Genomic DNA, 116,846 nt, shown 5'->3' with positions numbered 1-116,846 from the left:
GCTGAAACACCAGAATCTCTGCTTTACTCTGGCACCTCCTTCCTGATGACATCACCCAGGTTGTAAAATACAGTGACCTCCAATTGGTTGACAACCAACGTGTATATTTGAATGTTGAAATTTAATGTGCATCAGTTTCTTAAAAGTAACTGAATACCCTGGAAACGCCTTACATCGTTCAGATATTTGAACTGTTGTTTGTGAAAACTTGTATTATATAAAATATAAGTAGTTACATTTCTACTTTTATATTGATTTATTGATTTGATGATGGGGTTTTATTTTTCTGCTTCACTTTTAGTAAATAAATCTAAATTATGGTGAGAAGCATGGCAGCCAAACTTGTGCTCTGACATGTTGACCAAGTTCAAATTCACCAATGACTCCGCTGAACCGACTAGGCTTCAGGTTGTTAACAGTGATGTTCATTGATGTTCACTGAGCAGAGGAAAGTTTATTGTCTTCTGGCTTAGTTAAAAAACAGAATGAATTCTTGTAAAGTAATTTGAGAGATCTGGGAGTTACAAGGATGCCAATATTTTGGCTGGTAAATCAAATGAAAATGACTCCATGAACCAACAAACCCGCAGGGAGGAGATGGTCCTGCTTCCACAATGTGAGGCGAGTGCACAAGTGTGAACGTGGGCCTGATATTAGCACCATGCTCTTCTCACACTGATTGTTATAACTCAAAAGTGTTATTGGAAGTGGCTGAGGATGCATCATTTTAACCACTTCTTAATAAATATCGACTGCTGTAGGAGGTCTGCCCAATCTTGAAAAGGTATTACTAGGTCATCCATCTTCCATCCGTCTTCTGTGGTACGTGCCTCAGCTCTCTCAAACTAAAAGTTATCCTTTTTTTCTTCAAAGGACAGTTTTATTCGCCTACAAACTTTTGATCTCATTGAACTAAAGTTATGAAAATGGCTTCTTTAGTTCTGATGCAGTCATTAGATCAGACAATAAAGACCAGCCGTAGTTTCCCACATTCAGTACAGGGACGCTCATATCGGTGTTAGTGGACCGGACTCAGATAACACTGACATTATTGACCAGAAAAAGAGAGCAGATTTCTCCTATATTGGCTTCCCTTCATTGGCTCCCTGTTAAATCGAGAAATCTCTAATTTTAAGATTAGGCTTCAAACTTTCCATTTTTCTAAAGCATATAGTTAGGACTGGATCAGATGACCCTGAATCCTCCCTTAGTTATGCTGCAATAGGTCTAGGCTGCTGGGGGATTCCCATGATGCAGTGGGTGTTTCTTCTTCACTCATTGTGTCTTAATAGACCTCTCTGCATTGAATCATACTTGTTATTAATCTCTGGCTCTCTTCCACAGCATGTCTTTATCCTGTCTTCCTCCCCTCAATCAGTTGGTTTCTTCTTACTGTTAAAAGGAAGTTTTTCTTTCCCACTCTCACCAAAGTGCTTGTTCATAGGGGGTCATTTGATTGTTGGGTTTTCTCTGTATTATTGTAGGGTCTTTAATTTACAATATAAAGCACCTTTAGGTGACTGTTGTTGTGATTTGGTGCTGTATAAATAAAACTGAATTGCACAGAGGCCCAAGAGAACTTTGATCCTGCTTTAGGCCCTAAGGTGGAAATGGAGTGTTGGTTACTTTTTCTCTTGTTGTTGTAATCTGTCTCCAGTTTAAAAGTCCTGTGAGAACAACAGAGTCACTGTAGAGGAGTCTGTAACCGACGCTGAAGCTCAACCACATGTAACTGAGACTGTGTGTAATGTTTTTTAAGTGTCAGGTAATTTGAAATGCAGCGTTTCTATCAGCTCACCAAACATCAGCAAACACACAAACTGTGTGCAGTTTGTCTCACAGTGTGTTGCAGCTGCTGTATTTCACAGGGAGAGAAAAGCAAGATATGGGCAGAACTTTGTGCCATCAGAAACTGAATTTGAATAAGTTAAATTTGAATTTGAATTGCTCAGATTGAATCTGAATTGTAACTTGAATAAATGCTTTTTTAAAACTGAATTTGAATTAGCTTAATTGGAAATTCAGTGTATTGGTTTGAAAATGATCGTCACTAAATTGAAATTGAATTTTATATTTTGAAAATGAATTCATTTGCTTTGAAACTATTTTATCATTTAAAAATGTAGCTCCCGAATAATTTCACTTTCACTTCTCAGCATTCAGTTTCAGTTCTACAATTCAATTTCAGTTTCAGAATTCATTTTTTGGGGACTTACATCCCATATTAGATATTGTTGACCTCCAACTGCACAGAGAATTTAGAAATGTAATTATTGACAAGAGTGAACGAGCACTGATAGTGTAATCTACAGCTGTGGCCAAACGTTTAGAGAATGAGAAGTGTTGTTGTTGGTTTTTTGTTTAGTTTAGTTTATTTTTTTTACAAAGTTTGCTGTTTCAGTCATAGTTATATATCATATTATATCACTTCAAACAGAGGTGATCCAGTAATGCTGCACTAAAGAATTTGACCAACTATTCACTGTAGCTAAAGTTATTGAGTTAGCTAAAGAGTTTGGATGCAGTGTAACACATATATAAACCTAAAATACAATGGTTGGACATTCTTTTGTACATTTCCCTACTGTAGGAGTCTCTGCAAGCCTACAGGGCTCTGAGAGGGTACAAGATGACAACTTTGGAATTCAACTGGAAACAGTCGATCACGCTAAATTAGCGTTTTTAGCTAACAGCTACAATAAGCATAAAAGTTACTGTACGGCTATCATTTGTTAACATGACGCTTGTTCTTTTAAATGTAATACATTTATTACCAACCTGAGAATTTATCCGGTAGTCATTTGACATGATGAACATTTTAATTTTAAATTTTTCAAATTTCAAAACATTTTAATTTTAGTTTTGAAAAGCATTTATTCAAGTTACAATTCAGATTCAATCTGAGTAGGGGAGACCGGGGATAGTTGTAACATTTTTGACATTTCTGTCTGTAAATTGAAGCTCTTTTAAGGTAGTGGATTCAAAATGTAATGCAAAGTATTTACATGTCTCTGCTATTAAATAATGCAGCTATTTTCTCTGCAGCACAATTACCCATTGCATGGTATGGTCTCAAACACAAAGAGTGAAATGTTACAATTAACCCCATAGTCTGGGTTAGTTGTAACACATCCTGGGGTAAAATGTAACACAATGAAATAAGGGTACTAACAAAACATTAACATGTAATCTTTGTTTATTCAACACATGAATGCACTTACATCCATTTATGTAGCTGTGTGTGTGTGACAGAATGCAGAAATCTAGCTTTTGAACATATTCCAACCCCCCAAAAAAGACATATTATGGAATTTTCTGCAACTGAATATTTCATTAATTTTGGTTGGTCTTCCTTGAGTTTGGCCTCATTGGCTCAGTGGGCATTATAACCTACAACTCTTGCACCAATTTTGAACATAACAATGAAGCTGAAAAAATGTAGTTGTTCACCAGCATCGCAATTCCATTACTTTTTATCATGGCTTACCTTGGTGTGGTTTGCAATGTGCTTCAGAAAGATGAGGGAATCTGTTTCTTGCACCCATCCTGATTTATTTCCACTACCAGTACTTCCTACTGGTCCATCTCTGACACAGAGGTCTGCATAATGTACCGGTATGTGTGGGAACACAAACAGTGGAGGAATTGTGTTGCCAATGGCATTAACCGCATATACAAATGCGACCAGTGAACCTCTCTCTGCTGATGTCGTTGCCCCAACTTGTTTAATATAAGTTAAAGTAATAGTGTGGCAAGTTGTAACATCTGCATTATTGTTACAACTAACCCAGACTGTTGCTGATACAACTGACCCAGACTCCTATAGCCATGAACTAGCTAACATTACAGCCAACGGCTAAAACATTAGCACTAAAGACTTACACAGAATATATCCCCATAGACATACAAATAACATAATTTAAGTTTGATGAGTTTAACTGCAAAGCAGATAATGCTATCACAAATTGAAATAAAGTAGAAAAACTTACTTTTTGGCATACAAATTACTTTTTTTCATGTTAAATTGTCTGTGTTTGACAAAATGTGCTGATTTTTCACGTGTGATAGCAGAACTGAATTGGGCATGCACAGGATGAGTCACATCATTTGAAACTTAGCCCTGATTGGAGAAATTGGAAGTGTTACAACTGACCCACGTTACAACTATCCCCGGTCTCCCCTAATTCAAATTCGAATTTAACTTATTTAATTCAGTTTCTGATGGCACAAAGTTCTACCCATAGAAAGAGGTAACTTCACTCAGAGATGGAAAAAATAAGAAAGACAGGACAGGAGATGAAGAAGAGAGCTTAGATTTAAAGGGAAGGACTGCTCATTTAAAGCTCAAATGTAATTCCTCATGTTTTAAAATCTGTACATGTGACATTATGTTTTTTTATAGTGTAAAACCTGCTGCTAAACAAAGTGAGGAAGACTAACTATGTTATTTAAAGGCTGCATGAAAATCCTCTGCAGGTTATTGCAGGATAAACAGGTTAGTTTGCTGCACTGTGAAAGATTTACAGTAAAGAACAGTGTGTGACTGGTGCACAGTTGCTGTGGTTTCATGGTCACAGTTAGCTTACATCAAGTGTAGCAGAGATTCATATGAATTTTAGCTGATGATGGTTGTATAGTGTCTAATATAAAGACAGAACAAACAGTGTACTGCCAGTGTAGAGGATGAAATCAGCCAGGACAACTCAGGGAACATCTGCTAACTTAAGTTGTGTACATCCACAAAGAGCAGCAGGTCAGCTGATCACAGCCTGTACATTAAGAAAATCTAGTGAAGCTGTCAATAGAAATTACTGTTAGTTATGATTATTTCCCTCACACCAGACATTACAACCCCCCCCTCCCCCCCCACCTGCTGAACCTGTAAAAGGTTACCATATGTGTTTAAGTTGAAATGTGTGGCTGGTAAATCTGGATTACACTAATAGTTAAAAAGTTAAGAGATAAACAGACTTATGGGGTTGTTAGTTCAGTTTATGTCTTCATACAAGGAAAAAAGGGAACACCCCAGTTATATTTTGGTCTTTGTATATCGTTCAGTGTTGATTCAGTATTTTCTACTTACACTTTACATCTTCCATGGCATTACTTAAAAAATACCAGTAGGTGGCGCATAGCGGCCAGGAGGAGCGTAAACCCCCCTGGGAGGCAAATCTGCAGAATAAATCCTGCAGTTTAATCGTAAACAAGTTCATGATCTGTGCCTCTTTATTTCAATACACAGGTGGGTTACTAGTCCTCAAAATGACTAATAGGTAACACAGTAGAAGCAATAAGACTTTTGTGAACTCATGAATGAAAGTATACCATTATAAGTTAAGTACTGTTGAAGTATTGTGTTTTGAATGAGATCGTGATGTGAACGTGACCGTGCTAGGCTAATGGACTGGCTAGCGGGGGAAGTGAGCTTCAAGTACCGTAGCGATGCTAAGGCACGTTGTCAGTTGTGTGTTCTCTATATGTCTTGTTGAAGTAAGACAGGATGCAAAGGCTGTAATTAATGCTTGCATAGCTGCTCATGTGCTGTATATGAATGGTTATTTGCTATTCACGGGCTGTGAGTTACAGTACATTGTATTTCTTGATGCAGTGATATGTATGTGTAACCGGAACCAAGGCTGGGGCAACCTGGTCACTGCGAGCCAATGTTGTCTATATTTATGATGGTTAATGTATACTCGCCAAGGTTATTCCTGTACTTTTGCAAATGCGCTGACAGCTGTTATGCCACACGTTACAAAGAATTGCTGGTTCTTATGAGAGGCGATTAATGATTTGTTCCCCTTTTGATGAGCAGAATAAATCCTGCAGTTGAATCGTAAACAAGTTCATGATCTGTGCCTCTTTATTTCAATACACAGCTGCGGGATCTAGGATCGCACCCCTCCCAGGCACCTGTCACACCAAGGGGGCAACGATCACACTGTAACCCCTGACTGTGCACATTTTACTGTTTAGAGCTAAAGTCACCCTTCTACAATGGAGGCAACAGAAAATAGAATTATTTTTTATTTTCCTTTTTCTCTGCTCGTGTTCTACTTAACAGATTCAAGTTGAGTTCATTTATTAAAATTAAATATTATAATTAAAATTTAGACTGAAATAAGATTTGTATTTCCATCTACTATTATTATTTTATTACATTAATATAGCGCAGAGTTCAGTTAGATTTGGATAAAACAGCTGGTAGAAACGTCCTCCAAGAAGATACTTTTACTTTCATATTTTGAATACATTTCAGAGCCAGTACTTCCACTTTTACTGGAGTATTATTAAACATGATTAAATACTGGACTGAATGAATAAAATTTGTCTGAGTGTCATCTTCCTCTCTCCCGGTCAGACCCAGCAGATTTCTCTGCTCTCATGTTTAAACCAGTAAACGTTACCAGCTAAACATATGTTCTCCTGCTCAATGATTCCTAAACCCCAAAAATTGTGTCCCAAAGAATGTTTCACAATAAGAGAAACAAAGCATCTCTACTACTGAAACATAAGAATGGTTTTATTTTGAAATGGATGCAGGAAATGTAGTTTCTGTAAATTAAGTCATAGAGGACGTTTAAGAGGAAGGGAGTACATGAACACTTCAGGAAAAAGGATCATTAAATACTCAAATACAGGAAGTCTTTAGACCAGAATACATCAGTACTGTCTCTGTCTCCTCTGAAATACTATAATTTCTCATATATTACTATTAATATTAACGTATTTCTGTTACTGTTAATAACATCCTCAGTATGTCATAAGTCAGTATATCAACATCTTGCAAACAAGCTGTGTGGCAGTGTGGTGCAGAGCAGGCGGTGGTGAACATGAAGGAGATGAAGATGTCGACCAGTTTCTGCACAGATTTCTAGCAGCTTCATATTCGAGCTCGTCAAACATCAGCTCGAGCTCGCTGCGTTCAGGTGATTAAAGTAACAAAGCTCTGAACAGCGTCACTGACAAACATCACTGCTGGAAGCCGGTCAGAGGAAGAGGAGCTAGGCCATGTGAACGAGGCCCAGAGGACATCAGACTGCAGAAGAGCATTTCTTCTTCTGATTGGCTGATTTTTGGAATGTTTCTGATCCTACATATGTCATGTACATGATTATGTCACAAGCGATGCGCCAAAGGCTGTCCAAATTCGTAGACTCCTCCGAATGCAGCCGACAAAAGCATCCTCCTTTCCCCAAATTTGAAGGATGGGTCGTGTGTGTCCTTCGTGGCCCACCATATCCCAGAATTCATAGCGCGGCCCAGCCAAACTCCAGTTTCCGGCAATGGTGGCCACTACTAAGTTGTAAAATTACTCTTATTAATCTTTCTGGGTCACAAAATAAACTTTTAACATATTTTCAGGCGAACACTATACCTGTGTTTTTAAAGGCATGTTTGTGGTTTTAGTATCAGGGTTACAGTTAGGTTATGGCTAGGTTTAGGCATTCACTTTTCATGGTTAGAGTAAGCGGCTATAGGGAAAGCATTATGTCAATTAGATGTCCTCACTAGGATATGAAAATGACTTTGTGTGTGTGTGTGTGTGTGTGTGCGCGTGTGTGTGTGTGTGTCTCTGTTTATGTGTCTGTGAATTTCTGCCTGTGTCTGTGTGTGGGACAAACATAACGCCTCCTCAGACGCATTTAGTGCCGATGCTTCAGGAAATCATTCCTGCTCTTCTTTATGTGGCAGGTGAGCACACCATTCACAAAATACACCATGACCTGGTTTCCGATGTTCCATTTAGCTCTTCCTTTGTAATACCTCTCCCATCACACTGTTTTTCTGCTTTCCAGCTCCCCTCGGTTACTGATATCTCAGATCTCATCTGTAAGTCAAAACGTTCTACTTGTCACCTAGATCCCATTCCTACAGTTTTGGTTAAGGCATGTCTACCTTCTTTGCTTCCCCTAATATCTGCCATAATCTATTCTTCACTTACCACTGGAACTGTTCCTGCTTCCCTCAAAATTGCTGCCATCACCCCAATATTGAAAAAAAAATTGGTCTAGATCCCAGTAATTTTGAGAATTTTCGGCCTATTTCCAATCTACCGTTCCTTTCAAAAATTCTTGAAAAAATAGTTCCCACACAACTCCACTCATATTTAACTAATAATAATCTGTATGAACAGTTTCAGTCTGGTTTTTGCTCCTCCCATAGCACTGAAACAACACTTAAAATAACCAATGATCTTCTTATAGCAGCTGACTCCGGTTTACTTTCCATCCTTATTCTCCTCGATCTGAGCGCTGCTTTCGACACTATTTCTCACTCCATTCTTCTCAGTAGGCTAGCCTCCATCAGTCTCTCCCATACTCCACTAGCCTGGTTTAAACCGTACCTGACTGATCGCACTCAGTTTATTCAACTGCTTTACTTCTCAGCCATTTCCTCCGACCACTGGTGTGCCCCAGGGATCTATCCTGGGGCCCCTTCTTTTCATTATCTACTTTCTACCGCTCTGACACATTTTTTGTAAATACAATATTCAGTTTCACTGTTATGCCGATGACACCCAGCTTTATCTGTCCACTAAACCTGATTCTGCTCTTCCCCCATCCTCCCTCACCATTTGTTTAGCCGGACTAAATTCATGGTTCTCTTCTAATTTTCTCAAACTCGATAATAATAAATCCGAGCTTCTCTTGGTAGGCACTAAATCAACATTATCCAGAACCAACAGTTTCTCTGTTACTATCAATAACTCGCCGGTCTTTGTTTCTTCCTCTGTGAAAAGCTTGGGTGTCATCCTCGACAGTACTCTATCTTTCAATTCACACATTAATAATGTTAGTCGATCTGCATATTTTCGATTGCGCAACATTAATCGTCTCCGTCCTTTTCTCACCCCACATGCCACTGCCATTCTTGTCCATAGCCTTGTTACTTCTCGGATTGATTATTGTATTTCACTTCTTTTTGGTCTTACTCAAAAATCCATCCACAAGCTCCAACGCGTCCAGAATTCTGCTGCCCGTATTATCACCCTTTCAGCTGCTCTACTCCTCGACTCTGGAATTCACTATCTCCTGATTTAAGAACTATCTCTTCCTTCTCTCTCTTTAAGTCCCAACTCAAAACTCACTTGTTCAAAATAGCTTATCCCACATAACCTCTCCACTCTGCTATTTTAAATTTGTTTTATGTCTTATGCTTTTATGATTGTGTAAACTGTTTGCTTTTATGTTTCTTTTATTATTCTACCTTGTACAGTGTCCTTAAGTGTTCTGAAAGGCACTTTCAAATAAAATGTATTATTGTTATTATTATTATTACCTGTTGGACATTAGAGTCCACTCACAGATTTCTGTCTTCTCCTCTGCAGGCTTCCAGAAACCAGACAATCAGAAGAAAGCAGAGCCCTGCTGCACAGCTCTCGAGAATTTGTAACGATATATGGTGTGTTCAAATTAAGGGGCAGCATGCTTCGAATGCCCAGCACGGTGGCACGGTGGTTAGCACTGTTGCCGCACAGCAAGAAGGTCCTGAGTTCAATTGCACCATCAGGCCGGGGTCTTTCTGTGTGGAGTTTGCATGTTCTCCCCGTGTTTGCGTGGGTTCTCTCTCTGCATTTGCTTCGAATGCCGCATTTGTAGGCAGTGACGTGACGAAGGCTGTCCAAATTCGAAGACTCTTCCAAATGCGGCAACAAATGCATCCTCCTTTTCCCCAGATTTGAAGGATGGGTTGGGTATCCTTCGTGGCACACCCTATCCCAGAAATCATAGTGCAGCCTAACCAATTCCAGTTTCTAACAATGGCAGCAGCTACTTAGTTTTAATATTACTCTTTCTGGGTCACAAAATAAATTTTTAAGATATTTTCAGGTGAGAATGTACCTGTGTAAACTTCAAATACATGTTCAATTTATCAAGACATCACATATTTGCAAAAGTGCTCCGATGTTTTCGGAGACGTCTGTTACCCACCAACTCGATAGCTGACTGGGAGGTTAAGGCTCACTAGAGCCGGAGAGAGCACCGGACTCCCGGCAAATCGTTTTCAGACCCCCGCGGTCTTCAAATAGTCAAATAGATAAATTAGAATGTTATTGGGGTTTTTTTCCAGTGTTTTATTTGTTCTTGAGTAAATTGGTTTGGCTGAGATTAAAGTTATAGTTTACACACAGCTGAATAAATATCAAACAGAAGTGTGAGATGAGCTTTCGAAGGACCCACCCTACATGGACTGGTTAGGTTGGGTCCTTCGAAACATGCTGCCCCTGAATTTGGACATAGCCACTGTGTTTGCTGCTCTGTCCTTCATCATGGGCTCCAGCAGCACCTTTCACAACAAAATACTTGCTTGCATTAGGATGAAATAGAAGGCTAGCATACAGGAAACACTGCTCACATCCTGAACTACTAACATCATGTTGTTATACCTACAGTCCCATCTGATTCATCTTGTTGTCAATCCATTTGACTTTGACCTTGGAGAAGAACGGAGGACTGTAATTGGTGGAGACGTCACCGTGGCGATTCTCCTCCACACTGCGTCTGATAGAGCGAGTGTCAGCAGCTGAGAGCCCAATTTTAAGAGACAGGAGAGCCGAGACATGCGCGCCGCTAAGAAAGAGACACAGACACACAGGGTTACAGCAGTCAGCTGTGAGAGGCATTGTTAGGGTTAGAGTCATGCCAGACACGATAACAGGTGATAACGAATGATAACGAACATGATAACTAGAACAATAATGAATGATAATCAACAATAATGAAAAAAAATGAATGATAACAAATAATAACGAACAACAATGAAAGAAAATAAATGATACCGAACAATACCAAATGATGACGAATGATAATGAAAGAAAGAAAATGAACAATAATGAACAATAACAAAGATAGCGAATGATAATGAATGATAATGAAAGCAATAACCAGAACGATAACAATGATAACAAACATAAGAAACACTAACGAAAGATAACGAACACATAACTAGAACGATAACAAACGCAATAACTAGAACTATAACAAACAATGACAAACGATAACGAAAGAAAATGAATGATAACGAACGATAATAAAGACAACAAACACAATAATTCGAAGGATAAAGAATGATAACAAAGATAACGAACACTAACGAGACATAACGAACACAACAACTAGAACGATAACGAACTATAACAAACACGCAAGTAGAACAGTAACAAGTGATAATGAAACACGATAACTAGAATAATAACAAACAATAACGGACGAACGCGTTTTTGTTTGTTATTGCGATAACTAGAAGTGAGAAAGTAAAATTTATTTATACGGCACTTTTCATAGATAAAAATCACAGTGCTTCACAATAAAACCACAAATATAAATAAAATAATATAAAACAAGGGAAAAAAGTAATTAATAGCTTGTTTGTAGAAAAATGTCTTCAGCTACATTTTAAAAGAATGATAATGAAAGAAAATGATTGATAACGAACGATAACAAAGATAACAAAGATAACGAACATGACAATTAGAACGATAACAAACTATAACAAGCGATAACGATTGATAATGAACGATAACAAAGATAACGAACATGATAACTAGAACAACAACAATTGATAAGGGAAGATAACGAACGCTAGAATGACAACAAACAATAACAAACTATAATAAACGAGGTAACTAAAAGTATGTAAGTAAAATTTATTTATATATAGCAACTTTCATAGATAAAAAGCACAGTGCTTCACAATAAAATCACAAATAAAAATAAAATAATAAAAATACAAAAATAATACAAAACAATGGAAAAAAGTAATTAATAGCTTGTTTGTAGAAAAATGTCTTCAGCTGCTTTTTAAAAGAGTCAACGGAGTCTATGTAGCATAATGACAACGGAAGAGAATTCCACAGCCCTGGTGTCTGTGTCCGATCCCCACGTGTTTTCAATCTAGTACATGGGAGCAATAGTATCTTCTGACCAGAAGATCTAAGTGCTCAGGAACAAGCACGAGGTTTCAAAAGGTCAGAGATATACTGGGGAGCTTCACCGTTTTGAGCTCTAAAATTTTAAAATGAAACCTAAAATTTACTGTCAACCAACCTATGGAACGCCAGGACTGCCATAATGAATTAATTAAATACACCATTAAATAATTAATTAAATGTGTCAATAATTAATAAAAATTGGAATTAATTAATTAAATAAATAGTTATGACACATGTAATTAATTAATTATTGACACATTTAATTAATTATTTATGTATTTCACATTTTAATTAATTATTGACACATTTAATTAATTATTTAATGATATATTTATTTATTTCATTTTGGCAGTCCTGGCGCCTGGCTCTCATCACGAAATAATTTTATCTGTCAGCCTCACCCATCAAACTCAGGGGGCGGGGTCAACGCTGATCGAGTCAAAACCATTGCTTTGGCCTGGTGGCCATTGTTTCTAGTAGTGATGTGCGATACCACTGATTTTCTTTCCGATCCGATACCAAGTAATATTCAGGGTGGTATCGACGATACTGATCCGATACCGATACTCTGTACAAAAACTTATTTTATTTATTGTATCTCAAATTATAGCGTCATAATGATTACAGGACATCAGATTACTTGTTCTTATCACTTAATAGTGCAGAGTTCATCATATAGAAATGAAAAAAACTGAAGTGCCTATTTGAACACCTTGCCTGCCTGCATCACTAAAGGATTCCGTGAGAGACGTCTGTCTCGCCCTAGCAGCACCTGTCCCGGTCCTCCTCTTCAGTTCGCCTCAACATACGCTCGTCATATTCTGTGATATGATTTACTCTGAGGTGTTTGACAAGGTTAGTGATGTTGCCACAACCATACATGCCAACCCTCCTGATTTTTCCGGGAGAATCCCAAATTTCAGTGCCCCCCCCCCGAAAATCTCCCGGAGCCACCATTCTCCCGAATTTCTCCCGATTTTCCACCTCGACAACAAAATTGAAAAACCATATCGCAGAATTCAAAGCGCGGCCCAGCCAATTCCAGTTTCCAACAATGGCGGCAGCGACTTCGTTTTAATATTACTCTTACTTCTCTTTCTGGGTTGCAAAAAAACTTTTAAGATATTTTCAGGTGAGAATGTAGCTGTGTAAACTTCAAATATCTGAGCCAACCGACACATCGTTTTCAAACACCCGCGGTCTTTCACTACTCAGGTTAAACATGATATATAAGTCACTTTGATAACTTAAAAATGTTATTGTTTGGCTTTTTCAGTGTTTTATTTGTTGGTGAGTAAATTGGTTTGGCTGAGATTAAAGTTATTAGATTAGATTAGATTAAAGTAAATTAAATTTAACTTTATTAATCCCTCAGGAGGGTTCCTCCGGGGTTTTCACACAGCTGAATAAACATCAAACAGAAGACTAATTAAACAAAGTGTGAGACGGTCCAGAGTTTACGCCAGCGCCCGGTTATATTTTAGATAGCAAGGAGCAGACGGGAGAGTTTCACTCCACCGAGGGAGCTCATGACGTACTACCCGGCTTTCTTTAGACCGCGAAGGCTGGGTCCTCAGGTGGAAACAGCCTCTGAATTTGGACACCCCCGCTGTTTCCGGGCCCGCCAATAATAACGGTGACATTTAACGTATTTTATCCGATAAATAAACACTGCAAAATGTATTTATCACCCCCCAACAGCCCCTTTGAATGTCTCCCTAATTCTGAGGTCTCAAGGTTGGCAAGTATCCGGTTGTTCAGTGATGACGCGATGAATCCTACTTCCGGGTCTAAAGTAGTCTGCGTTTAATATGGCTTTTGTGTTGTTAACATGTTTAATGTTATGTATTTTCTTATATTTGATCTCAAAAAGCTCCTAAAACAGTCAGTGATCACTGCTGACCTCCCTCTGCTTTTATTACCGCTAATCATTTATTTAAGATGAGTTTTTAAAACCTTAGGATGTAACTACAGCCCAGCCCATGCAGCAGTATATGAATGACTAACCTCGTATTGTGGATGGATTATCTCTGTTGTTCTCCTGGCTGAAGTTTGGTCCTTTTACAGCACCCTGCCATGCGATTACATTTGTTCCTGACCACCGAGAACACTCACGTTAACTTTTATTGAGTGGAAAAAAAGTTAGCTTGTTCATATTATGCTAACATAGCTGTGTCGCTAGCGGTCACGTAGCACATCATTATATACCAGCTAGCCCAACTTCAGTGACCCTACAAACATCACTGCTGTTTCGTTTTCTGTCTTCATTTATGTTGGAAGTGATAACAGAGCTGTACGTTTTAATTTGTTTCCAAAACCCTGCAGTCAGGACATGCTATATTGTATTTAGATAGAAGCTACCGAGCTAACTTCCTGCTAACTTCCAACTCCGTTAAATGTCATAAATGTCCGTTTTCATGGATGCCTGGATGTTAAACTCAATTGTTACACCTGGTAGAGCAGAACGCTGATCATTTTATTAAAGATGAAAGACTTTAGACAGTTTTTCAACTCTCAGTAATGCCATAGTGATCGTTTGATATATGGACCTGCAGCGGAGTTTAGACCCAGACACTGCTAGTGACGTCAGACTGAACAACCGGATAGCCAAAACACCTCACTTTTTTGCCACATGTATTGCAAACCACATCTCAGCTGTTTGGAGGTAAAATACGTCCGCACAATTACGCATAGCCATTTTTGTGAGTGCGCGCGCCAAGGGGCTGCGAGGCATTTATACAGCCGTATTTCGCACATGACAATGAAAGGCGGAAGAGGAAGTAGTTCCTTTGAATGTAGACAATCCGAATGTTATAGTTTCTTTCCACTGTGTTCCTGTTAATGATAAACTACAAATTCACCCTATATTACTAAAACATCGATATTTTAACGTGAGAATCGATTCTAGAACATAAATGATTGGTATCGGAGGAATCGATATTTCAGGATCGATCCGCACATCACTAGTTTCTAGCACACAACAACCGGCATTTGGAAGCTAACAGAACTGAACTTTGAAAAACCCTGTTTGTGTGTTACCAAATACCGTTTTAATATTTTTTTAGCCGAGAATGTAGTGGTTTAATCTTCATGTGTCTGGTCGGTTTGTCAAGATACAGCCTCTTTGCAAAAGTGCTTCGATGATTTCGGAGATGTCTGCCCAGTCTCACAGCAAAGCGTGGGATAGACCCGCTCGCCTCGCAAGCAATCCCACCGACAAAGCGCAGGCTCCGGTACACAGCTGTAGTAACCCCCGCTGACTTCTTTTACTGAGGTTATATTTATCGGTGTTTTATTTCCTGATGTTCTTATGTGTCCTACGTGTTTCAGTCGCCAATTCTGAATTATAACTAACATTAAAAACATGTTTAAGGAGGAGAGAGAGCAAATAAATCTGTTTAACATCTGATCTTTGGGTTTTTGTTCAGTAATCAGCGTGACCTGTGTATAAACGCATAAAAGAGATAACGTTGGTGTTTCCGTCATGTAGTAACTGCTGGCTTTAACTGTACAAAGGTTGTTCGACACTATGAAACACATACAGACTTCATGATGTTCGGCTAATATTTTTATTGTGAATATTAATCATGCTGACCTCGCTCTGTACACCACGCAGCGAGGTCAGCATATCCACGATATCCTCAGCTCCATGAGTTAACACAAAGTTTCCCAGCTGACTATCTAACTTCCAACTATTCCAGAGACGTGAAAATATACAGCATAAAGAAAAGTGTAAGATACTCAGCAGAAGATTAGAATAACAGTTATACATTTAATAAATCACCAAATGAATCCAAGAAGCGAGCAAACCTGTTCCGACAATTTGAGTTTGTATTCCCTCAGCTGCAGACTCGCTGCTGTTTAAATGTTTGAAAAGGAAGATTAGATATAAACAACGTCAAACATAGACTCAGTCTGCCTTCACATTTGATATGAGGCCAGCACGTATAGTGGCTGTGTCCTGTTTTAAGATCATACATGTAAAATTGTTGTCTGACCTCCGTCGATCCAGCCGCTCAGAGTCCGTGGTTACCATGGTTACTGCATAAGCAGCTATAATGTTAACAGCTGGCACTGAGGAAACCTACCGGCAGCATGTGTGTTTATGTTTTTTATTGCAAAAGAACTGTCTGAATGGTTAACTGAAGTTAACTTGGATAAATTATAGTTAAGGAGAATCACAGATAACGCCTACGTGAGCTGTGCGACTGTTCACCACTACACTGAAATCAGCAGGCTATTACTGAAATACACGTGCTATATCATAGACTATGATATAAATAGGGAGGTCCTATTAACATGTTTAGTTTTAAAGGACACCTTCCTGCCTTTAGTCTCCTTCATGAGCAGTATTAGTTTTCTTCTAACATCCAGAAGTCTGCACGATGTGTTTCATAGTTTGTAACAAGCCTTTGACAGGTAAACATAACATGACCAAAAAAGCAAAAAAAAAAAAAAAAAAAAGAGAGAGAGAGAGAGTGTTGACATAAGAAGAGAAAATGCTCTCAATTATGGAGACAGGCAAATGGTTCATTTATGTTTGATGTGTGTTTATTCCTCCCTAAATATCGTCGGTGAAGTTTGCCATGCACGTCAGATTTTCCTGCGCATTTTTATACCTCTGCCAACAGAGAGAGAAAAAAAATCACATTCTAACAGACAGCTGGTGCTTAGAATACAGTTGAATAACTATTAAAAAACAGATGATATTTAGATGATAGTTCAGTCTAATACATGTGCCAGTGAACCATTAAATGTCTGTGAAACTATGCAGTTATGAAACGTAACTTTAACCTCAGCCAAACCGATTTGCTCAGTTGTAAATAAAACAGCGAAGTAAACGTGACCCGACAGACAGAACCTGAGTGAATGAAGTCCAGCATTTAACCACTGAGAGCTAAAACTCAGCTGAGGTTTCAAAGCTGTGTGCCGGTGATTGGACATCAGCCGCTGATGAAGCTGGTTCGCCTATAAAGTGCTCTGTAAGGAAACAAGCTCCAGCAGCTCTGTGCTCAGGGAAAACACTATATTTACTTATCTTGTGCAGAAAAATGCGCTGACATTGCTTTATATCGAGCACCGGCTGCCCAGTTAAACTGTGACTATTACCAGGTAACGTAGGCGTGTTTCTTGAATTAGCAGCAGGTGTTAAACAGCTGACAGATGAGGAGGAGAATGCATGCAGGTAAACTGAGGGTCTCTTGAGCTGATCGCTGGTTTCGTGAGAAAAATGTCAGCTCGTTCTTTATGTTACAGAAGCACAGAGACACAAGACCAGGCGGAAAGAGACGATCGTTCGGTGAAAATGAGAATCTGCGAATGCAACATGTGGAACACGGAGAGTGGAATATGTAAACAAACCAGTTAACGTAACCCCCTCGGTGCACTCTGCATGCTAATTGTTAGCAGAGCTAGTGAAATCTCTGAAAACATCTGAGCACTTTTGCAAACATGTTCTATGTTGACAACCTGACCAGACATACGGCGCGACATTCGCGGCTAAATCACTGTTAAAAGTGTAGCTGGTGACAGAAAAACTACACCACCACCATTGCTGCCTGTGATTTGATCTGCATTCTGGGATACCTGGCTGCCCCAAGTCTACACAAGCAATCGATTATCTAGGATCGACCTGTTTTGACTTACTTTGGACGCCAACCAATCAAATGTTAGAGAAGCTGCATGGGCAGCGTTAACCCCGCCCCCTGAGTTTGATGGGTGAGGCTGACAGATAAAATTATTTCATGATGAGAGCCAGGCGCCAGGACTGCCAAAATGAAATAAATAAATATATCATTAAATAATTAATTAAATGTGTCAATAATTAATTAAAATGTGAAATACATAAATAATTAATTAAATATGTCAATAATTAATTAATTACATGTGTCAATAATTAATTAAAATGTGAAATACATAAATAATTAATTAAATGTGTCAATAATTAATTAATTACATGTGTCAAAACTATTTATTTAATCAATTAATTCCAATTTTAATTAATTATTGACACATTTAATTAATTATTTAATGGTGTATTTAATTAATTCATTATGGCAGTCCTGGCGTTCCATACCAATCAAGGTTATTATCGTTAATGAAAACTAACGAAATAACGAAAAGTAGAAGTGAAAAAACATTTTCGTTAACGGAAATAAAAATAAAAACAAAAAAAGGAAAACTAACTAAAATTAACTGAATTTATAGCAAAAATGTGTTTAGTTTTTGTTGATGTATGTGTGTCATACAATAGTCAAGGGTGAAAATGAAGTTTAGTTTCCAGATTTTTTTTCTTGCCGTCTCATTATGCCAGCAGGTGGCAAGTACGTTAGTCGAGTCGTCTGTGTTGCTGCTCCGTCCACGCAAAGACTCATGTCAGGAAAAGTCGGGAGAAAGCGCCAGAGTCCAATTTGGGATTACTTTGAATATGACTGTGTTTGATGGGTGTAGTGGAAAGAGACAAATTATGAGGGACATTTCTAAAGGGAAAAAAATCCCTTTAGAAGGGAAAAAAATCCCACAAACCTTAAAGTGCACTTGAAAAGCTCACACAAGAAGGCTAACCTAGCTTACCTTGAGAAGGTAAGGGAGCACACTCAACCCTCATCCCCAGAAAACAGAAGCTAACCCCAGGCAAGGCAGCGTGATGCATCCCGAGACAACAGGACTGGGATATCTACGTAACTGTGCGAGTCAATTGTCTTCAAAAAGTTTATCAATTCACTTGAACCAAAATTACGAACACCCAGTGCAGCAAGAGTTAGTAGTCTCATTGGGGCCAATATATAAAATTTAAAGTTGTCTGGTATCAATGGTTGTTCATCTGCCTTTATTTATTTATGTATTTATTTATTTATTTAAAGAACCCATAGGTGGAAATGTGAGTTGTCTGTCTCTGCGTGTTAGCCCTGCGACAGACAGGCGACCTGTCAAGGGTGCAGGGTATGGTAGCTGGAATAGCAACATACCCAAGGATAAGCAGAAGAGAATGACTGATATGATGAAACTGGGATTTTGTTACACTTAATTATTGCAAACACAACTAAAACTATAACTGAAACTAATCAAAACTAAACTGAAACTAAGGATTTTCAAAAAAATAAAAACTAAACTAGCAAACAATTGGTAAAAACTAATAAAACTGATATAAAATTGAAAATCTGAAGTCAAAACTAAATAAAAATAAAAACTAATGAAAATTGCAAAACTATTAAAACCCTGCAACCAATGAAGAGAATCCAAAACTGGAATATGTGACCTCTTGTTAGTGCCAGTTAAAAGTCTTGCCGCAGCACTCTGTACAGTCTGAAGTCAAGCAAAAGCTGATTTGTTGATACAAGTAAAAAGACCATTACAATAATCCAAATGAGAAAAAATAAACGCTTGAATAATCATCTCAAGTTCTGCCTTTGACACCAGTAGTCTGAGTTTAGAAATGTTTCTGCCATATTTGACCCATGCCAGGGTCAAACATAGCAGAGAACCTTCCAGCAGCATCTTGGTTTATAATCCATCTTCGGATCATTAGTTGAGGAGGTGAAGGATCCAAGTAAAATGGCAAATTAAAAAATATGTAGCTATGGTCACTCACATGCACATCCTCCACACATACATCATGTATATTTAAACCCAGAGAGAAAACAAGATCCAGTATGTGGCCCTTTCTATGTGTGGGACCAGAAACATGCTGCCTAAAGTTAAAAGACACTGTGACAGCAATGAGCTCAGCAGCAGCGTTACAGAATGCTTCATCAATATGAAGGTTTTAATCTCCTGCTATTACAACCTTCTCCAATTTAATGATGGATGTCAGAAGGTCGTTAAATTCAGTTAGAAAGACCCCAGCAGGTCCAGAAGGTCGATAGATTAAAATAAAATAAAAGTTTTTCAGAGAACAAACCTTCATCATCTGTGACTCAAATGAAGAAAAGGAGTCCAAGGTCATCAGCCTGCACATGAATCTGTCCTGGTAAACAGCAGCAAGGCCTCCACCACATCCCAAAAGACGCGGAGTTCCGATGACGGAGCAGCCAGCCGGGCAGATTTTATTCAAGTGGACGTAAACCTTATTTTGCTGCCATGTCTCAGTCAGATACATAAAATCTAGAGACTCTAAAAAAAGAGACTGTTTAGAATAAATTATTTGTTAGTTATGGAACAAACGTTAAGCAGGGCGAACTGAGTTGATGACTGTTGATCTGCGAAATCAACAGCTGACTGCAGCGGCACTTGAATTAAAAACCTATGCACACCTGTGTGCCTGCCGGGCGGTACTGCGACTCCAGAGCTGGGGGAAACAGTGATCGATGAACGGACATAGCTGTCACCAGCAAAAAGGAAAACGGATGACAGACACAGGGTGAGCATACTGCTTTTGAGCCATGGGGCCCAGGTCCCAGGCAGCAGGGTAACATCCCAACCAAATGTCAGGAGAGGAACTGGTTTCAGGCACCCTGGAGTCTCCCCACAGACAAGAAGCTAGCCTCCGGCTTCACCTGGATGCTGGGCCTCATTCCCCCTTTCTGTCTCTTAGGGGTGGGAGTCCTGTGGGTTGTGCACAGTAGCGCGCACTCAGGTAAGGAACACTCCAGAGGATGAGGAAAAGTTTTTGCTGTAGCTGTCACAGTAGTGCTCCATTTAATTTTTAATGTTTAACAGTGTATCCCGATCACAAATTAAAGCAGCAGAAGCAAAGTCAGAACACAAAAGAGCAAAAATAACATTACAAATGACGATTGACGACAATGAAAAACTACATCGTTGCATCCAGCAAACTGCAGCAGTGGCAAAGCCAAACACAGGCGCCATCTTGCCACTCAATGACACATTAAGAACACTTCAGCAGACACCTTATAATTGTTAATGTGTTGAAGGTTCAGCACATTAATAATGAATTAGAACCGCCATGTTGGTTTGTGTTACAGGAAGTCATCGTATTTGGACAAGAGGGTGGAGGGTTAACCTGGTGGAGCATTAGCTAATGCTAGGTAGCTTGTTTACATCACAGACACAAATACCTACTAATCAGTAGCATCCAAATAAAACGCAAAATCTGGACCTCAGCCTTCCTGGACAGTCTGTTAGCACAATAACCTCACAGCAGCCGTATATTGGTCACATGATGTTATTAAAAATGACAAAAAGTCATGGTCCTGGGTCGGTGACCCAGCGCTTTTAGTTTATTATTATTTTCCAGTTTATTATGATGATGATTATTATTGTTTGAGTTCTATGTGTTATATTCGGTTTGCCTCTGAGTCTGCGTCTGTGTCTCTGTCTGTCTATGGTGTCACCCCGTCTGTTTGTGAATCTGTGTGTTTAGTTCTGTGTCTTGTTTGGTTCCCCGTGTCTGAGTTTCCTGTTTTATTGTGAAGGTCTCTGTCTGATGTGAGTGTGTTCAGTTTACGTTTCCCCTGTCCCGTCAGCTCTGATTTCTCCCAGCTGTGTTGCCCTCCTGTCTCTCATCCCCTGATTACCGGTGTGTGTATTTAAGCCCTGTGTGTTCTCCTGCCTGTTGCTGGTTCCTCGGTGTCCCGCTCTTTGTCTGCCTCTCATCCCTTTGTCGTATGCTCCCAGGTCTGTTATTTTAGTTCTCCCAGTTTAGGTGTCTTCAGTTATTTTGTCATGCCCCACTGCTCGTTTGTACGGTAGCTGGGAAGTGCAAAGCGCAACAAATTAAAAAAACGGCAACAAATTAAAAATCCACAACAAATTAAAAAAACGGCAACAAATTAAAAAACGGTAACAAATTAAAAATCGGCAACAAATGAAAAAACCACAACAAATTAAAAATCCACAACAAATTAAAAAAATGGCAACAAATTAAAAAGCCACAACAAATTAAAAATCCACAACAAATTAAAAAACCGCAACAAATTAAAAATCCGTAACAAATTAAAAAACCGCAACATATTAAAAAAAACACATCAAATTAAAAATCCAAAACAAATTAAAAAACCGCAACAAATTAAAAAAACACAACAAATTAAAAATCCACAACAAATTAAAAATCCACAACAAATTAAAAATCCACAACAAATTAAAAAACCGCAACAAATTAAAAAGCCACAACAAATTAAAAAACCGCAACAAATTAAAAATCCGTAACAAATTAAAAAACCGCAACATATTAAAAAAAACACAACAAATTAAAAATTCACAACAAATTAAAAAACCGCAACAAATTAAAAAACCGCAACAAATTAAAAATCCGCAACAAATTAAAAAAACACAACAAATTAAAAAGCCACAACAAATTAAAAATCCACAACAAATTAAAAAACCGCAACAAATTAAAAATCCGTAACAAATTAAAAAACCGCAACATATTAAAAAAACACAACAAATTAAAAATCCACAACAAATTAAAAAACCGCAACAAATTAAAAATCCGCAACAAATTAAAAAACACAACAAATTAAAAATCCACAACAAATTAAAAAACCGCAACAAATTAAAAAACGGCAACAAATTAAAAATCCTTGACGGAAAGGGATTGTCTGAAATACCGGAAGTGACACAACGATTAGCCTAATAGGGCTTTTGGAGAGTGATGTCACGAGAGGGGGCGTGGCCAGGATTTTTGGTTGAGGCGCCATGTTTCTGGGCCGAACAAAGCGCCAGCGAAAGAGGAGCGAAAGTACACGGATAACACCAGCTATGGTTCGTACTTGCTGTGCGGTCGGTTGTAAAGTTAGATCACACGACCGGCAAGGGAATAAGGTTGAAAATGGTTTATATTTTCATTCTTTCCCCACCTGGAAGCATAGCTGGACTGGCCATTGGGCATACCGGGCATTTGCCTGGCAGACGCTGCCAAATGTGTAAAAATAACTGAATTGTTTGGCGGTAGCTATGGCATAGCTTCCACAGATTTAGCAACATCAGCAAGTGGTGCAGGCCAGCAGGTGGATAGGTACAGGGGCAAGGGTACCTAGACCCGGTTCGTAGAGTACGCTTGGGGAGTGTGATTGTGTGTACAGCGTCTCTTTATGTCTGTCTCCACGTTGGTTGAGTGTGGAGTAAGTGCATATGAGAGCATGAGGGTGGGAATGGATGTTTGTGTCTGTGTGTGCCTGTATGTCTGTGTCTATATGTCAGGTTGGGTATCAGACGCCACCTCTCTGGGGACATCTCAGGCCCTCCAAGGTTTAGAGGCCTATCTCCACCCACCACCACTTCCCCTGCCAGTGGCGGACTCCCTCAGGTGTCGGTGCGTTGGTGGTTCTTTGTGTCTGGGGGTGGGCGTCCGGGTACACACCGGCTCACTCCTTGGCGGCCGCTTATCGGGGCCTGGAGCCTGGGGCTCGCTTGGGCCACTTCGGAGGTGGGGTGCCCCCGGCCTCTCGGCCTGGGGCTCGGTCACTCAGGCACAGCTGGCTGCCGGCGGAGCTCACGGGCGCGTCACTGCAACTCCCCCTGGCTTCTGCTCCGCGGCTGCTGAGTGAGCCCTCATCTGGGACTCTCCTCAGCTCTTACTGGGACAGTGGCGCGGCTGCCCCTCTGTTGGTCTTCCTTGGTCTCTTGTGTTCTGGGGGCCTCTGGATGTCTGGAGTTTTGATCTCCTCCATACCTGCTTCATACCCTGGAGGACGCGGCTGTGGCTCCCCACACTCCCTAGCAGATCGTTACATGGAGAAACCTTTGTAATGCAAGCACGCTGATCCACACAGGTATGCACACAGGTGTACACACGGGTATTCACAGACGCGGACTACAGCTTTCTTGGCTGCTGCCTCAAAGCACATTGTACGCTGTCTATCTTGCGTGCTGCACAATATCGTTTATTATTTAGTATCTACTGATATCTACTGCTTGCTAGTTTATTGTGATGGTGCTGTTTTTTTTTATTATGTTGCTCTTTGTTGTTTGCTTTCTCTTCTGTTTTTTTTCTCCATACAGGTGACCCAGGTGTTTTTTTTTTCTTTCTTCCCCCCCTTCTCACCGTCTCTTCTCCCCTTTGGTTTTCTTTCTCTCCCTCTCTTTCTTTCATTCTTTCTCCCTGTCCTATCCCCCAGTCATGTCTGTCCCGTTTGTAGCAACTGAAAATAAAATAAATTCATAATTATAATAAAGGTCAATCAAATGGACCAATATGGCAAAGCCATGATGATCCACTTGGTAAAATAAATCCGCTTGGCATCTTTCTTGGCCTTAAGACAACAATTCTGATGGCTATAGATCCAAACGGGACACAAAAAAAAAAAAAAAAAAAGGGAAAGGGGAGGCAAGAGGAGGAGAGACCCGAGGCGGCCGCCGGTCACAGTGGCAGAGGAACTGAACTTCAGGTAAGAAGTTATGACCTGCTGTCTATCTGTGTCAGATATAAACCAAGTTTAGTTGTAGTTTGTTTTCGTTGTGCTGACTTTTTACAGTCGCTTAGAATAACTGGTACTGCGTACTAGCTAGCATGACGGAGTTTGTATACTGCTGGGCGGGTGCTATGAAGTTACTGATTATAAATTTTATTTTATGCTTAAGGTTAGTTTCTCAAACTCCTCAAAATCTTAACCAATTGTGCCAATCCTTACATGTTGCACCAGGCTGATTTATCATCAAAAGTGGAGAAGTCTGTGACAGAGGAGACAGAAGAGCTACAGAGAGAGATGGAGCAAGAGAGAGAAAGAAAAGAGCAGGAGAGAGAGATGGAGATGGAGAGATGACTTTATGTCATCCATGAGGGATGCATTTGACATATGTTTCACATATTATAGCCCAACAAGTTACTTATAGCAATTTAAATATGAGCAATCAGGTTTTGGCAAATACCGGAAATCACTTTTTGGCACAACACCAGCTATTGCAGTTAATAATACAACAGCTTCTTGCCATTTTTTGTGTTTCTTTTTATCGCTGTGTAACTGAGTTCAATTGAAAGCCTGCATGCGCTAGTACCTCTTGCCACAAGTTCCCAGAATCCTTTGCGGTTTTACCCCTGAATGACGTCACATCTTTGGAGTAGCTCTAGTCAAAATGCCCAGGCCGATTTTTTGTCCCAGTCCAGCCCTGCCTGGACTGGGAAAGAATGAAAATATAAACCATTTTCAACCTTATTCCCTTGCCGGTCGTGTGATCTAACTTTACAACCGACCGCACAGCAAGTACGAACCATAGCTGGTGTTATCCGTGTACTTTCGCTCCTCTTTCGCTAGCGCTTTGTTCGGCCCAGAAACATGGCACCTCAACCCAAAATCCTGGCCACGCCCCCTCTCGTGACATCACTCTCCAAAAGCCCTATTAGGCTAATCGTTGTGTCACTTCCGGTATTTCAGACAATCCCTTTCCGTCAAGGATTTTTAATTTGTTGCCGTTTTTTAATTTGTTGCGGTTTTTTAATTTGTTGTGGATTTTTAATTTGTTGTGGATTTTTAATTTGTTGCGGTTTTTTAATTTGTTGTGGTTTTTTAATTTGTTGCGGTTTTTTAATTTGTCTCGCTTTGCACTTCCCAGCCACCGTACGTTTGCCACTACAACACCTTGTAATTAAACTTCACTAGCATTTTCATCCACTGCTTGCATCTTGGGTCCTCCTTCCTCCACATCACACGGCTCGCCTCCTCAGCCGTGACACAAAAGGCTCCAACAGCACAAACATGATCCAGAGGTCCAGTTCAGGTGAAGCTAGCAGAAAACTAGCAGCTACAGCCACCTCTGTCGCCATCCACCTGTTAGTCACGCGCCACGCCCCTAATAATGCAAACTTTAAGCCTAAATACAGTTCAGAGGAATAAAGCAGAGGAAGCCTAGTCAGACAGTCAGTATTTTTCCACTCATGTTACACACCTGTGATACATGAACCCCACCTAGTTGCACCCACCATCTGACATGAGAACATCTTTCCTGTCTGCTGTTTTCAGTCACTGAGGTTTTATTTTCACAGTGTTGTAGAAATGAAAGAGAACAGAAAGTGATCACAATGGTTGACTTAAGTGCGCATGCGCCAACCAGCGTGCAGCCTGTTACAGTCGCTCCTGCTTTTCTCTTAGTTTAGCTCTTTTTTCTTACGTATTCTTTTTTTTTTCTGACTTGTATTTTCCTCCGTTTTCTATCTCTTACTCAATCATGTGGATTGAGAGAGTTTTTGTTCTTCTGGTGGCCGTGGAACTGTTACTTTTATCATGGAACGGGACCGCGGCACATCTCCTACACGCACGGACTGTTTACTCCAGAGATCAGCTGATCGCCCTGATGCCGGCCGGCTCGCTGGCCAGGCCCGCAGAAGTGCCCGCAGAAGTACCAGCTGAAATTTGGAGGAAAACACATCGGGGATGCAGAGGTCAAGGACAGAAGAGAAGAAAAAAGGTGACGGTGAGACAGCGGAGGCTCGAAGCGAGGAGGAGGTTTAAACCGTGTCTGCCGTCTATCGTGATGGGAAATGTGCGATCGTTGGCAAGTAAAATCGACGAGCTCTCAGCACTGGTACGGAGTCAGAGGGAATACCGAGAGTGTAGCCTGATGTGTTTCACCGAATCATGGCTGCACCAGGTCATTCCCGATGAGAATGCTTCCGTGGAAGGCTTCCACACTGTTCGGGCGGACAGGGACAGCATCGCTAGCGGTAAGCGTAAAGGAGGTGGGCTTGCTGTTTTAGTTAACAACCGGTGGTGTAACCCTGCAAACATAACAATCAAAGAAAGGATTTGTTGCCCGGACACTGAACTGTGTGCTGTTGGACTCAGGCCGTATTATTTACCCAGGGAATTCTCTCACGTCATCTTGGTGGCTGTTTATGTTCCCCCCTCTGCTAACCCCACAGCTGTATGTGACACTATCCACTCTGCCATAGCTCGGCTACAGACTCAGCACCCGAGTGCCTTTATTGTGATCTCGGGTGACTTCAACCATGTATCACTGGACAATACACTACCAACATTCAAACAATATGTGGACTGTCCCACCAGGGGAGAGAAAACTTTAGACTTACTGTATGCTAACGTCAAGGATGCATACAGCTCCTCCTCCCTCCCCCCACTTGGTAGGTCAGATCATAACCTGATTCACCTCACCCCCCGCTATGTGCCAATTGTGAGGAGGGAACCTGTGACCACCAGGACTGTTAGGAGGTGGTCAGAGGAGGCAATAGCGGAACTACAGGGCTGTTTCGAGGTGACCGACTGGGAAACACTCTGTGAGCCTCACGCCGAGGACATCAATGGGCTTACTGAGTGTATCACAGGCTACATAACTTTCTGCACCGACTCCATTGTTCCAGCTCAGACTGTTCATTGTTACCCAAATAACAAGCCGTGGGTGACTAAGGACATCAAAGCCCTCCTCAACAACAAGAAGAGGGCTTTCAGAGGGGGCAACAAAGAGGAGGTGAGGAAGGTCCAGGTGTTACTAAAGGACAAGATCAGAGAGGCTAAGGACAATTACAGGAGGAAGCTGGAGTGGAAACTCCAGCAGAACAGCATGAGAGAGGTGTGGAGGGGCATGAAGACCATCACTGGATTCAGGCCAACCAACAGCAGGGGAGCTGAGGGAGGTGAGAATAGAGCCGACGAGTTGAATCTGTTTTTCAATAGATTCGACACCACAGTGTCTGCTCCTACCCCCACAACCTCACCTGCAGTCAGCCTGGAATCCAGAGCCACACCACTGTGCCAGCCTCTCTCTTCACATGTTGCCTCCTGTGAGATTCCTGACACCCCTCCCCCACCCATCACCTTCACTCAATACCAGGTTGAGATGCAAATGAGGAGACTTCACTCAGGCAAGTCTGCTGGACCAGACGGAGTGAGTCCCCTTGTCCTCAAGGCCTGTGCCCCCCAGCTGTGTGGAGTCTTTCATAAACTGTTTATGCTGAGTCTGAGTCTGCAGAGGGTCCCGGTGATGTGGAAGACATCATGCCTCGTCCCTGTACCAAAGACGCCTCGTCCCAGTGGCCCCCAGGATTACAGGCCCGTGGTACTGACCTCCCACATCATGAAGACCCTGGAAAGGCTCATCCTGGACCAGCTGCGACCCATAGTAAGACCACATCTGGATCCCCTTCAGTTCGCTTATCAGCCTCGTCTCGGAACAGAGGACGCCATCATCTACCTGCTCAATCGTGTCTACACCCATCTGGACCAGCCGGCGAGCACTGTGAGGGTCATGTTTTTTGACTTTTCCAGTGCTTTCAACACCATCAGGCCGACCCTCCTGGGTGATAAGTTAGCAGCGATGCAGGTGGATGCTTCTCTGGTGTCCTGGATTGTTGATTACCTGACAGGAAGACCACAATATGTACGTCTCCCACAGTGTGTGTCTGACAAGGTGATTAGCAACACAGGGGCACCACAGGGGACTGTCCTCTCCCCCTTCCTCTTCACCCTCTACACCACAGACTTCAGCCACTGCACAGAGACCTGCCATCTTCAGAAGTTTTCTGATGACTCTGCGGTGGTTGGATGCATCAGCAGGGATGATGAGACAGAGTACCGGGCTGTGGTCGACTCCTTTGTCACGTGGTGTGAGCAGAATCATCTGCAGCTCAACGTGGCAAAGACCAAGGAACTGATCGTGGACTTCAGGAAGACCAGGAAACACTCCAGGGGGTCAGTGTTGACATTGTGGAGGACTATAAATACCTTGGAGTACACATTGACAATAAACTGGACTGGGCTAAAAACACCACAGCACTTTACAGGAAGGGCCAGAGTCGTCTCTATTTTTTGAGGCGACTGAGGTCCTTCAACATCTGCCAGAAAATGCTGAGGATTTTCTATGAGTCTGTGGTGGCCAGTGCGATCCTCTATGCTGTTGCATGCTGGGGGAGCAGGCTGAGGGTCGCAGATGCCAACAGACTTAATAAACTGATCCGTAAGGCCAGCAATGTTGTGGGGATGGAGCTGGACTCCCTCAAGGTGGTGTCGGAGAGGCGGATGCTGTCCAAGATAAAGACAATGTTGGATAACACCTCCCACCCACTCCATGACATGTTGGTCAGTCACAGGAGCTCGTTCAGTGAGAGACTGAGATTACCGAAAAGCACCACTGAACGACACAGGAAATCATTCCTGCCTGTGGCCATCTCCCTGTACAACGCATCCACTTAACACACTGTTTGCTGCTACAACTACACATGTTTCTTTTCCAAATATTTATTTATAAGTGACTTATGTATGTATGTATGTATATATATGTATATATTGTACTATTCTTAGTTAGCGTATTGTCTGTCTTGTCTTAATGTTGGTTTAAAATGGAGCACTGTAACAAAAAATAATTTCCCCCAGGGATCAATAAAGTATTCTGATTCTGATTCTGATTCTGATTCTGACAGATAAAGTCCTGATACAGAGACGAATGTTTCATCTGATGTTTACTAAATAGCTCTGAAATATTCCTGATGTAAAACAGACAAAAGAGATTTCATGCACACAAATTGCTGCTGCTCTGCCCTTATGTGGGGATCACAAAGGACGGGGAGGGAGTCGGTGTGATGGATCAGGGGAAACTCGGCCAGCGTGATGTGTGCAGACTCAGAGGAAGGTCTGCAGGCTGAGGCCTTACATAAGCTGTGAGCATGAAGGGGACCCAGCAGGACCTCCCACCGGATCAAAGATTAAAGCAGGGAAACTGAACCCCGCATTGAAAGCTCTATTGATGGTTCTAATCCTCATCTCATGCTCCCTGCTCCTCGTTATTTCATTAAACGTGTCGGCGGACTTCGTTTTTATAATCTCTGTGTTTGGACAAATGAGTGAAGAAAGCTTTGGCTGCTCGCTCAGTTGTTTTCTTCCACTCAGCTTCATTCATCAGGAAAGAACATGAAACAACATGACCCGAATGTTAACCAGGTGACATCACCAGCAGCCGCCTGATTAGATGAGTGACAGTCTGAATGAGTAGGGACTCAGACACAACACAATGAACCAGTCAAACATCACGTTCAGCTCAACATCTCTGAGTACTATCATCACTAGAACAAATCAGCGTTTGTCATCATTTCACCATTTGCTAACAGGAAGAATCTGCCTGTTAACGATGTCAAAGTACTTTCAAATTACAAAGTACTTTAAAGTATTTTCTGACATAGTTTGAGATACTTTAAAGTAGTCTGAAGTAGTAACCAGACCGAAAAGCAGTGTGCATTTCGGTGCTTTTTTTTCCCTGAGATGTCATACACCTTGGATTCTAGCCAATCATTTTACCTTTGCAAGGATAGTAGGCGGGCCCAGGTACTTACATTCTTTTAGAACTACAGATTAAAAATGCCCAAGGCAAAGCGGTCAAAAGTCTGGCTGTACTTCACAGCAAAAGATGCAAACTCAGCAGCCTGCAACAAGTGCTTTAAGGTGATACTGTGCAAAGGAGGTAACACCTTGAATCTGACGACCAATCTGGTGACACATAGCGGTTTTTTTAAAAGCCGAGAAATGCACCGAGTTAGCAACATCCCCCAAGAACCCGAAGAGGAGAGTCCTGGCCCCTAGCCCTGCCAGTGTAGCAGAAATGATGACGGATGATGATGGCAGCAGCAGCCGTTCTTCTCTGCGTGAGTAGCTTAATGTTGTTTGTGTGTAATTTACGTTGAGTACGCTAACCACGTTATTAAATTAATGCATGTAAGGTGAACTAGCAAACACCGTCGTAGCTACATGCAGCCATCTTCTTGTTTGATGTCAGATGCTCCCTTCACCCTGGCCAAAAAGGCTAAAATGACCAAAGAAAGTGGGAAAACAGCTAAACATGAGAGGTTTTTGGACAGAGTTTGTGTTTTTTCCATTGTTTAAGCACTTCTTCCAGCCAAGAGTGATACCATATATGCCCTATAGCTGCAGAAAAGGCTAACATTGTTATTTCTTTACAAAAAAACAGCTAAACATGAGAGGTTTTTGGACAAAGTTTGTGTTCTCCATTCTTTAAGCACCGGTTTGAGCACCGGCATCGTTTCAGAAGTACCAGTTTGGAACCGGTATCGGATAAAACCTAAACGATACCCATCCCTAGACTGAAGTGCTTTGTGACATACTTTAATGTGTATTTTGATTAATTGTGTTGTACCTGAGGTCGGGGAAGTTCCGGGCCAGAGTGACGAGTTCCAGCTGAATGCTGGCAGGATCCTGCAGACGGAGGATCTCTGCAAGTTTGCATACTATCTCGCAGAGCCACGAGGCCTTGCTGCAGCCCTGAGGTAAAACAATGCACTGTCAGTTCTCTCAGTACTGCAAGAAAAAACTGCCTTGACTCTAAATGTCACAGTATGCACGTCATCTCTCATTGTCCTTACTCAACAATCCAGTGGCTTCCTTTTTGTTTGTCCTTGTTACACCAATGTATCCTCCTACTTTATCTGTTTTGCACATAAATGAATTATTCTGATCCAGTGATGTTCACAGTAGACCTGTCCAACAAACGATGTGGCCTATATAGATAATTGGGAAACGTTTTGGGGACAGCATGTCACGGAAAAGAGGATCCAGGCGCGGTTCTATTCAACAGCAAAACAGTGCATTTATTTACAGTGAGAAAAACAGGTAAGTCCAGCAATACAATACAAAAGTGCAATCTCCAAACAGGGCTCGTCCTTTGCTCCCCATGTGCTCCGTGCAGAGGCTCCGTGAGTGTGTGTGCTCCCCAACTCGATTCTCCACCCAACTCTCCTGGAGGAAGAAGGAAATCCACAAAATCCACAATTAGCAAACTCGCTAGCCGAATAACAAAAGCACACTTCTCGCAAATACTCTACTAGTTTGGAGTAATAATCCCACATCGACTGTTGCCACTAGCCCAGGTTAAATACCTCCGACTGGCAAAGAAGGATGATTGCCAACAGCTGGCCAGGTAATCAGATGCAGGTGGGCCTGTGACAGCGAGAAGGGACTTTCAATGATGAAAGTCACCAGGTCACGCCTTCCCTACAGCGCGCACTTCCGTAAACACAGCTTCGAGGACAGGGGAGAGAGAGGGAGAAGTGAACACACACACACATACATAGACAAGCAGGGTCATCCGGGGAGGACTGTCTGACCGTGACAGTTCCCCCCCTCTAACGGGAGCCTCCGGGAGACCTGCTGTACTTGTCTGGATGCCTGCAGCTGAATTCTTTCATCATGCGATTATCGAGAATTGCGGACCGCGGCACCCAAGAACGTTCTTCCGGACCATACCCTTCCCAATCCACCAAAAACTGAAAGCCCCTACTGCGACGCCTGGCATCCATTATGCGAGTAATGGAGCATGGCGGGGTGCTGTCGATAACCCGGAGGGCAGGCACAAACGGCTGGTCCGTACGGGCCTAATCTGAGAAACATGGAAGACGTTATGTACTTTCATAGCGGGCGGCAGGGCCAGCTGGACCGTCACCTGGTTCAGGAACTCCTGGATAGAGAAGGGGCCCAGAGACCGAGGGGCCAGTTTCTTGGACCCAGTCCAAAGGGGAATGTGTCTGCTGGAGAGCCACACTTGCTGGCCGACCTGGTAGTCTGGGGCAGGGTTGCGACGGCGATCCGCCAGTGCCTTGTTACGCTCGGCCGTTCTCAGGAGCGCTGCTCGGGTGGCCCGCCAGACCCGACGACAGCATCTCAGGTGGTGCTTTACAGAGGGAACTGCCAACTCTCCCTCAGAGCTAGAGAGGAGGGGAGGTTGGTACCCCAGCGATGCCTCGAAGGGCAAGAGTCCGGTTGCCGATGAGGTGCTTGCGTTGTGGGCGTACTCCACCCAGGCCAATTGGTTGCTCCAGGTCGACTGGTTAGATGAAGCAACGCAGCGCAGCGTGGTCTCCATTTCTTGGTTTGCCCTTTCAGTGTGACCATTAGTTTGGGGATGGAACCCGGAGGACAAGCTGACCTGAGCTCCCAACTCCAAACAGAACTCTTTTCAGACCTGCAAGGTAAAATGAGGGCCTTGGTCAGAAACTATGTCCTGGGGTATGCCGTGGAACCGGAACACGTATTGCATTAGTAACTGGGCCATCTCCAGGGCAGAAGGGAGCTTGGGCAGAGCAATGAAGTGGGCGGCCTTGGAAAAACGGTCAATAATGGACCAAGTGCGTTTAGGAGTGGGCAACAGTCGCAGGAGGCCAGAGGCAGGTGAGTTGGAGGTCGCACACTGGGCAAACCGAAACATAGTTCTGGACATCAAGAATGAGAGAGGGCCACCAACAACGCATCAGGCTTAGTGTTCCTTGAGCCGGGCCTGTAGGTAATGGAGAAGTGAAAATGTGTGAAAAACAAGACCCACCTGGCTTGTTGGGCATTGAGGCGCTTGGCTGCCTGGAGGTATGCCAGATTTTTATGGTTTGTCCACACCACGAAAGGCTGCTCACTGCCCTCCAACCAATGCTGCCATTCCTTGAGAGCCAACTTGATGGCGAGCTACTCCTGATCACCCACATCATAATTCCTCTCAACCTGAGACAGCCTACGGGAGAAAAAAAGCACAGAAATGTAGCTTGCCTTCAATCAGTTGGGAGAGAACCGCCCCCACGCCCGAGTCGGACGTGTCCACCTCCATGATAAAGGGGCCAGCTGAGGTACACCTGGACAAGGACCAGAGCTGAAGAGAACAGGTGCTTGAGCCGATTGAACGCTTGCTGGGCTGTGGGAGACCACTGGAAAGACAACTTAGGAGAAGTGAGGTTGGTTAGAGGAAGGGCTACCTTGCTGAAATCCCAGATGAAGCGGGGGTAGAAATTGGCGAAGCCTAAGAATCTCTGCAGCTCCCTGCAGGTTTTGGGAATTGGCCATTCCACTACGGCTTTGACCTTGACCGCATCTGCTCGCAAACGCCCCTGTTTGCGAGCAGACAATGAATACCAGAAAAAAAAACGTTTGAACATGGAACTCAGACTTTTCTGCCTTAACAAAGAGGCGATTCTCCAACAGGCGACGTAGGACCAGATGTACATGGTTGATGTGCACTCTCCGGGTCCTGAAAAAGATCAGAAAGTCATCCAGATACATGAAAACAAAATGGTTAATAAAGTCTCTGAGCACATCATTGATCAAGGCCTGGAAGACAACAGGGGCATTAGTAAGACCGAAAGCAAAATTGAATTGAATCAGGACTTTGAGAACTGTAATCGAATGGATTATAGAAATCAGTGATGATACCCAGCCCTAGTGAGTAGGCCCAACAGAAGTGGATGTAGCTGTGGGTAATGAGAAAAGATGAAAAGAACTATTGATAACTTTTTTGTTAAGTTAAGGCCTGATCCATCTGAAATTCATAGGCAGTGCTCTGACACGGAGCCATTAATCTTTGAACACTGAAAAAGCACGGTGTATCCAGAAAACACATTATATGCTGCAATAAATGCACTGCCCAAGTGTTCCCTCTCCCCACTGCCTTTCAGCAGCAGGCAGCAGCAAACAGGTCATCAGAGGAGGCCGAGATGATGATTAAGTTTAACATTTTCTATAATATTGCCAAAGAGTGCCAAACCACTTTAAGCACAAGATTGTTAGTTAATCATTTACAAATGAATATTGTCTGTATGGACAGCAATTTCCCCCCCCCCCCCCCCAAAAAAAAGTGCACATGTAAAACTGCGGTGTTAAGCGATGTGGTGCAACCATGGCAAATAGTTAGTCTAGAGCCCTGTGAACATGACTGGCCCCTGTAACAGTTCGAATGCTGAGGCAAGCAGAAGGAGAGGATATTTATTTTTAACTGTAATCTTGTTCAACCCTCGAGAGTGAGAAAAACAGGTAAGTCCAACAATACAATAAAAAAAGTGCAATCTCCAAACAGGGCTCGTCCTTTGCTCCCCGTGTGCTCCATGCAGAGGCTCCGTGAGTGCGTGTGCTCCCCAACTTGCTTCTCCACCCAACTCTCCTGGAGGAAGAAGGAAATCCACAAAATCCACAATTAGCAAACTCGCTAGCCGAATAACAAAAGCACACTTCTCGCAAAGATTCTACCAGTTTGGAGTAATAATCCCACGTGACTGTCGCCGCAAGCCCAGGTTAAATACCTCCGAATGGCAAAGAAGGATGATTGCCAACAGCTGGCCAGGTAATCAGACGCTGGTGGGCCTGCGACAGCGAGAAGGGACCTTTGATGACGAAAGTCGCCAGGTCACGCCTTCCCTACAGCGCGCACATCCGTAAACACGGCTTTGAGGACCGGGGAGAGAGAGGGAGAAGCGAACACACACACTCACACACACATACATAGACAAGCAGGGTCGTCCGGGGAGGACCGTCCGACCGTGACACAGCATGCATCACACTTTTGGTGGAGCAGATTTCATTTCTAGAAATCTGGCCAAATTTATTAACCCCACTGTTATCATCTTCTGTACCAGCACAGAATACCTACCTGAACGCTACTCCAACAGAGGTTGATTATCTTGTTAATAATTTTACTTCTTGGCCTAAAAAGCATCTGGACTTTAAGTTTCTTAAAGACATTTCATCCAAGAAGCTTCTTCAGTTCTAAGAGCAAACGGTGGAGTCCCAGATTTTTAAGCCCCATCGAGTGTCCCAAAAAGGGTCATGGACCCCCTATTGATCCTCTGCCTAATCACACGAGCCAAGGCGTGAAAACAGGTTTGGGTGACAATCAGCCAAGGTTTCAGGTGAACCCTTTATGAGACCTTGCCCCACCCTATCATGTGACTTACTGAGGTCAAATGGCCCAGGATGTGAGTGGGCGTGGTCTCAAGAAGAAAGATGGTTTGACAGAGGAGTGAAAGAAGCCATCTATGTCCAGAGTGAATGACCATCTTTGAATAGAGGCCGGGGCTTATGACACCAACTGTATGGCATCTATAATCCAGTTTTGAGATCCTTCCCAGATGCCTTAACGCATTAACAGTATTGCAGTACTAGCACAGTATTACTGAAGAGTGAACTAACTGAGACAGCCTGGTGGTGAGCACACCTATGTGAGGGTGCACCTGTCTCACCTCCTCAGAGAAGAAGCTGTTGATCTTTTTGGCGTCTTCAATCATCCGCTGAGCTCCGGCAGTCTGCTGCTCCTTGCTCTTCATCTTGGTCTTCATCATCCTCTTCACATACTTAAGGACCACATCCTGATGCAGGTCACAAAGGAGCAACTGCAGACACACAGTGGGGTCAAACAGACAGACAGACAGGTGTGCAGACAGATACAGAGGTATGAAGGCATTTCACCTCTCTGCAGACTGGTTTCAGGTCAGTCAGGTCAACCAGTTGTTGGCTCAGAGAGTCCAGGAGCAAGTCGACGAGAGGAAGTGAGCCATTCAGCCATCGCGGCATCCACAGCTGACTCCAACACACCTTCTGTCATTTCCAGAAATAAATGCCCTAAACATGAAACTGTCAGATCTTCAAACCATGAGATGTGAGCAGTGCTCTTAGCGACATAAAGACGTTTATCAGAACAAGCTTCAGGTGAATAATGCAACGTTTCACGATAACACTTTGAAAACCTCTGTGACAGGATTTCCAGGAGGATTTGATTTAAGGACTTCTGTTAATGTGCAGGTTTCTGAATATTACTACTGCAGTACAGTATTCATACCTTCAGTCTAATGTGAAGAGAACAGGTGAGATATCTGTACCCACAATCCCTCAGGGCAGACAGCGCATTCAGACAGCCATGCTTCTGCTCCTGAGACAGATTTCCTGTTTCAGCTGTGATGTAATCCCTAAAGACGAGCAGAGAGAACCAGTCAGCAGCAGAGCTCATGATCACACAGCTCGCCAAAACAGCAACAATAAAATGATTCACTGTTAAAAATAGACCAACAAAGATAAACAGTAGGAAGAAGTCAGGCTGTAACATCATGATAAAATTTTTATTTTTGTTTCCTCTGCGAGTCCTCTACCATTTAAATGTGAGGCAAACTCCTGTGGACAGATATGAAATATAATTCTTTATTTTCTGTATCTGAAATAAAAGCAATGGATGACTAAATATAAGCAAGTCTCTGCTGTAAGAAGACAAAATGGTTAACTCTCTCTATCAGTGCTATCAGTCAGATCTGCAGGTCATGTGATCCAGGTCATGTCATTTTTTTTTGCCGCCTGTCCTGTATGTCCCTCATGCACACATATGCAAATACTCAGCACTCACCCAATGTGGAGACCAGAGGCGGAGCCAGACATTTGAAACACCCGGGGCTTAGCCCTAAAGGGTAGTATGCATGTGGGATTTTTTTTTTTTTTTGGGGGGGGGGGGGTGTAGAAATGACTGAAAGATTAATAGGCTTTGTTTTGAGTTTTGTTCAAAAAAGAAGGACTTCATATAGGGAAAAATATATATCACATGTGCAGGACACCTTAAACTAGTTTTTTAATTAAGCAGCGAGGCAGAACAAAGTCGGGGCTGCATCAAGACACGAGGACTAAACCCCAATTCAACCAGACCCAGAACTGATCCAGAATTAAAACAGGACTGCAACAGTTCAAAATCAGGACTACTGAGGACTTAACCAAGACAGAACCAGAATCAGAACTAGATGATAGTGGCACTAAAAATCATCATAGACCTGCACTACACTTATTTTTTAATTCTACCAAAGTACAATATTTAGATTGAGAAAAGTTTATATAATTATTTAGCCTTGTTGTGCAAACAAGCCTGCAAAACTTAATTAATGTAGAATTTGAAAAATAGCAAACCTAAAAAGAAACACTAGGTACGAGATACATGAGGACCTATGATACGGTGATACTTCTGGTAAACAACCATTTGACTAACATGTGTGTCTCACCTGCTCTTGTTCATCTCTGTTCTGTCCTCATTCTCCATCTCCCTCTCTCTCTCTCCCTCTTTGTGCTGACAATCATCAAATATACAGTTGAAACCACATATTAATGTACTCTTCAGATCAAAACACAAACACTTTTTTAATTGTAACATCAAATCAGACTAAATGTTTATTTTTTAGATAAATATAAAAACATATTTGTTAACTTTAAGAGTAAAGAGAGAAACTGTCTGTATTTCTTAATTGCAAATGGCACCAAATTGTATTCAAACTTGAGCCACACTTATGGAGCTCCACAGTTCTGTTCCTGGTGTTTTGGTTGACATCTCTTGATGTTCCCATGTCACATAAACAGGCTCTGTGTTTTGCCTTATATGCATCCACAGCTGTGCCACCAGTTTACTCACATGGACTCTACAAACCAATCAGAAGCTTCTTCAGCTCAGAATGGAATCGTCTGGAGTTTTCTTACTAATTAACAATAAACTTAGTGTACATGTACTCCTAAATTTAATGAAAGTGATAAAAAACAGAAAGCTCTGTCTCTCTTTATTCTGACATTTAAATAATTCAAAAGATATTTCAATATTCATCTAAAACAAAAGTTTACTCTAAATTGATGTTGTACAGTAAAAATGTTTTATGTTTTCTCCATAAAGTGTATGTAAATATCTGGTTACAAATGTGAATATCCTGCTGTGTACTGAAATCCCTCTTGTTTTGCATAGAAATATACTGAACAACATACAAAGCATAATATATAAAATAACATTTACCTGAGTTTTTTCTTTGAAAGAAGCCTCTAATGTCCATTCTTATATTTCAGTACATAACTGAAACCGATTTAGTCGGGGAGTACGGAAGAGGATTAGGGCCACTGGAAAAAAAAAAAAAGAATTCTGACTTTTTTCTCAGAATTCTGAGATTAAAGTCAGAATTCTTTTTTTTTTTTTCCAGTGGCCCTAATCCTCTTCCGTAGGGGAGGGTAAGAACTGAAAATATGAAATAAACACACGTAAGCTAAGACTCTAAAAAAATAGCATTTGTTCGGCTTTTCATTTCGCCATTTGTTGATTCACTTGAAGAGCGAATAACGTAATATTGGTCAAGTGATCAGTTTGATATCAATCTTTCATGATACACCGTCATATTTACATTATTTGTACAGTACGAATGATTTGCTTTGGTACCTGGTCAAACTTAAGCTCTCCTTAGTATGGCTGGCTCTGTTTCTCCAACAGCGCACTGACAGGTAGCAGCTGCCCCGCCCCCTCGCTCAGTCGCTTAGTGCCTGAGCTCGGATCATACCAATATCAGGGGGGATTCACGCACAGTCGTAAATTCCCACAGTGTGCACTATGTGCTTCGAATATTGCTTGCACTTTTTGTTTTATACAGTTGTCAGCCAGGCATCTAACTATGAAAAAATTACACTCCAAAAGACCCCGGGCTTCTGACAAAACAACCCGGGCTTAAGCCCAGTAAGCCACCCCCACGCTCCGCCCCTGGTGGAGACAGACAAAAATAGACACTGTACACACAATCACACTCTCCAAACATACTCTATACCCCAGGTCCAGGTACCCTCGCCACTAGAGGGGGAAACTGCACCTAGACCCCGGAGGTGTTACCCTTTTCCCTTGGGTTGGAGACAAGCAGACCGCTCCCAACTCCGCAGTAGCAGGGAGGCCCCACAACCCAGACCTCCTCCTCCCAGCCCACCTGCCCTGAGAACGGGGGTGTACGAAGCACGCAAACCTCCCTTTTATTTTCACGGTGTTGTAGAAATGAAAGAAAACAGAAGGTGATCACAGTGGATGACAGATAAAGTCCTGATATAGAGACGAATGTTTCATCAGATTTTTATTAAATGACTCTGAAATATTCCTGATGTCCTCCAAGGAAGACGTCCCTAGGGAATCCCCCGACGCCCCAAGCCTGTCCCTACCCCCACATCAATCACAACAGCGAAGTTGGGACCAAACTATGACCCCCCAATACGTTGTGACATATTCTAAGTTGCCCAACAAGCACACTAATGGGGAAGTTGGAATGTATTGTATTGTATTGTATTGTATTGTATTGTATTGTATCTTTATTTGTTTCAGACATATAAAACAAAAAACAATATATACACACATGTAGTGTGTATATATATATATTTCCTTTTACAGATACGAATATATATGTAGATACACACACACACACGTATGTGTTCAGATAAACAAAAAATATATAATGAAATAAAACAAAATCGTCTGACATAATGTAACAATGTTTGGTCTGAAAAGGAGTAGGAAGAAGTATGAACATACTTATTAATTCCTACCCCTGCTCAACATCTTATTGATCCCACATAATTCACCTAATTCCCATCATCACATACTCCACACGATACACGAGGAGAACCTATATAAACTTGGCTACCATGATTGATATAATTTGGATATAATTTGATATTTTTATACATACAATGGGTGATCATCTTTATCGGTATCATATTCTTCCAAAATCAGTTTTCGAAGTATTTTCATGAACTTACTAATTCCTGAGCATTGCTGTAGATCTATAGTAAAACTATTCCACAGTTTTACCCCATAAATAGTGACACAAAAGGTTTTAACCTTTGACCGTGCTTTAAGAATCCTTAGATTCAATTTCCCCCTCAATTCATAGTCTCCTTCTCTGTCATAGAACATCCTCTGTATATTTCCTGGTAACATATTGTATCTGGCCTTGTACATAATTTTTGCAGTTTTATATTTTATAAGATCCATAAACTTCAGTATTTTTAATTTCAAAAACATGATGTTAGTATGGTCTCTAAATCCTGCTTTATTAATCATCCTGATTGCTTTTTTTTAAATTTTACATATTGGTTGAAGTGCAGTTTTATATGTGTTTCCCCAAATTTCCACACAGTATTCCAAATATGGCAATATAAGTGAACAATAAAGTACCCGGAGTGATTTGGAAGGCAAAAAATATTTAACTTTACTTAGTACGGAGATGCTTCTTGACAGTTTGGCTTGTATATGCTTTATGTGAGGTTTCCAGCAGATTTTGTTATCTATTATCTAGGGATGGGTACCGGTGTCCGGTGCCATTGTGGAACCGGTTCTGACATAAACGGTAGTAACCAGACCGAAAAGCAGCGCACAATTCGGTGCTTCATTTCGGTGCTTTTTTCCCCTGAGAAATCTAGCCAATCACTTCCTTTCCCAGGATAGTAGGCGGGCCCAGGTATGTACGGTTTTTTCTTTAGAGCGGAGCTAAAATGCCGAAGGCGAAGCGCTCGAGAGTGTGGCTGTACTTCACAGCAAAAGATATAAACTCAGCAGTCTGCAACAAGTGCTTAAAGGTAATAATGTGCAAAGGAGGTAACACCTCAAATCTAATGAAACACATGGCGTCGCATAGCGTTTTTTTAAAAGCCGAGAAATGCACCGCATTTGATAACTTGCAGCAAGACAGCACACCTAGCACATCTGCTGCGGTGCCTGTTCTCGGAGTTAGCAACATCCAAGAACCCGAAGAGGAGAGTCCGGCCCCTAGCCCTGCCGCCAGTGTAGCGGAAATGATAACTGATGATGATGATGGCAGCAGCACCCGTTCTTCTCTGGGTGAGTATCTTAATGTTGTTCGTGTGTAATTTAAGTTGAGTAGGCTAACCACGTTATTAAATTAATGCATGTAAGGTGAACTAGCAAACACCGTCGTAGTTACATGCGGCTTTCTTCTTGTTTGATGGCAGATACTCCCTTCATCCTGGCCAAAAAGGCTAAAATGACGAAAGAAAAAGTGGACGAAATTCACAGGGCAGTGACAAAATTTATAGTCAAAGATCTCCATCCATTTTCAACGGTGGAGTCACCATCATTCAGGTGAAAAATGTTGTATTACTCTGACATAAAAAATAGACTGCATAATACTGTAAAGGTTAATATGTTCATAGCTGCTTAGCTTTGTAAGTCTTCTCTAAATATTATAAGTAAACTATATTTGAATAAAAGGTGAGTTATATGTTTTTTTTTCTTTTTTGTTTTGTTTTTTTTCTTCAATTCAGGGAGATGTCCTCTGCCCTTAATCCGAGGTATCAGCCCCCATCCAGGGATGATCTATCCAACACACTTATACCTGCTTGGTATTGTGTGGAGAAAAGCAACCTCATCCAGAATTTGGCACAGGTTAACAAGGTCGCTATCACCTGTGATGGATGGACCAGTATTGCTCAGGACCATTTCCTCACAGTGACTGTTCACTACATCTACAAAGGCAAAATGAAGCAGAATGTGCTCAGCACTGAAGCAGTTTATGAGTCACAAACAGGTCCAGTTGTCGCTAAAGAAATATCAAGCGTTGTGGAGCAATTTCACTTGGGAGGGAAAATAATTGCTGCCACTGTAGATAATGCCTGCAACATGGATGTTGCTTTGAAAAAATTGGACTTTTTAAAAGTGGGATGCTTTGCTCATACCCTCAACCTGGCCGCACAAAAGGTGTATGACATTCCTGCAGTTTCCAGCTGGTGTGCCAAAATCCGTTCAGTTGTGGTGTGGCTCAAACGTTCATCCTTGAGCAAAACTGTGCTCAGAGAAAAGCAGCGAATCCTGAGTAAGTAGCACATGCAGTTACATATCAAGAAGTATTGTTATTCATATTACCTTTTTTATAGTAATTTAAAAAAATGTTTGTGTCTATCTGTGCTTTAGATTTGCCAGAGCATAATGTAATTCTTGACGTTAAGACGCGCTGGAATTCTCTCTTCCTAATGGTGGAGAGATTTATGGAGCAGTTTGATGCAATCCAGGCAGCTGCTCTGGATCAACGGCTGAGGAAGCCTATGGAGAAGGACAAGTAAGTGAATGACATGAGCATCACTTGCAAGAGCTAAATAACGTCATTTACCTTTAACATTGTGAATATTTTTCAACAGACTAGAAAGGTTCACACACACTGATTTAATCAAGGCAGAGGAGTTTATTAAGTGCATGCAAGTCCTGTACACGTCAACCATGTGTGTCTCAAGTGACAAGTCACCCACATGCAGCCAAATCATCCCCATCCTGGCCAAGCTGGAGGCACATTTCAGCCGATGTGATGAAGACAGTGTTTTCACCTCTTCAATAAAAGAGAAAGTCTGGGGTAGTCTGCAGAAAAGATATCAGGTATTTGCAGACAATGTCAATGCGCATGGAAAATAGGGTTACCTTTTTTCAGTATCAGCTCCTATGTTATATCTTGTTTTACTTAAAGGATGAAAACCTTCAGAAATTTCTGAAGGAGGCCACGATGATGGACCCACGTTTTAAAGGCAGGCTAGCTGGTGAGGCAGCTACTGACATCTGGGACAGGTTGGAGAAGGCAGCAGTTGCAAATGCCACAGTAGCAGTTGCGCAGGTATTTTCATTGTGTGTGTACAATCTTGTCCTTTTGCATCATGATGTAGTTTCTATGTTGAAGGAATGCTCTTTTACTATCTGTGTGTCCATAGCCTCCCACTGAGGACCCCAAAGCACACAGCGAGGTGGATGATGCTGACATGGACAAGCCAGAAAAATATGTAATTTCAGATTTTTTCTAACACAACCACTACATTCTAAAAGTGATCTTTATTTATTTTGCAAACCTCACACATCTTTTTTTGTTGTTTTTCAGCTAAGTAAGGTCCAGAAGTCACCCTTAGAAAAACTGTTTGAGGATGAAGACAGAGAACTTCAACAGGCTGCTTCTCAAGCGGGTAGAGTCCCCTCAATCACAGAGCAGGTACATAAGGAGCTTCAAATATACAAAAGACTGCCAGGAATTACCTCTGGACAAGACCCTGTGGCCTGGTGGTGGAGTAAGAGGGATACACTCCCCAATTTATCTGCCCTATCAGAAAAATACTTGTGTGTCCCAGCCTCATCAACGCCTTCTGAAAGTGTTTTCTTTTGTGCTGGGCATGCCATCAGCCAAGAGCGATGCCGTATAGCTCCAGAAAAGGCTAATATGATTATCTTCTTGCAAAAAAACTGCTAAACATCACAGGTTTCATGACAAAGTTTGTTTTCAATTGTTTAAGCACTGGTTCCAAAGACGTTATGTTTTATTGACAGAAAGGGCTAACTTTGTTATAATTTTGCTTAAAAAAATTACTGGGGAAAATAAAAACACGAGGTTTTTGGACGAAGTTTGTGTTCTTTATTCTTTAAGCACCGGTTCGAGCACCGTTTAAGCACCGGCACCGTTTCAAAAGTACCGTTTTGGCACCGGTATCGGATAAAACCTAAACGATACCCATCCCTACTATTATCACACCCAGAAATTTTGTATCCGAAACTTGCTCTATTTCAACATTGTTTACTAATAATTTTGCTCCTGCATCTTTTTTACAATTTCCGAATAACATAAATGTAGTTTTTTCCAAATTTAATGATAGCTTATTTCTATCAAACCATGTTTTCAGTTTAATCATTTCTTGTGTGACAATTTCCAAAAGCTGCTGTAAGTTCTCTCCAGCACAAAAAATATTTGTATCATCTGCAAATAGAATAAACTGTAATATATCTGATGTTCTGCATATATCATTGATATAGAGGATAAACAGCTTTGGTCCCAATACTGACCCCTGCGGAACTCCACAAACAATGTCCATACACTCTGATTGATATTCCCCAATTTTCACAAATTGCTGCCTGTCTCTCAAATAACTCTTTACCCATTCTAACACCACTCCTCTAATGCCGTAGTACTCCAGTTTATCAAGTAATATGTCATGATTAATTGTGTCAAAAGCTTTTTTTAGGTCAATGAATACACTAACTTTTATCTATATTGTTGGTGATATTTTCGATCAGTTCCATTAATGCCAATGATGTTGATCTATTTGATCTGAAACCATACTGACTATCCATTATTATTTTGTGTTTATCTATAAATTTGTCAAGTCTATTACTAAAGACTTTTTCCAGTATTTTTGAAAATTGAGAAAGTAGAGAGACAGGCCTATAATTTGTGAATTGGTGTCTGTCACCATTTTTAAACAGTGGTGTTACTTTAGCTGTTTTCATTTGTTTTGGGAATGTACCAGTTTGTAAGGACAAATTGCAAATGTGTGTTAAGGGTTTGGAAATGCCCTCTATCACTCTCTTAACGATTTCCATATCAATGTCGTCAGAGTCTGTAGAGTTTTTTGTTTGTGATTTCCCAACAATATCAATGATTTCCATTTCTTCCACCACCGTTAAGAACATTGAATGAGGATTGCGGTCAATGAGTCTAGTTTCTTTCTCTACAGAATCTGTTATATCAGGAATTGTTTCAGCCAAGTCTGGCCCAACACTTACAAAGAATTTATTGAACTCATTTACCACATCTCTCATATTAGTAATATTTCTATCATTATTTGCGAAATACGAAGGATAGTCTGCCTGCCCCGAGCCCTTTTTGATGATGGTATTTAATGTTTTCCAGATCCCTTTAATATTATTTTTATTCATAATCAGTAATTTTTCATAGTATTCCTTTTTACATGACCTTAAAATACTCGTTAATTTATTTTTATATTTCTTGTATTTATTTTCAGCTTCTGTACTTCTGTTCATTATAAATTCTCTGTATAAGGTATTTTTCTTCTTACATGCATTTTGCAATCCTTTTGTAATCCATGGGCACTCTGCATATTTTTGTTTTTTACTATATTTCTTTACTGGGCAATGACTATTATATAACAGTTTAAATTTTCCTAAAAAAATCTCATAAGCTTTATCAATATTTTTTTCCTTATACAGCATCTCCCATTCTTGCTTGAGTAAATCACTTTTGAATGTGTTTATTGACTCTTCTGTTCTCACTCGTTTGTATTTTATTGTGTTTTGCTGTCACATTTCAGACGCTGATAAGTCTTCACATATTCCGCACCAAAACTTCTAAACTGGTGGACAGGACCTAAGAGCGTGAATATAATTGTCTGGTGTATTGGCTTGACAATGTGAGCATCCGATGACCCGTATAGTGCACTCTACAGTATGTAATGTTTTGTATTGAATTAATTGCAGAATGGAATTTCTATTTAAATGAAAGGTTTTTATGCATACCTGAGATCAGAAGTTTCAGTCTAAGTTGACTGATAAATCTATTTCCCATTTTGCAATAGGAAGTGATATTGATTCATATGTTTTAGAAAGCATTCTGTATATTTTGGACAGTAATTTGGGGTTTTAAGAGTAAGAAACTGTACCACACTTGGTGGTGTTTGTGATTCGACTGGGTTTAAATTTCTTTTTTACTATGTATTTAATTTGTTGATATTCTAAAATATCAACACACACACACACACACACACACAAAAACAACCCCTATATGAACCATTAGCTGAGTCGACTTCAGTTCAGTCCCCTGTGCCACTTCAGACTTCAGTTCAGTCCCTTGTAGCAATTCAGTTCCCTGGTCAGCCACACACTCACCCACCTAGTCAGCCTAATGTTCAGCCAGGGGTCCCCACACCCTCTGGCTCTGCATCTGCTCCTGCTGGAAGCTCGGGAGGGCCTGGCCAGCACTTCCTCGTCTCCACTGGGGGTTCCGGAGGGCCCGTCCAGCAACCTGCCTCCGCTGGAGGGTCTGAGGGGCCCGCCCAGCCATCAACAGCTTCATCCTCATCTGGTCCAGCCATCAGCAGCTTCCTCCTCATCTGGTCCAGCCATCAGCAGCTTCATCCTCATCTGGTCCAGCCTCCGAGCCTTCATCCTCGTCTGGTCCAGCCTCCGAACCTTCATCCTCGTCTGGTCCAGCCTCCAAGCCGTTTACGTGTGGACGAAACAGCTGTGTTTTCAAAAATACCCGTGTAGGTGCTGACATAGCCTAAAAGAGTTAGTAGTTTATTTTATTACTACCTGTAACTTATTGCAGATTACTTGTATTTGCTTAATTGTTTACTAAATGCTTGAGGTGTGAAATAAACCGCAATGGAGCAAAATATGGGTATGGCCTGCATTTGTATAGCGCTTTTCTAGTCCATAGGACCCCAAAGCGCTTTACACTACATTCAGTCATCCACCCATTCACACACACTGGCGATAGCAAGCTACATTGTAGCCACAGCTGCCCTGGGGCGCACTGACAGAGGTGAGGCTGCCGGACACAGGCGCCACCGGGCCCTCTGACCACCACCAGTAGGCAAACATGGGGTTAGTATCTTGCCCAAGGATATTTGGCATGCAGCCAGGATGCAGCCTGGGATCGAACCACCGACCTTCTGATTAGTGGCTGACCTGCTCTGCCACCTGAGCTACAGCCACCCCCTGAAAATATGGGTATGTGTGGTTGGAGGATGTGTTTGTGTGTGTGGCAATGTGTGTGTGTGTGTGGGAACCACTGCCTCAAGCTGTGTGTTTCCTCGTGTGCCTCTCTGTCAAGTGTAAGTTTATATTTTCCCAGTTTAGTTTTGTATGCTTTTCCCCTGTCAGCAAATAAAGCTGAGTTTTTTGAGTTCATCCCTCGCGTCTGAGTGCCTGCATCTTGGGTCCTACTCCTGCCTGCCACACAGCGTTTCATGACAACATGTTTGTGGTTGTTACAGTAAAAAATAACTTTTTCTACTATGATTTTATGTTTTTTGTCTGATTATAGATCAATTGTGTTAATACAGTGTGTCAAAATGAAAATATGACTGTAAATTCAGACATGGGACGTTGTGCTGAAAAGGATGATACCAAACAAGTGTTGACGTTAAATTTATCATATCAAATGTTTATATGCTGATTATATTGCTTCATATGAGAAAGGCCTAACTCTGAGTACACTCTGTGCCAAAAAGTGCTGCTGTTGCAGAGCGTGCTTTTGCAGCTAAAATGAAGTGAAAGTGAAACCAACTAGGCTGTTTGATCGAAACTTAAAGTGTGGTGTGACATGAGAGCAAGTATATAAATAACTAGGCTTCCGTTTGTGCTTCAGACCTGGGGCTGTGTGCTGTGTGCTCAGGTCTCCATATTCCAGAAAATGTAAATAAAGATCATTTTTTAAAGTAAAAGACCACTTTTGAGCCGTGTTTTCTTGGCCCTAAGAATCAAAAGAACTGGAATTAACACAAGGCAAAGTAAATAGTTTTTAAAGGTAAAATGTGGAGGGAAAATCAAAAGTAGTTAAAAATGGCCAATTATACCCTGGACCCAGGGGGTTAAACGTTTTTTTTAAAGTAACGCAATAGTTACTTTTCATGTAATTAATTACTTTTAGAATATTGTAACTCAATTGCTAACTCAGTTACTTTTTTGAAGAAGTAACTAGTAACTATAATTAATTACTTTTTCAAAGTAACTTGCACAACACTGTAAGTAACTCAGGCGGACCGCCTTAAATTCTCTCATTCACATTACCATGGGTAACTGTGGTAACAATAAACAACTTTTTCAGTACAAACACCATTTACCAACCTGTAAAAGCAGGTGAAGAGTGGAGTAAGGAAGACACAATGCATCTCTGTTTTCCTCTAGAACGTGTCTGAGGAAGCAGCAGAAGGTGGGCTCCACTTACTGCACCCCGAAACCCTAGAGCAGCCACCAACGTTCCGCCCTTACTGCTTTCTAACATAAAATGACTCCCTTTTACATGGGTTTCTATTCTTTTAAAGTAACTGAAAATGAGTACATATAGTAATGAAAAATGTCCCATAACACAAGTGTTTTACACAAAATAATATTAATGTGGCCATTCCCTCACCGGGGTGCTACATTTGCATGGGATTAATGAAGACTGTGTCAATTTTAGAAACTCCCCCCATGCTGTCAGAGAGCTGATGTGGATGCTTTTAAAGCATTCATGTCGCTTGATGTAGGTATGTTTTAGCCATCCTGAGATAAATTGAAGCCTGTTGGCTAAGAAGTAGTGCTGAAAGTTAGGTAGATCTAATCCTACTCTATCCTTGGTCCTTAGACAGGTCATGTGATCTAGTCCACTCTGTTTGGAAGACTTTCAAAGACTCAGGTGTCTGAGAACTGAACAGGTGACCTCACCTGAGCTGCTGCTCGCAGACCAGCTGAGCTTTGATCACCGAGCGGACATTACCATGGTTTCCCTTCACAAACTCTTCCACACACTTCACATAGCTGAAACACACACACACACACACACACACACACACACACACACACACACACACACACACACACACACATACATTTGTTACACATCTGGGTGTCAATCAGACGTCATTTACATGTCTGCATTTTTTTCAGGTCAAAAACAGACTTCAAATATTGACTGAAGATCAATTTTAATATGGAAAATGTGAACAAGCAGTGAAGGCTTTATGAAGAATTTTATTTAAATAAGTTTGTGGAACAATTTATTGCTGAGCTCTACCATTTTTATTTAAAGTGGAAAACGTTACAATATAGTTATATTAGTGCTGTCAGTGTTAATCTCGTTAAAATGACATTAACGCCATAACCACATTATCGTTGCTCCATTAGCAAGTTAACACGGATCGCCCCGTGCAAGGGGCTGCAGGGTGCTAATGCGTTAACAAGGTAACAACGTTAACACGTTGACGCCATGCAGCCCTCGCACAGGGCGATCCGCGTTAACTCGCTAACGGAGATTTGTCATGTTAATGCCGTTATGGCGTTAACTTCATGTTAACGGGATTAATGCTGACAGCATTAAGTTATATATTTGTAGTAAATATTCAGTGAGCATGGGAGGAATGATGCCGTAACATAAAAAGTAAGTTCAAGATTAGCGAACCACATAGTACGACTGTACCTGTACATGAAGTTCTCAAGCTGAACTGTGAGCCTCTGAGCTTTTCTCTTGTCTTTGATGGCACAGCTGAACTCAGACAGGGAACCGGTCATCACCTGAAAACACAAACATCACAACACTAATCAACTTAACACAGACCGAGCCTCACCTGCACAATGGGTCTCACCTGAGCCTCACCTGTATGACGTCTACAGCCAGACAACTGAAGTAATAACCATCGATGATTTCGGGTGTCCTTCCACTCAGCCAGTTCTCTTGTTCCTTCTTCAGGGCAGTGTTCAGCCACAGCTTCACCTTTTCCTAAAGAAAACGTTTCACTTCACATTTGTTCTACAAATTATAATCAGACGCTGTTGAGTTATCATAGAGTGTGGGTTCTCTATGTAATCACCCCAGCAGAAAGCCGACCATCAGGCCAAAGCGAGAAGCCACCCTCAACAGTTTTAACATGGGGGGACAGAACTGAGTTGACCCGACAGCAGCATCAGTTCCTGCTGCTCTTTACCTCTTTGTGGGTCAGGTACTGCTCCTCCAGCAGCTTCAGCTCATTTTGCGGGAGCAGAGAACCCAGACAGGGCACCTTTATCTGTCCATCCAGCTCCGTATGTTCCAGGATTTCACTGCAATGAAACAACAGACATTCAAGATTACACCACTCGTCAACTCTGGCATTGCAAAAGTACACAAATACTAATGTGAATAACAGAAGAATGAACAAAAGAAAAAGACTAACAACAGGAGCCTATGGAGAGTCTACAAAGTTCCTCTACACTCGTTATTCATAGACCTGGTGTCTATAAATAACGAGTGTACATACACTAACAAAATTGACCAGTTGGCTCCACACCAACTCTGCACTACAGGAAAGCCCTGTCCCAGTCCTTAGACAGGTTCCAGAAACCAGCCACCTAACAGAGGCGGCTGTGGCAGAGGCTACAAACATAATGACCATATCTGAGTGTTTTTGTGATGTATGCTTTGGAGACAGTAGCACTGACAAAAAGACAGGAGACAGAGGTGAAGATTTTCAGAGAGCAGTATAGACAGGATCACAAATGAGCTGCATTGAGCATGTGGAGAGGAGGGAGCGTGGAGGCTGGAGATACAGTTACCAGGCAGAAGGAGAAGAGCAAGACTTCAGAGGAGGATGTACTGAAGGAGGACATGCAGAGGGATGGTGTGACAGAGGAGTATTCTTGGATAGGAGGCAAATGATCTGTTGTGGGCTTACTTTTTGTTACTAGAGTATTTAAAAGTAGAATAGGAGGCAGAGCCTTCAGTTTTCAGGCCCTCTTCTGTGGAACCAGCTTCCAGTTTGTATTTAGGAGACAGGCACTATCTCTACTTTTAAGACTATAGTCTTAAAACTAGGAAAAGGAAAGGCAAGTTTGAAAGTTTGCTTCAAACTTTCCTTTTTGATAAAGCATGTAGTTACGGCTGGATCAGGTAACCCAGTGTTTTCCAACCACTGTTCCGTGTCACATAGGTGTGCCATGAGAGATTGTCAGGTGTGCCGTGGGAAATTATTTAATTTTAATTAATTGGTCCAAAAAATTCTAATCCAGAAGAGCCTAGTACGAGCGCTAGTCAAAAGAAAGCAAAAACGGTGAGCTCGCGGCAATACAGCGAAAGTTATCTTTCATTCGGATTTGCTTTCACTGGAGATCCGACTGCACCGACTCCGTTATGTTTGGTGTGTGGAGAAAAGCTCTCAAACAGTACCATGGTCCCAAGCAAGCTCAAACGCCATTTCCACACAAAACATCCCTCACTTCAAAACAAGAACAGAGACTATTTTGTTTGCCTGCTTGAACACGCTGAGAAACAACTTTACTGAGAAAAAACACAAAGGTGTCTGAAAGAGCTCTCAAAGCTAGCCACTTAGTGGCTGAACTTATAGCAAAAAAACCACACCGTAGTAGAGTCATTAATACTCTACCTGCCTGCAAAGCCATTGTGAATGAGATGCTCGGACCTGATGCAGTTAAAGAAATAGCCCCCGAAAAAGTCCTGCTCTCAGATAACACAATTGCCAGACATATTGATGACATGTCTGCAGACATCAAAAGTGTGGTTTTGGAGAAGATACGCTTCAGTGGGAGGTTTGCATTGCAACTTGATGAGTCTACGGACATTAGTAGACATTCCCAACTCTTGGCCAATGTGCATTTGTGGATGGAGAGTCCATCAGAGAAAACTGATGTGAACGCCAGGACCGCCACCTACAACGCGGGTCTCGCCACTGGTGATATGAGCGCCTTACAAAGCGGCCTCGTGCGGCGTGCGGCGCGCGGTATCTGGGATACCAGCTAACCTTTGTTGGACCCTGGCCCCAGCCTCACAGCGAAAGCGTTTCAGACACCGGGGCAAACGCAGCTGTCTGCTCGTGAAACTTAAGCCATACTTGGTGCGCTCTTCCCCAGCTCCTTGGAACGAACGTGGATCTGTGCTTCGCCATGTCTTTTCTCCATGCTCTCTGGAGCCCATCGATGCCTGGCTGGTGCCCGTTGTTGGCTCGGATCAGATGTCCCAGCCGCGAAAGATTTTCCCTCATCTTCGTCGGCGCGGTGCAAACCTACAGAACCTGCGGCCGCTGTGTCGGGTCTCGCAGTCAGCCAAGAACACGCTGACCTCCACCAGATTTGGATTGATGAACACTAGATCGCTGAGTAATAAAACTTTTATTTTAAAGGATTTTTTTATGACCCAAGGATTGGATTTCCTCTGTATAACTGAGACATGGTTGAGGGCCGGTGAGTCCAGCGTTTTCATAGATCTCTTACCAGATGACTGCTGCTTTTTAAACTCTCCTCGAATATCAGGCAGAGCAGGAGTTGTTTTTAAGAAGCAGTATAAATGTAAACCACTGTCCTTATCAACATCACCTAGTAGCTTTGAACTGAGTGTGTTTGAGCTAGGTTGCTGTCACACAGTGCTCTGTGCTGTGGGTTACAGACCCCCAAAATACAATAAGGACTTCTTAAATGACTTTTCTGATCTGTTGGCTGAAATTATGCCAAAATATGATCATGTCCTTATTACTGGGGACTTAAATATTCACGTGTGCTGCCCTGGCAAGCCAATGGCAAAGGACTTTTTAAATCTTATTGACTCTTTTGATCTTGTGCAACCTTTGTCTGTGCCTACCCAAAAATATGGGCACACGTTGGATCTTGTTTTAACTCACAATCTACCTGTCTCTAACTTAGAGGTTTGTGATATTGTATGGTCGGATCATAAGCCTGTCTTGTTTGAGGTTTCCCTTCCTTGTACCAAAGTTAATCCTCCTCCTGTTGTTGCTAGATGCTGTCGTATTTTTAACCCTTCCTCTGCTGGTCAGTTCTCTATTGTTTTTAATCAGAACTGCAGCCTTCCTGACTCCATATGTAATGATACAGAAGAGCTGAGTACATGATTTTACTCAGTCTGCCAAACTGTTTTAGATTCGGTGGCCCCTTTTAAACTTAGGCAAGTTAAAGCCAAATCTGAACCCTGGCTGAATGAAGACACTCTGTGCTGCCAGAAGAAAGTGTAGGAGAACTGAAAGTAAATGGAAGAAGGATCTACTTCAGGTGTCATACCAAATATTACAAAACTACTGGAATTCCTATCAGAAGACTGTACAAGATGCTAAGAGGAAACATTTTGCTGCTATTATTCAGTCAAATTGTCGTAAGCCTCATGTCTTATTTAAGACTATTGACAGGGTCCTTCATGCTCCACAGACTGTTGGTGTCGAGTCCTCTCAGGAAATTTGTGAAAACTTCCTACACTTCTTTATTGATAAAGTGCTATCTGTGAAAGCGCAGATTTCCCTGTCCGTTCTTCTTTTTCTTCCTGATTCTTCCTCTACTGGGAGTTGACAGGTTCAACATAGGTTATGTTACTGATAGTGTCTGGCCAGCGAATGTGGAGAATCCTTCTGAGACAGCTGTTCTGGAATGTCTGGATTTCTCTGTTTGAGGTTTGTTTGTCTTACAAGTTTCAGCCCCATACAGCTGGACTGACTTCATGTTGGAGTTGAACAGTCGGATCTTGGCAGTGTTGGTCAAGTTACTTGAAAAAAGTAATCAGTAACTAATTACTGATTACTTCCCCCAAAAGTAATCCAGTTACTTTACTGATTACTTATTTTCAAAAGTAATTAATTACTTAGTTACTTAGTTACTTTTTAAAAACATGATTTATAACCTGAATAGGTGATAAAACGATAGATCTGTCAAGCCAATTCTACTTTTTCTGCATAATCCATCATACAAAATGTAATCAAATGGAAAAGTCTCTTTTTTTTAAACTTGTTTTATCCGTTTTAATCTTTTAACTTTATGCATCAAGCAAAAATTAAATTATATGCACCATTCTCTGACTTGAAGAAATTAGTTTAACATTTAAACCTATTTTCTGCACATTCCAGCACATAAAATAAAATATTTTTTGTGTCTGCACTCAGTCTTTCAAATAGATGCAAGTAAAACACAGCAGAAAGTAAATAAAATCAAAGACTAGCAGTCCTGTTGCTCTATTTTCACCTGTAAAGCAGGAGTGGGGTAGGCGGAGGTGTGCTCTGGTGCAGGTGTGGCACAGCGGTCAGTGGAAGAATCCGCGAGTTTCTCTGTGAATTTCCCATTACGTCGTTGCGCACTCGGAGCTTGCTTGGAAGTTTACGGGTTTTTTTCGGTGTAAAAAGAAGTTTTCTTCCCACCCACAATGGACGCTAATGTTTTTGTCACTTTTTATGGAATCAAACTCAAAGTAAGGTCAGTACTTCCAAGCTTTAAACGTTGCATACTCTCTCCCGCACTTGATATATGATCCATTGTTGATCTGCAGACAGCTGTTGTCACGAACGTCGCACTCGCTTACGTCACTGTCATGAGACATTCTGGCAAAAAAATCACGGTTTTAGTAAAGCAGTAACGCAGCATTCCTACGGGAAAGTAACAGTAATCTAATTACCGTTTTTGCAATGGTAATCCCTTACTTTACTCGTTACTTGAAAAAGTAATCAGATTACAGTAACGCATTAAAAGTAACGCGTTACTGCCCATCTCTGGATCTTGGTAGTCTCGGTCAGCTCTCTGGAAGGCCAGATGTTCTTGAGCTGGATGAAGGCGACTCTTGCGTTGCTGAGCCTTGCCTTGACATCTGCATCGGTTCCACGTTGCTGGTCGATGATGCCGCCCAGTTAGTTGAAAGAGTGTACTTCCTCCAGAGGACGTCCATTAAGGATGATTGGGTTATTGCTAATGGAGTTGATGTTTAGGATTTTTTTTAACTCTACGATTGTAGATGTAGATGTTTGTACAAAAGTTACTCTGTTGTCTCTGCGTTTGGTTCTGCACTTGAGTCTGCAGTTACATACAGGCTTCCAGGCCCTTTTGATAGTCAGAGGTTGTTTGGTTTCCCCGATGTATACATCATGGCAATCCTCCTGCTACTTAACAGCATACACTATATAGCTTTGTTTCTGTTTTGACCAATTTTTGGCGCAGCCTGTTTTGCGGTTTGAAAGCCAAAGAGACGCGGTGCTAAGAGTCTCAACTATTCCGATACTCCTGATACAAACTCCTGGCTGCTCTGCCTGTCAGGATGGTGTTCGCTCTGTGTTGTAGCGTCCCGATGAACCCAGTTTGTGCTCCAGTGAATGATGAGAGTAAGACCTTAAATTCTGAACAGTGTGTGTAGGTTTACGGTTCACATCAACTTTTAAATGCCCCCCATTACTGATGGAAATTTCACAGTTTAAGAAGGCTAACCTGCCACTTTGCATCTCCCTGGTGAATGTGAATGTGTTGGGCCACCAAGTACCAGGAGGATTGCCATGATTTATACATCGGGGAAACCAAACAACCTAAAGAGGTAAAGCAGGTGGCGCAACACAGAAGAGCTCATCAGGCCAGGACTAAGCAGTCTATTCACACCAACAGGCCACTGGACACTCTTTCAATAATGAGGATGTACACATCCTGGACAAGGAGGGAGCGGGAAGTCAGGGAGGCCATTTATGTGAAAAGGGAAAGACCATCTCTGAATCAAGGAGGCAGCCTAAGGGTACATTTTTCACCATCTTACAATGCTGTGAGTTCAGCCATTCCCCAACTCTCTGTGAATGGTACTCATGGCCATTTATCAGTGGTTGTTGATCAAGGGTCTTGACAATTTGCATATTAATGATCAAGAAATTGACTTAACAGCCAGTTGTGCTAGTTTCAGTCATTATACAAATATACTGTTTACAAGGTCATTTCTCCCACTGAAAACATCCAGATGAACAGAATCCACCTTTTGGGATTTTCTTACCTGGATGATTGAGCATGCAGCAGGACGTGATGCACTGAGTGTTTCATCTCCACTCTCTATGTGAAAATTGACCTCTCTGCATTTAATCATTAGGTATTATTAATCTCTAGCTCTCTCCCACAGTATGTCTTTTGTCCCATCTTCCTCCCATAACCCCCCACCGCTCACAGCAGATGGCTGTGTACCTGAGCTTGGTTCTGCTGGAGGTTTCTTCCTGTCAAACAGGGAGTTTTTCCTTCCCACTGTCAAAAAGCGCTTGCTCAAGCAGGGTCATATAATTGTTGGGTTTTTCTCTGTTTTCTTTTTATTATTTATTATTGAGTTTTTAACTTTAGGAAACTGTTGTGATTTGGTGATAGAAATATAAAATTGAACTAAATTAAATGAAACAATGTATCTGGTTCTGTTAGCGTGACCACCCTACAGGAGATGGATGACCCAAAAGGTGTTCTGGATTCAGGAATTTCTGGAAGGATTCTTTATAGATGTGAGATAAAACTGAGTGTTTGGTCAGTTAAGAGCTTCTAGCTTTTTATTGATGAGCTAAAATTAACCTAACTGCTAAAGTCTCTTATTGTTTCTTCAGCCTGTAACATGAGCTGATCCTTTCTGTGTAAAGCACTTTGTGCTCTGTGGAGGAGGAAAAAAAGACCATAAAAAGTCCTAAAACACAAATCTGAACTCAGGCTCAGATACTGTGACTACTCCATTGAACGGGACCAGAACTTGTGCACCTCGTTTAAAGGCGTGACTGTCTCTTAATGGTAGCTGCTGTGTGTTGTGATGACCTCACAAAGTTCAGCACCTGTGTGGGTTCCAAGGTGCCTCAGAACACGGACCAGGTTCTTACTGTGTGACGTATTGCTGGGATCATTCTGATTACAAGTACACCAGAGTTATACTTTACGGAGAGAATACTTTTGTCAGGGTCTTACTGTAAAGACACCATTTTTAAAAAGGTCCTTCAAATGGTTCTTTAAAAAAAACATTTTAAAGAACCTTTTTTGAGTGGTTCTTTAAAGAACCATTTTAAATCTTTCAAAATAAAATGTACCTGGTGCTCTCTGGCAGGTAGCTCCATGCCCTCCTGGGTTTTAAATGCACCTTAGAACACACATGCATCAACACTACAATGAGCGGGTGGAGGGAGGTTTGGAGTCTTCTCTCACCCCCATTCTCTGCGGCCTGCTGGAGCGGGGGGGCTAAGAGGAGGAGTTGGCCGTCCGACTGCGGTCTGGAGTGTGGGGCCTCCCTGCTGCTGCGGAGTCGGGGCGGTCTGCCTCTCCCCGCCGCAGGGAAAAGGGTAACACCACCTGGGTCTGGGTGCAATTCCCCCCTCCAGGGGCAAGGGTACCTAGACCCGGTTCGTAGAGTACGCTTGGGGAGTGTGATTGTGTGTACAGCGTCTCTTTATGTCTGTCTCCACATTGGTTGAGTGTGGAGTGAGTGCATATGAGAGCATGAGGGTGGGAATGGATGTTTGTATCTGTGTGTGCCTGTATGTCTGTGTCTATATGTCAGGTTGGGTATCAGACGCCACCTCTCTGGGGACATCTCAGGCCCTCCAAGGTTTGGAGGCCTATCTCCCCCCACCACCACTTCCCCTGCCAGTGGCAGACTCCCTCAGACATCGGTGCGTTGGTGCTTCTTTGTGTCTGGGGATGGGCGTCCAGGTACACACCGGCTCACTCCTTGGCGGCCGCTTATCGGGGCCTGGAGCCTGGGGCTCGCTCAGGCCACTTCGGAGGTGGGGTGGCCCCGGCCTCTCGGCCTGGGGCTCGGTCACTCAGGCACGGCTGGCTGCCGGCGGAGCTCACGGGCGCGTCACTGCAACTCCCCCTGGCTTCTGCTCCGCGGCTGCTGAGTGAACCCTCATCTGGGACTCTCCTCAGCTCTTTCTGGGACAGTGGCGCGGCTGCCCCTCTGTTGGTCTTCCTTGGTCTCTTGTGTTCTGAGGGCCTCTGGATGTCTGGAGTTTTGATCTCCTCCATACCTGCTTCATGCCCTGGAGGACGGGGCTGTGGCCCCCCCACACCCTCTAGCAGATCATTACATGAAAGAACCTTTTAAAAAAAACAAAACAAGCGCGTCCATGCTCACAGGTGTACACACGGGTGATCACACCCACAAACTACACCCTTTTTGGCTCCTACCTCAAAGCACACTGTGTTCTGTTGATCTTACGTGCTGCACAATAATGTTTAATATTTAGCATTTACTGTCATATTCCCATGATGTTGTTTATTCTATTACTCTTGTTCTCTTCTGCTTGTTTTCTTTTTTCTTTCTCAACAGGTGATCCAGGTGATCGATATATGCATTTTCTTTTCTTTTCTTTTTTTCTTTCTGCCCATTCTGTTGTTTTTTGCCCTTCTCCCCCGTCCCTCTTCTCAGCTGTTTCTCTTTCCCTCTTTCTTTCTCCCCTTCTTTCCCTCAGTCAAGTCTGTCCCGTATTCAGCAAGTGAAAATAAAATAAACAATAAAAGATGAATCAAATGGACCATTATGGCAAGGCTGGGATGGTCAATTTGGTAAAGTAAATCCGTTGGGCATCTTTCTTTGCCTTTAGACAATAATTCTGATGGCAAAGGAGGCAAACGGGACAGGCAAAAAAAAAACCCCAAAAAAAAAACAACAAAATAAAGTGTAAGATAAATTGAATTTGAGCAGGGTAAAATAAATACAAGAACAACAGCATAGACATACAGTGGGGCAAAAAAGTATTTAGTCAGCCACCGATTGTGCAAGTTCCCCCACCTAAAATGATGACAGAGGTCAGTAATTTGCACCAGAGGTTCACTTCAACTGTGAGAGACAGAATGTGAAAAAAAAATCCATGAATCCACATGGTAGGATTTGTAAAGAATTTATTCGTAAATTAGGTTGGAAAATAAGTATTTGGTCAATAACAAAAATACAACTCAATACTTTGTAACATAACCTTTGTTGGCAATAACAGAGGTCAAACGTTTACTATAGGTCTTTACCAGGTTTGCACACACAGTAGCTGGTATTTTGGCCCATTCCTCCATGCAGATCTTCTCGAGAGCAGTGATGTTTTGGGGCTGTCGCCGAGCAACACGGACTTTCAACTCCCGCCACAGATTTTCTATGGGGTTGAGGTCTGGAGACTGGCTAGGCCACTCCAGGACTTTCAAATGCTTCTTACGGAGCCACTCCTTTGTTGCCCGGGCGGTGTGTTTTGGATCATTGTCATGTTGGAAGACCCAGCCTCGTTTCATCTTCAAAGTTCTCACTGATGGAAGGAGGTTTTGGCTCAAAATCTCACGATACATGGCCCCATTCATTCTGTCCTTAACACGGATCAGTCGTCCTGTCCCCTTGGCAGAAAAACAGCCCCATAGCATGATGTTTCCACCCCCATGCTTCACAGTAGGTATGGTGTTCTAGGTATGGTGTTCTTGGGATGCAACTCAGTATTCTTCTTCCTCCAAACACGACGAGTTGCGTTTATACCAAAAAGTTCTACTTTGGTTTCATCTGACCACATGACAATCCTCTGCTGTATCATCCATGTGCTCTCTGGCAAACTTCAGACGGGCCTGGACATGCACTGCCTTCAGCAGCGGAACACGTCTGGCACTGCGGGATTTGATTCCCTGCCGTTGTAGTGTGTTACTGATGGTGACCTTTGTTACTTTGGTCCCAGCTCTCTGCAGGTCATTCACCAGGTCCCCCCGTGTGGTTCTGGGATCTTTGCTCACCGTTCTCATGATCATTTTGACCCCACGGGATGAGATCTTGCGTGGGAGATTATCAGTGGTCTTGTATGTCTTCCATTTTCTGATGATTGCTCCCACAGTTGATTTTTTCACACCAAGCTGCTTGCCTATTGTAGATTCACTCTTCCCAGTCTGGTGCAGGTCTACAATACTTTTCCTGGTGTCCTTCGAAAGCTCTTTGGTCTTGGCCATGGCGGATTTTGGAGTCTGACTGTTTGAGGCTGTGGACAGGTGTCTTTTATACAGATGATGAGTTCAAACAGGTGCCATTCATACAGGTAACGAGTGGGGGACAGAAAAGCTTCTTACAGAAGACGTTACAGGTCTGTGAGGGCCAGAGATTTTCCTTGTTTGAGGTGACCAAATACTTATTTTCCACCCTAATTTACGAATAAATTCTTTACAAATCCTACCATGTGAATTCATGGATTTTTTTTTCACATTCTGTCTCTCACAGTTGAAGTGTACCTCTGGTGCAAATTACTGACCTCTGTCATCATTTTAAGTGGGGGAACTTGCACAATCGGTGGCTGACTAAATACTTTTTTGCCCCACTGTATATTAATGGTTTATTGCCATTTCGTAGTTACCAAAAGACAAAAGGACATTTTAACCCTCAGCACAACATCACAGCTAATACATGTCACATATTAGTCATTTAAACAGTAATAATTAAATATTTTTACTATACTATAAACAAAAATATATAAATACTATATCTATAGATAACACAACAATTAATACATGTATTGCTTAATTAATAAAACATCAGAAAGATATAAAAACAGATTAGAAATAGCAATAGCTTCATAACAGACCAATAAATCAACACATTTTCATCAGCAGATGCTTGCATGTTCAGTAAAAATATTTCAACAACAAGTTTTTGATTAAAATGATGAATGAACTTCAGCGTTATGTAAGGGAAATTTCATGTTGGACTCACGGTCCTTTGTTATTCCAGTTTAGGACCATGTGTCTGACGTATGTATCATATCAAATATATGTCATATCAAAACAACCCCACACCTGCAGTTGTTTCAGTTTTTCACAGGTGTTTCCTGTCAGTGGTCAACCTCACTCAGGTGGACATCCATATCACCCAACCAAACAACAAGCTCCTCCCTTTGTGCTTCAAATCCCTCCCACTCTGAGACAAGGAGCTGAGAGAGAGAAAACAAGGGTCAATTATAAAGAAGAGAGAAAAGTGAAACCCTCCTCAGAAGGTCGACCTGTGATGGACTCCTGTTTGGTGTTCACGTCATCCCAGCGGCGGCTGCACTCACTCGCCAATGCCAGCAGCCGAGTCTGCAGGGTGCCCTGGAAGAGCATAGTTAATTTTCGACTCTTCCTGGTCAGGCTCTCCAGCTGGATGAGCCAAGGTCTCCCCTTTCACCACCACCTCTAAACACACAAACACAAATTGCATGTAAAGCAGGAGGTGCAGATTTTTTTTGCTATTCTTTTCTAAATCCAGGCTTGATCACGTGGAGGTATTTGGAAAACTTTTTTGGCCAGCAGACGACTGTTGTCTCGCAGAAAGTCAAATCAAATGTATGCGATACACAATCAATTCACAAGAACACATTAAAAAAGAAAGTCCCGTTCTTGCCTGATTTCAAGTGAAATCTGCATCAAAACAGGGAGACAGAATTAAAACAAGTGTTTGTAGCAAATGTGAGCACAAAGCTTCACTTTATACAAGCCTGCTATTAAAGTTCTCCTCTATGCAGACAACGTTCCTGTTTTCAAGGCACAACTTGGATCTGCTGTACAAATCTTATGGATACACAATAAATGAAACAGTAGTGTGCACGACTTCAGATTCTGATCCCTTGTCTTAATATGGTCCCAAAAGGCTCACAACAACCAACATAGCTATAGCAATAAAGCAAACGTTGAGGCTTCAAAATACAAAGTCCATAAACTAATGGCTGACATGGGTTTTATCATAAGGGTGATAAATATACAACATATGGTCTTAAGACTAAAAGTATAATACAGATTTTAGTCTGAGAGATTTGACGTTCATTTACCTGCAGATGCCCTATACGTGCCTGCTCTGTGGTTTTCCACAACATTTTGCACATCACTATTTAATACAGGAAGTAGGTGAACTAAAACAAGTCATCTTTCTTTGTGAGAGGACCATATTAATGAAACCAATCTCAATGACATCACAGAGATCCCTAAAGATGCTCCTGCTGTTTTTCTTCCTCCTCATCCAAAGCTTCCTTCTCCTTGTCCTCGACTTCCATCCAATTGTAATTCAATCTAATTGTGTTTCCCCCTCCTCTTCCTCATTTTGTTGGAGCTGTGAAAGGAATTAGTGTGAATCTGAATTAATTTTTGCAAATGTGAAAAATCAGCTTTTCGGTCAGAGATGCTCTTGTGATTTAAGCTGGGAAGAGTAGATTTATGTGTTGATGCTGCCTGCTTCATCTCTACGACTGGTTGCTGAGTGATATTTACACCCCGGCTGGATTACAAACTTTAACCACGTGTTGAACTTTGGCCCAGCGTTGATACCTCTTGTATAGTATAGTATAGTACTTGTATAGTATAATGACCTCTTCTTGGCTTAATGTATGATGGTGGATAAATGAAATGTACAAAGAAAATTTAACTATATCACAAAAGATCATCTATCTTTGAAACATCAAATGACCGGAGCATAACTTGTCAAGTAGTCTGAAAATAAGTTATACAGTAACAGTCAAAGACACACCTTCTCATGTGTCACATTCTATTCATTCAAAACACTTACGCATAGCTGTGTTTTATACAGCTCTTACAGACTGCAAAGTACAGGCTGATGTGAGTATTTAATGTAAGAGTTTCTAGAGCAGACACAGCGCTCATGTCAAACAGGCTTCATGCGCCCTTTTAGTGACTTTAACAATATTATAAATTTTAATATCGGTCTTGCTGACATTACGTTATGTACGCAGCACGCAATTTGAGAAGCCAAAGGTTCAAATTAGCTGGGAGCACCTTCACTTAATTATAACAGTGGTTTTGTTAGGAAAACAGTTCTGTATACTGGATACTAAATTGCGTTAACATCAGCGGCTAACGTATCTAACATAGCTAACCCTTGTTGTTAGCACAGCATTAACAGCAAGCTACAATGACAAGTAACAAAAACAAAACAGTAAAAAGGTTTTAATGAAAATGTTTTACCTTTTCCAACAGTCCCAGAATCCAGAGCTTCAAAGACCAGCAGGTACTGAAGACTGTTATCCGCTTTGCTGTCACCGACTGTGAGAAAGTGTTTTTTCCCTTACAAAGTTCAAGGCCCACCGGTCGCACAATCTGTCTGCGCATGTGCATCCCAACAATTGACGCCCCCCTTCTCTTTCGGAAGGTTGCCACAGTACGACATGTTCTAACGTGACTCTCTCTCTCTGTCATTTATTTGGCTCGAAACACATATTAACAAATTGCTCAGTGATAAACAAGTACTCAGATCCTTTACCTAAGCAGTGCGCTTTGTCAAAACTAAGTAAGTGTGTCGATAATGAACACATAAGTGTGTTCACTACACATAAGTGTGTTCATTACACTGACATTCTGTTGTACAATTGTTATTTACTTGTATTTTATAATTTGACTTTACATACTGCTGGGTGGTTTATAAAGTTTACAATAATTAGTATTATCATTTTGCTATATTTTCTAATATGTATAATAATCTCAAAAGTAATGCCTTGAAACAGAAAATAGTAATACTTTATTAAAACTTAAAACTAAAGTACAGTAAACGTCTTAATAATAAATTCCATATTCTATTACCACATTATTTGTGATCAGTGGGTTTGCAGGGTTAGGGGTGTTGGGGGTAGGGTCTTTAGGCTTTGGCCCCCACCCCTGCCACCAGTATATTTTTAACCAAGTATTTCTAACTTTTATTTGAATATTCAGTTTCCTACCATCTGCTCTTAAAGGGTAATTGCCAGGTAATCCGCCCTCCCCCTTTGCACACACATGTACACAAACAAAACACACAGTATAATTCACACTATAATTATAACAAATATGTATGCCATTTTACACCATCAAATTTAGATAGCTAAGGATGAAGAACCTTTTGTTCTTTAAAGAACCATTTGTAGTACCTAAAGAACCATCTACAAAATAAAAAGGTTCTTTGACATATGATGGTTCTTTAAAGAACCATGAAGACATCTGAAGAACCATTTAAGAGCCATAATTTTTCTGAGAGTACCAGGTGGGCCAGCAGGTATGGCTCTCAACCAAACACATTCCACTCAAAACTGAATCAAAGATTATCCACATCCCGGCATACTCCATCACCCGCATTATGGAGGCTAGGCACCGCGGTAGAGGTTTTCAGTTTTTGGTGGATTGGGATGGGTATGGTCCGGAAGAGCACTCCTGGGTGCCGCGGTCCGCAATTCTCGATGATGCCATGGTGAGAGAATTCTGCCACCGGCACCCTTACAAGTTTGGTGGGTCGCTGGGTGGCTCGCGTTAGAGGAAGGGGTACTGTCAGGGTCGGACGGTGCCCCGACCGGTCAACCCGCCTGTGTGTATATGTGTGTGTGTGTTTTCCTCTCTCGCTCTGTTTCCCTCCGCTGTGGTGTTTACGGAGGTCGGATAGCAACGAGGGACCTCCGACCCGGAGGCGCTGTGGCCCTGAGCTGCCTCACCTGCAACCGATTCTCCACCAGCTGCTACCAATCATCCACCATCTTGGGCAGGGCTATTTAATGGTGTGGCTGAGCGAACGACAGCGCTGGAGTATTGCACTAAGCCTGGTAATGTTACGAGCCGCTCATGTTGCTCAGTGTTGTCTGCTCTTTTTGGTTATTCATTATTATTGTCTGTGTGCAACTAGGAACTGGGACGGAGGATTCACGAGCACAAGAAAACACTTGGAGGAGAGACTGGCACTCACTACCACGCACGGTTTGAGCACGGGAAGGAGGACGCACCAACTATTATCATTGCACATTTTAACTATTGTCAACCTTTATCCATTGTAAATAAACGCACTGCTTATATTCACAGCTCCGTGCTTGAGTCCACTCAATCCTCAACCGTGACAACTTTCTGAAGTCTTATTGACCACACCGAGCAAAGATCATAATTCACACACACTAACTTCTCTCCTTCACATGAGTCTGACAGAATACGATCATGCAAAAGAAACTAGCCAGTGGTTATTACAGAGAGGATAAAGATAAGGCCTGTGGACCAGAACTGGGACCTACAGGTCTGGCTGATGGTTTAAATAAATAATTGTGAATGTTTCACAGCGCAGCAGGAATCTGGGCTGTGTTCAGGTAAGGCAGAGGACTGATGCTCAGACAGGACCTGCTGTGATAGTTCTGCTGTAATAGTTCTGATGTAACAGCTCTGCTGTGACGGTTCTGCTGTAACCGTTTTGCAGTAACCATTCTGCAGTAATGGTTCTGCTGTAATAGTTCTACTGTAACAGCTCTGCTGTGATGCTTCTACTGCTACAGTTCTGCAATAACAGCTCTACTGTGACGGTTCTGCAGTGATGGCCCTGCTTTAATGGCTCTGCTGTGACGGTTCTACTGAAACGGTTCTGCAATAATGGCTCTGCTGTAACGGTTCTGCTGTAACAGCTCTGCTGTGACAGTTCTGCAATAACGGCTCCCCAGTAATGGTTCTGCTGTCATGGTTAAGCTCAGTAGAAGTGTTTAGGTTCGCATTGATTTGTTTCAGGGTTGTTGTTATGGTTGTTGCTATGGTGATTAGCACTCTGCTCTTTGGCCTGTGGGCAGCGCTGCCACACCCAGTGCCACACAGACTCACTGTGGGTAGTACTGGTTGACCCAGGACAACAGGTAGCTGCAGTCATCGTCGTCCAGCCCTGCAGCGGTGAGCTGAGTGAGGTGGGCCGAGAACTCCTGATGGTACAGGCCGGCGTAGAGGTTCATGATGTCCATGTGAGGAGGGTAGCAGTTCTTCACCCTCCTCACCACCGTCAGCAGGTCTTCCTTCACACATCTTCCCACTCGACACACCTGGACAGGTTCATCGAACAGGGAGTAGGGTAAAAACTCTCATCAAACCCCGTATTAACATTAATCGACTGTCCCAACCAAAACAAAAAGGGGGATTAGTCCTGCCCAATATAGATTATTAAAGCATACTTTTGAAATGGCTAGATTAGGCAAACATTGAGCAGAGAAAAACAAGATAAACTGAATTTTAATTGAATAAGAATAATTTTAATTTATTCAGTAAAAAATCTTAATATATATTATTATACTCCTTCAAGGCTGTATAGAATGGGTGTTGGTAGAGAGGACTTGTGTTGGAAATGCCAACAAGCCAAAGGTACTGATACATGCCCCCTGAATGCCCACTGTTTGTTTGTTTTTTCAGTTTGGAACACTGTATTGAATTATATGCAGGGATGGAAGGTTTGTAACTTGCCCAAATCACCTAAATTATGTCTACTAGGAGATAAAAGAAAGGTGCCACAATTAAATAAACACCAGTTTAGAGTGTTAAGCACTGCACCAGTAACATGTGCCTGTGTCATTTTGGAATACTGAAAGGACACCTATACTCAAATGCTTAAAATGTGGCCAGAATGATTGGGAACTTTACTTGCGAAAAGATGTTGGGAAGGTAAGATCATGTGACGGAAGCTTTGGTGGAACAATGGGGCAATTTCTGCACCTACATGTCTACCTGACTTTTTGTTTTGTTCTTTTTGTTTGCTTTTTTCTTGTTCTCTTTTGTTTTTGTTTTGATTTTTTGCTTCTTGTTTTTGGTTGTTGTATTTTTGTATTTGTTATTATAAAATGTAAAATCTAATAAATAATTGAATTTTTAAAAAAAAACTCTCATCCAGCTCAAACTGAGTACCAGCAGAGCTCCTCCCACACCTCCTCCCAGGTGACTAACCTGTCTCTTCACAGGTGAAGAGAGCCAGTCGGTTCCTCCCGAGGTGTCTTTGGCAGCCTCCTTTATTCGGCCCTCCACCATGTTCTGGAGCAGTATGTTGTGGATGCTGAGACATTTCTGAGGACGCCATCTTGGGACTCGCTCCTCCTGACAGTCTCTCCAGCGCCGGTCCTGCGCCTCCTGCTGCTGGATAGACACCATGGCACTCCTCAGGACCTTCAGCTCCCCTGCAGAGGAGGAGGGGTTGAAGGTGTCATTGATGGCCATCCACAGCTTCAGTTGCAGAGCCTCGAAGTCTTTGTGCAGCTCGTCCTCCTCTTCCTCATTGACCGAGTCATAGCTGAACAGGTCCTCCTCCCTCTCTATCAGCCTCCTGCTTGATTCTTCCAGCTGCTCCTCCTTCTCCACTTGCACCTGCTTGACCTCATCCCCTGAAGAAAACAGAAAGCATCAGAAGCAAAAAACCACAGGAGCTAAATCCATCAACAGATCAGGTCCTGCTAGCTCTCATTCTTCATGTGAACCAAACACCTGCAGTTCCTATGACATCCAGCAGAAACAGCAGTGAGTCACCCCCATAGACTCCCATGTTAAAACTTCACAGCACAAATAAACATATTTACAGCCTGATAAACAAACAGTTTGGTCTTTTCCTTCATTGCACATGAATGGGGTGGTGGGGTCTTTATACTTCCCCTGTTTTTTAGGGGAGTCGCCTATTTTCACTGACACAGGAGACTATCTGATTGTTCAGTCTGACGTCACTAGCCGTGTCTGGGTCTAAACTCCGCTGCAGGTCCATATATCAAACGATCACTATGGCATTAATGAGAGTTGAAAAACTGTCTAAAGTCTTTCATCTTTAATAAAATGATCAGCGTTCTGCTCTACCAGGTGTAACAATTGAGTTTAACATCCAGGCATCCATGAAAACGGAATTTATGACATTTAACGGAGTTAGAAGTTAGCAGGGAGTTAGCTCGCTAGCTTCTATCTAAATACAGTGGGGCAAAAAAGTATTTAGTCAGCCACCGATTGTGCAAGTTCCCCCACTTAAAATGATGACAGAGGTCAGTAATTTGCACCAGAGGTACACTTCAACTGTGAGAGACAGAATGTGAAAAAAAAATCCATGAATTCACATGGTAGGATTTGTAAAGAATTTATTCGTAAATTAGGGTGGAAAATAAGTATTTGGTCACCTCAAACAAGGAAAATCTCTGGCTCTCACAGACCTGTAACGTCTTCTGTAAGAAGCTTTTCTGTCCCCCACTCGTTACCTGTATGAATGGCACCTGTTTGAACTCATCATCTGTATAAAAGACACCTGTCCACAGCCTCAAACAGTCAGACTCCAAAATCCGCCATGGCCAAGACCAAAGAGCTTTCGAAGGACACCAGGAAAAGTATTGTAGACCTGCACCAGACTGGGAAGAGTGAATCTACAATAGGCAAGCAGCTTGGTGTGAAAAAATCAACTGTGGGAGCAATCATCAGAAAATGGAAGACATACAAGACCACTGATAATCTCCCTTGATCTGGGGCTCCACGCAAGATCTCATCCCGTGGGGTCAAAATGATCATGAGAACGGTGAGCAAAGATCCCAGAACCACACGGGGGGACCTGGTGAATGACCTGCAGAGAGCTGGGACCAAAGTAACAAAGGTCACCATCAGTAACACACTACAACGGCAGGGAATCAAATCCCGCAGTGCCAGACGTGTTCCGCTGCTGAAGCCAGTGCATGTCCAGGCCCGTCTGAAGTTTGCCAGAGAGCACATGGATGATACAGCATAGGATTGGGAGAATGTCATGTGGTCAGATGAAACCAAAGTAGAACTTTTTGGTATAAACTCAACTCGTCGTGTTTGGAGGAAGAAGAATACTGAGTTGCATCCCAAGAACACCATACCTACTGTGAAGCATGGGGGTGGAAACATCATGCTATGGGGCTGTTTTTCTGCCAAGGGGACAGGACGACTGATCCGTGTTAAGGACAGAATGAATGGGGCCATGTATCGTGAGATTTTGAGCCAAAACCTCCTTCCATCAGTGAGAACTTTGAAGATGAAACGAGGCTGGGTCTTCCAACATGACAATGATCCAAAACACACCGCCCGGGCAACAAAGGAGTGGCTCCGTAAGAAGCATTTGAAAGTCCTGGAGTGGCCTAGCCAGTCTCCAGACCTCAACCCCATAGAAAATCTGTGGCGGGAGTTGAAAGTCCGTGTTGCTCGGCGACAGCCCCAAAACATCACTGCTCTCGAGAAGATCTGCATGGAGGAATGGGCCAAAATACCAGCTACTGTGTGTGCAAACCTGGTAAAGACCTATAGTAAGCGTTTGACCTCTGTTATTGCCAACAAAGGTTATGTTACAAAGTATTGAGTTGTATTTTTGTTATTGACCAAATACTTATTTTCCACCCTGATTTACGAATAAATTCTTTACAAATCCTGCCATGTGGATTCATGGATTTTTTTTCACATTCTGTCTCTCACAGTTGAAGTCTACCTCTGGTGCAAATTACTGACCTCTGTCATCATTTTAGGTGGGGGAACTTGCACAATCGGTGGCTGACTAAATACTTTTTTGCCCCACTGTACAATATAGCATGTCCTGACTGCGGGGTTTTGGAAACAAATTCAAACGTACAGCTCTGCTATCACTTCCAACATAAATGAAGACAGAAAACTAAACAGCAGTGACGTTTGTAGGGTTACTGAAGTTGGGCTAGCTGGTATATAATGATGTGCTACGTGACCGCTAGCGACACAGCTATGTTAGCATAATATAAACAAGCTAACTTTTTTTCCACTCGATAAAAGTTAACTTGAGTGTTCTCGGTGGTCAGGAACAAATGTAATCGCATGGCAGGATGCTGTAAAAGGACCAAACTTCAGCCAGGAGAACAACTGAGATAATCCATCCACAATACGAGGTTAGTCATTCATATACTGCTGCATAGGCTGGGCTGTAGTTACATCCTAAGGTTTTAAAAACTGAGCTTAAATAAATGATTAGTGGTAATAAAAGGAGAGGGAGGTCAACAGGGATCACTGACTGTTTTAGGAGCTTTTTGAGATTAAATAGAAGAAAATACATAACATTAAACATGTTAACAACACAAAAGCCATATTAAACGCATACTACTTTAGACCCAGAAGTAGGATTCGTCGCGTCATCACTGAACAACCGGATAGCTGGTTGTTAGAGCCAATCTATAGAGAAATATTTTTGATACTGTTTCAGTTATTATGTTACATGTTTAATTTTGTATAATATGTTGTTAGAGAATAAATGCTGCGCGTTTAATTTGTGTCGGGTAAGAAAACATTACAACATTACAGTAGCAGGTTAGAGTGAGCCAGGACGGCAATGGAAATGTGCGCTGTAGCAGCAAATAGTTTTTTGACCGTGACATCTTTTGTTTGTATGTACGAGTCAGAAATAAATCTGAACAGCTCACATTAAGAAGTGGAAGAATTATTTTTTCGAAGCTTGGGACAGAAATTCGCCACTACATAAAAGTCAAAAATCTATCGAGTAACGGAGGAATGTTTTCCGCGGTAGAGCCACCGACTGAGACATAGAAAAGTCACCGGATCGTCGGCATAAGGACGCCTACACACAACAACACGGCGAACAGCTAAGTAAAAAGTGTTTTGTCAGATGCATCTTACCTGTGGAAGTAGCATAAAGGAGTTTGTGCAGTACACCACCCGACAGCTGTGCCGAAGAAAATCATTACGGCTTAGCGGTGTTATATAATTACAATGGCGGACGACATTAATGACAGTGTGGGTGTAGTTACGCGTGATGACAGCCAGAGGGCGATGACAGACAAAGGTCTGGAGTTCAAACTGCATCAGCTCACAAAGGTGAGAAGAGGCAAATTAGGACAAGTGACAGCACAAGAAGATGAAACTGAGCGACTTTTGAGCCATGAAATTCTGCTGGCTGTAAATGATGTGAGAGAGGCACTGAAAGTTTACAAGAAGTTGTATGAAGAGTTTCAAGAATGCAATTATGCAGTGTTGCTGTGTATTAAAGATGAGGAGGAAAAGGAGGCTGACCAACAATTTTGGTTTCAGCCAATGTCAGAACGATGTTTGCAGTTCATTAATAGAGTTAATACATGGATTGAAATACAAACATGTGATCAAGAGATAACTCCCATGGACAGTGCATCCAGAGTGTCAAAAACATCTAGAGTGTCAAACAAGTCTAAAGTATCCAACACGTCAAGGGTGTCGACAGCATCGTCAGAGCGCGTCAAGGAAGAAGCTAACAGAGCAGCTCTGATGGCACGAGCAGCGTCTCTGAAAGAAAAACAGGCTCTAGAGTTAAAAGAAGCAGAAATTAAAGCTGCAAAGGAAAGACTGGAAATTGAAACAGCCATTGCAGTGTCTACTGCCAAAGTGAAAGTGTATGAGGAATGTGAAGGGGTTAAGTCTCAAGTGAGTGAAACCAGACTTACGGTAATGCCACGTCGTGACCTCCTGAAGATGAATAACGAAAATCGTCATGGCAACGTAAAACACACACCAGGGAAGCCAACAGAGATAGATAGGTCTGCCTCTTGGAGGAATCCTGGTGATCCAAGTACTGCAGCAGGGGCCATACCTAAGACACATAGAACTCCACTGCAGGGGCCGAGCCAACGCCAAGATGGTGTCTCACTTCAGGAGACCAGACCAAGTGAGCTTTATCAAGTTATGCAGAAACAGGCAGATATCACAGAGATGCTTGTAAAGTACCAACAGCTGGCTCGGTTACCACAAAGGGATGTGCCAGTGTTCCACGGAGATCCTTTGGAGTACAGGTCGTTTATGAGGGCATTCATGCACGCTATTGACACCAGAACTGATAGCAATTCAGACAAGCTATATTTTCTGGAGCAGTATACTCGAGGCGAGCCTCGTGATCTTGTGAGGAGTTGTCAGCATATGCCTGAACATCGGGGGTATGAAAGGGCTCTGCAGCTGCTTCAAGATAAATATGGAAATGAGTTACAGATTGCTAGCACACTAATTGAGAAGACATCGAAGTGGCCACAAATTAAGGCTGAAGATGGAAAGGCGTTGAGCGCATTCTCTGTATTCCTGGTGAGCTGTCGTAATGCCATGGAGGATGTGGACTATATGGAAGAGATGGACAACCCTGCAACTATGAGGGTCATCATTTCCAAGTTGCCATTTAAAATAAGAGAGCGCTGGAGAATCCATGCATATGATATCCAGGAGCGGCGCTGCAACAGAGCAAGATTCACAGAGCTGGTGGCCTTCGTTGAACACCAAGCAAAGATCATGTCCGACCCACTCTTTGGCGATCTTGAAACAGCAGTGTCAGACAAGGTTATGAAAAAGCCACAGCAAGGAAATAAGTTGAAGAAAGACATTAGACATGGGAGCAGCTTTGCTATCAAGGTTAACCAAGGTTCAGAAATGGACAAAAGAAGCAGAGTGAGTAAGAACCAGAGTGACCTGTCACTCAACTGCGCCTTCACAAGAGGGTCACATGAGCAGAGATTGCAAAAGGAAGATGGTGTGCGAGGTTTGTTCACTCAAGCATCCAAGTTTGTTGCACTTCTCAAGTTATGAGGAAGAGAAGCCTCCCGATGAGGTCAATATGGGTAGCACTGCTAAAGGCCCAGCAGGGTTGTCTGAAGAAAAGGAGACAAGTGCCTGTACTGGGGCTGGAGGCAGCTGCGTGCTTGCCATTGTACCTGTAAGGGTGAAGTCCTGCAAGAGTGACAAGGCTGTGGAGGTTTACGCTTTCATTGACCCAGGTAGCTCTGCATCGTTCTGCACCGAAGCCTTGGCAAGGAAGTTGAAGGTGCAAGGCAGACGAACCGAGCTAACGTTGAGGACCATAAATTCCAGAAGTCGAGAGGAGAGTTATGTGCTCACAGAATTGGAAGTCAGCAGTCTGGCAGACAACAACTTTATCGCACTGTCAAAGGTCTTCACACAGAAAAGTATTCCTGTTTCCAGAGAGAACATCCCACTCCAGAAAGAGGTTGACAAGTGGCCGTACCTACGCGAGGTGAGGTTGCCTCATATTGAGGCTGAAGTGGAGCTTCTCATTGGAACTAAAGAATACACCATATTGGAGCCATGGAAGGTGATCCCAAGTGAGGACAATGGTCCATATGGCGTAAAGACAGCACTTGGATGGATTCTGAATGGACCACTCAGAGAAACAGATACTGCAGCCAATGATGTACAACCATGTGCTATTGTGAACAGAATAGCCATCGACAACGTGGAACAACTGCTTGTACGACAGTATAACCACGACTTTCCAGAGCGTCACTGTGATGATAAAGCAGGAATGTCTCAATAAGACCACCACTTCATGGAGTCTGTGTCAAGCTCTACTCGTCTCACTGATGGACACTATGCCATAAGTCTTCCTACGAAGAAGTCGTGCGTTTAGATGCCGAACAATCGAAGTGCAGTGTTACAGCGTGCACTGAGCCTTTCAGTGCAAGCTGAAAAGGAATCCTGCACTCCATGAAGAATACACTGCCTTCATGAGTGACATGTTGAACAAGGGATATGCCGTTGAGGTTCCAACAACACAGTTAAACCGCAAGGATGGAAAACAGTGGTATATTCCCCACCATGGGGTATATCATCCACAAAAAAAGAAGCTGAGGGTGGTATTTGACTGCGCTGCCAGCTACCAAGGAGTTTCACTGAATAGTGAACTTCTACAAGGGCCAGATTTAACAAACTCATTGATCGGAGTGCTGACACGGTTCAGGCAATAGTCTATCGCCTTTACAGCAGAGGAGAACCGCAGCAAATCATCACCTGAAGCTGTAAGCACAGTCCTGGAAAATTTTTATGTTGACGACTGCTTGAAGTCTGTTGCCACGGAAACTCAAGGTATGCAGTTATACACAGACCTTACTGAATTGTGTTCTGGTGGAGGATTTCACCTAACGAAATGGACAAGCAACAGTCGTGCCTTGCTCTCATTCATCCCTGAGCATGAGAGAGCCAAAGCTGTCAGAGACCTGAACTTGAACCATGACCTGCTGCCTATGGAACGTGCTTTAGGAGTTCTATGGTGCCCTGAGTCTGACGCATTCAAGTTCAGGATTAACATCAAAGAAAGACCTGTGACGAGACGTGGAATACTTTCCGTCACCAGCTCCATCTATGACCCACTGGGATTCCTTTCCCCAGGAACTCTCCCTGCAAAAATGATCTTGCAGCAGTTATGCAGGGAGGGTCTTGCTTGGGATGATAAGATCCCAGAACAGCTCAGTCATAAGTGAAACAAGTGGTTACAAGAGCTGTGCCAGCTGTCAGAGGTAACCGTACCCAGGTGTGTGAGACCATTGGACTTCGGTCCTGTCGCAACAGCACAGCTCCACCATTTTTCTGATGGGAGCGAAAGTGGATATGGAACAGCATCATACTTGAGGATGACCAGCAATGATGGACGGGTTCACTGTACATTAATGATGGGAAAATCCCGTGTGGCGCCCATGAAGCAAACCACTATTCCACGAATAGAGTTGACTGCAGCTATGGTTGCTGCAAAGATAGACAAAATGTTAAGAACGGAGCTTCAGATGAATCTTCTTGAATCTACATTCTGGACTGACAGCACAACTGTGTTGAAGTATATTGAAAATGAAAATCTTCGCTTCAAGACATTCGTGGCCAATCGCGTTGCGGTCATTAGAGAGCTAACAAATCCTCAGCAGTGGAGGTACGTTGGTACAGCAATCAATCCAGCTGATTGTGCATCCAGAGGGCTTGCACCATCTAAGCTCATGAAGAATCTAAGCTGGTTCCACGGCCCAGCTTTCCTGAAAACCCCAGAAAGACAGTGGCCAGAAAGACCTGACAAGGAAAGGATTGATAAAGATGACAGCGAAGTGAGGCATGCAACCATGGTACATCTCACAAATGCAGCTGAGAATGTTCACACGTTGAACAAGCTGATCAATCACTATTCCAGCTGGCATCGAGTGAAGAGAGCTGTGGCATGGATGATCAAACTCAAAGACTTACTGCTACGACGATGTGAAAAAAGGAAAGAGACGTACGCTAAACAGAAAGAACAAGACAACGAATCAATGCAGACAACACTTACCCTGAAAGATCTGGTGCAAGCTGAGGCAGAGATCATTAAGTTCTGTCAAAGTCAACAATTCCAAGAAGAGATCACCATGTTAAAGAAAGGCAAGTGTGTGACAAAGACTAGTCACTTGAGGAAACTTGATCCCGTGATGCAGGACGGAGTTTTGAGAGTTGGTGGTCGCCTCGCAGCTGCTGGGATGCCAGAACATGTGACGCACCCAGTCATTATCCCAAAGGGCTCACATATCACCACACTGATCTTGCAGGATATACATGAGAAGATTGGGCACTGTGGAAGACTGTATATGCTTTCACGGCTGCGACAGAAGTATTGGATTCCATCCGCTAACTCAGAAGTGAGGAAGTTTCTGTCAAGGTGCGTAATCTGCAGGAAAACTAGAGGCAAACCACTGGAACAGAAGATGACAAATTTGCCAGAGGATAGGCTTCTACCTGATGAACCCCCCTTTTCTAATGTTGGGGTGGATTACTTTGGACCGTTTAATGTGAAGCATGGCCGCAGCACAGTAAAAAGGTATGGTGTGTTGTTTACCTGCCTTACAACAAGAGCAGTGCACATTGAAATTGCGCACACTTTGGACACTGATTCATGTCTGAACGCCATCAGACGCTTTGTGTGCAGAAGAGGTCAGGTATCTGTCATGCGTTCAGATAATGGCACCAACCTAGTCGCTGCTGAACGGGAGCCATTCAAGAGTGGAATCAGTCAAAGATTCTAGACTGTCTCATGCAAAAGGGAATCCAGTGGGTATTTAACCCACCCGCTGGTTCTCACTTTGGAGGGATATGGGAAAGGCAGATCAGAACCTTGAGGAAGGTCCTGAGGTCTATACTGAAGGAACAGTTGGTCAATGATGAAGGTTTACTGACACTAATGTGTGAAGTGGAGTCAGTACTAAATGACAGACCGCTGACTACAGTAACAGATGATCTAACAGACCTGGAACCACTGACGCCTAACCACTTGCTACTGATGAAGAAAAAGCCGGGTTTGCCTCCTGGACTTTTCAGAAAGGAAGACTCATACTCCCGCCGCCGTTGGAAGCAAGTGCAATATCTTGCTGACTTGTTTTGGAAGAGGTGGGTGCGCGAGTATTTGCCTATGCTTCAAGAGCGTCAAAAGTGGACTCAGGTCAGAAGAAATGTAACTGTGGGGGACATTGTAATGGTGGTCGACGAGTCAGCGCCAAGAAGCTCGTGGATGTTGGGGAGAGTTCTTCGTGTCATTCCAGATGCTAAGGGTCTGGTGCGGCGTGTGATCATCAAGACAAAGACTAACACCTTAGAAAGACCCATTGACAAGCTATGCTTGATCTGTGAGAATGTCATGTAACTTGGAATGAGAAAATACAGTATATGTTCTGATCGGTTACAGGTTTTGTGAAAGATAATTTGAATGACCATGTGTGATACAGGAAGTGTTAATGTTATTTGGCTCTTTTGTAAGTGTTCGCTAATTGTCAGTCTTCACGCCCTCCAATTAGGGGGCTGGAAATGTTAGAGCCAATCTATAGAGAAATATTTTTGATACTGTTTCAGTTATTATGTTACATGTTTAATTTTGTATAATATGTTGTTAGAGAATAAATGCTGGGCGTTTAATTTGTGTCGGGTAAGAAAACATTACAGCGCATGTGTGGTAGCAGGTTAGAGTGAGCCAGGACGGCAATGGAAATGTGCGCTGTAGCAGCAAATAGTTTTTTAGACCGTGACATCTTTTGTTTGTATGTACGAGTCAGAAATAAATCTGAACAGCTCACATTAAGAAGTGGAAGAATTATTTTTTCGAAGCTTGGGACAGAAATTCGCCACTACACTGGTAGCTAGCAAACTTCACCTGAACTGGACTTCTGGACTGTGTTTGTCCTGTTGGAGCCTTTTGAACCATTTTAAATGAAATCATGTGACCAATCGTATAGTTGCTGTGAGGTTACTGTACTAATAGACTGTCCAAGAGGGCAGAACTCTGGTGAAAGTATTGTGATTGGATGTCACTGAGCACTAATTAGCAGGCACCATCTCGGTAAGATGCTCCCATTCAGTCTATGCTAACCTAGCTACCATTAGCGTCCACATGTTGCCATTTTTGGAAACAAAAACGAACATAGAGAAAATCCTCAAACTGAGCCTTCACGAAAGCTACCAGTGGGTGACGTGACTGTTGCTATGTCCATCCTTCATCTACAGTCTGTGGTCCTGGAGAGCTACCTGGTTCTAGCAGGGCTTCTGCAGGTCTCACCTTCATTGTTGTTGTGCAGTTTGCGGTTCTTCCAGATCTTTGAGGGGATCTTCAGTCTTGGCAGTTTGCTCCAGGCTCCTCCTTCTTCTCCACTTTCCTCTGCACCTCCTGCTGCAGTCAGTAAGATGATGAATGAATATGTGCAGCTGATATCGATTAATTAAATCCTGAATCGAATTTTAAATATAAATGTATTTTGCCAGAATCTTAGCTTAGAGCTCACAAAACTATTTCAACAACTGCAAAACAGCTAAAACAGCAACGATTAAAGAGCGGGAAAACGGAAAAAGATGTCAACACAAAGCACGGCTCGTTCACCTGACGGCACACAACACAGACACGCCGTTGGTGCTGAAAGCCAAAATCTAAAATATTCTGAAACATCAGGTTTCATCGCTTTCCTACTAAAATTCACTTAACTAGCAGCAAAAGATCAAAACTGGGCTTCACATTTGATAAAAATCGTCATTAATTCCCTCTTACTTTGGCTGTTATTCCCTGCACAGCTCTCTCTCTCTCTCTTTCTCTCTCTCTCTGTCAGTTTACTCAGAGACCAGTTTACCATCAAAAATATCTGTTTTCTGCATTATTTGCTGCTTATTATGCACAAGTCTACCGTTTTGTTCAGTGCTGTCGGCCTCCAACATGAAAGCCTCATTTCTGCTGTTCAATGCTGAAGAAATTTAAACTTTTACAAATGATTGCTTAGCTGTCTCTCTAATCAAACCTCTGTAACTTTGCTCTGATTTACTTAAGCAGCATCAGGTAGTATGTTTTCATGGTTTTCTTCTGTTTTTGATCTACTGCAGAATATTTTTAAGGCGGTTATCTGCTATAAAAAGCCAGGCCGGGAAAATCTCCTTCATGTTTTTATCCTCAGTTACTTTGGCACAAAGGCATCTGCTGTGACGCTACATAGATATAAGTACTGCAATGGATAATGATGATGAAAGCCCTGCTGCAGACAGTCAATACAGTGTAAGCTGACAGGCTCGGGTCCACTGCAGAGGGCTCACAGATTTTCCAGCTAAACCTGAGCGGCAGCATGAAGCACTGATATGAACACCAGAGTGAAACTCGCTGCTGCGCCGTAAATTTGAGTTTTTTTGAGCGGAGTTTGGTGCGGACTCTGCACTTCCCCAGCAGAGCACCACCTGCAGTCTGAAGGCCTGCCGCTGTAGCTCTGATGGAAACACTTCAAACAGTCCGATCAATCAGATCAATGAGTCCGCTTATCGATCACCAGCACACACACACACACACACAAACGTCAAATCGACGACAGGGACTCCGCAGCTCCGCTAATCTCCTCACCGGCCGCTCTGTGTCTGAAGGAGCAGCGGGAGAGGGCAGGGCGCGTGAGCAGCAGGAGCAGGAGTCTAACCTGAACCGAAACATAGATGAGCTCACCTTTACTCCTCTGATGACTCATTAGGAGCTGAAAGTACCTCCGCGCGGGCAGTACGACGATCAGATCGACCGGGACCAGGACTGGATGCAGCTGAGAGCAGGTGATGTCTGAATCCCCCTCACGTCATCCTGAAAGAACACTTTCAGTTTCGGTTCAGAAAAGCTGCATCATCATCAACACTTACACTCAAGGACACACACAAAGAGACACACACAGATTGTGTGTGTGTGTGTCTGTGAGTTTGAGTGCTTGTCATAGACCGTACTCCCCCTTTTAGAGCGGGCAGCCAATCCCACACACGCAGATGTAGAAAACCTGCCTGTTCCCTTCCTCGCTGGTCCGTGTTTAAAATGGCTTCCTGATGTATCTGTGTAAATGAGCTATCTCTTCTTCTCACAACTGGTAAAGTTCATGGTTTCCTGGCACAGACCGACTTCTAAGCGCAGCCATTCCACGACCTTAATGTTAGCTGCTTTATGTTACCACAAACTGTGGTGAAGCAAGTCAATACAACAGAAAAGCTCCACAATTGTCTCTTCTTTCCACTTACAGTGACGTCTCCACCGTCTGTGTGTCGAAATAAAACAAGGCCTCTGTTATACTTGTCACACGACCCTGTTGTTTTGTACTGATGTATGATACCATTGATTTCCTTTCCGATCCAATACCAAGTAATATTCAGGGTGGTATCGACGATACTGATCCGATACCGATACTTTGTACAAAACATTATTTTATTTATTGTATCTTAAATTATAGCATCATAATAATTACAGGACATCAGATTACTTGTTCTTATCACTTAATAATGCAGAGTTCATCATATAGAAATAAAAAAACTGAAGTTGTGCACTATTTGAACACCTTGCCTGCCTGCAGCACTAAAGGACTCCGTGAGAGACGTCTGTCTTGCCCTAGCAGCACCTGTCCTTCTCCTCCTCTTCAGTTCGCCTCAACATAAGCTCATCATATTCTGTGATATGATTTACTCTGAGGTGTTTGACAAGGTTAGTGATGTTGCCACAACCATACATGCCAACCCCCCTGATTTTTCTGGGAGAATCCCGAATTTCAGTGCCCCTCCCGAAAATTTCCCGGAGCAACAATTCTCCCGAATTTCTCCCGATTTTCCACCCGGGCAGCAAAATTGAAAAACCATATTGCAGAATTCATAGCGCGGCCCAGCCAATTCCAGTTTCCAACAATGGCGGCAGCTACTTAGTTTTAATTTTACTCTTATTTCTCTTTCTGGGTCACAAAAAAACTTTTAACATATTTTCAGGTGAGAATGTAGCTGTGTAAACTTCAAATATCTGAGCCGACCGACACATCGTCTTCAAACCCCCACGGTCTTTCGCTACTCGGGTTAAACATGAGATATAAGTCACTTTGATAACTTAAAAATGTTATTGTTTGGCTTTTTTCAGTGTTTTATTTGTTCGTGAGTAAATCGGTTTGGCTGAGATTAAAGTTATTAGATTAGATTAAATTAAATTAAACTTTATTAATCCCTCGGGTGGGTTCCTCTGGGGTTTTCACACAGCTGAATAAACGTTAAACAGAAAACTAATTAAACAAAGTGTGAGACGGTCGAGAGTTTACGCCAGCTGTTTCCGGGCCGGCCAATAATAACGGTGACATTTAACGTATTTTATCCGATAAATAAACACTGTAAAATGTATTTATCACCCCCCCAACAGCCCTTTTGAATGTCTCCCTAATTCTGAAGTCTCAAGGTTGGCATGTATGGCCACAACACCTCACTTTTTTGCCACATGTATTGCAAACCACGTCTCAGCTGTTTGTGGAGGTAAAATACGTTCACACAATTACGCTCAGCCATTGTTGTGAAGGGGCTGCGAGACATTTATACAGCCGTATTTCGCACATGACTATGAAAGGCGGAAGAGGAAGTAGTTCCTTTGAATATAGACAATCCGAATGTTATAGTTTCTTTCCACTGTGTTCCTGTTAATGATAAACTACAAATTTACCCTAAATTACTAAAATATCGATATTTTAATGTGAGAATCGATTCTAGAACATAAATGATTGGTATCGGAGGAATCGATATTTCAGGATCGATCCGCACATCACTAGTGTTTTGTCGTCGCACAGCGACCACGAGGACGCCTGCCTGTGGTTTTTTGACCATGTGGACTCACCCACAGAGAACTGCACCCCAGGAGCGGACTTCATCTGTCGGTGTCTGCAACAGATGGTCAAGACCACTTCTTGCACAATTTTCGGCTGCTATCGTCTCCACAGCGAATCATCTGTCTCCACATCACTCTGTTCCTAACATCCTCCCCAACACAGCAGGCTTCTGCATGTCCTCCTTCAGTAGATCCATGAATCTTCCTTGAGGTCCTCTTTTCATCCTCCCTGCCAGCTTCAACATCCTTTGTCAAAAATACAAGCCTGTACATGTCCAAACACCTGAGCTTTAGTGAACCCGTCCCTCTGAAAAACTCTTTCTAATCTGTCCGTTCTGGTCAGTCCCAGAGCTGAAGACGTTCAATTAACAGTTAAACCTGATGAGGAAAGGTGTCACGGTCTGCAGAGACAGGCCGTGCGGTGGTGTGTGTAATGGACCCAGGTGCGTACTGTTACGAGTTCAAAATTGGGGATGGAAACAAGAGAAAAAACCACAATAACAACACTGGTCCGGCCGGGTTGAGTCAAACGATGATTTTAATGATCACACGCGTGGGAGATGGACACTGTATGCAGACAGCCTCAGATCTCAAAATGGTGGAGCATTGCTCAAACTTTTATAGCGTCTGGTGCCTCCACCTTATCATAAAAAGCCTAAACATTCGCATGCTTTCTCTCACACGGCGTCTAAGCTACGACCTTGGCTCCCTGTTTATCTGCTCCTGCTGAGATGGGGCAGAAAACTCCAGCATATTCTGTTCTCTTCTAATCAGACAAATAAGACAATAACTCTCTGCGAACAGTATTTCTTATAACTCAGCAGTATAATGCATCATAAAACAATGTCATTCATTCACAACAAGTCAGCAGTTTAATGTAATGCAAATCAGTTTAACTAATGCAATAGTTATCAGCTTTTTCTAATTCAGGAGAATAATGCAAACTAAAACTACATAATAATTCACAATCTTTAATTCGGGGTATAACATGGCATAAAATAACACTACAATCCAACAGTACACAAGTGAGCAGACGGGAGTGAGCTTAACAGAAGGCGAGCCTTTAATATGGCTGAAAACAAGGTGTACAAACACAGCAGGGATAGCGTGGCTAAACAGAAACCTAAACTGGGAACAAACTATGGTGAGGCTAGTGATGGCCCGCTTGAAGCTGACGCTCCGGAGCGTGTGTCGAAAAAAACAACACACTGGTTCAGAAGCACTGTGTCGAGGCTTGCTTCGTTTGGCAAAAGTCACGTGACCAGTGACGTCCGAAGCTTCATTACGCACGTAACTGCTTCGGTACCTGATTCAAACGGATATAAGGAAGTGAATCATCCACGGGATTCGTGGAGTGTGTTGATGGTGACAGATAGCGACGAGGTGATCATTCCACTGACAGATATGGAGCCAGCGAGGAAGAGAGGACATTCTGGCGTGTGGGAATATTTTGAGTTGATTTTGCTCAATTCATTTTATCTGCCGAAGTGCAAAACTTGAAATGTCCAAAATCATGTTTTCATAATGTAAATATCATTACAGCATATGACTTTAGGAACACTTCCATGTGAATTAAAGCTAATGAAGACTACAAAAATGTATTTGACACTATTACATTGCTACACAGTTTAGAAAATCATTTTGTTTATTGTTTTTAGGTGATAGTCTGCAGGACCCAGGAATACCTGCATATCTACCAGCTTGCAGTGTGGTTCCTGCACTCCACAGCCTCTTCTGTTCCATGCAAGTGGATTTTCTCCAGGGCAGGAGAAACTATTTCTAAGAAAAGAAACAGACTCAGCCAGCGCACAGTAACACTAATCCTCTTTTTAAATGTAAATAACAAAAGGGCTACCTTACATAGATCATGTTTTTACTTTGCAAGTTCTTGATTAGGGGTGGGTTTTGATTATCGCTTTTCTGATTACAATCCATGCTAAATTGAATAAAGTGATATTGATTCATTAAAATCCCGTGTCGATTTGTAAATTAACGTTATTATGCCTGAAACGCCAGCATCTCAGGTTAAACCTCACAACATGTCGTCAAACACCATACAGCTAAAACAGTAACTGGGAGCAGGTTTACGGATTCTGCATACAAACGTGAACACAGAGCGCGGACCCGACGCGTCAGAATCAGATTTTGGTGCTTCGTCGGGTCCGCGCTGTGTTTGCCTCCTTTTTTTTCGCTGGCTTCTGCAGCTGCAGGTTTCATAACTCTCTGTTTACATCTCTAATTAAGTCTCACATGTGTCAGCTTTCTTTTAATAGATACGAAATTATGGATATATATTGTTAAATGATCAGAATTGTAATAGTTCTGACTGAGGCAAAACTTTCCAGATTCCAATCAAATTGAACCGGATCCTGTATCGAATCAAAATGGTTCTACAAATCAGTAACGATGCAGCCGTACTCAGCTCCCTAAGCATTTTCCCTTTCCAGTTCACAATCAATCCCACCCCTAGGTCAAAAATATGTATAGGAATTGGCCTAATCTAATATTTTGTATGAACCTGTCCAGCTGTCCAGTGATTAAACGACAAGTAGATGGAGGCAGGACTTCACAGCAGGGGCATACTCCATAATGTGCTGTGCATTCTCATATGTATATTATATATATTGCTCACTTATTGTATTTACCAACATCAAGGAGTTATGAGCAAAGAAAGGCCACACCATAGTGCATGTTTAAATAGGGAAAGTTTATTGATCAAAATGTATTACGCAGATACGCATTACATTTTTTTCAGCCCCCCAATCGAGAAAACAAAACCAATTACATGTTCAAAGCAACGGAACGGTGGCCCAATATCAGAGAGAACTCCACTCTTGAGTGAGCAGTGATAATTGAGCAGTCCGTTTTATTTTGCAGATTCAAGCTGCTCTTCAAAATTTTCACCACCAGATGTCACCGGAGAGGACTGTGTTGAAAAGCTTCGAGTAATGAACCGTTTTTCAATACAAGCTTCAGTGCTTCGGAAAGCTTCATTTGGCCATCACTAGGTGAGGCTATGGCTTGGAAGACAACAGACCGGGCATGGAAACACAGAGGGTGGGAACACAGACGACGCGACGCAGACTACATGAAACACAGAGACTAAATACACATGAGGGATGATCAGGGGAAGTGGCCACACATGGGATCACAGCTGACACACATGAACCTAACAACAGGACAGGAGGGTGCAACTGAATACACTGACATGAATACAGATTTACAAAGTAAAACAGGAAACATGGAAATTAGACATGACAAGAACTAAACATAACCACGCAGACATGACTCACGACCCAGGGAAACTTAGTACAGGGGAGATGACATAACTGACAGCATGAACTTGACAATACAAGACACACAGACATAAACACACGAAGGGCAAGGGACTTAATACAAGGGTAATATATACAAATGGCTGGACTACCTTAGAGAACCTAAACAAACAATAAACATCAAAATAGGCTAAACACAAAACACTGGGTCACACGACCCAGGACCATGACAAAAGGTTTGCTATGACTCAGCCTGAACTAAATATATTTTCTCACTACATCCTGAGTGCTCTTATTCAATACATACACAGCAAATTCAAAAGTGTTAAATGTTTTGGTGTTAATAGTCTTCTTGCAAAGGTAGAGTTAATTTTACTCTAAGCAGAGTCACATTCTTTTAATGTAACTCTGAGGTGTAAAATGATAGTAGTTAAAATCGAGTGTTAAAAATGAGTGTTTCTCTGTCAAATCTGGAGGTGTTAAAATGGAAACATTAACTCTTGACCTCTTAACTCTGAACTCCTAGAGGGGCTATGACACCAACAGAGTAAATTCACAGACTCCGCCCCCAGCACGGCTCCAATCGAAGCTGAAGTGAAGCCGTTTCAGAACATTTTGCTCTACATATTTGAGTTGTTTGCCATGCTTGGTAAGTCATTTTTTCAAAGATTGTTTCAATTATTATTATGAGCTTTTACTTCTGTGGCTCTTTGGAGTTGAGACAAAGCTGTGTGAAAGGCATTAGCCATGTTGCTCGCTGATAGCATAATATTCTGTTTTAGCTAGCTGAAAGGTATTGTTTGCGGGCAAATACCACAGCCTTGAAAAAAAGCTTGCATGTGAATTTTCAGTCAAACTTTTGGTCAAATACACCTAAAACAATGTCTAGAATGTGAAATGTTGGTATAATGGTGCTACTTGATGCCTGAAAACGATCGCCCATAAAAAAACAAAAACGAGCAAACAGCAGTAGCAGGCGTCCTGACTGGATTCTACGTTAGCATAGATCGCTCCAGAGTTTTGTGCACACGGTTTAGGTAAAAATTAAAAAGGTTGAGGTTTTACATTTAGTTCAGTATTACCTGTTGCCTGTGTCCTTGTCTTTTGGGAAAATACTTTACACAAGTAATGGCTCAAAGAGGATTCCTTTTTTTTTTTTTTACTGTGCTTCAATTGTTTACTGGATTATTTGTGCCATTAATTAGTGTCAACTAATTTTTATTCGATCTCCGCACAGGATATGCTTGTGAAGATGGAATATGGGGGAGAGCAGAAGTGCGTTGCAGTTCCACAAAGTGATGAATGAAGGACATGCATATTGTATTGAAGAAATAAGTGATGAGAATGCTGTTATTTGCATTTACCATGTCAGACCTTTTGATAAACAAATTTCTAATGAAAGTGAGAACATGTATACTGTTACATCTTTCAGAAAATGTTTTGAAATTGTGGTGCACAGTTCAGAATAAATGTTTTTCAAAAACCATTGCATCTTTTTAGTAAATGTTTATTTCCAAAAGAAATTTCTAGAAGTTCAGAACAGTAAAATTCCCGCTTTTTAGAATGAATTAGAAGATAACTCTTACGTAGTTAAACTAAAATACTCTTTGAGAGTTAATATATAAACTCTTAACACCAAGTGTTAAATTATCAACTCCAGACAGATTTGGTGTTTAACACTAAATCAGAGTTAACGTACCAACTCTCCAAAAAGAGTTAAATTAACACTCTCTGGTGTGGACCCATATAGACACTTTAATAGTGTTGAAATCAAATCCGACAGTGTTAATTTGGACATGCTGGATTTGCTGTGTATGAGCTGTGAAATTCAAATTAAGAAAAAAAGTTCTAATTAATAATCTGTAAAACGGCAGCCAGGAACTCTGTAATGCAACAAAAAGTGATTTTCATAGTTTTCATTTTGTCAAGGTTGTTGCTGCTTTGCGCCTTTAGTGACCTGCCTGTAGAGTTCATTGATTTGCTACACAGACTCAATGAGTATTTGAACGTGTGTAGATTGGAAAATGTTAAATTAATTTTGTTAGCTGCAGAACAGCTGTTTACAGCTGTTTGCACCTGTTCCATTTGTTCCATGAGATCAGATGATCAAACTGCAACTCAACAGCAGAAAGCCTATAAATCACAAACTGCATGCTGCAGTATTATGGGCTGGATCTGCCTTTAATTAGCTGTAGGCAAACCTGCTTGCATTCAAACCACATATTACTTCTTTACTTATATAATGAATCAGTCAAAGAGGCTAGCTCCTCTTATTTCAATAATCTTATAAATCATCATAAAAGTAATTCGAGAGCTCTATTTGATACCATAAACAATATTGTTTCTCCTCCAACTCAGCATGCTGTGTGACTTTCTGATGAAGATTGCAATACTTTCCTCAATCATTTTGTAAATAAGGTTATGGACTTGAGATCCAAAATTTCCTCAAGTGCCACCCCTTATGAAGATACAGGCACGTGCGGGGGGGGGCTAGAGGGGCTTGAGCACCCGCCCCTTTCCTGATGGGTGCCCAAAGTGCCCTTTTGTTGAGGTAACTTTTAAAAAAAAAATTAGTATTATTATTATTTTTTTATGTGTGTGTGCGTGCGTGCGGAGTCCTGTCTGTACCCCTCAACAATAATATTTAACTATTAATCACAGTTTTGCTAAATAAAAGGATCTGGCTTGCATCAGTCACATGATCACATTTAACCAATGATCGCCCTCGACGGCAGAACGCGCTGGTTACGAGCCGGGAACGAGCTCACAAAGAGCACGCGCATTTTTAGCGGTCCGGAGCTGTAGGAGAGACACAAGTTAACTCAGAGACACAGACTGATGCGACAAAACCAGTAAGTAGGTGTACAGCGTACACTGTAGTGTATAGCACCCAGGAGTATTAGCTTATTACGTACACGTTGGTAAGATGTCTTGTTGCAACTGAGGAACTGAAACAAACGAGCGTGCTGTGTGTGCAACAGCGTGACAAACATTACCTGTCCTTTTATTAACTGCACAAGTAGTGCTGGTCATAGCTGCTGGCTACCTGGCTGTCATGGGTCTGTAGCTCTGTCCACCGTTTTAGGGAACATATTTAGTTTTAAAGTATTTAGAAACATATTTAATTTTAAAGTAAGTTTCCGGGCTTTTCCTGCCTTTCTGGAGGGATTATATTTCACTAAAAAATGATCTAATATGCATGTCCACATAATAATAATTATAATTATAATATATTTAAAAACACAAGCTGTATTTTAAAGAACATACATTAAGAAGCAGATTATATTAGATTTATATTTTAAATAAGACAAAAGTTGGATTTTACAGTAGTAAAATGATTGTATCTCTACAGTTTAAAAATGTAATAAGCTTTGCCCCTGCACAGAGTGGATAGTGAAACAAATGGAATCATCATAATGACATTATTTCATATTTATTACTTCCCCCTCTTTGCTTTATTATTGTAGCTCTAGTAATAAATAATAATGTAAGGATTGTGGATCAGCACCATGATGCCCATAGTATATACAGTATTCTGAAGAAGGTCTAAAATGTCACTGTGTGTGCATGCATGTGTGTGTTTTATTTAGATGAATTTAAAAAAAAAATATCACTCATGATATAACATTATCCAGACATGCCTGGTAAGGACATGAGGAGGAAACAGCAGGAGCTGTGGGAGGCTACTAAAGGCAGGGCTATAACATTTTTCTGTCATCATTTTATTTTAGATTAAGTGCAAGAGTTGTTAGATGTGGATAATTAGATTATAGTTTATTGCAATAGCAAGTTGTGCTTTGTTCTCAGATAGACAGCAAGTGGAGAGTGATATATGAAATGATGGGATGGAAGAAGAGAAGCAAAGAGTGATTCACAGGCAGAGCCGAGTTTATTTCTCACAGTGTTTTGTTGCCTTATGGTTCCAAGCGCTGTCACCAATCTTTGCATTTTGTTATTATCTCATGACACTTGTTTAATCAGCTACCATCTCTCCTATGGACTTTTTAATGTCTACAGTCTCAGATCAACACAGCCCTGCCCTTCCCATATTAGATTCTTGATGAATGTGTTGTTGTTATTCAGCCTGGTTCAATGTGCCCCTTTTTAACTTTGAGCACCCGCCCCTTTAAACCTCTCTGCACGGCCCTGTGAAGATACCCCTTGTTGTCTTGGGTCATTTACTTCCTTTTCTCCAATCACACTTAATGACTTAATTACTATGGAACTCCAAAGTGTTCAAAATTAAATAAATAAATAGGTCACGATTGGAGGAGCCATAATTGAATGTATTGAATTTTGATGATCACTGGGTTTTTATTTGTTTGGTTGTTATGGGAATCACGTGGGTGCTAGCGGTGACATAAAGGGCGTTGTCAGTCTGTCATTCACTGGTTTTGATTTTGACAGAGAGGAGGGCTGGGTAGCCGTAGTTTTTGTTGACCACTGCACAATATGTTTCGCTTCGTTATATTAGAGCCTGTGACGTTGTAAGAGTCTGAATCAGGAGCCGATGACATTACTCTGTAAACTCTCAAAGCACTTTAATAAACAAGCAAACAATTCCACCTCTCGCATTATTGCGTAAAGTTGACAGCGCGTCAGGCAAATAGGCAGGCTCCATCCCCAGCCTCTAGCGACTGTGGAAGTCGCTACATCTTTAGTCAACAAAAAACAGCATTCTGGAGAAGCAAGCCGCAAGCAGGATCAAAGAAATCAGATCAGCCGGACCAGGCGACGGTGAAGCAGGAGCTGAGGCAGAGGCTGGACCAGGTGACGGCGAAGCAGAAGGCGGCTGGACGGGCTCCTCGGGCCCCCCAGCTGACGAGGCATGAGGCCGGACGGGCTCCTCGGGCCCTCCAGCTGACGTGGCTTGAGGCCGGACGGGCTCCTCGGGCCCTCCAGCTGACGTGGCTTGAGGCCGGGCGGGCTCCTCGGGCCCTCCAGCGGAGACGCCAAGTAAGTGCAGCGCATCTGAATGAGTGAGCCCAGTAGCACCGACACACCTGACGCAATTCTGAGGAGCGCAGGTAAGAATACCTGTGCATGTCTGGTTGTGGAAAAGGAAGCCACATTGGATTAGCACTGAGATGTTTCAAGAGGAGACACTGAATGGAATGAATGTTGGTTATATGTGCAACGTTTTTGGGTGCGCTCTTGGATTGATGTCTGCGCTGCGTCTTATTAATTATGCTGCTTGGATGATGTTCAAATGGACAACTAAAGTGCCGTTACGTTGAAAGGATTTTATGGTCAAAGTCTATTGTGGCTTCCAGTGGATATATGTTTTAATGGATGATCACTGAAGATTAAAATAAATAAATAAAAAATCGAACAAACAAACGGGAAAATCATGAGTCAAACAGGAGGTGATGATTGTTCCTCTAATGATTTGGGGGGAAAGAGAGAAAGAAAAATGACTGGAAAGGCATTGTTGAATAAAATCGAAAAATTAAAAAATGAATGCAAAATTTATGTCAATAAAATGAATACAAAAAATGAAAGCGCTCATGCAACACAATGAAAATCTTTCTCAAATTAAGCAGTATTTGGTGGATTTAAAGGCACTGTGTGAAAAGGCTTCAAGTTCACATGTTGAGGTGTTGTCTTTGGTGCCAGAAGAAGAAGTAATAAAACAAGAGGAATGGTTTTCAAACATCATGAAATACACCAATGTGTTTTTAAATGAAATTCAAAACTGGATAAATCAAAGAGAACAAAATCCTGCTGTTTGTCCAAAGCAAATCAAGTTATTGGAAAACAATGTTGCATCAAATACTGAGACAGAAGTGGAGGATGATATCAAGCCAAGTGATAGTGTTTCAAATGTTGAAAGTGACAAAACTTCTTCATCAAGATCTTCAACTTCATCTGTTCATATGAAAGCTGAGGCAGAGTTGGCAGCTTTAATGATAAAGCAGAAGATTTTGGATGAGAAACATGTACTGGAAGAAGAGGAGGAACGTCTTCGTAAAAGAAAGGAAAGGCTAAAATTGGACACTGAAATTGCTGAAAAAATGGCTACAATAAATGTCCTTAAAGCTCAAAGTATAACAAGCAAAAAAGGATCTTTAAAAGTTTCAGATGGAATGAATTCATACATTTCCCATGAAAGATCTAAACAAACCCTTAATGTTGATGCATTGGAATTTATACCTCACATTTCTGCAAAACAAAATTCATTGACTAATGCTGAAACTCAAAACAGGAGAAAAGATAAAACCCTGGAATGTGTCATGCAACAAGCCATGCTGACTGAATCTTCTCAAAATAAGCATCCTCGACAATATTCAGTTATTCCTTCAAACCCATCTGATGCAAATGGACAAAATGGCTGTCATACAAATGGTATGGTGGAACTGGAACCACAAAATGATGTTATTGGAATAATGACTAAACAAAATGAAATAACAACACTCTTAATCCAACAACAAAGCCTCTTTTCTTTACCAAAGAGAGAAATACCTCATTTTGATGGAGATCCACTTCAATATTATTCATTTATTAAAGCATTTGAGAATGCAGTTGAGTGCAATACGAAAAATAACAGCGATAGTTTATATTTTTTGGAACAGTACACAAGAGGCCATGCAAAGGAATTGGTGAGAAGCTGTCAACAAATGAACTCAGATCGTGGTTATCGTAAGGCAAAATCACTGTTAAAGGAGCACTATGGCGATGAACAGAAGGTCGCAGCTGCATATCTGGACAAGGCACTTTCATGGCCATCAATTAAAACAGAGGAAGTAAAAGCTCTTCAGAACTACAGTTTGTTCCTCAGGGGATGCTGTAATGCAATGGAGGAGGTGCAGCATCTGAGTGATTTGGACATGCCTTCTAATATGGTGAACATTATTAAAAAATTGCCGTATAAATTTAGGGACAAATGGAGAAGCCATGTTTGTGACCTGCAAGAAAGGCATAAAAGAAGAGCCAAATTTATGGACATTGCAGACTTTTTGGAGAAGCAAATAAGAATATTAACTGATCCTGTATTCGGTGATATTCAAGATTCTCCGCTTTCTTTACCAACAAAAGGAATGAGTAAAGCCAAGTATCAAGGCAGACCTGGAAATAAAGGAACAAGCTTTGCCACCACTATGCAAGTTGTGGAGAGAACACCTAAGCCTGCGGAAATGGAAATCAAAAATAATCAAGTTGGAAGGAACGTCTGTATTTGTTGTGGAGGAAGACACATGTTGGATGTCTGTGCACAGTTGGGAAAAATGGCTCATGAGAAGAAGATAACCTTCTTAAAGGAAAATGGCATCTGTATTGGCTGCTTGTGTATAGGACACATCAGTAAAGATTGCCGTAAGAGGATTTCCTGTTCCAAATGCAGCCGAAAACATCCCACCATCCTGCACAAAGAAAGTTCACCTTCTGAAAAGACCGGCAGGAACATGCAGCCGCATGTGAGCACACTGGTGTCGAGTGGTCTTACAGGGGCTGGAGATCAGGACTGTAAACTGCCCATTGTGCCTGTCCAAGTAAAGTCAAAGAAAGGAAGCAACATTATTACAACATATGCTTTTTTGGACCAAGGGAGCACAGCAGTTTTCTGCACTGAGAGTCTGATGCGCAGACTTCACCTTGAGGGAAGGAAAGGAAACATCCTCCTCAGAACCATGAGCCAGGAAAGAATTGTGAGCAGCAACACTTTATCAGGACTGGAGGTTGCCGCTCTTTGTGGTGACGAATTTCTGGAACTGCCAAAAGTGTACACACAGGAGTCCATGCCTGTACATAAAGGAAATATTACAACACCAGGAGATATTGAAGGATGGGCACATTTAAAACGCATAACCTTGCCTCAAATAAATGCAGGAATCGAACTTCTGATTGGAACAAACATTCCCAAAGCCTTGGAACCTCTGGAAGTGGTGTGTAGTGTTAATGGAGGACCGTATGCCGTAAGGACAAGGCTTGGCTGGACCATCAATGGACCACTTTCAGGAAACTGTGAAGCTACAGGTGATCAGAAGCATCCACAAGTTACAGTCAACAGAATTTCTGTTGTCACGCTGGAGGATCTTTGGCAGCAACAGTTCAAGAATGACTTTCCTGAGAGCAAAGTTGATGAGCAGGTTGGATTGTCAAGAGAGGATCAGAGATTTCTGGAAATAGTGACTAACTCTGCCAAATATGTGGGTGGTCATATCCAGATAGCATTACCTTTTCGGAATGCCAGTATCAGTATGCCAAACAATAAGAAAGTTGTTCAACAACGTCTGCGCTTTCTAAAAAAGAGATTTGAGAGAGACACAGTGTTTCATACTGAGTACAAAGTCTTCATGAATGAGCTTCTGGCTAAAGGATATGCTGAAAAGGTCCCGGAAGAGGAGATCAATCGCAATGATGGCAAGCTGTGGTATATACCACACCATGGTGTTTACCATCAGACCAAGAAGAAACTCGGAGTTGTGTTTGACTGTGGAGTGAGTTATCATGGAACATCTTTAAACTCCCAACTCTTACAAGGACCTGATCTTACAAGCTCTTTAATAGGAGTGATCACAAGATTCAGGAAGGAGCCAGTTGTAATTATGGGAGATATTGAATCCATGTTCCATCAAGTCATGGTTCCAGCTGAAGATAAAGATCTATTGAAATTTCTCTGGTGGCCTAAAGGTGATCTAAAACAACCAACATCTGAATACAGGATGGATGTACATCTCTTCGGGGCAACTTGTTGCCAAGTTGCGCCAACTTTGCACTCAGAAAGTGTGCGGATGACTTTGGACATCTCTACAGTGAGGAAGCTGTGAAGAAGTTGTTGCATTGTTTTTATGTGGACGATTGTCTTGTGTCCGTTGAAACTGATGAGGAAGCAGTGTTAATGTACCACGAGTTGGTTTCTTTGTGTGCCAAAGGAGGATTTCTGCTCAAAAAGTGGATCACCAACAAGCCTGGAGTGCTGGAATCAATTCCTGAAAGTCACAGAGCCACAGGAATGAAAGAGTTGAACATGGAATTGGATTCCTCAATGATCGAGCGAGTTTTGGGCGTGGAGTGGTGCATAAAATCAGACTCTTTTAAGTTCAAGATTGTGCTCAAGGACAGACCGCTCACCAGAAGAGGAATCCTTTCAATTGTCAGTTCTATCTATGATCCTCTTGGAATGCTAAGTCCTGTGGTCTTAACTGCTAAGAAAATCCTAAGAGATCTATGCCAGGAAGGAATCGGTTGGGACGATAACGTACCAGAGCTGTTTTCCAAAAGATGGTTAACATGGCTCCAGCAGCTCCAGCTATTGAGCAAGTTTGAAGTGAGTCGTTGTCTGAAACCTGATGGATTTGGAGAAATCACGAGTGCTCAGTTGCACCATTTCTCTGATGCCAGTGAGGATGGATATGGAACAGTGACCTGTCTGCTGATTGAAAACATCTGTTCAGAACGACACTGTGCGTTTGTTATGGGAAAGGCTCGTGTTGCTCCTCTTAAATCCTTTACCATCCCGAGGATGGAGCTCATTGCAGCAACCATGGGCAGTCGATTGGATGTACTCTGGAGGAAAGAGCTGCAGATGGAACTTCTGGATTCTGTGTTTTGGACAGACAGTGCTTCTGTTCTTAAATACATCAGGAGTGAGACTTCAAGATTCAAGGTTTTTGTGGCCAAACAAGTTTCACAAATCTTAGGAGTTTCATCTTCCTCGCAATGGAGATATGTGGACACTGCCAGTAATCCAGCAGATATGGCCTCAAGAGGAGTGAAAGTCGATGTTTTTATGAAGAATACAAAATGGTTGTCTGGGCCTCAGTATCTTCTACAATCTAGAAGTGAATGGCCTGTCTACCCAGATGACATCAGTCTGCTTGCATCTGATGATCCTGAGGTAAAAACAGTTGCCACAGAGAGTGTTGAGCAAGCTGGAGAAAATTCTGTTACTCGCTTGTTTAAACATTTTTCCACCTGGACACGTCTTAAGAAGTCAGTGGCATGGCTGTTAAAATTTAAGGACTTGCTTCTGTCCTTTGTGAAGAAAAGGAGAGAATTGTGTTCAAGCTTACCACAGTCAGAGGTCAAAGAGCAACAGAAATCATTTGTGGAAGAAAAGCTGAGGAACTTTAAGAGGACATCTGTGATTAAGAATCTTACAGTGGAAGATCTGGACAAAGCTGAGGTTGTCATTATCAAGTTCTGTCAGAGGAGGAGATTTTCCTTGGAGCTTGTGAGTCTGGAGAAGGGACAACCCATTATAAAATCAAGTCCTCTAAGAAGACTCTGCCCACAGCTGCAAGATGGAATTCTCAGAGTGGGTGGGAGACTCAGTAGATCATCGATGCCAGTTGAGGTGAAACATCCCATAATACTAGCAAAGGATCAACACATTTCCGAGCTCTTGCTTAGACACATACATCAGGAAGTTGGACATGGTGGTCGTAACCACATGCTGTCTAAGCTAAGAGAAAAGTACTGGTTGATTGGAGCTAGTACAGCAATAAGAAAAGTGTTATCTAAATGTGTCATCTGTCGACGTCTTAATGCTCCACCAGTGAATCAACAGATGGCGGATTTGCCCAATGAAAGAATCATTCCAGATGAACCTCCATTCACGCGGATGGGAGTGGATTACTTCGGACCCTTCAGTGTAAAAAGTAGGAGCGTGGTGAAGAGATACAGTGTTATGTTCACCTGCCTTGCTATCCGTGCTGTTCACATTGAGGTTGCTCCATCACTGGATACTGACTCTTTCATTAATGCGTTCAGACGTTTCAATGCAAGAAGAGGTCAGGTTCGAGAACTGCGTTCTGACAACGGAACCAATTTTGTAGTGTCACGGCGGGGTGCGCCGGTGTGTAATAGAAACAGGACCCAAAAGCAGATGAGGACGAGGAGTTGTAAGTTTAAACAGAAAAGTGATCCTTTATTTAGGTGATTACAGGGGTTAACCAGGAACCCTAAGCAAACGAAAAAACACTAAGAAACAAATACCAAGAAAATCTATGACTATGACTATAACTATGGTGAAATAACAGACGACCCGACAAATGACATGCAAAAAAAAACAGAGGACTGAAATACACACATGAGGTGATCAGGGGAAGTGGAGACACATGAGGCTGGCTGGGTTCTCCCGAACCCCAGCAGACGAAACATGAGGCTGGCTGGGTTCTCCCGAACCCCCAGCAGAGTCCAGTGAGGCTGGACGGGCTCCTCGGGCCCTCCAGCTGACACTGGAAAAGGCTGCACAAACTGCACCTCCGCCCCTGGCTCCAACCCGGCCTGGATTACAGTCCCACAGCAGCTTAGCTGAGCCTGATGGCTAGCATTTCCAGTGCAAACAGTCTCATAATTAGGCTTCTTGGACGCATAGTTCGTGGCATGATCAATGCACAGAGAAGCGGGAAGTTTGCAAAGGGATAGGATGGTCCGTGGAAGACTCGGCCGAAATATTCTCAGTCTTAGCAACGTGAAAATCATAAACAGTCTCTTTATAGCTGGGCTAATGAACTAGTAAGTCAGTGTTAGTTTTAATATTCTCCTGAGAAAAAACATGAGGAGCCAAAATATAGTCACTCACTTTCGTTTGTGGTGCGGAGCGTCGGTGGTGCGCACGCCGCTTTTTCTTGAGAGTGGAAGACGGCGGAGCAATGGGTGGAAGTCCCTGGTAACTCCGGGGACCCCCGAGAGCCAGTCGAGTTCCCCGGAAAGAGTGCTCGTGCTCTGGAATGAACCATGGCTTCCACCGGAGCTCCTCCTCCAATAGAGCGCTGAATATTGACTGACGTTCGTCGTAGTCCAAATCTATGGCGTCCAGCGCTTCCTCGCGCTGGACTGTGGCAAGAGTGTGGCAAGACTGTGACGAGGGTGTGGAAACTGATGAGCTGAGAGGTGGTGACGCTGCGGCGAGTCTCAGCGAACCGACACGAACCGTCTCAGGCTCGCAAGGCAGCGGCAGTGATTCCTGTTCGCGGTTTTGATGCTGCTGCGGTGGCAAAACGGTGCGAACAAAATCCTGCACATCCTCCGACAATCCTGCCGCGTAAGCAGGATATGCAGACAAAATCTGTTTTAGCTGAACTCTGATTGACTCCTTCTCATTCTCCTGTCTGCACGCGGAGTAGCAAATCCACTGTCCGCGGAGAACGGTCACCTGAGTGTTGAACTCCCAAAAATCCTCACAGATGTCCGCTGGGTCCATACTGGTCGGGTCGTTCTGTCACAGCGGGGTGCGCCGGTGTGTAATGGAAACAGGACCCAAAAGCAGATGAGGAGTTGTAAGTTTAAACAGAAAAGTGATCCTTTATTTAGGTGATTACAGGGGTTAACCAGGAACCCTAAGCAAACGAAAAAACACTAAGAAACAAATACCAAGAAAATCTATGACTATAACTATGACTATGGTGAAATAACTGACGACCCGACAAATGACATGCAAAAAACAGAGGACTTAAATACACACATGAGGTGATCAGGGGAAGTGGAGACACATGAGGAAACAGCTGACTAACATGAACCTAATGACAGGAGCAGTGAAGCTAAATACAAAGAACCAAGAACACACGACTCCTTCCAAAATAAAACAGGAAACACTGAAACTAGACATGACAACAAACTTAACAGACCTAACAAGTGATGAACGATACAAGATACAATAACTGCCTAAACTAAAGATAAATAGGAAATGACGCAAACTAATCAAATATCTAAAATGAGACAAATACAAAAATGAGTTCAGAGTGCTGGGTCAGAGACCCAGCCTGTGACATGTAGGTGCTGAACGTGAACTTAGAACTGCCATTGAACATTGGAACCAGGTAAAAATCAATGACGTCTTTCTGCAAAAGGGAGTTAAATGGACCTTTAATCCACCTGGAGGTTCACATCACGGAGGAACCTGGGAGCGACTGATAAGACTGGTTCGCAAAGTACTTAATTTCATAATGAAAGTACAAAACCTGGATGAAGAAGGTCTTCATACTGTACTTTGTGAGGTTGAAGCCATCATTAACAGCCGCCCAATTACCAAAGCCTCAATGGATCCTAACGACCTGGAAGCTTTGACCCCTAATCATCTTCTTCTGTTGAAGACCTCACCGATATTACCACCAGGAGTATTCCATTCCACTGATATGTACACACACAGAAGATGGAAACATGTCCAATACATGTCTGACTTGTTTTGGAAAAGATGGGTGAAGGAATACCTACTACAGCAACAGGAACGTCAGCGATGGATTGGAGTAAAAAGGAACCTCATCGTGGGAGATCTGGTTCTCATCATGGACAGTTCGGCACCTCGAAACTCTTGGCCAATGGGACGTGTGATAAAGACTTTTCCTGACCGAAGAGGATTCGTTCGTCAAGTTCGGATTAAAACTCAGACTAGTTGCCTGGATCGGCCTATTACCAAACTGTGTCTACTGCTGGAGGAAGATCACAGTTAAAGACTTCTGGGTCCAATTATCAGACATTGATTGTATTTGGACATAAAATGTCTCTCATTTTTTTTCTTTAAAGATAGACTTTAAGATTACCTATAGGATTCCTGCGGGTAATATTGAAATACAGTAAATGCTTGACTTTTCTCTGCATGTTTTATGTCTCCTACTTGGTTAATTATGGGTAATTATTAGAAGGGATCCTAATAATTAGGGGCTGGTGTGTAGGAGCCATAATTGAATGTATTGAATTTTGATGATCACTGGGTTTTTATTTGTTTGGTTGTTATGGGAGTCACGTGGGTGCTAGCGGTGACATAAATGGGCGTTGTCAGTCTGTCATTCACTGGTTTTGATTTTGACAGAGAGGAGGGCTGGGTAGCTGTAGTTTTTGTTGACCACTGCACAACATGTTTTGCTTCGTTATATTAGAGCCTGTGACGTTGTAAGAGTCTGAATCAGGAGCCGATGACATTGTAAACTCTCAAAGCATTTTAATAAACAAGCAAACAATTCCACCTCTCGTATTATTGCGTAAAGTTGACAGCGCGTCAGGCAAATAGGCAGGCTCCATCCCCGGCCTCTAGCGACTGTGGAAGTCGCTACAATGATGAAATAAATAACTATGTGAATAAATAAGACACAGATATGTAATGTGAGAATGATATTGTGAAATAATGAAACACATTTTGAAAAAAATGCTCATTATTGTGAAATATATTGCATTCTACTATATAAATTTACTTATTATTGTGAAATATTATTTCATGGTCATTATTTTTCACAATAATAGAGATTATTCCTGAGGCATTTTATTTATTTCCAGACGTTTTTATTCCAAAATGACCCATTTTCAATGTCAGTCTTTATTTCAAAATCCCGTTTTTCCCAATGGCCTATTTATTTCATAATGCGACTTTTCAGCAGAATGACTTTTTCTGTCAATCAATGTAAGTGGGCTGGACGTTTGCACCTATTGGCTTGTTGTTTACCATCGGAGGGCTGCTACAGCTAGCAACAGCGTGCTAGGTCAAAAGTCACGGAGGATGGCGGACTGGTGTGAACTTCAGTCAGTTCTGCTCATTTACAGTTTTTTCTGAATGCTTAAACCCTAACTGTGATTCCTGTAGCACAATCTCTAAAACTATTCAGACTTATAGCAAAACCACTCACTGAGTTTGCAAAACTAAAAGCACAAAAACTGCTTTGCACTCAGTTTGCAATTTTGTAACACACACTTTGCAAAACTGTAGGCACAATTCACTGCACAACACTCAATTACCAAATTTCCAACACACTCCTAGCAAAAGTATACACATGTATGGCTATCATTAACACTAATTTGCCAACTGTCTGGCACACTTTCACATGTGAAAACTTTTTTAGATAATTAGTTCACTTTGCAATCAGCCTAAGCACTATAATACAGGTAAGCTGTGTGTGCGGAGTACAATGGAGGGAGCAGAAAGAGTGAGAAGTAGAGGAGGCCGAGGAAGAGGACGTGGAGGTGAAGAAGTAGGATGAAGAGGACGACAAGGACAAGGAGGAGCAAGAGGAAGACGAGGAGGGGGGAGAGGAAGATGAGGAGGGGGGAGAGGAAGGGTAGGAAGAGTAAGAAATAGAATTGCTGATGACATCAGAGCTACAATAGTGGACCATGTAATCAACCGTGGAATGACCCTGAGGGTAGCTGGCCAACGGGTCCAGCCTAACTCGAGCCGCTACACTGTAGCAAGTACCATAAGGACATCTTGAAATGAGAATCGGTTAGTACAGTCACTTCGCACAAAGATTTGTAGCACTGCCATATGCCAATGAGAAACACACCAATACCATTGATGTAAAAATACTGAAATTGTTACTTTACAGAATTGCTAGATGACCAGATGCTGGGGGCAGAGGAAGCATGTTCACTGCAGACCAAGTAACCCATATAGTCATTATGGCGATTGCAAATAATCCTATACTTGGAAATAAACACTTGTGTTTGTTTTGATGTGTTTGAATAAACACCAGTACTTGAAGTTTGGATCCCTCTATGCTTATGGATCTATGACAGAAGTATGAGCTCAAACTGACATAGCCTACCTTGTGCACAGAGAAAGCCAAAGCCAGATGTGTTTTGTATTCATACCATCAGTGTGCAGTTGGCGCATTGTGTGCTTAGTAGATGATGGCTTGTGTGTACTGTTTGATACGGAAACACCATTTTTACGAAGGTGTGAAGAGTTAATCTAGCTGTGTTCACTTTTGCAAGAGAACTACAATGTTTTGATTATTGGGTGACAGGTTTTCTTATTTGTGTGAAGAGTTTTGCAAAATTAGCCAATAGTTACAAAAAATGTGCTTAAGCAATCAGAAAAAACTGTAATGCAATAAGACTGCGTGAAATACAGCATAATGGATGATGACACCATCTTTCAAAATATACACAGTGCAAGCATTTCTACACTAAGTCGTGTACTTGCGCGCCACAGAATAAGAATGAAGCAAATTTACAGAGTTCCTTTCGAGAGAAACACAGAACGTGTAAAGCAACTGCGATATGACTATGTGCAGGTAAGCTAGTGTCATTGGTTCTGAATTTGGAAGTGCATACTGTAGTGCTGTGCATGGGCCTGATGTGTTGCATTTGTTTTGTCTTGTCCAGAGAGTGATGGAACTAGAAGCAGATGCAATGGGACATGAGCTACTTTTTGTAGATGAGGCCGGTTTTAACCTCAGTAAAACCAGGAGACGTGGCAGGAACATTATTGGACACCGTGCCATCATCAATGTCACAGGACAACGTGGTGGTAACATAACCATGTGTGCAGCTATAAGCCAAAATGGTGTTGTTCACCATCATGCAACCATAGGCCCATACAACACTGCACACATTATTGCATTCCTGGACACCTTGCATGACATGCTCACTGTTCAGAGACCAGAGCAGACCCGATATGTCATCATATGATGTCATATACAATGTTAGTTTCCATAGGGCTGCTTTGGTCCGCAACTGGTTTACAGACCATCCATCCTTCATGGCACTCAACCTCCCTCCATACTCTCCATTCTTGAATCCCATCGAGGAGTTCTTCTCTGCCTGGCGCTGGAAAGTGTATGACCATCATCCTCATCAACAGGTAGCCCTTTTACAGGCAATGGAGGAGGCATGTGGAGATATTGACCAGGCATCATGTCAGGCCTGGATACGGCATTCAAGGAGATATTTTCCCCGGTGCCTTGGACTGGAGGATATCGCATGCGATGTGGACGAAATTTTGTGGCCGGACCCAGAAAGACGACATGATGTAGGCCGATTGTCTTTTTTTTCCCTTTTATTTGTGGAATTCCTATTTTGTGTTCTGACTTTGTCTTGGTTTTGATGAGTGTGAATAAACACCAATACTTGAAGTTTGGATCCTTGTATGTTTACATGACACTATGACAAAGGTGTGACCTCAAATTGACATCTGTACACAGAGAAAGCAAAAGCCAGATGTGTTTTGTATTCATACCATCAGTGTGCAGTTGGCGCATTGTGTGCTTAGTAGATGATGGCTTGTGTGTACTGTTTGATACGAAAACACCATTTTTACAAAGGTGTGAAGGGTTAATCTAGCTGTGTTTGCTTTTGCAAAAGAACCAAAATGTTTTGATAATTGGGTGACAGGTTTTTTTATTTGTGTATAGAGTTATGCAAAATTAGCCAATAGTTACAAAAAATGTGCTTAAGCAATCAGAAAAAACTGTAAGTACTCAGATGTATGTTGAAATACTCTTATGTTGTTTTCAGAGGAAGAAGTCAGTATCATTGTGAGCACTATGTTAAAGTCTCTATGTTAAAGTCTCTAGTAAAGTACTTTTACTAGAACTACTTTAGTTGAATTTAATTTGAAGTGGGACGGCTAAGTGATAGTCTGTCGCAGTACGCTAGTTTAACTAGTACAAGGAACAAATGCAGTTTTTGTATACACTGGTGTAGAGCAGCTCATTGCTCCAACTGTCCTGCAGTCAGAAAATTGAAAGTTTCTTTTTTAAATCTGTTTTTTAATCTTTTCATTTTTAATGTTTTTACTGTGGACACATAAAAAAACTGACATTTCCAACACAGACGTGAAAAAACAGTGACTTTTCTGTCATTCGGTTGTTTATCTGTTAATTATTAGTGTAAATGCCGGCAAAGCCACTTTACTTTGTGCTTTATTTTGAAGAGTACCTCAGCACTTCCTCTTTTATTGCGTCAGACTTCCTGTTTTGTTCGCGGTGAGGCGACGCAAACACGTTGCTTCAGAGTGAGTAAAAGCATTTGTTTTTTGAAAATACTCATGCAAAACTATGTATTTTATTTTTCTGTCACATGCTATAACTTTGAAAGTTTACTCAATGTGGTTGAATTCGTTTTTTATTGTGTATGCATGTCATTTGTTTGCGGTGTGGAAAGACTGGCTAAGAGATGCGCATGGAGGAGGTTGCTAGCTGGTTCAGCATGATTAGCACCCTTGGAAGCAGAAAGAGGTTGGTTAATGATTGCAAATGATTGTTTATGTATTTAAGAGACAGAAAGGTTGTTGTTAATTAATTTTATTAAATGCTGTAACATAAATAGTTTAAAAACTATTGATTTATGTCAATGTCACTATTTGGGTTAATCAAAATAATTTTCTATAGTAAAATGTGAACATTTCTACACTTTCTACTTGAATGTTTAATGGTATTTGTTTGTGCATCTTTATCGTTTTCATGGTGCCATATTGTCGGTGGTTTAAAGAGGAGAGAATAAAGTTGCATCAGTCGAAGCTCTCTGCGTCACGAGTGGTAATTCCAAGTGGGCAGCTACAATTAGGTGTATATGAACGGCCATGCAGGAGCTCCTTATCAGCAGGAGTTCTTCACATGAACACTAGATGGCTCCATCTGCTCTGGCTGACTGTTGGCTAACCGGTCAGCAGCATCTGAGGAAGGGTGATTTTACCTCAGGCCTGTGCTGCTTATGAAGACAGTGCCTTTAATAATGTAATCACTGCAACACCAAGCACAGAACCTCTCAGAAAGAACGTCATTATCATCCTCATCGTCATCATCTTCGTCGTCCTGAAAAACCCCTGAAAAGTCTTCAGTTAATCCAAAATGCTGCAACGAGAGTACTGACAGGGACTAGAAAGAGAGAGCATATTTCTGTTTTATACTGTAAAATCTAATATTGTGTTTAATTAAAAATATTAAGTATGCTGAACTCAATTTTTATCAATTTGTTATTAGAACTCAAGTAAGTAAGTTACCAGTACTGGTAACAATTTAAGTAAGTTACCAGTACTTTTTATGCAAAAACACTGATCAACTCAATTTATTTGAGTTGTCTTTACTTAGAAAAACTAAGTAAGCTGGAAGTTTTGCTTCTCAATGCGGAAGGATGAAACGATGTGGTTTGAAAACCGTCCTCCTCCCTATCATGGATCAGTCCGTATGTTCATGGTGCCAGCATTTTTTTCTGGAATATGTTGAGCAAACCTGGAGAAGCTTCAGCTCAAGATATTATTGTTGTCACTGCTGTGGATCTTTACCTGATACACTGACTTGGTGAGTAAATGTTTACTCTTATTCAAACTTATTTTGTGGCTTCTCTTAGTGTAGCACCATGTTTATAATCTTGCTAGCTAGTTAGCATTGCTGCTGCCGCTGGGCTCATGTTACTTAAAAAATAACACCATAGCCTTAAAAACCTTATATAAAAATATGTCTGTGAAATTTTCTGTTGATTGTTTGAAATAAAACGTGAGATAAGAGGATAAGAGAACTAACTAACTATATATATCATGTTTAACCTGAGTATCAAAAGACCGCAGGGGGTTGAAAACGATATGCCAGCAGTTAGCTGTGCTCGCCAGCTCTATCGAGCCTTGACCTCCCGGTCAGCTATGGTGTTGGTGGATAACAGAGCTCTCCGAAAACGTCCAAGCACTTTTGCAAATATGTGATATTTTGATAAATTAAGTAGGTATTTGAGCATTACACAGCTACATTCTCACCTGAAAATATCTTAAAAGTTTATTTTGTGACCCAAAAAGGGTAATCTGGGAAAAGGGAGGATCACATTTGTCAGCCGCAGTTGGAGCCTGTGTATGCGTACTTGTGGTCTCGTGGACATGTGATATGTCGGAGACCAAGTACTGTTCCAATTCAAAGTACACATGAAGCTGAGAAAACGAAAAGCTCCTCCTGTTTTATCGAACATGTATCGGTGGTGACTTGTGTGGACTTGCAGCGACTTGGTACAGCTAAATATCCCAGAATGCAATTGTCCAAAACTCAAACGCGGCAATCCGATTGTTAAGTGATGACGTGACGAATCCTACTTCCAGGCCTAAAGTAGTCTGTGTTTAATATGGCTTTTGTGTTGTTAACATGTTTAATGTTATGTATTTTCTTCTATTTAATCTCAAAAAGCTCCTAAAACAGTCAGTGATCACTGTTGACCTCCCTCGGCTTTTATTACCACTAATCATTTATTTAAGCTCAGTTTTTAAAACCTTAGGATGTAACTACAGCCCAGCCCATGCAGCAGTATATGAATGACTAACCTCGTATTATGGATGGATTATGTCAGTTGTTCTCCTGGCTGAAGTTTGGTCCTTTTACAGCATCCTGCCATGCGATTACATTTGTTCCTGACCATCGAGAACACTCACATTAACTTTTATCGAGTGGAAAAAAAGTTAGCTTGTTTATATTATGCTAACATAGCTGTGTCGCTAGCGGTCACGTAGCACATCATTATATACCAGCTAGCCCAACTTCAGTAACTCTACAAACGTCACTGCTGTTTAGTTTCCTGTCTTCATTTATGCTGGAAGTGATGACAGAGCTGTACGTTTGAATTTGTTTCCAAAACCCCGCAGTCAGGACATGCTATATTGTATTTAGATAGAAGCTAGCGAGCTAACTTCCTGCTAACTTCTAACTCCGTTAAATATCATAAATTCCATTTTTATGGATGCCTGGATGTTAAACTCAATTGTTACACCTGGTAGAGCAGAACGCTGATCATTTTATTAAAGGTGAAAGACTTTAGACAGTTTTTCAACTCTCAGTAATGCCATAGTGATCGTTTGATATATGGACCTTGTAACAGTCACAATGGTGTGGTGTCCCTTTAAGACACCCAAGTCGAGGGTTGATGGGGTCATCAGTTTGTGCCACTGGTCTCTCTCTCTCTCTGTGATTGTGTGGACATGTGCTTGCACGCTAGTACATGAGGAGGGACGGATTTTATGTTTTACCTCTCCAGACACCTTTGTTTGCAATGTTATGGGTTGTACGAACACTGTGCGCTATGTTTGTTAAGCTGCAGCCGTTCAACCGGGCTTATATGGTTGATGAAGAGAAGGTATATTAAAGAACACACTGTGGAATTCCCAACGCCAGCGTGAGTGTGTATTCTTTTGGCTACCCTGCTAAGTGTTTTGCCGCCTCCTCTCAACCACTAAACGCAACCCGACGTTACAAAATGGCGCCCGAACATCTTCTCTTGGACCTCAGTGTGCAGTATCTTCGAGCAGTTGATGATTGGTACATAAAAAGGTACGACGCGGCAAAGTGGATGTCTGCCGTGTTTCGCGGGAACGGACCAGGCTGGCCTGGACGCGAACGTCGGGAGGATCCAAGGGTCGCGGCGGTGCATTTCCGTGGCAACGACTGGAGCCGCTCCAGCGCTGTTTGTGGACTGTGGTGCCGTTCTCTGTTTGGCCTCTTCGTCGTGGCTCCATTGGATGTGCGTCGACCTGCGTTTCCTGGGCGTGGGTTCGATGTAGCTTTGCCATAGTTCCTGAATTTGTATTTTTTCTTATGTATTTCGTATTGGTTACTGTTGTGACATGACTGCTGTTTAAGTTTTCTACAGTACTTTCTGGTACTGTTTTCACATATTATGCTTACTGTTGCTGTTTTTGAGGAATAAGAAGGAACACAATGAAAGAAAAAGGGAATTTCATTCTGCAATTGTCCTGGCTATCCTGAGTTTATTTTCTTTCTTTAACATTTATTCAACTGGACATTCACCATGTGGGACACTGTCATGTATGCCAGTTTGTCAATATTGCACTGTACATTTCCCTGTTTTGGTTTTAACTTCTTATCCTGCTGACCATGTATGGAGGCTGGTTAAGTCTGGACTGTACCACTGCTGTACAGGTGTGTAACAATTCCTCCACGACCTGCGTACTACCTAAAGTAGCTATGTGTAGTGAAAGGGGGTAGCGGGAGGAGGGTCACCTGGGTCCGGCTGAGGACAGCCTTTGTTTAACCCGGGGGGAATATGTAACAGTCACAATGGTGTGGTGTCCCTTTAAGACACCCAAGTCGAGGGTTGATGGGGTCATCAGTTTGTGCCACTGGTCTTTCTCTCTCTCTGTGATTGTGTGGACATGTGCTTGCACGCTAGTACATGAGGAGGGACGGATTTTATGTTTTACCTCTCCAGACACCTTTGTTTGCAATGTTATGGGTTGTACGAACACTGTGCGCTATGTTTGTTAAGCTGCAGCCGTTCAACCGGGCTTATATGGTTGATGAAGAGAAGGTATATTAAAGAACACACTGTGGAATTCCCAACGCCAGCGTGAGTGTGTATTCTTTTGGCTACCCTGCTAAGTGTTTTGCCGCCTCCTCTCAACCACTAAACGCAACCCGGCGTTACAACCTGCAGCGGAGTTTAGGTCCAGACACGACTAGTGACGTCAGACTGAACAACCGGATGGCGGAGGAGCGCGGCTTAAAAACTTTTAAATATTACTTTTTCTGGGTCACAAAATAAACTTTTAAGATATTTTGATGCGAGAATGTAGCTGTGTAAAGTTCAACTATCTGCTCGATTTAGCAAGACATCACATATTTGCAAAAATGCTCAGATGTTTTCGGAGAAGTCTATTTTTTAATTCTTTTTTGCAGCTTTTGAACACCTGTGGCATCTATTAATGTCAAATCTAGCCTTTCTTTGCAACATAAGCAAACTGCTTTTATATTTAACCGACTTCTCTGTTTAATTACATTTTAAATACTAATAATAACAATAGTACTTGTTTTGTTAAAAAATGTGTTTAAAAACAAGTTTTGTTGTGAAAGCTATAATCCAGATTAGTGGCCTGTTAAATGGTTAAAGTCTAGGTTGGCTTTATAATTGATAATAAAGTAATATAGCTTGTCCTTCTAAAGAATGGCATCATAAGAAACATTATGTTACATATAAGCCCTGCCATATGTTAGATCTGGTCATTTTGCTTATTAGAAACTTTATATATTGGAAGTTAACTTTTAAATGGTAAATGGCCTGTATTTGTATAGTGCTTTACAAGTATGTAATGATTATGTAATGATTATATTTAAATTAGGTGGTCTTTTTTTAAGCACATATCTCTTTAGGCCTAAACTGACAGTGCCAATACCACACATTCAGACACAGTAGTAGATGGTGTTTTTAATGTGTTAGTCTAATTTGGTTGTATGGGGTCTACATTTGACCTTCTGTGTTGTAAGTTATAATGATTGCACAGCCATTAAGGATCAAATCAGCTTCTAAAAAAATTCTGTTTGTTCTTCCTCTGCTTGCTTCTTACTGTCTTTGAGGCTCAGGACCAGCACTCCTGCTGTTGGACAGAAAAACATCAACTCAGTGGTAAGTATTTTGGTTTCGAAACATATTAGCAACTGTCAGTAACATTTATATTAATCAGGCTGAACTTTAATCATACTTTAGATCAGCCTGTTTTACTTATTGTTTATTTGTGCTTTGGTTTGGGGAAGTTGTTTCTTTACTGATCTTTTCCTGTCTTCTGTTATTAGACTTGAGATATGACTGCACTATGCTGTTGCTGTTGACTCCAGTTAATTCTACAAGACATGCTGTGTAAGTAAACAAACAACAACAGTTTGGTCAGCATTTCTTGAAAGATCACATCCCCCAAACTTAGTTTTGAGGGGCTACACTGTATATAGTGAAGTCTGCAAGTTTTCTAACAGCAACATGTGTTTTGTGGAGTCTGTTCTATACCAAATGCAGAAAAAAATGTTTTAAGAAAGCAATTAAGTTTGTTTTCCAAAAAATATGATTGTTTGCTTGCAGGACACCAGGAGAGATGAGTCCTCCGTCACTGATGGTATGGTCAGTGAAGATGGTTGCCTGCAGGTTCAAGTTCATTGTATCTCCAACCCACATCCACTGCCACTGTACTTAAGGGAAGTTAAAGACTTTCTTCTGCACTTACATTTGGATCATCTAAGTCCATGGTAGTCATTCAGGCAGTAATGCCTGGACTGAAAAGAAGCCATCCTTAAAATATTACAACATTCAAGCTCCTGTGTTGGAATGAAAAACAAATGTGTTGTTTAAATTAGAGACTGCACTTGTGACAGAACAATAAATATTTTATTTTGATTATATAAGTAATGTAAGTACAAAACAAAGTTGTGGTAGGTCTAAACTTAGTTTCACAATAATGAAATCTGTGACTTTGTTTCATTGTAAGATTATAACAGTGATATAATTGTTTGTTGTTCAAGAGGACAGTGTCAAGCATGTTGGCTGTTATACTTTTTTGCATTTGAAAATAAAAGTTGGGCTGATTTTAACATCATTACAAAAGGTATTGTTAATTATTTTAAATCATATTCAGGTTACCACAAATTGTTTTTTTCATTTAGTTGAACTTGAAATGTTTGTCAATAGGTAAACAATTAGTATTGTACAGTCAGAAATACCAAGTTATTCTTAATACTGCAGACTTGCAACGAATAAGTTGTCCTAACAGTCATCTTAAGTAAGCTTTACTTAGTTTTTTTTGAGGCAACGAGTTTGCATTTTTTTTTTTTTTTTTTGAGTTTTGGAAACTAAATAGGTTTTTACTCTGTACTCAACGTGAATAAGTTGCCTTAACTTAGTCATCTCAAGTAAACTTTACTCAATTTTTTTGAGGCAACGAGTTTGCATAGTTTTTTTGAGTTCTGTGAACTAATTAGATTTTACAGTGATACTGGCTTCCCTTCATTCTCTCCCTGTTATATCCAGATTTTAAAATCCTGCTCCTCACATGCAAGCCCATACGGTAAAAAAAATATATTTTGAAATATATTTTGAAATATACAAAAATGGCCAAAAAATATATGCGCTAAAATACATACATACATATATTTCAAAATATATTATAGCACATATATTTTTTGGCCATTTTTTGTATATTTTGAAATATATTTCAAAATATATTTCAAAATACAATTGAAAATTAATTAAAAATCTTTCAAAAATATATTTTACCCTTCATATATTTCAGTCGAAGAAAACACATTCACATGTAACAACTGAAAATCTTTATTTGATATCTAAAACAAACATAGCATATAAATAAAGCTAGGAACATACATTATACAACTTTATTCTCATAACATTCTTAAAAATTGTAAAATAAAAAAAATAAATAAAAATAAATAATATAATCTATCTATCTATCTATCTATCTATCTATCTCTCTCTCTATCTCTCTCTCTCTCTCTCTCTCTCTCTCTCTCTCTCTCTCAAGGTTCAAGGTTCTTTATTTGTCACATGCATAGTTATACAAGTATAACACACAGTGAAATGTAGCCTGACATGCTCCTCGACATGAGCAAAAATTGGGGGGGTGTAGAGGAAGAACATTATATATATATATATATATATTAGGGGTGCAACGATACACAAAATTCACGGTTCGGTTCGATACTTTGGTGTCACGGTTCGATATTTTTTCGATACAAAAAAATGTTCATGCATTTTTAATTTGTCATTTATTAAAATTATAAATATATATTTTAACTCAAAAGTACAGTTTTTAAATTTAACCCTAACCCTTATGCGTGTTTTTTATTTTGACAGCGAATGCGCACCTGCGGACCACTTATGTGCAGCCCTGGTTATTTAGCTCGTCATATTGCAGCCACAGAAATTATTTTGTCCATGAAACCATAAAGCTGCACTTTCTTTTTGCCTTATAGTCTGATTTGTCATAACTTCTCCGTTTTGTGGTAAGCTTTTCTTTGGCTGTCACTTCTTCACCCTGACCTGTCTTGTTTGGCTCAGCAGAACTGAAATGCTTTTACACACTCACTCACATAAGCTCAGCGATTCTCTGCGCGATCAACCTCTCACATGTTTAAGCTTGCTGCGGGAGATTTCACTTGTCATGTTTGCATAGTAAGGTAACGATTAATAAGACGATGTCAGAGGAATTGGTGCGCAAATTATCATCACTCACAGATCAGTGCTGTCGCTCTCTATACACAGTTCGCACGATTGCAAAGTGAAAGCAAAAAAACAAGCGCAAATTCAAACGCGATTTCAATATGTCACATATTGACAGTGGCTCACCGATGCCAATGACATAATTACCCAGCTACATTTCTGAAAGAATGCAAAAGCATTGACATATATTTTTTCTTCCTACAATAGCCCGACGGGCAGGGTAGCCCGACTGAAAAAATCGCTAGCCCCAGGACGTCAGGCTAGCGATATTGCAAGCCCTGTATCTGATTGAGGAATCACTCATCTTTGGAAAAGAGAGTTTATTACAGAGAAATGTCTCTTTCCAAAATAAAAGCTATACTATCCGCTTCTTCTGGGCTATATTCTCAGCAGCATAAGGAGAATCATGTGCTAACAGCTGTCTAAATGACTCGGCTAAAGTTAGTAGCATGCTTGTTGTTTTTGTCTTTGCACTAGGATGATGTCGGCGTAAATGTGCAGTCATATTCGTTGTGTTCCCACTAGTGCTTTCAGGTTAATCTCGTTGAAATGACCTTAACACCACAACACGGCAAATCTCCGTTAACGAGCTACCGCCGATCGCCCCGTGCATGGGGCTAGACGGCTAACACGTTAACGAGCTAACTGCGCTAACACACTAGTTCCCACCCATGTAATTGAGCATTGCATGGCACATCCAACATACTGTTTTACTTTAGTCCATGACTCGCTTACCTTCAGGGTCATACGTCACATGAAAACCAAAATAATTCCAAACGCCAGATCTGAATGAGGGTGGGGGAGGTGCCCTGCGCTCTTCCTTCTGACTATGCTGTCTGTGTGGAGCACTCAGTGGATCTGCGCTCGACAGTGCAGCCTAGGCGGAGTAGTCGAACGCAGATTCACTGAGCGCTCCACACAGACAGCATCGTCAGAAGGAAAGTTGATAAAATAAATTACAAATGTTGTATTGTTCGATACATATGCGTACCGAACCGAAAGCACTGTATCGAACGGTTCAATATCGATACGAATATCGTTGCACCCCTAATATAAAAAACACCCAGCACGCCCCTGCGGGCGGTTTATCCTTCAAGCTCGGGTCCTCTACCAGAGGCCTGGGAGCTTGAGGGTCCTGCGCAGTATCTTAGCTGTTCCCAGGACTGCGCTCTTCTGGACAGAGATCTCCGATGTTGTTCCCGGGATCTGCTGGAGCCACTCGCCTAGCTTGGGAGTCACCGCACCTAGTGCTCCGATTACCACGGGGACCACCGTTACCTTCACCCTCCACATCCTCTCGAGCTCTTCTCTGAGCCCTTGGTATTTCTCCAGCTTCTCGTGTTCCTTCTTCCTGATATTGCTGTCATTCGGAACCGCTACATCGATCACTACGGCCGTCTTCTTCTGTTTGTCTACCACCACTATGTCCGGTTGGTTAGCCACCACCATTTTGTCCGTCTGTATCTGGAAGTCCCACAGGATCTTAGCTCGGTCATTCTCCACCACCCTTGGGGGCATCTCCCATTTTGACCTCGGGACTTCCAGGTTATACTCGGCACAGATGTTCCTGTACACTATGCCGGCCACTTGGTTATGGCGTTCCATGTATGCCTTGCCTGCTAGCATCTTGCACCCTGCTGTTATGTGCTGGATTGTCTCTGGGGCATCTTTACACAGCCTGCACCTGGGGTCTTGCCTGGTGTGATAGACCCCAGCCTCTATGGATCTTGTGCTCAGAGCTTGTTCTTGTGCTGCCATGATTAGTGCTTCTGTGCTGTCTTTCAGTCCAGCTTTGTCCAGCCACTGGTAGGATTTCTGGATATCAGCCACCTCCTCTATCTGCCGGTGGTACATACCGTGCAGGGGCCTGTCCTTCCATGATGGTTCCTCGTCTCCCTCCTCTTTCTTGGGTTTCTGCTGCCTGAGGTATTCACTGAGCACTCGGTCAGTTGGGGCCATCTTCCCAATGTATTCTTGGATGTTCGTTGTCTCATCCTGGACTGTGGTGCTGACACTCACCAGTCCCCGGCCCCCTTCCTTCCGCTTAGCGTACAGCCTCAGGGTGCTGGATTTGGGGTGAAACCCTCCATGCATGGTAAGGAGCTTTCTTGTCTTTATGTCAGTGGCTTCTATCTCCTCCTTTGGCCAGCCTATTACCCCAGCAGGGTACCTGATCACGGGCAGGGCGTACGTGTTGATGGCCCGGATCTTGTTCTTACCATTCAGCTGACTCCTCAGGACTTGCCTGACCCTCTGCAGGTACTTGGTGGTTGCAGCTTTTCTAGCGGCCTCTTCATGGTTCCCATTCGCCTGTGGGATCCCCAAGTACTTGTAACTGTCCTCTATGTCTGCAATGTTGCCTTCTGGTAGTTCAATCCCCTCAGTTCTGACTACCTTCCCTCTCTTTGTTACCATCCGACTACACTTCTCCAGTCCGAACGACATTCCAATGTCATTGCTGTATAGCCTGGTAGTGTGGATCAGTGAATCGATGTCTCGTTCACTCTTGGCATACAGCTTGATGTCATCCATGTACAGGAGGTGGCTGACAACTGCTCCGTTCCGTAGTCGGTATCCGTAGCCAGTCTTGTTAATGATCTCACTGAGGGGGTTCAGGCCTATGCAGAACAGCAGTGGGGACAGAGCATCTCCTTGGTAGATCCCGCACTTGATGGCGACTTGTGCTATGGACTTGGAGTTGGCCTCTAGTGTTGTACACCACATCCCCATTGAGTTCCTGATGAAGGCTCTTAGGGTCCCATTGATCTTGTACAATTCTAGGCATTCCAGTATCCAGCTGTGGGGCATTGAGTCATAGGCCTTCTTGTAATCAATCCAGGCTGTTCACAGGTTGGTCAGTCTGGTCTTGCAGTCTCGGCTGACTGTTCTGTCTACCAGTAGCTGGTGTTTTGCGCCCCTGGTATTCTTGCCAATTCCTTTCTGTGTCCCGCTCATGTATTGACCCATGTACCTGTTCATCTTAGCCGACATGATGCCTGACAGGAGCTTCCATGTAGTACTGAGGCAGGTTATTGGTCGGTAGTTGGAGGGGACCGGTCCCTTCTTGGGGTCCTTGGGGATCAGGACCATCCGACCTTCGGTTAGCCATTCCGGGTGTCTCTCGTTAACTAGCAGCTGGTTCATTTGTGCTGCCAGACGCTCGTGGAGTGCAGTCAGCTTCTTTAGCCAGTAGGCGTGAACCATGTCGGGCCCTGGTGCTGTCCAACTCTTCATACTGGGGACCCTTTCTTGGATATCTGCCACTGTGATGGTTACTGGACTCTGTTCAGGGAGGTCGCTGTGGTCTGCCCTCAAGGCTGTGAGTCTTTGCTTGGCAGTTTCCAAGGCCTCAGGTATGGACAGCTTGCTGTATTTCTTACGCACCTTCTTTGTCGCACCTTTCTGCAACTCCGTTAGTTGGCTAACCTCCCTCCGTGCTACTTTGATCTTGCCCTCTAGCCTACTTCTCCACGGAGGGTACTGCCCCTTGTGGCTGTTCAACTTGTAGCCAAGCATCTCACTGATCACTGCTGCCGTATTGTAGATCAGCTTGTTAGTGTCGGTAATCGTGGTTGTAGGTATTGTCCGTAGTGCTGCATTAACATCATCTAGCAGACGTTCTGAGGGTACTTCACGTAATCTTGGTAACCGGCTATGGGGGATCCAGGTTTCAAGCTTGGCCATGATCCTATTTTTCAGGTCAGTTCCTCTCGCACTCAATGATCCTTCTCCTATCGCACTTGGGGCTATGTACCCAATCTCGGGTGGGGGTGATGATATCTCCCCCCTGACCTGGCGTCCTGACTCCTCCTTGCCGTAGCATTTGTGTTGTACCTCGTCAATCTCTAGCTGTGAGAGCAGTTCCTTCTTTTGAATGTTGGAACACTGAGCTACTAGTTGTTTCACCGTCATTGTGGATGTTGGGTATCGAAGAATCCATAGGTCCCTCATCCTATTCATGTAGCCCCTTCTGCCGGGGTTACTTGTGTAGTAGCATTCCAACAACGCCCTGTTTTCGTCTCTTGCCCACCGATGCCTTCTTGTTCCAGTAGCCCACTTTTCGTCAGGGTGCCCTGGTTCCTCAACACCTGACGCGGACCTTGTTGATCTGGGCGACGTCCGAGCCGGCATATATATATGGTAAATGGTAAATGGCCTGTATTTATATAGCGCTTTACTAGTCCCTAAGGACCCCAAAGCGCTTTACACATCCAGTCATCCACCCATTCACACACTGGTGATGGCAAGCTACATTGTAGCCACAGCCACCCTGGGGCGCACTGACAGAGGCGAGGCTGCCGGACACTGGCGCCACCGGGCCCTCTGACCACCACCACCAGTATATATATATATATATATATATATATATATATATATATACACACACACACACACACACACACACACACACACACACACACACACACACACACACACACACATACATTTTGCTATACATAATGCAACTGCAACAAACACTTATAAGTAACGATACTGTGAATTTGTGAATTTGATGTGGACTGCTACTAACACAATAAAGATGTGATCACTCAAAGATGTTTACTGATCAATAACAAGCAGAGGAATACACACACACTTATACATAGATATAGATATATATATATGTGGGTGTGTATGAACATAAAACATAATTAAAATGTAACTTTTTTTTTCTTCTCCAACAGTCTGAGTTCCCCCAGCTTTGAATTGACTGCAATCCCCAAAGCCCCTCTGGATACATTGGGGAACCTCTTCCTTACCGCCACTGTAACAAACAAAAGTCACAGTTCTAGTACTTTTATCAGAGTTAAAATAAAAACATGATTTAAATTAGCTAGCTTCATTTAGCAAATAGATATTCCCGTTTATAGAGATACAGATATATTTTACACATAATTTTACCTTTTTTTTTCCCCTCGATGGAAAGTCTATCCAGTTCACATTACAATAATACTAACACCCCTTTTGGTCATCTATCCTTACTCTCCAGCATTCAATCTGTTGACCTTCTTTGTCTGAGTCCAACCACTTCAATGCATCATCACCTATCTGTGCAATTTTTATTGTTGCAAAGTGAGTTACTTGTGCAGTATACAATTTTAGATACACAGTCTTCACTTACTATATATGGCTGTCATGGTTTCTTTATCAAGGGCAGTTCTTCGCTCTGCGCCTATGTCTGTTTTGCTGTGTCCTCCTATAAAAAGCATTAACATTTGAGTGTCTGTGTTAGATTTGTATTGTTGATTGTCATTTATGCTTAGAAATATTTAACCATATATGCTTAGAAGTGTATAATCATTTGTAGATTGAAAGAATGTCTCATCCTAGGAGGTCTGTAACAGCTCTGTGTAGCATGAAGGGGGAGGGCGTTCACTCCCTCTACAGAGTGTTCTGGCATAGATCACACACCTCCTAGGAGAGGTCGTATCTTCTCTTGCTGATATATGGTATAGCAAACACACGTATATCTGTTTAAGTATAAGAGCCCTTTGTTCAGATAGATCTGCTAGACGCCTGGCACCAGCTAGCACCAGAGTCTTCACAGGGTCACACCTTGAACTCACACACACACACACACACACACACACACACACACACACACACACACACACACACACACAGTATTCTTTGTTCACATGTATACCTATGTAAGATGTTATATGTTAATGACCCTATGCATATTCATGTAACCACAATAAAAGGAGTGCTATGGGGAGCCTGGCTGAGAGTCTGACGGAGGCTAGGTGGTGGGACGACACTTGGCCCCAGCCAGATTTCCCTCATGCATGAGTAAACCAGCCTGCTTATGTCTTGCTTTGCAGTGTTATTATATTGTCTTCAACGTTCCAGCGGATAGGTACAAGCTACAAACCTATCATTAATTGGTCCTTCGAGAGCCGGATCCCTGGAATCGCATTCACCGAGGGGAGGAGGGACACGCTGAAAGACTGACGTCAGCCAGGAAGTTCCTGTGGATTCGCTGCCTGTCCTTTCTCCTCGATGAATGGCGATCGGCGGGATTCGAGGGTGATATTACACGCTAAGCAACGCCAAGTAAGTTTAAAGAGGCCGACTCTATAACCGTGTGGTTGTGCAGTCTCCGCCACTTTGGGGGGCGTTGAGAGGTTCCTCGCTACTTTGTGCAGCGAGAGGTGAGTTCTCCGCCACTTTGGGGGGCGTTGAGAGGTTCCTCGCTACTTTGTGCAGCGAGAGGTGAGTTCTCCGCCACTTTGGGGGGCGTTGACAGGTTCCTCGCTACTTTGTGCAGCGAGAGGTGAGTTCTCCGCCACTTTGGGGGGCGTTGAGAGGTTCCTTGCTACTTTGTGCAGCGAGAGGTGATTTCTCCGCCACTTTGGGGGGCGTTGAGAGGTTCCTTGCTACTTTGTGCAGCGAGAGGTGAGTTCTCCGCCAATTTGTGAGGCGTTGAGAAGTTCCGCGGGGTCCAGACTGTGCTGGACGATAGGCCTATTTTGTGTTGTTGTCGTTGTTGTTGTTATTGTTGTGTGAATGTGTGCGGAGCAGAACACGTGGTCTGTGACACCGACTGTTGTTGTTATCATGGGTTTCTAAGCAACCAAGAGTGAGTCGGAGGGAGACAGACGTTTGTGCTGGACTTTGCTCCTGGCAGCACAAAGTATTTAAATAAAGATGAGAGGGAAGTTTTCAGAAAACACACCAGCCTTGAAGAGCACACCTGTGAAAACAACTAATATGCTGAACCCTGTATGAAACATCTAAAAGTACATGATGGAGAAGCTGTATTGAATATGAAAGTGTAAGACTTTGCCGCTGTGGGCAGAGCATGCAACTACTGTGTGATGTTGCGTTGCGGTTTTTTTTTCTGAGCTGATGAGCAAGCTACACATTATCAGCTGTCTGAGGACTGCTCAAAGAGAGGGAAACAGGGCGTTTCCGGGAGCAGTTTTCCTGCATCTTGACTTGTGTGTAGAGTGTTCATAACATCAGCATTATGTTTTTGTTTATTTGTTTTGTTGGGTTGAAAAATAGTTAAATAAACTGGTGATCATGCCTATGGATCACCATGGCACATATCTCCAGCCATATGATTTATTTATGCAGCTGACAAAGTGAGTGTGAATGTGTCTGACATCCCAGTTTTTTGTGCGCTGTGTAAAAGTAATTGCCTCTGATTGTGGAGAGCAGGTGATTCTGCAGGTCGCCGGCTATTTTACAAAAAAAAAAAAAAAAATACAAACAAAAGAGAGTGAAAAAGAGAAAGAATTTATATTGTAGATGAAAAATAATAATAGGAAAAAGGTTTTGTGTTGATCAACCAAGAACAACTACAATCTTATTTTCTGCTTTTAAGAAAAGACTGTTTACAAAAACACAGAGAGAGAGAGATGTGTGTTGATTAAGCAGCGATGATAATAATGAAAATGTCTTAGTTAGTCACTTTCAGGTGAAAAGCAGACCTGAATCAATTTTCCACATGTAGCAGTCGGAAGAAAGTTATAGTTTAACATCATTGGAAACATGCAGGCCAAGTTTCTGGCTGACTTATTTACAGCGCAATGTGTATGTGTCTCTCAACCTCACAAGCAAGTGCTCACTCCTCCCTGAAGAATGCAGCTCCAAAGAGCAATAAAATGGCAGATAAAGAGACAGCAGCAAGTCCTGAGCAAAGAGTCCCAGCAAAGCAGCAGCAATGTGGACAAACAGCATCAGAGAAGAGCAAACCCATCATCCTGACTGATCGGATGAATGGCACTGTGTCTAC

General features: G+C 42.1%; 2 protein-coding genes, 1 long non-coding RNA gene and 1 pseudogene across 10 annotated transcripts; 3 read left to right on the top strand and 1 right to left on the bottom strand.

The window, feature by feature from the left end:
* Positions 1-6,510: 6,510 nt before the first annotated feature.
* LOC146692633 (tumor necrosis factor alpha-induced protein 2-like) lies at positions 6,511-78,454 on the bottom strand. 7 transcript variants are annotated; one of them, XM_085432765.1, is made up of 13 exons: positions 78,036-78,454; positions 76,626-76,736; positions 66,260-66,690; positions 65,156-65,367; positions 49,810-49,924; positions 49,482-49,604; positions 49,305-49,399; positions 48,554-48,646; positions 36,371-36,497; positions 36,001-36,129; positions 35,775-35,924; positions 30,926-31,050; positions 6,511-10,574 (listed from the first exon to the last, which is right to left on the bottom strand). In XM_085432765.1, exons 1-13 carry the CDS (start codon positions 78,055-78,057, stop codon positions 10,391-10,393), a joined length of 1,917 nt encoding a protein of 638 aa, XP_085288891.1. In that variant the 5' UTR covers positions 78,058-78,454; the 3' UTR covers positions 6,511-10,390. The 7 variants fall into 7 exon arrangements, 5 of the variants coding, with proteins under 5 accessions (XP_085288891.1, XP_085288892.1, XP_085288894.1 ...); XM_085432766.1 differs by having other exon boundaries at positions 76,626-76,733; XR_014915244.1 differs by lacking the exons at positions 6,511-10,574; positions 30,926-31,050 and adding exons at positions 31,463-31,524; positions 31,665-33,283 and having other exon boundaries at positions 78,036-78,453.
* On the top strand, positions 42,275-43,706 carry LOC146692634 (uncharacterized). Its single transcript, XM_085432795.1, has 5 exons — positions 42,275-42,419; positions 42,499-42,730; positions 42,819-42,962; positions 43,057-43,125; positions 43,221-43,706. The coding sequence occupies exons 1-5, from the start codon at positions 42,334-42,336 to the stop codon at positions 43,581-43,583; spliced, it is 894 nt and encodes a 297-aa protein (XP_085288921.1). The 5' UTR covers positions 42,275-42,333; the 3' UTR covers positions 43,584-43,706.
* A 5,404-nt stretch (positions 78,455-83,858) lies between the features above and the next one.
* On the top strand, positions 83,859-84,953 carry LOC146692632 (uncharacterized). The gene is made up of 2 exons (XR_014915252.1): positions 83,859-84,116; positions 84,705-84,953. It is a non-coding gene; the product is annotated as an uncharacterized LOC146692632 (long non-coding RNA).
* A 14,344-nt stretch (positions 84,954-99,297) lies between these two features.
* On the top strand, positions 99,298-99,984 carry LOC146692631 (uncharacterized; annotated as a pseudogene). Its single transcript, XR_014915377.1, has 2 exons — positions 99,298-99,411; positions 99,503-99,984. The product of XR_014915377.1 is annotated as an uncharacterized LOC146692631 (transcript).
* The last annotated feature ends 16,862 nt before the right edge of the window (positions 99,985-116,846 follow it).

The sequence above is a fragment of the Copadichromis virginalis genome, linkage group LG15, assembly GCF_057382275.1.
Source record: "Copadichromis virginalis isolate Kocher_CV1m ecotype Utaka linkage group LG15, C_Virginalis_male_GT1.1, whole genome shotgun sequence".
Lineage (NCBI taxonomy): Eukaryota > Metazoa > Chordata > Actinopteri > Cichliformes > Cichlidae > Copadichromis > Copadichromis virginalis.
Note: the sequence above shows the minus strand (reverse complement) of the source record. Positions and strands in the feature narration are given on the sequence as shown.

Bases quoted from the DNA above. Each gene is read 5' to 3' on its own strand.
- LOC146692634 (XM_085432795.1), top strand. From the start codon at position 42,334: ATGGTGGAGAGATTTATGGAGCAGTTTGATGCAATCCAGGCAGCTGCT. The intron at 42,420-42,498 runs GTAAGTGAATGA...ATTTTTCAACAG, and splicing joins AAGCCTATGGAGAAGGACAA to ACTAGAAAGGTTCACACACA. The intron at 42,963-43,056 runs GTATTTTCATTG...GTGTGTCCATAG, and splicing joins CCACAGTAGCAGTTGCGCAG to CCTCCCACTGAGGACCCCAA.
- LOC146692633 (XM_085432765.1), bottom strand. From the start codon at position 78,057: ATGAGTCATCAGAGGAGTAAAG. The intron at 49,400-49,481 runs GTGAGGCTCAGG...TTGTGTTTTCAG, and splicing joins TGGCTGTAGACGTCATACAG to GTGATGACCGGTTCCCTGTC. The intron at 36,498-48,553 runs GTGAGGTCACCT...GCTCGTCTTTAG, and splicing joins GTCTGCGAGCAGCAGCTCAG to GGATTACATCACAGCTGAAA.